This window comes from Erpetoichthys calabaricus, chromosome 9 (assembly GCF_900747795.2).
Source record: "Erpetoichthys calabaricus chromosome 9, fErpCal1.3, whole genome shotgun sequence".
NCBI lineage: Eukaryota > Metazoa > Chordata > Cladistia > Polypteriformes > Polypteridae > Erpetoichthys > Erpetoichthys calabaricus.
Window position 1 is genome coordinate 166,359,485 of NC_041402.2, and position 107,801 is coordinate 166,467,285.

General features: G+C 37.8%; 1 protein-coding gene across 1 annotated transcript; it reads left to right on the top strand.

Annotated features, from left to right (window-relative positions):
* Positions 1-23,275: 23,275 nt before the first annotated feature.
* LOC114658242 (zona pellucida-like domain-containing protein 1) lies at positions 23,276-66,137 on the top strand. Its single transcript, XM_028810386.2, has 11 exons — positions 23,276-23,334; positions 28,833-28,936; positions 29,120-29,340; positions 34,920-35,104; positions 40,747-40,819; positions 48,203-48,300; positions 54,621-54,701; positions 55,370-55,541; positions 57,727-57,835; positions 63,353-63,379; positions 65,542-66,137. The coding sequence occupies exons 2-11, from the start codon at positions 28,840-28,842 to the stop codon at positions 65,676-65,678; spliced, it is 1,200 nt and encodes a 399-aa protein (XP_028666219.1). The 5' UTR covers positions 23,276-23,334; positions 28,833-28,839; the 3' UTR covers positions 65,679-66,137.
* Positions 66,138-107,801: the final 41,664 nt, after the last annotated feature.

Consider the following 107,801-nt stretch of genomic DNA (forward strand, 5'->3'; position numbering starts at 1 on the left):
ATTTCGATGGTAACCTCATAAAGAGGAAATCTGCCATATGGGAATGAGTTGACATGGGATAATGGCAGCACTAATAAGCCAAAAAAATAAAATTAAAAGTTCCATTATTGGCAGGGGTTGGAATTGTAATTAAGCAATTGGATTGGGTCTGTTATATTAACATGTTTTTCATCTTTTTGTTTGCTGCTTGTGATTACTCCCTCTCTCGGTTTCTCTCGTTTGACACCTTCAGTCCAAATCTTATTGGTCAACATTCAGGTCTTCCTTTTAAATTCACTTTGATGTCATCCTGGACAGCTCATCTTCGGCCATTGTAATCCTTTACTTCTGTGGTGCCTGTGACATTCACTACATCTGCTGCATCACTGCTGTCAGTCTGCCTGCTGTTATACCAAAAGGATATCTATCTATCTATCTATCTATCTATCTATCTATCTATCTATCTATCTATCTATCTATCTATCTATCTATCTATCTATCTATCTATCTATCTATCTATCTATCTGTTATGCATCACAGCTGAAATCTGGGGCTTTGAAATGCAAATTCAGCAACAGTGTGTTAAAATGTAGTATTTGTTTACATATAAACCCTTTAGTAAAATAAAAGTGATAATTGTAACATGAAATTATGCCGAGTGAATGTTGACCAGAGGTGGTCCACTGTAGTTTTGAGGTAAGCAAATTCATCCTCAGTCTGAGACACAGTAAGTACCACTGATTTATGTAAAACCTGTTTCCTTTTGATTATATCATTCATAAAGTATACAGACCACTTCACATTTTTACACTTTGTTATGTTGTAGCCTTAAACTTAAATTGTGTGATATCATTTTATCCCTCATCAAGCAACACTCATTAACCCAGAATGACAAAGCGAAATTTGAAAAAAAAATCTAAAATCTTGTTTTTTAATTTGTCATTCTGGGGTATTGAGTATTGCTTGAAGAGGGAAGGAGGAATGTAAATGATTTTAAACACAAGGCAACAACTTAACAAATGAAAATATGGTTTTTTTCCAGTTTTTCTTTTTTCAAATCTACTCAGTTGAGATACAATGAATTACCTAAAATGGTGAAAAGGTAAAGAAGTATACAGACCCCTTTACTCTTTTCATGCTTTGTATGGTGCAGCCTGTTCGTAAAATGTGCCCTTTGAGAAGAGATGTGTGTATATATAAATATATATATATATATATATATATTTATAGAGAGAGAGAGAGAGAGAGCTCAGTGGTCTCTTCCAAAGGACACACAGTTCTAGGAAACTCCACCACTATTGACATACAGTGCCCTCTAGTGGTGACTGAAATGTTTGCAACTCTATGTTTAAACTGCTGGAGGATATCTAAAGAATCTTCCTCACTGCCTACCATCATTTGTTGTTAGCAACGTACTGTACAACAGCAATCCCCTGGAGGGCTTGTCTGAAGTTCACTAACTTCTAATAGGAGGGCTGCTGACTAACGCCCAGCTTGCCATACCTTTTCTCTTATACTAGTGTCAAAGATCATTTATTTTTGGGACAAGGTCTCTATGTACAGGACTTACTGTAATATACTCCAGTGGCCCCACTATATCCATACTGGTTTTCTTTTGCATTTTTACTATGTTTTCTTCTCTGCCATTTGTGTTCTTTATTTCCACCATATGTTGTTCCTAGCTGGGCAATCATATTTGTATGTATCACTGTTTATTCACAGTGCCTTCAGAAAGTCAGTCAGGCCAATTTACCTTTTGTACATATTTATTTTAGTCCTGGGTCAAAGTATGCTTGTAGTGATACCATATATGTGGTTTCAAGGCAACATTTTTATGCTCCTTTTCGGTGATTTATCCAAAAGGTCTGCTTTCGTTCGATTACAAGTGTTTCTTCTGGTGTGTGTTTGAATGTTTTCAAAGACAATTTCAAACTTGATTGTATTGCTTTGAATGTTGCTTAGTTTCCAACATGACTGTATTGTGTTCGCCGTTGCCCAATAGATTAATCACTGCCTTTTTTCTTATTGCTGTTGTTCTTGTCAGAAACCAGATGAGGAAACACAACATAAAAGGCTTTACAGTATTGGTCCTTTTATTGTAAGCAGTTTTGATTAGCTTTTCATGAAGCTTTGAGTGCCTTTCCAGCACTTTGTTAAACTGCTCTTAGACTTAACAGAAGAGTTGCAGTTCTTAAGATATCAATCCTTCCATTTTCCTAGCTCGCTTATACTGATCAGGGGTTGTGGGAAAGCTGGAGCCTATCCTAGCAAGCATAGGAAACAAGGCAGTCCAGTCTGTCAGAATTCGATATGTCTTTGTTTTTGATAGCCTTTGTCTGAAACGATAAAATGTCATTAAATCCGTAGGATGACCTGCTGGAATGGAATGTTCTTGTCCTGCATTACGTGAGTATGTGAGCATGTCAGCCAATAGGTAATAAAGTGCAGAAGAGGCTTTGTTCTTTAGACTTTCTATTTCATTTGTGCAGATATTGTTTATGATGGCACTCCTATGCCCCTACAAGAGAGAAGTAAAGGGATAATGGGATAAGTAAGAAATGTGTTATGGTGTATTGTTACCCTTGTTATAAGTGAATCCAGCAATTGTACAGTCGCCCCTTGTCTTTCACTGCTAGAACAACAGAACAGCTAGAGCACTTTTGGACAGTGCTTCTCATCAAACTGTTGAAAAGTGTAACAGTGAGCCATCAAAAACAATTAAAAGAGAGAGTATATTGTTAGATCACATAAAAGTGGACACAATGGCATATTTTCATCATGATAATATTTATACAAGTTAAAACTTTACCCACTGAATGTTGTCTCGCTGTTCTTCACCACATTGGATTGAGTGTGGCAGATCATATTGCAGAGCACCCAGAATGAAACAGGCAGGCAACAAAAAGGTGGACACATACTAAAACACCAAAGACTAAAAAGCCAACTTCTCTAAGCTTAAAGAAAAAAAAAAACAAAAACACATTCAGACAGCCGAAAGCAAAATAATTTCTTAACACGATTGCCACACCCTGACATATAATTATCATTTCAAACATTTTGTACTTTAGTTGTACCCATAACAAATTAATATCACTATGTAATTATCTATATATGTAAAAAAATACATAATAGATACATCCCAGGGGGAAATCCAGCTTTTTACAGTAGCTGCTTAAATACAATATATATATATATATATATATATATATATATATATATATATATATATATACTCACAATATGGTCTAAACACACACCAGAATGATTAAAAAGGAAGGAAATTTAAAAAGAAAGAAAACCTTCAGACTCTTCAGTCACAGTCCCAGTGAAATATCATGTAGATGTTTTGCCATTTGTATTAAAGGACCCCCTGTAGCATTTGTGCTGAATAATTTGTTGGCTGAAAGCCCTCCATGTTAGTGTGTCAGATGTGCAGCATTGCTCATAATGGCACTCAGATTTGTTTTAATTCTCTACTTTGTTACTTCCTTCCATGGGGTGCAGAGATTGTCCAATAACTGGGCTTGCCCTTTTAATTAGCTTGTTAACTTGGTGGGCCTCTCCTGAAGTGATGTTACCAGCCCAGCAGACCACAGCGTAGAACATCGCTGTGGCCATCACAGAGTTATAGAAGAAGTGAAGGATGTCAATTCCCACATTAAAGGAATGTAGCCTCCTAAGGAAAAAGAGCCTGCTCTGCCCTTTCTTATATTTGTATTCCTCTGTGATGGTTGAAACAGGTTTTAAGTCTTAAACATCAGCTGGCAAACTATTCCACAGCCCTGAGGCCACAACAGAAAATACCGGGTCACCTTTTTAGATAGATAGATAGATAGATAGATAGATACTTTATTAATCCCAATGGGAAATTCACATTCTTCAGCAGTAGCATACTGATACAATAAATAATATTAAATTAAAGAATGATAATAATGCAGGTGAAAAACAGACAATAACTATGTATAATGTTAAATGTTAACGTTTACCCCCCCGGGTGGAATTAAAGAGTCGCATAGTTTGGGGGATGAACGATCTCCTCAATCTGTCAGTGGAGCAGGACAGTGACAGCAGTCTGTCGCTGAAGCTGCTCTTCTGTCTGGAGATGATACTATTTAGTGGATGCAGTGGATTCTCCATAATTGATAGGAGCCTGCTGAGCGCCCTTCGCTCTGCCACAGATGTTAAACTGTCCAGCTCCATGCCAACAATAGAGCTTGCCTTCCTCACCAGTTTGTCCAGACGTGAGGCGTCTTTCCTCTTAATGCTGCCTCCCCAGCACACCACTACGTAGAAGAGGGCGCTCGCCACACCTGTCTGATAGAACATCTGCAGCATCTTATTGCAGATGTTGAAGGACGCCAGCCTTCTAAGGTAGTATAACTGGCTCTGTCCTTTCTTGCACAGCGCATCAGTATCGGCAGTATTTGTTTTAAATGTATCTGTGCCACATGCAGGGTTTGTTTGGTTCAGGATCTAAGAGACCTGGAAGCTAAATAAGAGCAGAGAAGACTTCAAATATAGGATGGGGCCATTCCATGTAAACCTTTAAAAAAGGGTAATACTTTATATTGAATTCCATACTGAACAGGAAATATTTCAGAACTGCAGTTTGCATCGCTTCCCTGCACTGCAAGCTTCCAAGCATCAAAATGGCACATATGCATTTCAAAGGTACATGTCAGTAACTGATAGTGGCGTTCACTTCACTTATTTTTACAGATTGTATTGTCAGGGGCGGATCAACCATCAGGGTATTCTGGGTGCATGCCCAGGCGCCTGTGATGGCAACGTGCCTTTTTACCAGTCCCCTCACTCAATGAAGTGATCGATTTTCCACGCACCAAAATCAAGAGTGGGAAATACTGCGCTGCATTAAACCACCAGGCGTCCATGCACTAATTATGATCAACTCTCTGTTAAGGAGCTACAGTAAGTCACCCAGGGGACTGTGGGTGGCTTAATCCAGGCTTGTTTATTGTGTATATATTAATTGTCATTTTGTAAGATTTTGTTAATTTTTGGAGTGTTACTAAGGTGTCAGTCTCAGGTACAATGTCTGTTAAATGTGTCTTATGTTTTCACCAGAAACGTTTAATTAACAAGGGCAGACACCTTCTAACTTGTAGGACACTTTTGAAACTGCCAAGAGGCCTGTGGAATGTGCAAAGAAGCCAAGTTTCATTTCACATTCAATTTTGTAATTACACAATTCAATAAAAATGTGTATTTGGGCCAAACCATGGTGGGATGAATGTAAATATGCATATTCCATTTCCATATATGTGCCAGCCCTGCCCCACAGGCCTTGAGTTTGACACTTGACAAGTTTAACCTGAATTAATCTTCTGTGAGTGTCCTATTTAAATTCCTTTCCAGTATGGTTAGATCAAATCTTTTAGGTGGTGCTCTTAGTTGCAGTTGCATTTACCAAAGCTAGTTCTTCAACATCCATCTGGCAGGCAAAGCAAAGTTATTCTGGCTGTCTGCAAGGAATCTATGAAATTCTGTATGTTAGATGTCATTTTGTGCATTCTCAAGTGACCCAATTTACAGGCAGTCAAGCCACTGTCAATGTTTTCTATTTACTGCAAAGGCACTGCATTTGCACACAAGACATCAGCGTGAGTTTTGAGAACAAATGTGGTATCCATTATAACAATACAGATCAAAGAAAACCAACAAAAAAGTTACAAACACTGCAAAAAAGGGTACATTTGAGAATAAAAGATCCAACGCAAAAGGAAAGGCATTGATTTATCAATCCCCCATGACATATTCTATAGTTAAAATTCAGAATTCCATAAAAGCTTTTTATAACATACACTGTGTGGCCACCAGGGGGCTCTCCAGCTCCCCAAACACCCGACACACAGGCTCAGACACAAGTGCTTCAGTACCAAGGCTTTTACTGTGGAAAACTTCTACAGCAAGTGTTTCCCACGCCACAAGCACAAGTACAAATACAATTAAAGCACAAAACAATATTTCCTCTGCATTCTCTCTGTGTTCTCTCCTCCGCTCCTCCAGCAAGCTTTGTCCACCTTCTCCAACCTCTGGCTCCCAGAGCAGAGGCAGCCGGCTTCTTTAATGTGAAACCCAGGAGTACTTCCAGTGTCCCATAATCGTGGTCTAGAAGCAGTTCTGGATTAGGCTGGAGCCCAACAAAGTAGGGCTTGCTATTCTCCCTACTCCCTCTCCACAGAAGCTCTACAGGACTGAGCAAAAGAACTCCAGTTCTCATGATGCCCTATGGGAATCTGGGACACTGACATCTAGCAATCTGGGGGAGGCAATGCCCTGCACATGCTATCTCCCCTGGTTCTTCCAAAGTGTGGGCGTCCCTTCTGGGTAAGGCTCCCGGACAGCTTCCTTCACACCTGTTATTCTCAAACCAACTGAGTTCAATTATGGGTTGTGGCAGTCAGAGTTTATAGTGGCAGAACAGGATAGGTTGCCAGCTTATTTAAATTTATACAGTTTGACACACACATTCACAGTTACACTAGAATGGGCATGTAATCTGTCCAAGCATACAGTGGGTTCTGAAAGTATTCTGGCTTCTTCACATTATGGGCACTTTATTGTGTCATAGATTTAATTTTAAATGGATAAGATTGATATTTTTGTAAACCATTATACACTCAAAAACTAATAATGCCAAAGTGAAAACATGTTTTCAGTCTTAGCTTTTAAATCCAAGCTGAAGATTTACCACTGTAGACTAGCATACCTTGACTAGAGCTGCTGATGAGCTGTGCATACTGCATCTCTGTGTGTTATTGTATTACTTATATTTTAGTACAAATGACTATTTATAAATCACTACTAACCTCATCTGTTCTGTATCTCTTCTTGATATCTTCTTGTGGCACGTAGCCATCCTTGTGAAGGGCTAAACTAAGGGAAATGCTGATAAATGAGCCTATGGGGACCTGAATAACAGACTATCTGTTGGGCAGACATGAGTCTGTGTGACTCAAGGATTATTTCTGATATGGATTTAAGCACCACATGGAGTAGTCCTGTCTTCTTTTATCTTAACTTCGTACACCTCATAATATAATTGCAACACCAAGTCATGTCATTTGCAGAAATTCTCAGATGATTTTGCACTAATGGGAGTGTATTGATAGGGGGGATGAGGCTGAGTATAGGAGTCAGGGGGAGAGCTTTGTTTCTTGGTTCAGAAAAAATTGTCTGCAACTTAACAACATCAAAACCAAAGAAATTGTTATGGACTTTTGCCACACCAAAGAGCTCTATGTCTGGTCACTGTTCAAGGAGTGTATGTAGAGGTGGTGCACTCCTACAAGTACTTGGTAGTCCACATCAAAGACAGGTTGAACTGGTCTTAGAATACAGAAGAACTATATAAGAAAAGGCAAAGCAGGCACTTCTTCCTTAGGAGACTGTGTTTCTTTAATTTGGGTAGTGACATCTTCTACAACTCTGTGATTACGGATGTGTTTTTCTACGCTGTGGTATAGTGGGCTGGTAACATCACATCAAGTGAGGCCCACTGAATCAACAAGCTAGTTTAAAGGGTAGGCTCAATTATGGGACACACTGTGGACCCTATGGAGGTATAAAAGGAGAGGATTAAAACAAAGCTGAGTGCCATTATGAAGAATTATGCACATCCTCTCTCCGACACACTAACACTGAGGACTTCTGTGTCAAGAAACACTATGGGGGCTCCTTTATACCAACAGGAATAAGCCTGTATAATGCCTCTCTATGACCGTGAAAGTCAAGTCAGAAGTTTTTTTTATCTTTCTGGTTTTCTTCCTTTTAAATAATTCTGGTGTGCATTCAGACTGTAACACTGGAAATTAAATAGACCTTCTTGAATTCCATACTGTACAACAACAATAATAATAATAATAATAGGCATAAGGGTCAAATTATGGAAATTTGAGTTTTCATGCAATTAAATCCTGCAAGTAGTTTATGTTTGGAATAAAATGAACTCAACAAAATGATTTCTGAAATATATAATATCTATTCACATTGTGGTAACTGATATTGTTTTTCCTTGTATAAATAACAGTTACAATATCAAAATAACTTGAGAAATTGTGTTTGCCAAGGCTGTAAGGTCTTTTGGCAAGAGAGCTGGCCTAGAAATCATAGGAGAACAGGCTTCATTTCCATAGCTGGATCTTGTGTGGCCCTGGACAAGCTGCTCATGCCTTAAAAGCTGCACCATGGTATTCACATAAAGTGTTTTTTAATGGCCCTTTAGATAAAATATATAGCATAATAGAAACAGTTAGAGACTGATCAGTCTCATGCTGTCAATGTATGCATTGTGCTAAAATTTCGAGGAAAGAAGCAAAGATAAAGTTCTGTTCAATAAGCCCCTAAGCCATAAAATTCATTCAATTCAACAGCCAGCTACTTGAGTGAACAATCTAATTCATTACATATCCTCTTACACAACGAAGAAAGTAACATTACATACAATCAAGTCCAACTTATAAAAGTCAATTCTTGTAGTAAACTCCTTGCCATATTTTCTTTACTAAACATATTGTAGTGATGGGCCACGTGCCAGTGGGCTCTTGCTCTTTACATCATTCTTTTTGGTAGCTGACTGTCCTTAGAAGGAAGGCTCAATGTTGCCACACTGGTTAGAATTTATATATGCCTTTGGCCGGCTTGCTGTTTTTATAGAATACCCTGCAGCTGATTCTGAAGCTGCTCATTTAAATGATAGAATATCAGACTCATCCCCAGGCTTATGTACCTTGTCAGTGACCCCTTTTAAATCCTTGCAATGGCACACTAACTCTTCAAAACACTGGGGTGATTTTTGTTTCCACTGTGTTGGTGTGGCCGGTGGCAAAGACACATCAGCTGGTGTCTTCAGTGCTTCATTGTCCAGTGGCACAGCAGGGATGTTGAGTGCTGTACTGTCATGTGGTACAGAAGGGGTGTTTGACACAGCACTTCTGTGTAGTGATCTGTCCATAAGATCGTTCCTCCCCCAAACTATGCGACTCTTCAATTCCACCTGGGGGGGGGGGGTAAACGTTAACATTATATAAAGTTATTGTCTGTTTTTACCTGCATTATTATCAATCTTTAATTTAATATTGTTTTTTGTATCAGTAAGGTGCTGCTGGAGTATGTGAATTTCCCCTTGGGATTAATAAAGTATCTATCTTGCTGGTGACCACATACCCAGACAGATGGACTCTGGCAGCCAGGAGACGTGTCCAATGTGCTCTAACATACTAGTCATGGAGCTGCTTTTTTGCCAGCTTCACCAGATAGTCCTGTTCTCCTCAGACAAGTCTTGACCACCTGCAGAGCTTGTCCCACTCAGGTCAGGTTGAAACCCAGGTGCACTACATTGTTATTTCAATGGCACACCTGGGTAGCCCTCATGGCGCACTATGGTGCTGCAGTACACTGGCTGAAAAACAAATGGGCTATTGGACTGGTGTGGTGCTCTGTCCGAGGTTGTTTCTGGCGCTGAAGTGAATTTTGTCTATCTATCTATCTATCTATCTATCTATCTATCTATCTATCTATCTATCTATCTATCTATCTATCTATCTATCTATCTATCTATCTATCTATCTATCTATCTATCTATCTATCTATCTATCTATCTATCTATCTATCTATCTATTACATGTGCAGGCGAAACTCATTGTGTGTAAGTTTAAGATGTACCGGTCTGTTTGCTGTGTTCCCTCACTGACCTGACACTGCAACCGGCGTTCCAGATCTCAGCTCTGAGACTCTCCCCCCATGACTGCTCTGTAACACCTCTATGATCTGCCTTGCAGTCTTAACACTAGCCCTGCCACAAATTGCTCACCTGAGGTTCAGTGGCAACTCAATCTGCCACACCTTTCCCCAGCTCCATGATCCTGAAGCTCCACCAGTGACTATGCAAATAGTCCAATGGACCATGGTAGATGGAGAAGTTAGTACTGAAGCTGCAAAGTCAGCAGTATCTCATCTGACTTCCGATGCCACAACCAGCATTCCTGATTCCAGCTGTCAGCATTGAGATTCTCCAGCAGCTCCTCAAAAGAGCTAAGCAAGACTATTTTGGGTCACCACAGCACCTGGCACTATGCTCATTTAAACTGTAGGTCTTATCCTTGCCCTGCTTCTGACACCAGTGTTGTGCTGGCCCCAAGTGCCAGTGGATTGTCTCACTTAACATCACTCTTTACTTACCTGACTGTCCTTAGAAGTTTGACTTGCTGTTGCTGCACTTGCTGGAATTTTAGTGTGATTATGGGAGACTTGCCGTTTTTATAGGCGTCCCTACAGCTGGCTTTGAAGCAGCTGATTTGTATGATGGAAAGCCAGCTCATTCTGTGGGCGACTGATCTCCAGGCTGAAACAATTTGTCAGCACTGCTGCAGTATTTATGTGACATAAAATACATGACAGGCAAGTCCAGTGTTTTAGATTTGCATTTCAAAGTCCCACATTTCAGACAATGATCCAATAACCTCTCTACTATTAAAGAATGTGTAAGAATGGCAGACAGATTGAGAGCAGATCAAATGGAATTAAGAGATTGACTTTACTAGGTGTGATCTCAATGCTGACATCAAGGTGGATTTAAAAAAAGAGTCATGTGCAGTGTAGGACACTTGTCAGATGGTAGCGAGATTAGAAGTCTGAATAAGTGTTGAGAGACAGAGAGAGCAAACACTACAAGAGATTAATAGGACAGGAATAGTAAGAAGAACAGAAGTAAAAGTTGTCAGAGTCAGACAGAGAATCCTCTGGTGGATTCTTTGGAAATGTTCCCTGTGGTCCTAAGAGCAGCGCAGTACATTTAGGAGCACAGAGGTTGCATAGCAGCCTGAACATAATAAATAAACACATCCATAAATAAATGTGTCCGAGCATCATTTGTTTAATTGGCACTTGTTATAATATTGTTATTTGATATGATCTTGTAAAAGTGAGTTTCATAACAGCAGTCAAGTCGGCTGTTTTGCCACCAGGACAGCCTAAATTATGTAGCATGGATTTAATAAGATACTGGAAACTTTAACAACCAAATCATTTAACTTCTTATGCATTTTGGGATACCTCAAATGCATTTCGAAATATTTTCAAATAACAGGAAGTCTTGTTTGAAACAAGAACATTTTGAAATTCATGACAGGAATCCCTATTTGAAATTTGGGACATCATATATTTAAAATAAATCAAAATGCACAGACTATTTCAAGACAACTTCACTGCAAAAAATACATATACAAAAACTAGACAGAAAAAAATTTAAATGGGAGTTGTTTTGCTTTTATTTAGCAAAAATATCTGCCAATGGAGTAAGCAAAATTTACTTGACAAGATTTCTTAAAGTAAGCTAAAATTTATATTACAAAGTCAATAATTCTTATAATAAGGAAAACAAGATTTAGTGTCCTGATATAAATACTTTTCACTTACTTTTATTTCAACACTGCAAAAATGAAATCTTTGCATTTGAGAAACCTTTTGCATTTGTGATGCCTTAAAGTGATGTCATTTTAAGATCTCTATAAATGCCTTTCAGGTATCTAAAAATGCATTTAATGTATCTTGAAATAAACATTCCATTAGATATGTGATTTATTTCAAGATATCTAAAAATGCAGCTAAATGTTATTTTAGATTACCATAACCATCTGCAGATCTCAATAGAAATCAATATTCATTTGACCAGGCAACATTTTTTTTAAATTTAGTTGTCCATTTCTGATGATCACATGCTCACTGTAGACTCATCTTCAAGCTGTGGCATACATTCTTCAACATCCGACTTGTTACATGTTCAGAAATTGTTATAAAGAGTTGTTATTTGAGTGTCTCTTGCATTTTTTCTGCCTTTAGAACTTTGGAAAAATCAGGACAAGAACAGGCCATTCAGACCAACAAAGCTTGCCAGTCCTATCTACTAAATTCCTCCAAAATAACATCAAGTGGAGTTTTGAAAGCCCCAAAATTCCTACTGTCTACCACACTACTGTACTTGGTAACTTATTCCATGTGTCTATGTTTCTCTGTATGAAGAAAAACTTCTTACTGTTTGTGCGAAATTTACCTTAACAAGTTTTTTCTCTTTTCAGATGTCACTAGGTTTTGACTTGTATTTAAAGAAGTCAACTGAGGACCAGTAAGGTGTATGTTTCTCAAACTAAAGACCCTGATGTCCTTGTCTTCATATGCAGTTGCCCATCTAGGCCTTCCCCTTCTTTTTCTGTCCTGGTCAGACAGAAGAAAAATTAAAAAACAAATAGAATGACATGCTTCTTGAGACTACTGTTTCATTTTGGCCATATTTGAAACCAGAACTGAACTTTAATAATGCCAGTACCTTGCAACCCAAATGAACAGAATAACATATTTTAGCCATGCTAATGTAATTACAAAGGTTTCTGTAATAATCAATTAGCATTAACAAATGACTAATTAAGGATAAGCTAAAGGAGTTTATCATTAGGGCACTGAAGTAATTACTGCTGCAAGTTGGGCTTTGCAGCCATATCTTCTACTTCTTCTTCTGGCTGCTAGGGGTTGCCACAGCAGATCATCTTCTTCCATATCTTTCTGTCCTCGTCATCTTGTTCTGTTACACCCATTACCTGCATATCCTCTTTCACCACGTCCATAAACCTTCTCTTAGGTCTTCCTCTTTTCCTCTTCCCTGGCAGCTCTATCCTTAGCATCTTTCTCCCAATATACTCAGCATGTCTCCTCGGCACATGTCCAAACCAAAGCAATCTTGCCTCTCTGACTTTGTCTCCCAACCGTCCAACCTGAGCTGACCCTCTAATGTACTCATGTCTAATCCTGTCCGTCCTCGTCACACCCAATGCAAATCTTAGTATCTTTAACTCTGCTACCTCCAGCTCTGTCTCTTGCTTTCTGGTCAGTGCCACTGTTTCCTACCCATATAACATAGCTGGTCTCACTACCGTCCTGTAAACCTTCCCTTTCACTCTTGCAGATACCCGTCTGTCACAAATTACTCCTGTCACTCTTCTCCACCCGTTCCACCCTGCCTACACTCTCTTTTTCACCTCTCTTCCACAATCCACATTACTCGGTACTGTTGATCCCAAGTATTTAAACTCATCCACCTTCGCCAACTCTACACCTTGCATCTTCACCATTTCACTGACCTCCCTCTCATTTACATACATGTATTCTGTCTTGTTCCTACTGACCTTCATTCCTCTCCTCTCTGCAGCATATCTCCACCTCTCCAGGGTCTCCTCAACCAGCTCCCTACAACAACAACAACATTTATTTATATAGCACATTTTCATACAAAAAGTAGCTCAAAGTGCTTTACATAATTAAGAAAAGAAAAATAAAAGACAAAATTAAAATAAGACAACATTAGTTAACATAGAAAGGAGTAAGGTCCGATGGCCAGGGTGGACAGAAAAAACAAAAAAAAACTCCAGACGGCTGGAGAAAAAAATAAAATCTGTAGGGGTTTCAGGCCACGAGACCGCCCAGTCCCCCCTGGGCATTCGACCTAACATAAATGAAATAGTCCTCTTTGTAGTTAGGGTTCTCACGGAGTCACTTGATGGTGATGGTCATACAGACTTCTGGCTTTTAATCCATCCATCATTGTTGGAACATCACGGTGCTTTGGGTAGATGGTGGTGGCAAGGACACCGGAAAAAGGAAAAAAAAGAGAGAGTAGGGGTTAGTACAGATTTTGAATGAATAGTTATTATAATGAATTGGATATACAGAGTATCAGGATTAAATTACAGTGAAGTTATGAGAAGGCCATGTTAAAATAATGTGTTTTCAGCAGTTTTTTAAAGTGCTCCACTGTATTAGCCTGGCGAATTCCTACTGGCAGGCTATTCCAGATTTTAGATGCATAACAGCAGAAGGCCGCCTCACCACTTCTTTTAAGTTTTGTTCTTGGAATTCTAAGGAGACACTCAGTTGAGGATCTGAGGTTGCGATTTGGAATATAAGATGTTAGACATTCCGATATATAAGGTGGAGCGAGATTATTTAAGGCTTTATAAACCATGAGCAGAATTTTAAAGTCAATTCTGAAAGACACAGGTAACCAGTGTAGTGACATCAAAACTGGAGAAATGTGTTCGGATTTTCTTTTCCTGGTAAGGATTCTAGCAGCTGCATTCTGCACTAATTGCAAAAGATTTATTTCTTTTTTGGGTAGTCCTGAGAAGAGTGCGTTACAGTAATCTAGCTGACTGAAAACAAACGCGTGAACTAATTTCTCGGCATCTTTCGATGATATAAGAGGTCTAACTTTTGCTATGTTTCTTAAGTGAAAAAATGCTGTCCTAGTGATCTGATTAATATGCGATTTAAAACTCAGATTACAGTCAACGGTTACCCCTAAGCTTTTTACCTCCGTTTTGACTTTTAATCCTAATGCATCAAGTTTATTTCTAATAGCCTCATTGTATCCATTATTGCCAATCACTAAGATTTCGGTTTTCTCTTTATTTAATTTGAGAAAGTTACTATTCATCCATTCTGAGATACAGGTTAGACATTTTAGTGAATCAACAGAATGGGGGTTATCAGGTGCTATTGATAAATACAGCTGTGTGTCATCAGCATAGCTGTGGTAGCTCACGTTATGTCCCGAGATAATCTGACCTAATGGAAGCATGTAGATTGAGAAGAGCAGCGGACCCAGGATAGAGCCTTGTGGAACACCATATAGGATATCATGTGTCTTTGAGTTATAATTACCACAACTAACAAGGCATCTATCGCTACAGATCACAATGTCATCAGCAAACTTCACAGTCTATGGGGACTCCTGTCTAATCTCGTCTGTCAACCTGTCCATCACCATTGCAAATAGGAAAGGGTTCAGAGCCGATCCCTGATGTAATCCCACCTCCACCTTGAATGCATCCGTCACTCCTACCGCAGACCTCACCATTGTCACACTTCCCTCGTACATATCCTGTACAACTCTTATGTACTTCTCTGCCACTCCCAACTTCCTCATACAATACCACAGCTCCTCTCGAGGCACCCTGTCATATGCTTTCTCCAGGTCCACAAAGACACAATGCAACTCCTTCTGGCCTTCTCTAAACTTCTCCATCAACATCCTCAGAGCAAACAATGCATCTGTGGTGATCTTTCTTGGAATGAAACCATACTGCTGCTCACTAATCATCACCTCACTTCTTAACCTACCTTCCACTACTCTTTCCCATAACTTCATGCTGTGGCTCATCAATTTTATCCCCCTGTAGTTATTACAGTCCTGCACATCCTGCTTATTCTTAAATATCGGCACCAGTACACTTCTTCTCCACTCCTCAGGCATCCTCTCACTTTCCAAGATTCCATTAAACAATCTGGTTAAAAACTCCACTGCCATCTCTCCTAAACACCTCCATGTTTCCACAGGTATGTCATCTGGACCAACGGCCCTTCCATTTTTCATCCTCTTCATAGCTGTCCTTACTTCCTCCTTGCTAATCCGTTGCATCCGGTGTAAAACTTTTCCAAATCAATATGCGGACAACAATACAAATTTCCATCGGTCGAGCCCTGGGTTAATGACCGCCATATATGAAAAATAAATTAAAATCAGTTAATATAAGCAGTAATAGCCATTATAAACACTAGTGATGCCTTGGTTATATTTTAAAATCAATTTAATGGTGTCTTAATAATTAAAAGGCTATCATGTCCATCAAAAGCATGTACATTTCTGGGTGATGCCCAAACTTTTAAATGTTGTGTATTTCCACTAACTTAACAGATAATTAGTATTAAATTTTAAAGCCAAAAGCATAACAATCTGCAAAGTAGCTCACATTGTATCTTTTCACAGCTTCAGTAACAGACCAAGATAATAATACAGTTTATTTTATTTAAAAACATTGGTTTACACCAGAAACCAAAAGGGAGGGATGACTGATACAGTGCTCTTGTATATTATTTAGGTACTTTGTATTTCTGTCTCCTGTGGCACACATTCTTTGGAACTCACACAGCAGATTTCAAAATGATGAGGTATGAACAAATGATAGAAAAACAGGAAAAGGGCTGGGGCCTCCAATGGACACTCCATTTAAGAGAAAATTAAGAAAAAAAAAATATATACAGTTAGGTCCATAAATATTTGGACAGACAACTTTTTTCTAATTTTGGTTCTGTACATTACCACAATGAATTTTAAATGAAACAACTCAGATGCAGTTGAAGTGCAGACTTTTAGCTTTAATTCAGTGGGGTGAACAAAAAATGTGAGGCAACTAAAGCATTTTTTAATACAATCCCTTCATTTCAGGGGCTCAAAAGTAATTGGACAAATTAAATAACTGGAAATAAAATGTACATTTCTAATACTTGGTTGAAACCCCTTTGCTGGCAATGACAGCCTGAAGTCTTCAACTCATGGACATCACCAGATGCTGGGTTTCCTCCTTTTTATTGCTCTGCCAGGCTTTTACTGCAGCGGCTTTCAGTTGCTGTTTGTTTGTGAGCCTTTCTGTCTGAAGTTTAGTCTTCAACAAGTGATATGCATGCTCAATTGGGTTAAGATCAGGTGACTGACTTGGTCATTCAAGAATTTTCCACTTCTTTGCTATAATAAACTCCTGGGTTGATTTGGCTGTATGTTTTGGGTCAATGTCCATCTGTACCATGAAACGCCGCCCAATCAATTTGACTGTATTTAGCTGGATTTGAGCAGACAGTATGTCTCTGAACACCTCAGAATTCATTTGGCTGCTTCTGTCCTGTGTCACATCATCAATAAACACTAGTGTCCCAGTGCCACTGGCAGCCATGCACGCCCAAACCATCACACTGCCTGCACCGTGTTTTACAGATGATGTGGTATGCTTTAGATAATGAGCTGTTCCACGCCTTCTCCATACTCTTTTCTTGCCATCATTCTGGTAGAGGTTGATCTTGGTTTCATCTGTCCAAAGAATGTTTTTCCAGAACTGTGCTGGCTTTTTTAGATGTTCTTTAGCAAAGTCCAATCTAGCCTTTCTATTCTTGAGGCTAATGAGTGGCTTGCACCTTGCAGTGCACCCTCTGTATTTACTGTACATTCATGCAGTCTTCTCTTTGTGGTAGACTTGGATATCGATACGCCTACCCCCTGGAGAGTGTTGTTCACTTGGTTGGATGTTGTGAAGGGGTTTCTCTTCACCATGGAAATGATTCTGCGATCATCCACCACTGTTGTCTTCCATGGACGTCCAGGTCTTTTTGCGTTGCTGAGTTCACCAGTGCTTGCTTTCTTTCTCAGGATGTACCAAACTGTAGATTTTGCCACTCGTAATATTGTAGCAATTTCTCAGATGGGTTTTTTCTGTTTTCGCAGCTTAAGGATGGCTTCTTTCACCTTTATGGAGAGCTCCTTTGACCGCATGTTGTCTGTTCACAGCAAAATCTTCCACATGCAAGCACCACACCTCAAATCAACTCCAGGCCTTTTATCTGATTAATTGATAATGACATAACGACGGACTTGCCCACACCTGCCCATGAAATAGCCTTTGAGTCAATTGTCCAATTACTTTTGAGCCCCTGAAATGAAGGGATTGTGCTTTAGTTGCCTCACATTTTTATGCAATCGTTTTGTTCACAACACTGAATTAAAGCTGAAAGTCTGCACTTCAACTGCATCTGAGTTGTTTCATTTAAAATTAATTGTGGTAATGTACAGAACCAAAATTAGAAAAAAGTTGTCTCTGTCCAAATATTTATGGACCTAACTGTATATGTATATGCGTGTGTTCATGTCTCTGCCACTCGCATCTGTGAATTTCACTTTCACCAAACAATGGGATGAAACACTACTTTTCCCTGATGGCAACACAAATTAGACGATCTACAAGTCTCCGACTTGTTTAAATCTAAACAATATATTCAATCTCTTTTCGCTGTTCTGTTATTTCACTGAGTAATAATTTCCGTTTGTTTGATTTTTTTATTTAATTTTTTTTATTATAATAGAGATATATATGACTAAAATGAGCAATGTTACCTCTACAATCTGAACTAGTGAAAGGATTTCTAACATCGGTATCCTGTATGTTAACCACATAGCCTAAGGGGCAGCTGAACATCATTACTTCTACTGGTAAATGATAAAAGTGATTTGATTTTTGCCAATTGAAAAAAAAAAACATACCCAGTGATGAAAACATGAAATGAAAATACCTTATGTACAAAAAGGGTGGATTTGAGACCTAGTTTTGAACAAAGAGAAATGAAGCCTGATTTGGAGAAGGAGAAAGTACTAACAAAGGCATAACTGTTTGTTTTTTTATTTGATTGATTGAAGGTAACAAAATCCTTTCCTATTATCATTCCCGGTATTCTTTCTCTGCTTGGCTGATTTTCCTATTTTTACTAAAGGATAAAAAAGGTGGGTATTGCTGTGAAAACACACCTCTGTATTTGCTTAGTGAATATGTGGAAAACCTGCTAATTTCTAGGGAAAGACTTTGCGCATCTAGTCCATAGAAAGACCACTCGTAAGGCCTGGGTAGTACACATTTTTTGTATGCCATACGTATCTTACATTGCACCTTTAATACCTTACAAATTCCTTTTGTTTCTCTCCTAGTCAGAAACATTCAACAGGACTGTTTTCTAATATCTTGAGAATGATTGGAAATTCTATATTATGTAACCAAGAAATGTCAGGGAAATCCTATTGGAACATATAATTCCGATTAGGGTCAATCATACACACTTCAATGTAGACAAAAGGCAAGATATCTTTAGATATGTTCAGCTCCTTGTGTACCTTGGACATCTGAGCAAACTGATTACTCTGCACTTTATTCTAAACACATTGAAAGACAAAAACAATACACGCCAAACAGCTACCACTAACGAGTAGCCAATATCAGAATGATATGAAATGCTTTTACAGCCATCAACTGTACTTTCATAGTTTTGTCAGATCTGTAGAACAACACAAGCCCAGTATTGCTAATTAATAATTAATTGTTAATTAATTACCATATTATATTGTTTAAGTCTACAGACCCCGAATTACATTTACATTTATTCGCTTAGCAGACACTTTTATCCAAAGTGACTTACAAAAAAAGGTCAACATAATTGAATGACATCAGTCTGGAGCACTTTGGAGCAGTCATTATAGGAATAGGTTATTAAACTGATTACCACAAGTGAACAGTTTAAAACAAAAATTTAATCATTCTTAGTTACATGAGCCTATCAAAGCTATTATTAAGTTGACAGATAGCTACAGAACAAGAGTCTTCAATTGCTTCTTAAACACGCTGCTCAGTATCCATCCTCACACCCAAAAATGACCAGAGAACCCAAAGTAATATCAGAAAAAAATAATTTATTAACAAACAAATGTAATAGTTACAGGCAGGAAGAAAGATGCACAAAGAAGGGGACAAACAACAAAGACTAAACCTTATGGGGGTAACTAAATAAGGAGGTCCATGTCTGCCCCATGGTGTGGCTGTTCCACTTACCCACTACCATATATTTTCTCCTTCTCACCTCTGGGCTTGCTTCCTTTGTTTGCGCCTTGTTCCTAAACCAATCCCTCATCCAACTGTCACCTACCAAAACCAAGGCCACTGGAGTAAGGGGACAAAGAACTTTAACTTTGTGTCACAATCATATTTCTGGGTATCCCACATTTAGGCACTTTTGGGATCCTGGGTGACATTATCAATTCCTGATGTAATATGGACAGGTGGCACCTGGTGCTCAGGTTCTTCTTACTAGATTAATGTACTGGAATGGTCCAGATTGGCTCTCCTCCCCAATACCCATTTGGGTCTACAACAGATTATCATCTAGCAGCCTAGTGACACATCCAACACATAAATAAAATTTATTTTTTGAACATAGGGTCCTAAAATCTCTTCTGCTGTAATGGTAATGTCCTTTTTGATAAATAAGGGTATTAATATATAGTTTAGCTTTATAATATGTATAACTTACAACACTCCAACACTTCCTTGGAAATCTATAGAATCACAATGAGCAAATATCTGAATTCTGGAAAGCCGGATTCTGCATGTAGCCGCCATTTCTCATTTGTCGTATTGTTTTAATACTGTATGGTATACTATATTTCAAACTTAGCTAGGAAGAGGTGTTACATATTCCCCATACCAAAATCAAACTCCAAACTAAATGACATGTTATAGATGGACTAAAAAGAAAAACAATTCACCGAATTAACTATGTTCATTTTTAGAATAAAGAAGAAGACATTTTTATCCATCATCAGGATCTTCTCACTTCACACATTGTACCAGGAGTGATCTTCCTTTTTAATTCATGGCTTTTAATGAAAATGTAATACAAAAAAGAAGAAATACAATCTAAGAACCCAGTCAAATACCCCAATAAAATGGGAAGAGGTACTCCCATACAAAGCATTTGTCCCTTGGCAAATAGGAATGTTAAATATTAAATATTAGTAAGATATAAGCCCAGGCCCAAACAGCTGATGTTAATAGAGTCTTACGGCAAGGCATAGTAATACAAATTAAAATGTATAACCTGTGAGCAGGTAGGCTATGCAGAATGATGATTCTGCAACCTTATCTTATTAATACTGAAAAAGGGCTGCTATGAAAAATCCTCATTTTATCTATCTATCTATCTATCTATCTATCTATCTATCTATCTATCTATCTATCTATCTATCTATCTATCTATCTATCTATCTATCTATCTATCTATCTATCTATCTATCTATCTATCTATCTATCTATCTAGTACACCCACCCCGTATACAATGCATTCAGAAAGTATAAAGACCCATTCACAGTTTTCACATTTTCTTATTTTGCAGAACTGTGCTAAAACCTCATAAATTAATTTTTCCCTCATCAAGAATAACTCAATACTTAAACGTTTTAACTCAATTTTTATTACACTTGAATTGTCACATTGATATAAGTATTCAAACCCTTTACTCAATTCTTAGTGGAAGCACCTCTGGCAGTGATTATGGTTTGGTGTTTACTTGGAAATGATGTGACAAGCTTTGTATACCTAGATTTGGGGATTTCCTGGCATTCTACTCTGCACTTCCTTTCATTCTACATTAGGTTGGATGGAGACCATTGGAGGACAGCTACAGTATAAAACTACTCCAGAGGTTTTCAACTGGATTCAAGTGTGGACACTGGCTGGACCACTCAAGAATGTTCACAGAATTGACCTTAATCTGCTACTTTGTTTTCTTTGCTCTTTGCTTAGGGTTGTTGTCCTCTTAAAACTGAACCTCCAGTCCAGGGTGAGGTTTACAACACTCTGGAGAAGGTTTTCACTAAGGATATCTCTGTTCTTTGCTCCACTCAGCTTTCTCTCAGCCTTGACAAGTCTCCCAGTACCTGCCGCTGAAAAGCTTCACTGTTGGAACGTTATTGAACACGTGATAAGCAATGCCTCATTTCTTCCGGACATGTTTTTCACAGGCTTGAGAGTCCATTTGGTGCCTTTTTGCAGACTCCAACTGGTGTTTCCATATGTCTTTTCATAAGGAAAGGCTACTGTCTGGCCACTCTGTCATAAAGCCCAGATTGGTGGAGTGTTACAGTGATAGTTGCCCTTATGGAAGTTTCTCATCTCCACACAAGCTTCCTGGAGCTCAGTCAGAGTGACCTTTGGGATCATGGTGTTCTCTCTTATCAAGGCTCTTCTTCCCCAATGCTCAATTTGGTTGGATGTCCAGCTGTAGGAAGAGCTGCTCCCAGCAACCTTTAATGCTGCAGAATATTTTATTGTTCCCCAAATCTATGCCTCAGATCCTGTCTCAAAACTCTACAGGCAATACCATTAAATTCATGGCTTAATAGACGGGTGTGTGATTTTCTTAATCAGATCCAATTAATTTTATTTTACACAAGTGGACTCCAAACAAGGTGTAGAAACATCTTAACAATGATCAATAGAATTGGATGCACCTGAACCAAATTTCAAGTATTGCAGCAAAGGGTCTAAATAATTGTGTCAATGTGATTTTTCAGTTTGTTATTTTTTAATAAATTTGTCAGACTCTGAAATCCTGTTTTTCTAGCAGTGGACATTTGATGGCTAAAAATGATGATGATACAGTATATGAACTTGTACAATAGATAGATAGATAGATAGATATGTAAGCGGTATAAAGAGGTAATGTATATTTACAAATGCAAATACCAACATAAATCTATTTTTGTACAGAGATTTCAGGGACTTGCTGCCTATCCTGGTAGCCCAGTGTAGGTCATCTTTTCTTACCTTGGCCCTATTCTTGATGCCTAATGGACATTTGTTCCAATTTTATTATTAAGTAATATCTAAAGACACATGCTCTCTGTAGTATAATTGGGCCTGGTGGCTAGGGCAATGAACTGTAAAGTTCACGATTACCAGCTCAGTCCTCATTACTGACTCGTCATGTGACTGGTGAAAGATCAAATTGTCCAAATGTGGATTTAACTGTAGGCTACTCTGTCTGTAAATCAACTTGAAATGTTATTCAATAGAAATAGGCACTGTCTAAAAGAAAGATTATTTGTTTTTAACAATTGACATTATACCAAAAACTTCTTATTATGATCATATCATCTTGTTATAAAGCTCCCTTAATCAAATTCATGATCTTGGATGCCAAGGCTTATCCCAGCACCACAGTGTGCAATGTAGGAAGCAGCCCTGAACAAGGCTCCAGTTCAATGCAGGATCCAATTATGCACACCCACTCTCACACTAAGACCAGTTTGGATTTGTTAATTAACCTGCACATAATGATAAGGGAGAAAAAACAGAAAACTTTGAGGAATGCCCACACAGACACAGGGAAAATGAGCAGTCTGTACATGGAGAGTGTCCAGGTGTGACAGTCTGTCCCAGTAAGGGAGCAGCAGCACCCTTTGTGCCACCAAGCTTTTATTTTGACCAGTTCTGTATGATCCAATAAATCTAGCCACCTGGGGGGTAAACCTGCCCAAAGAAGTTAGTCCAGAAGTAGCAGAAGAAGATGGCAGTGAAAAGAAAAGAAAAGAAAGTGTAAATTTAAGGTAGGAGTGGGGACACTGAATGTTCAGATGCAAGTCACACTTATTCTGATGCTTTTAATATAGATAACTCACTAATTAAAGTGCAATGTTAAAGAGGATACTTTTACAATCCCTCCTACCTTATCATATCTTCTTCCTACATTACTTGTATTTCTTCCCATCCCCTTTTCTCCTCCTCGTGTCCTGCTTATCAGCCAACCAGAAAAAAGGAGGACACTTTATAAAGAATTATGGAAGAGTTTAAAAGTAAAACAAAAAAACTCACCATTCAATATGTGTCTTTGTAATAATCCACAGTGAAGAGCCAAACATTGTGAGTAATTGGGAGCAGACTTTTTTCTTGTTGGTTTTCAATGTGTTAGCAAAACTTTATGCTGTTGGGTTAGCACTCATTGACAATATAGTGGTAAATCCTTTAGTCTTTGCATTACCGAAATGGTACAGTCTTATAAAGTTACTTGTTGTTACAGCAATGTTTTAAATAACAGTAAAGCACCGTCTATTCCTCTAGTGTTATGTTGGTCATAAAGCTGACATGTTTCCTTTAGAATAAAACACTATTTGATTTACTGTGAATATATAATGCATAATCAATAAATCTTCATTTTATGTTGCACATTTATAGTGATCACGAATTAAGTACTTTCAAAAGTAAGTTGTATTGCAGCACATTGTACATTTTGTCATACTATGGTTAATTTTTAATTAAACATTTTATTTATTTATCGGCTTATTCATTTTATATTTACCTATGTTTGTTTATTTGTATTACTTAACTGCTTTCAGCAAAATTCATTTCTGCAGCTGTCAAAGCTACATTATAGCTGACATATTACAATCTGCCTTTATCAGAAATCATTCCATTTTTCTCTTCCTTTGCTTATCCTATGATTTTTAGCTCATGCAATCATAAAACATTTTAAAATTGTTTATAAATAGTCAATACTGCCTGGGCTTGGAGCATTTGGAAATTTCCCAGGAGGAGCTGGAAAAGTTGCTGAGGATGAGTCTGTTCAGTTGAGTATGGTGTCAGAATGACCCTCATCAGAAAATGCAGACAGTGATAACAAGTGATAATGATGAGAGTTATAAATAGAGTGAAGATAATATACACACACACAAATATATATATATATATAATATACAGTATATATATATGTATGCATGCATGTATGTATGAATGCATGTGTGTGTGTGTGTATGTATATATATATATATATATATATGTATATATGTATATGTATATATATGTATGTAAGTATATATGTATATGTATATGTATCTATAGATAGATAGATAGATAGATAGATAGATACTTTATTAATCCCAATAGGAAATTCACATGTATATATATATATGTATATATGTTTATGTATATATATATATATATATACATATACATATATGTGTGTATATATATATATATATATATATATATATATATATATATATATATATATATATATATATATGGTTGAAATAGTTTACTGTCAAATAAATGCGAAGAGTACGCGACACGTGTGAGGGCACCGTGGCGGATGTTAGCAGATTGCTGGCCAACCACAAGCGTTACCTGGTAGGTAACCACCCATACAATCAGATTGTGACACAGACTTTGAATGCCGTGAATATATATATATATATATATATATATATATATATATATATATATATATATATATATATATATATAAAGCTTTGCTATAACATATATACAAAAAGAGTTGACCTTCTCAATGGCATTGTGTAGTGTCCTCTGTTATCACAACCATTTTTTATTTCTTCCAATCAGTTCCTGTTTCACAAGGTGAAGAAATCCATCAGTTTTCTCAGGCTTAATTCAGTTCAGCGTCACAAGGGGCTAGTGTCTATTCTGTCATCACCAGCCACAAGGCAGAAACCATTATTGGTGGAGTGTTGGTTCATTGTTAGACACACTCAAAAACTGACACTCATACATGGTTAATCAATCTAATATGAGCATTTTTGGGACTTAACAGGACAAAGAGGTATCACGTAGACAGTGACCAGTTTGGAGTTTAAATTCAGAAGCCATGCAGCAGTATGCTTAAATGATCCATTTTTAGACTAATTTAAAAACTGTAAAAACAACAATTTATAGCACATGTTGCATTAAGTTTAGGAGATCCAGCAGAAAGCGTTGCTGCTTGATAGCACTTGGACCCTGGATTAACTCCCATTTGAGTTGCCTTTAGTGTATAGTTTGTATGCCCTCCAAGGGATGTCAGAGGGTTCCTCCATCAGTCTAAGATTACTATTTGGTCAAGTCATTTCTGCATCATTTTAATTCTATTCCAGAATTTTGCTTCAGGCAGTAGTTTGATGCCTTTTAAGCTCTAAACGGTTTTACTTCTGAACATTAGCTGTACAATACCATATCTATTTGTTGTTTAATACAGAATGTAAATGTGTGTGTTTATAATTTTCTACTACTGTTTTCTATTTGTAAATCTGTAAAAGGACTCTAGAAGGAATTAACTTGAATTGAATTGGATTGACAGACCCTGTCTGCGCAGAGTTCACCCATTCATTACAAACTGATGTGGGTTTCCCATGGGAACTTTTCTTTTCTCTGTGTTCTAAAGACGTCCATATCCAGTTCAATGGCATCTCTGAATTGTCTCAGTGTTAGAAGGTGTGCCATAAGATGGATAGGCTGACCATCCACGTTCTGTTAATAATTTGCACCCAATGTATTTAGGATAAGTTCCATCTTCCTGCGATGACAACTTGTTAAAGCAAGTTTAAAAAACAAATGAATGGGTGGATGTAGTGAATTAAACATGGAGCAGCACTAATGACACAATCATTAGTGGCACTTGGTGCCACTGCCCTACTGCCCTATCAATATCCTTCATACTGTTAGGCTTCCTGTTTTTCTAATTTTCTAATTCCAAAATAAAGAATGTGGAAGGACTATTTAAAATAACATCAGCATTTCATTTTATATTTGTCCTTTTGATGACTACAGTCTTTACAGTTTTAATGGTATTGGGAGATTAACAGAAACTGGCAACATCGTGCAAAAAGCAAGGCTGATTCCCAGATAGGAGGACATAGTGTTAAGCTGCTGCTGCTGCTGTGGCACATTTAAAAACTGGAAGATGCAAATTAGAAGTCTGACCAGCAGGGAGCACTGCTTTCCAACAGCAGATTTTCAGACAATTTAGATAACATAATTTTGATGCGTTTGATCAATTATCTTTCCATTTATGTTACAGAAAACTTACAAAGAAATGGAAAATATCTATATGGAGACAAACCTTGGCCTTTGAAGACTATACAATGCAAGTTAACAGAAAAAAATCAACTACACACTAAAGCTGATAAATGTGAATTTCATTTGTTATTAATTTCACATACTGTTTCTTTGTTACCAAATGTCTGCAAAAGGTCCAGTCATGAACCAGCTTGTGATAAGCAGGCACAGAGATTGGTGAAAAAATCCAATCACTTTAAAAATTCAATAATCACTTTGTGTCTACAATTTGTTTTTGGCAGTCTCAATACCTACAAATGAATCCCTGCTTGTTTCTTTAAGACTTTGCCTTACCAAGATTATTTTTATTATGCATACTGTACAATACAATATGTGCATGAATATATAAATATATACCATTCAGAACTCTTGAAACACCCAGAAGAGGCAGAGTTTCCAAGAAATAGCCATATCTTAAACTGGCAAATATAATGAAAAGATTAAAATCGGTAAAAGAACAAAGACATCGGGCAGAAGATGACTGCAAAAGAATATTGTGACTGGAATCCTGGTGTCGTTTTTCCACTGTTGCAGATGACATTGGTATTTAGTGTGTATTTAAGGAAGAAGCCAACTGAGGTGCTGTGAGGTGTTTGTTTCTCAAACTACACAATCTGTTAACTCAGGCCAATTCAAGTCAAGTAGCTTTATTCAGTGGCACGAAATAATGTTCTCCAGGACCGTGGTGCAATATATACATAAACATAAGACAAGTGCAAGACAAGTAATTAACTATTTTATACTATACTATTCATATAAATAAGCTACTAGAAGCAGGATTGAGAGCAGAGGGGCAGCACAGAGTTCAGAGTCCAATGTCTGATGTCCTTCTCCTTTTATGTGGTTGTGTATCTGAGAAATTCCTCTCGATTTTTCTGTTCTGAGTAGATCCAGTTTGCTGTCTTCCCTCAAGATAGCTATAGACACCTTTGTATGAAATCTTCAATCTTCTTCTTGAAAGGCTATCATATGGAATAACCTTCATAAAATATAGACAAGACATGTTTCTTGAGAAAGCTGCTTCATTCTGGCTGTTTTTGAACTCAAAACTGAACTGCCAGTATCTTACTACCAAATAAATAGAATGCCATGTTTCAGCAGTGCTTAATGTCATTACAAAAGTTTCTCCAATAACCAATTAGCATTAAAAATGACTAATTATATATAAGCTAAGGAAGCTGACCATTAGGACACTGAAGGAATGGCTACTGAAATAAGGTCTGAACAGTCATATGTGAATACTAAATTAAAAATGAGTCGTTCCAAGAAGTAATAACCACTAGCAACACTAGTAATGTCTTTGCTGTATTTTTAAATTAATCTAGTGGTATTTTGATAAAAAAAGTATGAATTTCTATCTTAAACATGACAATTTATGGGTTTGTCCAGATTTTTGACTGGTATGGTGCGTGTGTTTGTATTTATAGCATATAAGCATATTTATGTATGCATATTTATATATGCTTACTACTAAACTTTATTATATTAAGCCCCTGTTGAACAATTTGTACAGCAGCTTAGGCCATGTCTCCTTGCCATAGATGCACCGATGAAGGACAGACATTTCAAATTAATAGTCTAGACAACCCATATCATTAATGTTCAGAAGAGGCAAGTCTGAATTGTTAACATGAGAGACCATGAAAATTGCAATGCAGTTGGCCCGGTGCATGAAATGCAATACTGAATCAGCTTTCTGTTATGTTTTATTCAATTCATGGTTTATTTGTTCTTTATGGCTTTCCTCCAACTAAATACCAGATTAAATGAGACAATTTTTATTTAAAAGTTCAGATCTAAACCCAAAACAAATCTAAGATCATTTCATACTGGTGTTTTATTATCTATCTATCTATCTATCTATCTATCTATCTATCTATCTATCTATCTATCTATCTATCTATCTATCTATCTATCTATCAAAATAACATAAATGTTCCTTATCACATTTTAAAAGAAAGATTTTTGATTTTGTGGTGGAATGGTTTCGCAGTGGTAGCAGCACTGCCTTACAGATCCATTTTCCTGGATATGAATCCTCATTCTGGTCTTTATCTGTTTGGACTTTGCATTTTCTTTCCTTGCCTCTATAGATTTTCCTCTAGGTAGTTTGGTTTTTCTTCTATTCCCCAAAAACATGCAGGTTAATTTCCTCAAACCTCAAAATTGGCAAAGTTGGGTCTTTAAAAGAATGGTCACTTGTCCACAATTGGCTTCTGCCATGCACTGGTTCTATACACCACACATAGACATCCCTCCAGACCAGCAGTCAATATCTCCTGCACATCTTTTGTCATATGGTAAGAAGCTGGTGTATCTGGAGAAAGACTCTGATAGCTACAAGAAAAATGTGTAAACTTCTACCATATAGTGGTTGGTTCCGAATTTCAACCCAGGATTCTGGAATTGTTGGGTAGCAATGGTGAGTCACTGCTAGCCATTTCGATTCTTTTAAATTTTTAAATTCTGGGAAGCAATCTACTGTTACTTACTGCATCTTTATTTATTTGTTTTTTATTTATTTATTACAGGTTGAAAATGATCAGTCTCTCACTGTTACTGTGCTGCCTCTTTTGTTTGCCATTCAGTTGCTCTGCTCAGGACTGTTTGAACCACTCAACTTTCAGAGCTCCCTGTGAGTCCTTGTTTTAATTTTTTCATTTTTGTATATATGAGGATAAGTGTTTGAATATGTTATTGAGTAAGTTAAATAAGTAAATGTAAGAAAAAATTATGTGGATGGCATGAATGACTGAATCTTAAATCTTTAGTTATCCATTGCTAAACTCACCCCTTTTCATGTTTCTTCTGTTTCTAGCAAACTCGGACATCAATGTGAAATGTGGCTCTCAAATGGTGGAGTTGACTATTTTACTTTGCCCTGTCTACTTTTCTGGGTATAATGAGTCTACAATGGTACTCAATGGTCAACAACGCAGTTTGTTATGCCCATGGTTTGCGGATTGGTCCATGGATCCACCTGTTCTAAAGTACAACTTGTCCATAGCTGACATCACAAGCTGTGGTGGCACCTCAGTGGTAAAAGATGTTTTATGTTTATTTTTTGAGTTTTTATTAATATAGTAAATGGTGATAATCTTGTAAGGTCAAATGCATCCTTGTTCCATAATGTCATAATGGAAAGCCTACAGGATGTGTCTGAAACGCATCAGATCACAAAATTGCTGCAGAAAGGTTCTGGTCATGACGTAAATGAATAGTAATGTTTCTCATTTTGGTCTGCTTGCATTACAGATTTTTATACAGGACAATCCATCCTTCAATAACACACATTATATCTGCACTGAAGGAGTTTTAAGCTTATCCCATTGCGGTACACAGTCATGCACACACCCACAGTTACTCATGGAATGTAGGAGATGATATACAGTATCAAAAGTAGTGAATACACGCAAATGTGCATAGCAAAGAAAAGAGCCTAGGGTATGTTGTTATTGAGAGATGTAAATTGAAATTTACAGTACAAGCCATAGTTACAAAAATGAGTTCAAACTAAAAGATGGTGCTATTTTGGGGACAAAAGAGTGCTCATTTAAGAATGATAATTTGCAATAATACATTTTATATAGTAATTGACCATAGTGCACCATTTCTGTTTCCTAAATCCCTATGTTTAGCTAAAAGAATGTGATGTACAACAGACTATTAGAACAATGTCAGGCACAAAATTGGAAATGATCTGTCTATCACTAGTCCATTGCAAAGCAAATACAATAAGTCATGTTGGGCCAGTTTTGCAGCTCCAGTTGATCTAACACATGTTTGAAAGATGAGAACAAAGGGAAACCTGAAGTGGACACATCCATGCTCCTCACAGCCTGTTTTTTAACACAGTTTACTTGAATTTAGGATCAATAAACAGTGAAAGATCAATGCATCCTCAGTAGTGTCCCATACCTAGTGCGGAGCAAAACTAACTTATATTCATGCAAAATTGAATTTTCAGCAAAACCATTTGCAAAATAAATTGTATTTCGCAATGTGTCTGCCTCTCATTTGCAATCTAAATAAAGTGGGGGGAAAAAAATCACCAGAAGTATGTGTATCCTTAACTAGAACTATAATTTAGTATACATTTACTTGTGAGCAGGTCAATCACAACACTTACAGAGGTGACCTAGACATGAACAGCAGTGCTCTGGGAGATCACCCATCATACATCCTTATCTTAGACCATGAATTTCCCATGTGTGCAGGTGGGGCATCTTCTCAGTGCACACACTGGTATGTTAGTCAATGTTAATCAAGCATTCCAAAATAAATATTAATAAACATTAGTAATAAATATCTACAAGAGTTAAGGCAGTAGACATTTCACTTGAGATAAACTAAATTGAGGTTATGTTCATATTGTGGCTGTAGAGAGTAAATGTGCATCATACAGATAAATGAAAATTACGTTGTATTCCTACTGTCATAAAACTGCAGCACATTAATATATGTCATTAGCAGAACACATCTTTTCTTGCACCCTCGGGTACTTGAAACGTGTCCTGCAGCACATTAACTCAGTAGTGCATACTTTTCAAGTTGTGTTCTACTTCATAATTACAGAAAAGGTAGCAATGCAAAAATACCCACCAAGATATTTTTTCCTTGGGAAATAATGTTTCTGTCCATTAAAATAAGTCCATGACACACCCACAGGATGTTTCTTGATATGTTTAGTTCGCTTGAAGGTTTACAGTGTGAAATGCAATCAAACTACCTTGGAAATTGAAACAAAGGAACGAAACATCCCCTGATTCGGAACAAAGCAAACAGACTAGGAGTGTGAAAACACCATTAGTGTCGGGAAACTGTGTACAAATCAAAACTTGCTTCCTTCGTTCATCACTACTTACAACTTAAAATTTTATTCTAATTGTGTCTCTAAATTGAAAGTAAGGTTTATACATAGATTATAAGGTTTAATAATAATATCTTCCTGAAATGTCGATGTAGAAGGTGATTGACTGATTTCAAAAAAGTTCAGTTCAAAATAAACAAATTCAAACATAAATTCTGCTGCTAAATATAATAAATAAATAAATTCATTCATTCATTCAGTCCTGCGGTGGGTTGGCACCCTGCCCAGGATTGGTTCCTGCCTTGTGCCCTGTGTTGGCTGGGATTGGCTCCAGCAGACCCCCGTGACCCTGTGTTCGGATTCAGCGGGTTGGAAAATGGATTGATGGATGGATGGATGGATGGATGGATTCATTCATTCATTCATTCATTCATTCATTCATTCATTTATTCATTCATTAACCCATAGATATAGAAAAGCACCAAGGAGACAATATGGCATAAGGAAACTGGAGCTCTAGAAGCAAACAGGCTAACATGGTTCTGTTTTATGAGCTTGAAGCAATTTGATTGTGATCTTCTAATTATTCAATTGGAAGATTATTCCAATTATACATACAGTGTGCTAAACTCATTTCAATTATTTTTTCCTTACATCAAGCATCACACAATACCCCAGAATAAAAAAGCAAAATCAAGATTTTAGATTTTGTATTTGAGAATTTTCTGTCCTTTTTCTCTGCAGATCCTCTCATGTTTTGTCATATTAAATAGAGACAGTCAGTGCTATTTTCAGGTCTCTACAGAAATGTTCGATTAGGTTTGATTAAGTTCGAACTCTGGTTGTGCCACCCAAGGGCATTTACAGAGTTGTCCTTATGTTAGCCTTAGTATAATCTTAGGGTCATTGTCCTGCTGGCAGATGAACCTTCTCCAAAGTCTGAGGTCCAGAGTGCTCTGGAGCAGGTTTTCATTAAAAGTTTGCACCTCTTAGCTTTTCCTGAACCCTGTTGAGTCTTCTAGTCGATGCTGATGAAAAATAACCCACAGCATGATGCTGCCACCCTCATTTTTCACCGTTGGAATGGTATTGCACAGACGATAAGAAGTGCTTGGTTTCCTTTAGACTTGAAGCTAATCTTGGTTTTAAAATTTTTGCAAACTCCAATAGGGCTTCTATTTTTATTTTACTGAAGAAAGGTGTCCATCTAACTACTTTCTCATAACACCCAGATCATTTAAGTGTTGCCTTTTTTATGATGATACAGGGTACTAGCACCTCAGGCACACCAACTGGTCATGGCATTGACTACATATTAAATGATTCTATAATCAATGATGTACTGTACAGATTTGTATATTTTTAACCGTCACTGTGCGTTCTACATTAACTGGTTCTGGTATGTACTACATTTGACCTATGGTGAAAAAGATATTAGGGACATTTGCAGAAATCTACACTTATCCTAATGAGACACAATTCATGGATTATGTCAGTACCTCGTTGAAAACCTGCATGCTCTTAGTTGTATTCCAATTTCATCAAGTGGGTGCAAACATGGGTTTTCGCAAATTAATCTAGTTGTTACTCCAATGAGAGCCTCGTTACTGACAGGCACTGTCTCTGTACTTCTCTTCATATGATTGTTTGGCCCTCCACTTACACTCTTGAATCTTGCAAGATATGTTAATTCGATCAGCCATTGACACTCAAAGCAAAGAACAAATTAGGAAGACTACATTTGATGAAAACATCCAATAACTTTGGAATTTTCTTTAAAACTCAGTCAAATTAAGCATTTGTTGCTTTGCAGGACTACATAACAACTTTATTTGTAGGTTGTAGAGCACATTATTAATTTGTGGTTGATATTGTTCAATTTCAGAAACTCTGTGTTTGTAAATTTAAACTGTCAAGCACAATATTGTGCAGTATGGTACGCTTGACGATTTGTCAATTTCAAATTTAAAATGTTACATTTCACCAAATAAACAAAACATGTAGTGTTAGGACTCTCTGCCTCCATATATCTTCACAGTACCTCAGATTTGATCCAAACACAACATACATGTACCACCACCTTTATGTTTACATAAAAAGCACTGGTTGCAATGATGGTTGTCTTTCTCAAAGTTTCTCCCACACATGTTCTCTGGAGCTCAACTTGAATGATCGTCAGGCTCTTGTTCTTGCCATGGCCCTTCTCCTTCAATGGCTATGTTTACTTGGTGGCCAGCTCTAGGAACACTCATGGTTGTTCCAAAGGTCTTCCATATAAGAATTATCAAGGCCACTATAGTTCTGAGAATCTTCAATACTGTAGGAATTTTTGTAGCCTTCACCAGATTTGTGCATCAACACACTCCTGTCTCTAAACTCTGCAGGCAATTCCTTCAAACTCATTGCTTGGTTTTAGCTCCAATGCACATCTCCAACTCTGAGACCTCATATAGACTGGTGTGGGCCTTTCTAAATCATACACAATCAGTTGAAATGACCACAGGTGTAATCCAAACACGGTATAGAAACATCTCAGTGATGATCAATGGAATGGGATGCACCCCACTCAGGTTTCAAGTGTCAAAGCAAAGGCTCTGAACACTGGGATATGTTCATTTCTTATTTTTAATACTTTTTCAAAAATTTCTAAAATCTTATGTTTACTTTAATTAGAGTCAGTGCTGCTTGAGCTTGTGAAAATGAGTTTAACTGATGTTAGCACAAGGCTGCAACATATCAAAAAGTGCAAAAACACTGAAGCAGTCTGGATACTTTCTGAATCTACTGTACACCTGTGGTCAGCACTGAATCCTCCTGGCTCCACGAAACATGTTCTATATCCTGTCCTGATTGCTGTCTCTGTGGTAAAAGTGGTAAAAGTGACAATGACAATAAAGATCTATCTATCTATCTATCTATCTATCTATCTATCTATCTATCTATCTATCTATCTATCTATCTATCTATCTATCTATCTATCTATCTATCTATCTATCTATCTATCTATCTATCTATCTATCTATCTACTGTATCTGTTCAAAATATCATTCCACATTGCAAAGACAAAAGTCTTGGATTCATTGATGGTTGTATGGCAGTAGGTGTTTGACTATTTTCCAAGCAGTGCCTTTTTTCACAAAATAGTTTCTTCTAAATTATTTCCAACTATGCACACCTAGGATCAAATATTTTTGTCTTTAACCAGTGTGTGTTAGTCAGACTCGAAACTTCAATTTCTCAGAGTTTCCCTCTTTTGAAGACTGACCATAAAAACATTTTGCTTGTCTCTGTCATGAATTTGGTATACTTTATTAATCCCCAAGGGGAAAATTGTGTTTTTGCAGCAGTTCTTCCTGTTAAAAGCTCATCTCATTATCTTCCTGTCAGCTAAGTTATAATGTCACTCTTTGACTTTTTTGTTGACTTTGTTAAGTGAATTTTTTGTTAAGACATGCAGGTTAGGTGGACTGGCATCACTAAAATTGGTCCTATTGTGTGTGGTGTGTGTGTGTGTATGTGTGTGTGCGTGTCCACCCTGTGATTGTATTGGCGCCTTGTCCAAGGAATGATCCTGACTTGTGCTTGATGCTTGCTGAGATAGACTCCAGCCCCCCCCCCCCCCCCCCCCCAAAAACCCTACTTAGAGTATGGTATTGTATTTTATGGTATGGTATGATCACTTGTTCCTTATTACCACCCACCTAGAGATGACTTTGCCCAGTACCATTATTCCAGATTATACTGTTGTCAATTTCTATTATGCTAATGTACTTATTAACAGTTCAAATGAATGTTGTGTGTTCTTCAGATAAAAGAAGAGGTGGGTTCCGGGATTTTTTCTGAATACTCCAAAGTGGAATACATATATCTGACTGGAATCATCACCTCAATGGACATCTTTGACGGAACCATAACCTACAAACAGGAACTGAAGTACATCTATTCCTGCCAATACCCCTTACAGTACATGATCAACAACACTCAAATGAACGTGTGAGTGGAGCTTTTTTTCATCATATCTTTCTTTCATTTCACTGACCTTTGAATTGTCTTTTAAGTAATCAGAAAACTGAGTGTAACACTTCATACTGGCAGGATTGCTACCTTCAAAAATCTACAATAATGTTTAGTGTGTTATGTAACATTAACATTCAAGTCCTTTCCAAATATAGTCAGAGTATACAACCTACATATCTCTTTAAAATATGATCTTATTCTGTCACTTGGCCTCAGTTTAGGTTTCTTCCTATGATCTCTTTTAATCAGTTAACTTTGGTCTAATTGAACACTGTAAGGTGCAGTTACTCTCAGCATTCAGAGGAGAGTTTTAGACACATTTGTATCAGTGTTTTAGTTTTATGAGTGATTCCTCCTTAGAGGACTTATGTTTAGAACCACTTACATGTTTCTTTGTTAGTGTGACAAACAGTGTTGTATGGTACCATACTCTATGTGACAAGATGTGTTACATTTTAACCTCAGACACTAATTACTGCCTTCTTTCATCTTTGTGTTTTTTGTCACACTGAAAATTAGGATGTTACAACTGGGCCTTATAATATTTACAACTTTGGCAAAAATATTTGTCCTTGTTTGCTGATTATGATCAATTATTAGAAAAAAATACTACACTTCCCCTACTGTGGACATACTTTATTTTCCTAATATAATACATTTTAACATGCAGAAAGAGCAAAGGAACTACCATCTAATTATGTCAAAGTATCTGTGCTACCATCTAAGATGGGTTGAAATCTAAATAAATCATGTAGACCTCAGCATTAATTAACCATACAATGCCTATGTCTCTCTTATATGCCATTATATGTCATTGACTCATAAAAGCAGTGGTAATGCTTGTGATGCGCCATTTTCTGGAATGACAAAGACATAGCAACCGGATGGACACACAGACGGACACGCTGACACTTCTCCTTTAATTAGGTGGATACCAAATGTACCTTAACTGTAAGCATTACCATCATAGTTCAGAATTATTTTTATATTTAGAAAGAACATGCTGAACACCATCATTGTATGATTCTACAGAATGAAAACATTTTCTGTTGAAATACTTGGTCTGTACTTCATAGGTTTTCAGAAGTGCGTTACTTCAGAATGTTATACAATTAATGCAAAGATGATTCTTCTGTTACTATGAACTTGTACTGAACTGTATGTACCTTTATTAGCAACAATAAAGTAATTCTGAGTGGACTGCGACATATCAGAATTATTGAAAACACAGATAAAGACAAAGTGAGTTGTCAAAATATAAGAATACTTTGCAAACAGTACATGCTCTGAATTTGCCCTCATTGGCAGAATCTCCACTCTCATCATGTCTACTGGTTGCTTACTCCTGGCATCACTTTCTGCACAATTTATTGTGTGGTAGATTGAATTTTAAATGGATTCATTTGCCATTTTTGTCCATCAATCTACACTCCGTAACCCATAAGGACAAAGTTAAATTGTGTTTTCAGGAAGGTTTGCAAATGTATTAAAAATCGAAAACAGAAATCCTCATTCTTTTGGACCCTTAATTCAGTGCTTTGGAGAATCCCCTTTGGCAGCAATCACGGCTTTGAGTCTTCTTGGGTAAGTCTCTTCAGACCAGAGAATCTGTCTCTAATGCTCTCAGAGTCATTAGGTGGAGTGGTGGCTCTGAGGCTAGGGATCTGCACTGGCAATCGGTTCAAATCCCGTAAATGCCAAAAAGAGTCTCTACTCTGTTGGGCCCTTGAGCAAGGCCCTTAACCTGCAATTGCTGAGCACTTTGAGTAGTGAGAAAATCGCTATATAAATGCAAAAGAATTATAAATTATTATTTAAACTGTCACATGCTTTTTACTCAAAAGTGGCTTCTGTATATCAACACTCCCATAAATTCTCAGCAGAAGATGTCTGAAGCTTTGATACAGTGACCATCTTGGTAATTCACTGACAAAGGCCCTTTTTTCCTGTTTGCTCAATTTGAGGAGACAGGCATCTCTAGAAACAGTCCTGATGGTTTCAACCTACTTCACTTATTGAGACCACCGTCCTCCTGGGAAGTCCTAAAGTTTTAGGATGTCCCTCATCTTTGCCTTACCACAGTATGATTACGGGCAACTACAGAGTTCCTTGGACTTCATTCCTTGGATTTTTTCTTGACAATCAGTGTGATTTGTGGACCTTACATGCACAGGTTTGTGCCTTGCTTAACAATGTCCAAGCCATTCAATTTGCAACAGGTCGACTCCAATCAAGTTCTAGACACATCACAAGGGGATTTCAAGGAAACCGGATGCACCAGACCACAATTTGGAGTGCCACCACAAAGGGTCTGCATAATTCTATGAATTACAGATTTCAGCTTTTGATTTTTAATAAGTTTACAAACCTTTTCACATTAGTTTCCCAGTCTGTTTTGACAATGCTTTAGGTTTTTGTTTCATTTCAACAAAAGATTGACTTGACTTCCTATTTTAAGAACTAAGCAAGTTTCTAGACTTAGTTTTCATATTCCAGCCCTGGATTCAAACTATTTCTAATAATTTTAGTAGAAGAACTGCTAAATTCAGGAAGACATTTAATCTAGGGGAGGAGTGGTGGCTCTGAGGCTAAGGATCTGCGCTGGTATCCCAAAGGTTGCCGGTTCGAATCCCCGTCACTGCCAAAAAGGCCACTGCTCTGCTGGGCCCTTGAGCAAGGCCCTTAACCTGTAATTGCTCCAGGGGCGCTGTACAATGGTTGACCCTGCGCTCTGACCCCAAGGGGTATGCGAAAACTACAAGATTCCTAATACAAGAAATTGTATAAGGCGAAATAAAGAAATAAAGAACAAAAAAGAACATAAATCTGCTAGACTTGCATGATTTCTCATTGCATTCTGCTAGATACAAAGGCTATTTAATAGTCACTTATTTTGAGATCAGTGTGTTTGTTATTTTAATCCTTTGTTTCATTTAATGTATAATGTTATATTTAGTGCTGTTTTTATGCCACTGGAAGAGGCACACCATGAATCCATAAAACAACATGGAAAGAAAGATTAGATTTGAGCAAAAGAAAGCAAGAGGACATTAACCAGGAAGACAGAAAACCTAGCACCAACACCAAAACGTAATCTAAACTTGAAGTTGAAGATCAGCAACTCGTCTTTAGCCAAATGAAACTTTTCATAAGTATGTGATTTAGATTCTTAGTACTATCCACAGACTCAAATAATTCTGAAGCCCCAGAAGTCAAACTTTACTGTATATCCTGTGACCTGGATATTAAGCAAAGAGTTACCGTGGACACATCCTCATGCAACCACCATAGCAAGCGTTATGCTAACTCTGTAAACCACAGAGACAGACACAATAATACAAAATAGAGTCGAGAGAAAAAAATAATTACTCACTTAAATCTTTATTTGGAAAAAGTAACAATCAAAATGCCTACTGCAGCCCAAAAATATACAAAGGAATGTATAACATGCTGGTGAATAGAATTTTAGCTATAACAGTTGTTATTATTGTTCTGTCAATGATCTGTGAGAAACATGTAACTGTGCTGTAATTGTTTCATTGTATTGTGCATATGTGACAATAAATATGACCTTCAAATTCCTTCAAATTTCTAGTTAGCCAATAAAAGGTGTCATTTTGCTTGGCTTTTCTCTACCTTCAAATTGAAATAAATGGGGACATTAAACTTACTTTCATTGCTTTTGCCGTTCAGTTGACAGCCTTTAATATATTTCAAAATGCACAGCAATTTAGTTTTTTTTTAACCTTTGTGTCTGTGTGTGTTTTTTGAATTTGGCATTTTTCTGTATATTTTTAATCTACTATCTTATTGTTTTTTTTATTTCCCTAAATACACAGTAAATTATATATGTGTGTTTATATTAGAACAATTTATTTGAGAACAGGCCAAACAAAGCCTACCAGTCCTATCCACTTATTTCTTCCAAAATGACATCAAGTCGAGTTTTGAAGGTCCCTAAATTCCTACTGTCTACCACAGTACTTGGTCACTTATTCCATTTGTCCGTCGTTCTCTGTGTAAAGAAAAAGTTCTTAATATTTGTGTGAAATTTACCCTTAACAAGTTTCCAACTGTGTCCCTGTGTTGTTGATGAACTCATTTTAAAGTGCCAATCTCAATCCACTGCACTAATTCACTTCATATTTTTAAACACTTCAGTCATGTCTCCTTTCTTTTGCTTAAATTAAAAAAGTTCAGCTCTTTTAATCTTCTTTCACAGTTCATCCCCTATAACCCTGGAATCAACCTAGCAGTTCTCCTCTGGAGTTTTTCTAGTGCTGTTATGTCATTTTTATAACCTGGAGACCAAAACTGCACCCAGTACTCCAGATGAGGCCTCACCAGTGTGTTATGAAGCTTGAGCAGAACCTCCTGCGACTTATACTCCACACATCAAGGCGCTATATAACCTGACATTCTGTTAGCCTTCTTAATGGCTTCTGACCACTGTCTGGCAGGTGATGTTGCCAGGTCCATCATGACTTCTAAATCCTTTCTATGAGGCGTACCTTCAGTTTTCAGAGCTTACATTATGTATTCAAAGCTAACATTTTTATCATATCAATCTAGATGTATGCACAGTATATTTTAATATAAATAATGGGAAAGTGTAGTGACACACTCACATTTTTAATGTGTTTTCAACAGATTTGCAAGATTTTTTGCATTGTTAAATATGATTTTGTCAGCTTTCTCTGTGAGTGTGCCTATGTGTCAGATATGAGCCTGTGGAAACAATAATCCAAAAGCTGATCTCTCAAGCTGAGGACACTTGTTAAACATTTTACAATCATAGTAACTGTGACATCTTTTGATTTTAAGCAAAATTGCTAATGTAGGTTTCGTTCTACAGAGATCTCAGCTTTATGCTTGGAGAGTTGCATGTTGGATACATCGCATATTTTTTTAAACCTACTTATCAATTGCCTTCTATTCATCTAGATCTTTTTACTCTTGAAACATTATGATTCTGCTTCCTCACATTGTTTGGTAGATTATATCAAGCAGATATACTCTGTGTACCGCATATCTTATGGACAACTCCATCCTTAACATCACAAACTGAAACAGGGCTAAAAGTGAATGAAAAGTATCATTTTGTTTACAGTTGGGTCATGGAGAGCCCTCTCTTCCAATAAATGATAGCTATTAACACTCCTTCTATTCAACTTCTCAGAAGGTTCCCTTAACATATTTTGGGAGGCACCATTCAGCTCAGAAACGCAAGCTTAGCTCTAAAAAAAATGGACTACCCTGGCAGTGAATGTTTAATGTGTAATGATTTTCCAAAGGGATGCATGATGGCACAGTGGTAGTACTGCTTCCTTGCAATAAAGAGGCTCGACTTCACATCCCCTTTGCTTCCAGCATGGAGTTTGCAAGTTCTCCCTGTGTCCACCTGAAGGTGCTCCAGTTCTTCCCATGGTCTGAAGACTTGCAGGTTAGGTGGATTGGTGTTGCTGAATTGGCCTATGTGTGTTTTTGTGTGTGTTCACTCTGTGATGGACTGCCAGCCTGTCCAGGTGCTGTTCCAGTCTTGTGCCTGATGATTGCCTGGATAGGCTCCTGGATGGATGGATAGATGGATTTTGCAAAATTCCTCTTTTCTCTTACAGGACAGGAATAAGTATTGCAGTAAAGGACAACAATGGATCCTTCATCAGCACTCTGAGCATTCAACTTTATGAGGTGAGACAGATTACTGATTCATCATCGTTTCATACCTGCAAACATGCATCAGACCAAGAATTCTCAGTCCTCTCAGGTTGGTTAAACACTAACTACAATGAGGGATAAAAGAAATGAGAATAGAAATTTCATACAGAATAAATGACAAAACAAATACTGTTGCTCCACTAGGCATGACTATTACATACTGTATTTTCTCCTTATTTATAGGGTGGCATGTATAGCTACCCCACTTTCTCACTGTCTTTCTCTATGCATTTCTGTTTTGTTTTCCTGTGTTTTCTTCCTCTCTTCCAATATTAACACCAGCTCTGCTCGTGACTCTTGGACTTTTGGAATGAGTGCAACCTTTAAAACATGCAAGTTAGATGAACTGATGTTATGAAATCGGCCCTAGTCTGCATTTTCTTGTATGTGTGCTTCTGTTCACCGGTAAAGGACTGGTGTCTTGTCCAGGTGTATATTTATAAGATTTTTGTCAACTTTCTGTGTGTGTGTGTGCGTGTGAGCATGTGAGTCATTATGCCTCTTTTACACCCTAAGCTTGCTGGGATGCCCTCCAGCTTCCCCACAACACTTCTCAGAGTAAAGTGAGTTTATAAAATGGATGGATGGATATTGCCAATCCAGAGGCACTGTCCCTGATGTCCATGCGATGTTGCAGAGGCGTGTCAGCCAAGACAGTCCTACAACATCCAGAGCCTTGAGGAACTCCGGGCGTATCTCATCCACCCCCGGGGCCCTGCCACCAAGGAGTTTTTTGACCACCTCGGTGACCTCAGTCCCAGAGATGGGGGAGCCCACCTCTGAGTCCCCAGGCTCTGCTTCCTCATTGGAAGGCACGTTAATGGGATTGAGGAGGTCTTCGAAGTATTCCCCCCACCGACCCACAACGTCCCGAGTCGAGGTCAGCAGCGCACCATCCCCACCATATACAGTGTTGACACTGAACTGCTTCCCCTTCCTGAGACGCCGGATGGTGGACCAGAATCTCCTCGAAGCCGTCCGAAAGTCATTCTCCATGGCCTCCCCAAACTCCTCCCACGCCCGAGTTTTTGCCTCAGCAACCACCAAAGCCGCATTCCGCTTGGCCTGCCGGTACCTATCAGCTGCCTCCGGGGTCCCACAGGACAAAAGGGTCCTGTAGGACTCCTTCTTCAGCTTGACGGCATCCTTCACTGCCGGTGTCCACCAACGGGTTCGGGGATTGCCGCCACGACAGGCACCGACCACCTTACGGCCACAGCTCCGGTCAGCTGCCTCAACAATAGAGGCACGGAACATGGCCCATTCGGACTCAATGTCCCCCACCTCCCTCGGGATGTGGTCGAAGTTCTGCCGGAGGTGGGAGTTGAAGCTACTTCTGACAGGGGGCTCTGCCAGACGTTCCCAGCAGACCCTCACAACACGTTTGGGCCTACCACGCCTGACCGGCATCCTCCCCCACCATCGAAGCCAACTCACCACCAGGTGGTGATCAGTTGACAGCTCCGCCCCTCTCTTCACCCGAGTGTCCAAGACATGTGGCTGCAAGTCCGACGACACGACCACAAAGTCGATCATCGAACTGAGGCCTAGGGTGTCCTGGTGCCAAGTGCACATATGAACACCCCTATGCTTGAACATGGTGTTCGTTATGGACAATCCGTGACGAGCACAGAAGTCCAATAACAAAACACCGCTCGGGTTCAGATCAGGGGGGCCATTCCTCCCAATCACGCCCTTCCAGGTCTCACTGTCATTGCCCACGTGAGCATTGAAGTCTCCCAGCAGAACGAGGGAGTCCCCAGAAGGTATGCCCTCTAGCACCCCCTCCAGGGACTCCAAAAAGGGTGGGTACTCCGAACTGCTGTTCAGTGCATACGCACAAACAACAGTTAGGACCCGTCCCCCCACCCGAAGGCGAAGGGAGGCTACCCTCTCGTCCACCGGGGTAAACCCCAATGTACAGGCTCCAAGTTGGGGGGCAATAAGTATACCCACACCTGCTCGGCGCCTCTCACCGGGGGCAACTCCAGAGTGGTAGAGAGTCCAGCCCCTCTCAAGGAGATTGGTTCCAGAGTCCAAGCTGTGCGTCGAGGTGAGTCCGACTATATCTAGCCAGAACCTCTCAACTTCGCGCACTAGCTCAGGCTCCTTCCCTTCAGAGAGGTGACATTCCACGTCCCAAGAGCCAGTTTCTGTAGCCGAGGATCGGACCGCCAAGGTCCCCGCCTTCGGCCACCACCCAACTCACACTGCACCCGACCTCCTTGGCCCCTCCCATAGGTGGTGAGCCCATGGGAAGGGGGACCCACGTTGCCTCTTCGGGCTGTGCCCGGCCGAGCCCCATGGGTGCAGGCCCGGCCACCAGGCGCTCGCCATCGAGCCCCACCTCCAGGCCTGGCTCCAGAGTGGGGCCCCGGTGACCCGCGTCCGGGCAAGGGAAAACGCCGTCCAAAATTGTTTTTCGTCATAGGAGGTTTGTTTAACCGCTCTTTGGTCTCATCCCTCACCTAGGATCAGTTTGCCTTGGGTGGCCCTACCAGGGGCATAAAGCCCCGGACAACAGAGCTCCTAGGATCATTGGGACACGCAAACCCCTCCACCACGATAAGGTGACGGTTAAAGGAGGGTGGTGGTCCCCCTCTTTAAGAAGGGGGATCGGAGGGTGTGTTCCAACTACAGAGGGATCACACTCCTCAGCCTCCCTGGAAAAGTCTATTCAGGGGTCCTGGAGAGGAGGGTCCGTCGGATAGTCGAGCCTCGGATTCAGGAGGAACAGTGTGGTTTTCGTCCTGGTCGCGGAACAGTGGACCAGCTCTATACCCTTAGCAGGGTCCTGGAGGGTGCATGGGAGTTTGCCCAACCAGTCTACATGTGTTTTGTGGACTTAGAAAAGGCATTCGACCGTGTCCCTCGGGGAATCCTGTGGGGGGTACTCCGAGAGTATGGGGTACCGGCCCCCCTGATAAGGGCTGTTCAGTCCCTGTACGATCGGTGCCAGAGCTTGGTCCGCATTGCCGGCAGTAAGTCGAACCCGTTTCCAGTGAGAGTTGGACTCCGCCAGGGCTGCCCTTTGTCACCGATTCTGTTCATAACTTTTATGGACAGAATTTCTAGGCGCAGCCAGGGTGTTGAGGGGGTCCGGTTTGGTGGGCTCAGGATTGGGTCACTGCTTTTTGCAGATGATGTTGTCCTGTTTGCTTCATCAGGCCGTGATCTTCAGCTCTCTCTGGATCGGTTCGCAGCCGAGTGTGAAGCGGCTGGGATGAGAATCAGCACCTCCAAATCCGAGACCATGGTCCTCAGCCGGAAAAGGGTGGAGTGCCCTCTCAGGGTTGGTAGCGAGATCCTGCCCCAAGTGGAGGAGTTCAAGTATCTCGGGGTCTTGTTCACAGAGTGAGGGAAGAATGGAGCGTGAGATCGACAGGCGGATCGGTGCGGCATCCGCAGTAATGCGGGCATTGCATCGGTCTGTCGTGGTGAAAAAGGAGCTGAGCCGCAAGGCGAAGCTCTCAATTTACCAGTCGATCTATGTTCCTACCCTCACCTATGGTCATGAGCTATGGGTAGTGACCGAAAGAACGAGATCGCGAATACAAGCGGCTGAAATGAGTTTCCTCCGCAGGGTGTCTGGGCTTTCCCTTAAAGATAGGGTGAGAAGCTCAGTCATCCGGGAGGGGCTCAGAGTAGAGCCGCTGCTCCTCCGCATCGAGAGGAGTCAGATGAGGTGGCTCGGGCATCTGATCAGGATGCCTCCTGGACTCCTCCCTGGTGAGGTGTTCCGGGCACGTCTAACCGGGAGGAGGTCCCGGGGAAGACCCAGGACACGCTGGAGGGACTATGTCTCTCGACTGGCCTGGGAACGCCTTGGGATTCTCCCGGAAGAGCTAGAAAAAGTGGCCGGGGAGAGGGAAGTCTGGGCATCTCTGCTCAAGCTGCTGCCCCCGCGACCCGACCTCGGATAAGCGGGAGACAATGGATGGATGGATGGATGGATATTGCAAACAACAAAATTCCAAATACATTGCGTATATAAGACATCAAATATATTTTGAGCACAGCTCCCTACTTATGACAGGCCATGTTGATCTAACCTTTTAACCTGGAAAAAGTTCACTACAAGCTTCCCAATGAATCCAAAGATATTATGATCTCCCTGCAGCCCACTATGAATGGTTCAAGTAGAGAGACGTTTCAGTAAATATAGGCTGCAATGTACGAAACGTGTACTGTAAATTGTTGTTTTTTGACATTTCATGAAAAACAGTAAAAAATGTTTTAAGTGCTAACAATTTGTTACACATTTGTCTTCAAAATAGTTTCTGGAGATAATAATAAACTGATTGTCAGGCTAACAATTTTAACTATAAATGGGCCCAGAATATTAAAGCACCAAATTTTCTACTTGTGGAAAGTTGTAGATTCTCCTGTAGCACATCTAAATGCAAAGCAACAATCCAAAATCATAATGAAAAGCAAGAGTGTTAGAGAAGTAAAAAGTGCTTTACATACAATTTATTTGAAATCAGCTACTTTTAATTACCATTTACAAACAAAGGACTGTACTGAGGACAGAACGTTGGAGGTTACAGCCTTATTACTTACCTGTGCTCGGTTAATAATGGGTTTTTAATTTGTGCCACATCACAGTGCAATTTGATCTAGAATAAATGTTAATACAGGAAATATCTTTTAGATCTATTGGAGGGTATTTTCAATGACAAGTTGACATATTTTTAAAATATACTTTAATATACTGTGCAAAAATGATGAACATGAAATTTATATCAAAATATCTATATACTGTACTGTAAAATAGATTGTACAGTACTATATAACTAGAACTTAGAGTATATTTAAAAGTATATTGAAATATATTTTGTAAAATGTGTTTTATAGAATATTAGTATTTTAAAATACAGTATGTTGAGAAATATGTTTTTATATTTTTGAAAAATATTTTGCAATATACAAAAATGGCAATAATTTATATATTTTGCGATATATTTCAGTTACCGGGTCCTCCCTGTGTGGAGTTTGCATGTTCACCCCGTGTCTGCGTGGGTTTCCTCCGGGCGCTCCGGTTTCCTCCCACACTCCAAAGACATGCAGGTTAGGTGCATTGGTGATTCTAAATTGTCCCTAGTGTGGGCTTGGTGTGCGTGTGTGTGTGCGCCCTGTGGTGGGCTGGCGCCCTGCCTAGGGTTTGTTCCCTTCCTTGTGCCCACTGCTGGCTGACCCTGTAGTTAGGAGATAGCGGGTTGGATAATGACTGACTGACTGACTGTATTTCATGTTTATTTGATGATGTTGTAATATAGATAGATAGATAGATAGATAGATAGATAGATAGATAGATAGATAGATAGATAGATAGATAGATAGATAGATAGATAGATAGATAGATACTTTATTAATCCCAATGGGAAATTCACATACTCCAGCAGCAGCATACTGATAAAAAACATTATTAAATTAAAAAGTGATAAAAATGCAGGTAAAACAGACAATAACTTTGTATAATGTTAACATTTACCCCCCCCCCCCCGGTGGAATTAAATATATGTATTTTTGAACTATAATGTAACATATTTAAAAATTATTCATATTTATACCAATGTAATTTTTCTAAATATATTTTGAATGTATTTTATTTTTGTATAATCCAGGCTGTGTTAGGATGTACACCCAGTTAGAAGTGAAGGTTGAGAAGCATTGACATACAGTGAATGCAGGGTTGCCAGGTTCATAAAAAAAATTATGGGTCAAAGACAGCTCAAAAATCATGTAGTGGTGCAAGAACTCAGTCCAATACTTGACTTTGACAAAGCAGCATCCCAAAAACTATGTTGCATTGTCAAGCGGTGGATTAGGTGCGAAAATCAGGGGAAGGGGTACCCAAAAGATGAAAAAAAAATGCTTATAAGTCAGATAGAGGGGGTTTGAAAAATATCCAAAAAATACAGTGTTAAATAAATGCAGCCCAAAAAACACAACCTGTGGTAGCCCTTTTATTAATGTGGATGTCAATGTAAAATAGCCCACTTGTCCTAAAAACTGTGGACCTGGCAAAACTGGGTTATTGATAATACCATATCAATCAAAATAATGTGTTTATCAGCTTTTTTATTATTTTGCATGGAATCAGTTAATTGATCATCATTTTATATGAATACAGACTCTTAAATTATATCCAAAGACAAATGAGGTAGGTTTCTTTTTAGATGCTGCCCAAGATTCCTGTCAATACAACAACTTAAAATAAAATAAAAAAAAAATATTGAAATTTATAGATGAACTATGATCAATGATTCATCTATGACTGAATAATAAATTTGTCATGCAATCAATTAATCAATAACTATTTTATACAAACTTTTCATTATGTATTTTACATAAACATAAAATGGGTTGGCACCCTGCCCAGGATTGGTTCCTGACTTGTGCCCTGTGTTGGCTGGGATTGGCTCCAGCAGACCCCCGTGACCCTGTGTTCGGATTCAGCGGGTTGGAAAATGGATGGATATAAACATAATATTTTCCAACATCCTTAATCCAGTTCAGGATCATAGTAGGCTGGAGCCTATTTTTGTAGCACTGAGTAGAAAGCAACAGTGCCCTAAATGGGCACAATTCCATTGCAGCACTCCATACTGTATATACCTACACACACACTCACATATTTGTACCCAAATAGGTAGCTTAGAATCAATCGATTTCATGTAATTCTATTCAGTTTACCTTATCTTGTATATGTTCTTCATGAAGATGGACAATAAGTGAAAATTACATACAAATATAAGCACACATACAGTATGTTTTAATGAACAGTACCATAAAAATCTTAACCTGGCACCATTTGTCCAAGATTAAGATAGAGAAACACCTGAATATTTGACCCTGACGATCTATTTTTTTTTTTTTTTTGTAAACCCAAAGTAATAATAAACAGCTGATCTGATTGTGCCTTTTATGACTGTTGCTTTTAGCTTTGGTCATCTGCAAGTCTGAACAAGCTTTCTTTTGAAAAGTATGTTTCAGCCGGTTAACTGGTACCTATAATATCACTAACTGTTCTACCAGGTTTCAATCAGAAGAATAATAAAATGAATTTACATAAAATACATAAAAAGCAAACCTGACACTTATGACCTCTTCATCACAGCAGACAGACATGGATTTTTTAGTCTTATCTAGCATCTTGTCTTCAACAAGTTAACTTACTGTTATCATGTCATTCAATAGTCGCATTTCTTCTCCATCTACAAGAATTTAGAGATAATTTCATTGAAATTATTCTCCTAAAAGACACCAAAACAATGGTTTAGCCAAATGATAATATACAGTTCTGCAAAGATTTTAATCTATCTGCTTTCTTTGTTTTCTACATTTTTACAGAGCCGAAACTATGTGAGTAAGCTGATTATTCCAACAAGTGGCTTACAGCTGAAAAAAAGAATTTTTGTTGAAGTAAAAGCAACAAATCTGACTGACAGGTAAAACCCCAAAGATAAGATTTTAGTCAAACAGAGAACAAAATAAAAATTCAGGAACTTGGGTAACCAAAACTGAAGCCCATTGACCAGAGACAAAATGTTTATTACCAAGGATTACAGAAACAAAGAAAAAAGCATAAAGTCTTAAAGAGTTATCCATAATCTCGGATGGTTACATTTATCTCTACTCCTCAATTAACAGAGTGTGGTTCTTCTTCTCCATTAAGTGCCACAAAGTTATTATCTCGCAGCAGTGCAACCCTAACCCCATGCTTTTTTTCTAAGATTGGTAAAGTGATATTCCACCTTTTGAGACTCAGCTGTGTCTTATCCCCAACTTACATGTGTTTGACTGCTAAATGTGCACATCTATGCTCCTTTCTGGGGTGCATTCCCTCATAAATTCCCAAAAAGACACCAGAACACGCTTTGAGGACTTTCAAGTTCTCCATTTTGTTTCCTAAACTCTTTCTCTGTGTCAACAGTTTATATCTCTCAAAGAGCGTGGAGATAACTGTTATTTCACTCACATAGGTGAGTGGAATACAAAAATGTCTGAAATTCTTAAAAAAAAACTTTTCTACAAAACTTGTAGCAAATCCCTGACCTTCAAAATACTTTTGTCCCTGCCCTTCCTGGAAACATTTCCTGCATTTCTTCCTTGGTAGTAAATCTTCTTTCCTTCAGTCTCAATTTTAATTTTAAGAACAAAATGAAGACCCATGGGAGCAAGATCTTGTGAATACATAAATTGTGAAGCAACAACCACATTGCTTTTGGTCAAAAACTCTTTGCCCCACAGCGTGATGTGTGTAGGTGCATTGTCATTGTTCAAAATCCAGTTTTTGGTGCCTCAGTTCTCCGGACATTTTTTTCCTAACGCTTTTCAGTAGAAGCCTCAGTGGTTCAATATAATGTCGCTGAATAATGGTCTGTCTATGGGGAACAAAATTTTTAGGAGCAAGTCTGTCAACATCGAAAAACATAATCATGTTTGACTCTTGAAAATCTGCAATGGTGGCTTAAAGAAAAAATATCGCCCAAATAACAAGAACGACTGTAGAATAAATGCTAGAAATACATAATAAATCGATTCAGCATGATACCACTCAGCAGACTGATTAACCAGAAACTCAGCATAAGATACCTAGTGGCGTATTTACATTCTATTCCCGTGTTATTGACTGATACTGGGGATTTTTGGGTACCCCCACATACATTGGTCAATCTGGGCCAATGTAGCCTTCAACTTAACTCACATATTTTTGGGATGTGGGTACATGTAGAAAAAAAAAACATGCATACATGAGGATATCCTGAAAAGTCCAGATGGAAAATGGCTGGACAGCAAATCTAACTGTTGTTTGTGCATCATCTCTTTTGTCGATAACTTGACATCTCTGTCATAAGAACATAAGAAGTTTTACAAAGGAGACATGGACATTTACTCCATCAATCATGTCACTAGTATTTTGCATTCCAAGGAGGTAGACCTTCAGATTGGGAAACAGGTTGTAATCTCACAAAGCAAGGATTGGACAGCAGAATTAACAGTTTTGCAGAAAATCCTGTGTCATTGTTCTGGCAAGAGGAGAAGGCTGAAAAACTTTCTTAAGATGCAAGTGAAAACCCTAGAAGTTCAGCTGGGTCACACCATAGGCAAGCCCACCTGATTTTTAAATCCCAAACTTCCTTGCTATAAGCAGATATTGCAAAAAAAATTATTGGGAGATGGAATATAGTCAAGAAAGAAAAACACGGGTTTCAATACCAGAAACTAAACCCTAAATTGAAGTTAAAGGCCAGATCAAAGAAGTCGACTACCAAGAATTATACAAACAAAGAAAATAACACAAAGTCTTATCCTCAGTCTCAGATGACTAGGAAATGCCCACTGTTGACCTTTTATCCTTGTATTTAATCGGATATATCACATGAAGTGGTCCAAGGGCAGTTTAGGGTTGATATCCAATTCGTAATCAAATACTTCACCTGAACAGTGATGAATTATAGCAGCATCATCCAAGATAGGACAATGCATATCCTTAGCGATGTTCTGGCAATCATAAACAATGTGAAAAACAGACTAGGGCCAAAACAAGACATGAACGTGCACAAACTAATTTAAATAAATTATAGATCAAAAAAACCTTGTCACCATTGGTTGCAGGATGCTTCAAAACCCATGATTAGAAAAACAAATGCCCAAAAAACACAAATTCATTAGAAAGGGTCACAACTCTCATTCATAACAGCAATGTGACTAGAAGTATTGTAAAACAGAAATAGCATGGTTCACAGTTTCACTTGCTGCGTCTCACTGACTGACTGCTGTAAACAGTTACAGTGTCTTCAGAAAGTATTCCGAACCCTTCACTTTCTGCCCACTTTGTTGTGTTGTAGATTTAATTTTAAACTTATAAATTTGCCACATTTGCCCATCAACCTATACTCAATATCGCAAAATGAGAAAATTAAGATTTTCAGAAAAGTCTACAAATTTTTAAAAATCAAAAACTTGACTCTAAGTAGCATTCAGTGCACCATTTGTATCTAACATGTTTTTTTACTGTGTTATCCCTCATAATACTAGAAATGTTCAGCCTCCTAAGTTATCAATGTCACCTCGCTCTTAGACAGTGTTGGTGTTTTTAATACCTACAATACTGAGACAGCTTATCTGAGAATCAGAACTTTAATCATAGTTTAAAAAGAATCTCACTTGTTCTTAACTATCTGTCAATAAAAGTGGGGTTGTGCAGTACAATCAAGGGAGTGTAAACCTAAAAAGTACCACAAATATATCATGATGAAGAGAAAAGTTGTAAGCTTGGAGACATAATTTTAAAAAGATGCTAGAAAATGTCAAACAGAGCTAGATGTGTCTCCCTGACAGCTTTAAAGGACTGGGATCAAAGTCAGGCTTGCTGCCCCAAGTCTTTGCACTTTTTTCTAGGTATTCTAGTCGCTCTCTGACATTTTAGTAATGTGCATGATAGACTACTTGGTGACTATAAACAGGCTCAGTGTGAGAGATTGTGCCGTCAAATGGACTGGAACCTTACCTAAGAATACTTCCTATCTTGTATTTTTAATGTTGCCAGGATGAACTCCATTTTCATGTGAGTCTGTGGGTTCCACAGAAAGATGTTTTCTTCGTGAGAAGCTCTGAGTGTGTTATGCATTTTCTTATCACACTTGTACTTAGGAAAACAAATAACAGCAATCTGATCAGTTTACAAGTGGGTAAAGAAAACACATTTGTTCATGCTCTATTTAACAAAGGCATTTTGAAAATAATTCAGACAAAAAAAAAATAAACAATAAAATTGGATACAACAAGCTTCACAAGTATGTTTCCGGGAATCTATTCTATATATCTAAAATCCTAAGCCTAAAAGTGCAACTATTTTGGGCAATGATTTTATGTGACATTTTTTGTCACGCTTTAAATCGGGCTTATTTTAAAACCTACATACAGTCATAGCCAAAATTATCGGCACCCCTGGAATTTTCCCAGAAAATGCACCATTTCTCACAGAAAATTGTTGTAATTACAAATGTTTTGGTATACACGTTTATTTCCTTTATGTGCATTGGAACAACACAAAAAAATAGAGAAAAAAAGCCAAATCTGACATCATGTCACACAGAACTCCAAAAATGGGCCGGACAATATTATTGGCACCTTTTCAAAATTGTGGGTAAATCCATCCATCCATCCATTTTCTAACCCACTGAATCTGAACACAGGGTCACGGGGGTCTGCTGGAGCCAATCCCAGCCAACACAGGGCACAAGGCAGGAAACAATCCTGGGCAGGGTGCCAACCCACCGCAGGGTAAATCATTTTATTTCAAGCATATGGTGCTCGTTTGAACTCACCTGTGGCAAGAAACAGGTGCTGGCAATATAGCAATCACACCTGAAGCCAGTTAAAATGGAGAAAAGTTGACTCAACCTTTCTGTTGTGTGTCTGAGTGTGCCACACTTAGCATGGAGAACAGAAAGAAGAGCAGAGAATTGTCTGAGGACTTGAGAACAAAAATTGTGGAAAAATATCAACGATCTCAAGGCTACAAGTCCATCTCCAGAGATCTTCGTGTTCCTTTGTCCACTGTGCGCAACATAATCAAGAAGTTCACAACACATGGCACTGTAGCTAATCTGCCTGGACGTGGATGGAAGAGAAAAATTGATAAAAAAACTGCAACGAAGGATAGTCCAAATGGTGGATAAACAGCCCCAAACAACTTCAGAACATATTCAAGCTGTTTTGCAGACTCAGGGTGCAACAGTGTCAGCTCGAACTATCCATCGACATCTGAACGAAATGAAACACTATGGCAGGAGAGCCAGGAGGACCCCACTGCTGACACAGAAACATAAAAAAGCCACACTGGAGTTTGCCAAAATGTACTTGAGGAAGTCAAAATCCTTCTGGACGAACGTCTTGTGGACAGATGAGACCAAGGTAGAGCTTTTTGGTAAAGCTTATCATTCTACTGTTTACAGAAAACGGAATGAGGCCTACGAAGAAAACAACACAGTACCTACAGTCAAACATGATGGAGGTTCTAAGATGTTTTGGGGATGTTTTGCTGCCTCTGGCACTGGATGCCTTGACTGTGTGCAAGGCATCATGAAATCTGAAGACTACCAAAAGATATTGGGGCGCAATGTAGGGCCCAGTGTCAGAAAGCTGGGTCTGCGTCAGAGGTCATGGGTGTTCCAGCAGGACAATGACCCCAAACATACCTCTAAAAGCACCCAGAAATGGTTGAAGACAAATGGCTGGAGAGTTCTGAAGTGGCCAGCAATGAGTCCGGATCTAAATCCGATTGAACACTTATGGAGAGATCTCAAAATTGCTGTTGGGAGAAGGCGCCCTTCAAATCTGAGAAACCTTGAGCAGTTTGCAAAAGAAGAGTGGTCGGAAACTCCAATTGAGAGGTGTAACAAGCTTGTTGATGGTTATAGGAAGCGCTTGATTTCAGTTATTTTTTCCAAAGGGCGTGCAACCAAATATTAAGTTGAGGGTGCCAATAATTTTGTCCAGCCCGGTTTTTGAGTTTTGTGTGAAATTATGTCAGATTTGGCTTTTTTTCTCCATTTTTTTGTGTTGTTCCAATGCACATAAAGGAAATAAATGTGTATACCAAAACATTTGTAATTGCAACAATTTTCTGGGAGAAATGGTGCATTTTCTGGGAAAATTCCAGGGGTGCCGATAATTTCGGCCATGACTGTATATATGTTTGGTATCATTCTTTTCAGAATTTAACAAACTTTAATGTGATGTTGTTAGATTTTCAGATTCTTATTCCATTTTTAAATTATAAACTAAAAAATATCAAGAAGTCATGTCCTGCGAGACAAGAATTAGAGATTTAACCACGCCCGGGGCCAGAAATAAAAGACAAAGAGTAACACAGCTGCTGTCCAGCCTTTTAAATGTTCGAAGCACTGCGCGAGATGCAGATCAGTAAGCATGGCAGCAGCAGCAAGCCAGCAGCTGATCGAGCAAAGAGGATTTGTTTCCCATTGTATCACTGTTTAAGAGGGGGTTTCAGAGGAGCGGCTGCGTCTCCTTGGGGTGCGTTCAGTCCCCCTCTTCAAAAAATGAGCGGCAGACTGGCCACAAATGGGGGTTGGGCACCGAAGGCGCCAGGGGGGCTTGCCCCCCCTACTAGGACACGAAATCAACCATGCAGCCCTAAGAAGAAAACATTAGAAAAATCTAGATAAAAACTGGCCATGCAGCCCAACAAAGCTCAGTGGTCCTATCCACTTAATTCTTCCAAAATAACATCAAGTCTAGCTTTGAAGGTCCCTAAAGTCCTACGGCCTACCACACTACTCAGAAACTTGGCACATATTCCATGTGTCTGTGGTTCTCCGTGTGAACAAAAACTTTCTAACGTTTGTGTGAAATTTACCCTTAACAAGTTTCCGAATGTATCCCCATGTTCTTGTTGAACTCATTTTAAAGTAACAGTCCTGATCCCCTGTAATAATTCCTTTCATAATTTTTAAAACTTCAGTCATATTGCCTCTTAATCTCCTTTTGCTTAAATTGAAAAGACTTAGCTCTTTTGATCTTTCATTATAAATCAAATATTATGACTGTAAAAGAAAAATGTAGTTGAAGATGAATGAATAAATTAGAAGAAATTTAATACAACTTACATTGCCATTGCATACAGAAAACATTCAGTTTAGTACTTGTGCCAAAAGCAGTTCTTTCAAATTCGCATTCTTTTTACTTGTGATTTAGCGACTACTGTTCCACTCTCTCTCTTTTTTCCTCTAACCAATAGGTTTAATGTTTTGCTGGATCGCTGCTTTGCCTCTACCCAGTCCTTTCCTCGTAACAGTTCCTATTATGATCTCTTTGTTGGGTGAGTACTTTTCTTAATTGGTATTATTTAACACTTTTCTTTATAGACATCATGATTTAATGCTCCATCGTATGCACCAAATAAATGAAGATGGTGGCATAGTGCCTTTGTACATGAGACAGTGGCCCATTTTCCTGTAGGGTCCAGCATGAGGGCTTTTTACAGAGTATTTAGATTTATAAAGTATCCTACTTGGTTTGCTTCCCGGGTCCTCCCTACGTGGAGTTTGCATGTTCTCCCCGTGTCTGCGTGGGTTTCCTCCGGGCGCTCCGGTTTCCTCCCACAGTCTAAAGACATGCAAGTTAGGTGGCTTGGCGATTCTAAATTGGCCCTAGTGTGTGCTTGGTGTGTGGGTGTGTTTGTGTGTGTCCTGCGGTGGTTGGCACCCTGCCCGGGATTGGTTCCTGCCTTGTGCCCAGTGTTGGCTGGGATTGGCTCCAGCAGACCCCCGTGACCCTGTGTTCGGATTCAGAGGGTTGGATAATGGATGGATGGAAGTATCCTACTTTCTTACTTTTTTCCTATTTATATCCTACTTTCAATAGGATATAAATAGCTCTCTTTAATTGATTTAAATAGCAAGCAAAGAATAGAAAAAAGATGCGTATGTTTCACTTGCACTAACACACTTGAAGCTCAGTAGATCTTGTTTCCTTTCTTCCCTGCAGCTGCAGCAAGGATGGACAGACAGTGATAGAAATCAATGGTCAACAACAGGTGGCCCGCTTTTCATTTGAGGCCTTCCGATTCATGGAGCACAAAAACCTCACTGTTTCCACCTTCTACCTGCACTGCATCACCAGACTTTGCGAAAAGTCAGCTTGCAGTTTATTCCGACAGGTAGTCTATGTCTATGCAGTTTTAAAGTGACTTACCATTGTCTTTTAGCCATTTTTTATTGTCCCATAGGTTGAAACTCCATGGTGTTTTAATAATCACACTTTATTGTATATACAATGCCTATAAAAAGCATTCATCCTCTTAGAGAAAAGCCAAGCAAAATGACACCTTTTATTGGCTAACTAAAAAGATTACAATATGCAAGCTTTCGAGGCAACTCAGGCCCCTTCTTCAGGTAAGATGTAATCTTGGAATTTTTACATTTTATTGCTGTAAAACATTGAAATGCAGTTAATTTCATTTTGATTTTTTCACAGTGATTAACAGAAAAAAAATCTCTTTAACCCTTTAAACTCAGCCTCCATTGTTTTGGACCTGCCAGCAGGTCCCATGTCAGTCAGTGTGCCCTGTGATGGACTGCTGTTCCATGTGCAGCTGGTTTCTTCCTTGTGGTTAATCCTGCTGACATAGGTCCTGGTTCCCAATTACCGTGGATTTGAATAACTGGATTCAGAACATTGATGAGCAAATAGTGTATCTATTGCTAGAAATTATATAGAAAGAATACAATAAACAAAAAACAGAATAATTAATATACCAGTCTTTATTTTATTTTATCTTATATCCGTCATCATTAAAAAAACTAAAACATTAATAATTTCGTTTAATAAAATTACAAGTACCTTTTGTATTTTAAATACTAATGTACCCTTTTGGCCTAGCAGTAGACACATAACAACACTCATGAGATTCAAAATTGTCTAGTTATTTAAAACATAATCCATCAATTTTCAGTATCCCATGTGCTCAGTGCAGAAAGCCAAATAGGTGATGCCTATCCTGACAAAATCAGTTACCAAGCTTTGATGGGCTACCAATTTAATATCCCCTATCATATTTCTTTGTCGTGGTAGGGTCCTATGGTGGCTCTATTCCTCTTTTACCCTATTTATTATGTAATCCATAAATGTCTCAAATCCCATACTCTTTCACATTGCCAGGTACTTGTAGTTCAGCACTTCTCCTTTCCTTTTACAGCTGTAGCTCCTGACAATGACATAGCATACCAGAAGACACAGAAGAGAAAATGTTACACATTTATTTATGTATTATAAATAGTATGCCCAAAATATAAGTAGAGTTCAAATGTGAGTGTTGGGAAAATAATATTAATACAACCTGGGTAATAATCAGTTCATCTTGTTCAGATGACCAGGTGGCTCAGTCTTGGTCTTTTCTCCTGCATGGTCTGTGAATGGATGAGAATGATGACATGGCTTCTTCTTGGAATGGAATATTGCATCCAATTGTGTCTCTGTAGTTTCTGATGAACCTCCTGGACTATTCCCCAATTAAACAGTTTCAGGTTCTTTCCCACCATAGGAACTTTTTTCAGGAACCAGGACATTTTCAGAAACTCAGCAACTTTTGTAGAATTCCCACCACAGGAATTTAGCATTGTGTACTTTTTAACTCCTACTCCAGGGCATGTACTTCTCATTCAAGTTTGGACTTTGAAGAGTTATGGTTGAAGACAAGACACCTAACTTTGTACTGCATCACTCTTCATAGTCGCCTCATTGGTACTGTAGACCACGCACCTCACTGATATAATAGTCTCCCCCGTGAAGTTACGATAGCTTCAAAACAACAAAATGGGTTTCCTCATGAACTCCTACATGAAAATATGAAAATGTAATATTATTATACCATCTCATGACACAAGTCCTCTCATGTCTAATTAGTTTTGAACTATTAGTCAGCAGAATCTGTAAATCTTTGGGATGAAGGAGAGATACAGAACACCCAGAGGAAAGTTTACATAGACATATGGAGAAATGCAAACACTCTTATAGGCAGCGCTCTAACCAGGATTTGAACTGAAGTCTTAGGAAGCTGTGAATCAGAAAGACTAAACATTACATCAGCATTCTTTAAACAGTATTTTTTTTTAATTTAGTGCAAAGACTTACCAGAGTGGAAAAATTCAGGAATACTTTCTAATAGATGGCACATTCTTTTGAATGGTAGGCCATTATGACCCCACACAAGTTAGTGCTGGTGATCAGTTTGTTTATTTATTCACTAAATGATTGATTGACTTTTTTTAGTTTTTTAGGTCACTAAGTGGCATACTGGCCTCATTATCCTCATTAAATTTACCCTCTTTTTAAAATCCTTACAGAACTGCACAGCAAAGCGCCGGAGGAGAGAAGTAGATCCAGCTCAGACAGGAACTCTCACTGATACTGCAACCGTGAGCTCAGGTCCAATCTACACCATGGTGGAAAGCGGTAAAAATATAATTATAGATATACTTGATAAAAATATTTTTCTTAGTGTGTCTCAACATTTCTGTGGAAACATAGATACAGTGTTTTAGACTGAGAACATCTTCTGACTTTGAAAGTCTTGGTCAGATAATAAATGACCAGCTATGAATCTGACTGACATTCTATGAAAGCCAGAGTTTCAATTTTTTGTTCAGTCGAGTCTGACACTGTGTGACCTAACTGACTTCAGCACACCCGGCCTTTCCATCCAAAACTGTTTCTCTGAGTTCCTTTAACGTCATATGTATAGTCTCATTAATGCTATCCATCCATCCTAGTCTCTGTGTTCCTCTTCTCTTTTTTGTCTTCGGTTTTTCCCAACATGAGATTCTTCTCAAAGGAATCCTGTCTTCTCGTTATGTAACCAAAGTATTTGAGCTTTTCTTTGACAATCCAGTCTTTCAATGAGCACTCTGGTTGTATTTCTTCAGGTATTGATTGTATCTTCTTGCTGTCACAAGGAATTCTCAGCAGCCTTCTCCAGCACCAAAGATCAAAAGCCTCAATTATTTTATGTTCATCTTTAATGATAGTCCAACTTTAAAAGCCAATAGAACAATACAACAATGTAGACAAGAATAGGCCATTCATCCAAGCAAAGCTTGCAAGTTCTATCCATTTAATTCCTCTAAAATAGCATCAAGTCCAGATTTGAGGGTCCCCAATGTCCTATTGTCTAACACGCTACTTGGCAGCCTATTCCATGTTTCTGTGGTTCTCTGTGTAAAGAAAAACTTTCTAATGTTTTTGTGAAATTTAACCTTGACGACTTTCCAACTGTGTCCTCCTATATCACTGCTGGAAACACCATAGCTTTAACAATACAGACCTTTGTTGACAATGTGATATCTCTGCTCTTGAGTGTCTTGTCTAAATTTGCAATAGCTGTCCTTCCCAGAAGCAAGTGTCGCTTAATTTCATGGCTGCAGTCTCCTCCCTCAGAACTCTTGAAACCAAGAAAAAACAAGTTTATTACTGCTTCTACATCCTCTTCATTTATTAGCATTATTATTATCTAATGTTTCTTCATGGACAACATGATAACACTGATCCGAATTGTTTAATCTCACAATATATTGATTTTTATGGCTCACTGATCTTCTGTGGTAAAAGGCATAAGATGGCCGTTACTAGGTTCATCACTAATTCTCTTCTGATGGTATTAAATTGAGCTCTAAGGATCAATCTGTGTTGTGCACTTCACAATTTGGATTTGTGCAGATTGCCCAGATAACTCCAACATGGGAGACAATCAGTGTTTGATGATGATGATGATAATAATAATAATAATAATAATAATAATTTATATAGTGCCTTTCCCTTGAAGGCATGATTCTTCTACATAAGCTGTTCTTTTAATATCACCATGGAATGAAAATATTGTAATTGAAATCTGTGTTAAAGCAAGCAAAAAGGGATTAAATAGTCATGGATCAGTTTTGTTTATGGGTGTATTTTGTACTGAATCCAGATGAATAATATATTTTTAAAAATTGGCCCACACAAAAGCACAAGCAAAATTGAATAAAGCCCCACCTGAACCTATTACAATAATTTATATCTATTTTCTTAATTTGTTTATATCATTAGAATGTGGCCAGTGCCTTGTGCTAGCAGTAATGTGCACAAGGGAAGTGTTGTGCATTGTAGCACACAAAATGGCCAAAGTGGTGCGAGGCCAACACAAATAAATTAAAAAGCAGGCCAGAGTCCTCACAGCCCACCCAGAAAAGATTCACACCTAGGCAGCCCAAGTTCCTATCCCCAGGCCAAATGGGGCTTTGGCTTTAAAAGTTTAAAAAATATATACAATGATCCAAAATATTAAAAATGACCCATAAGGAAAGGATTAACATCAGCCCATGGCTTGTGAATAAAAGGGCAAACAAAGGAATTAAAAAAAAAAGAAAAGAAAAAAATAGCAAAATGTTCAAAAGAGCAAAAAAAAAGAAGAAGCAAAAGGTATGCATGTTTATTCATTCCAAAATTAATTGCAATCCAATATGTTAACTACATTGAAATGCAATACATATTCAAGTGGGCTATTTAATTTTGGCACAGTTTTATTGTGAAGTGGCACAGTAGTAACACTGCTGCTTCACAGTACAGAGACCAGGGTTTCTGTCCTGGGTCTCCCCTGTAAGGAGTTTACATGTTCTTCCCGTGTCTGTGTGGATTTCCTCCGGGTGCTCCGGCTTCCTCACACAGTCCAAAGACATGCAGGTTAAGTGAACTGAGGACACTAAATTGGCCCTAGTGTGTGATTGTGTATGTTTGCCCTGTGATGAACAGGCACCCTGTCCAGGGTTTGTTCCTGCCTTGTGCCCTGTACTCTTTGGGATAAACTCCAGCACCCCCGTGACCCTGTTCAGGACTAAGCGGGCTAAAAAAATTACAATTTTTTTGTGTCATAAAAAAACATATCGATCAAATGATTGATTCCTTTTCAGTATGGCATGCAATTTTCATGTCAGTTTAAAATGCAATACAAAAGCCCATTGAATTTTCACTCATGTTCACAGATCACATGTCATAACTAAAAGTAACACAGATATATTTCATTTTTCTTAGCAATTGCTCTGTGTGTATTGCATTTCGATTTGAGACAACCCCTTGCATTTTAAACTGATGTGAAAATTGCATGCCATAGTGAAAAGCAATCGATTGTTTGATTGATATGTTTTTAATTATGACTTGATAAAACTGTGCTAAAATGAAATATCCCACTAGCATATGTATCGCTTTTCAACATAGTTATCATGTTGTATTGAATTTAATTTTGGCACAAATTATTTTCCATACAAGACAATCCAAAATCAAACAAGTCCCAAACCAAAAGCCTTAATTGATATCTTTAAAAAGAGGCAAAAAGAGTCAGTGAAACAGTAAAACAAAAGACACAAAGCAAGGCTCACTGAGAAGTTCCAACACCCTACCAAAGTGCATTTCAATGAACCGCAATGGACTCGCTTTCCCAGATTGTTTATAAAGGCTGGAGGCAGTTCATTGAAGCGAGGTATTGGTGGCATCTCCTCTTGTGGAGGTTCACCCACAAAATACAAGGAACACAGGAGAACAAAATTTTGTACACAGAAACTAAATAATAAATAAATAAAATAAAATAAAATTCACTTACAATACATAATTAGATAAATATAAATAGCAATATCAACATAAATGATAGTGATGACAAAGTGAAAAATGAACAAAAAAGACATTCTATGTCCTGGTGTGCTTCTTTTCACCAGCCTCACTATCTCTTGGCAGAAGGGTATATTTTCACTATACTGATGGATTCTTACAATGATCTTCAATATATTAAATGCTTTACCCAGACCAACTGGACAGACCAGAGTTCAAAGTCTGGCATGCAGCACCATATTTTTTAAACTTAATTTAAATATAAGTGAAGGGAGGAACCCTGGCCTAAACGTAACACTCTGCATGGATTGCAAAGCCATCATAAGACGTACTAGCAAATACAACCACACTAGGCCGATTAATGCATGCCAATGGGTGGAGACCACACAAACATCTCAAAGACAATGAGCTGCTGGTGAACTGAACTCTGATGTCAGGAGATGTGAAACAGCAATACTAACCACTGCACCACTGTGCCAGTCACCCAAATAATTATGCGTAACGGGTAGTACTGTGACCTACTACACATAATAATGGGGGTTAGTGCTAGTGCCTCGCAGATTATGTGCCCTGAGTTTGATTGATGCATCCAGTCATCCCTCTGCATGAGTTTTCTTTTCTCTGTGGTACTTTAATTTTCTTCCTATATTTCCAGTTATGTTTACTTACTGTGTGAATTTCAGTTATGTGTTTGAGTGTCTCCTGCAGTGTACTGGTGCCTGTTCAGAACTGAATCAAGACTGTGACTGCTGTGATATGGTACTTCTTACCCTGAATTGGACTAAACAGTTTTGAGAATAAATGTTATTATCAGAAGCATATTAGTTAGTTGTGTTTTCCAGCTCCAGAGACCTAAATTTAAGTCATAGCTTGATTAATGTTTCATTTATCATGCAACTTATTTGACTAAATCTCCCTTATCAAATCCCATTATAAGCATGGCCATGGCCCAAGCTCTCAACCAATCAATTTTAAAAGTTAGCTTCTGATCTCATAAAGAGGGGACTTAATAGTGAACAACAGAACTTTGGCGATATCAGATTCACTTAACCTTTTCCCCACTGCATCAGGGTGGTATATAGCCTATATTTTTAGTTGAACTATCCATCCATCCATTATCCAACCCGCTATATCCTAACTACAGGGTCACAGGAGTCTGCTGGAGCCAATCCCAGCCAACACAAAGTGCCAGGCAGGAAACAAACCCTGAGCAGGGCACCAGCCCACTGCAGGGCGTGCACACGCACACACACCAAGGACAATTTAGGATCGCCACTGCACCTAACCTGCATGTCTTTGGACTGTGGGAGGAAACTGAAGCACCCGGAGGAAACCTACGCAGACATGGGGAGAACATGCAAACTCCACGCAGGGAAGACAGAAGCAAACCCAGGTCTCCTAAATGTGAAGGCAGCAGCGCTACCCACTGCGCCACCCTAATTGAACTATCCCTTTGCTATTCTTCAGTTTTCACAAAAATATTCATGAGCCCTTGCATGAACACTTACAGTGACGACTACCCCAAAGAAGACACCATCACAAGCAGCATTAACAATACAATTTTCTGTAGCCAATGTCATTGGGACACATGTGTAATGTAGCCCCTTCTATGTGACAGTGGGCAACACAAACTTTATTTAACATTGCATAAGAAAGAAAATGGGAAAACAAATACCAAAAACAACAGAAAGAACTGATCTCTAGCTATAACTTGTATTCAGAAGACAATGCCATTAAATTGTGCTTGAGAGGTAAGTGTGCTAACCACAGCCCATGAAGCCCTGCCTCTCTGTTGATTGATCATACTGTATCATTTATTGCCACTCATTCTGACTCCAAGCCTTCCTTATTGTAAAGGTAAAATTATATGTCAAAAACCTGAGTTTTCAGCACAAGTAGAAGTACCTGTGTATGAAATTTCAAATCTGAAAAACCAAAGAAGAAAAAAAAAAGCAGCACACACAATTTGCACTTTAATGAAACAATACAGAGATACAATGGGTTATAAATAGGTTACTGCATATGACGGCTACAATTAAAGAGATTTCCACCTAAGCATCTTTTGTATTGCTGCACCCAGATGTAGAATGAGATCCAGCTGTTCCACTAATGCATTAGGGTCTTGTTTAGGAAATCTTTCATACAACAACTGCTGGACAGAATGTCAACCTGTACATTTTTTAAGAGAGTTATTTTTTGCTTTTTAAAATGCTTCTAACCTTTCTAAGAAGTGTGCCAAATTCCTTAAATAGTTAAAGCATTTCACAAGATGACAGTGCTGTTTGTAATCCTTTCGTTTTTACATTTGTTTTATTTTTCTTATTTCCTCTTTGCCAGTTATTCCCGCAAGTGTCTCTTCAAAAGGTAAGTTCTTACTTACTCTATAAGACATTGCATAATCTTACATTATCACAGAAGTGTCCAAATAGTACTACCATGTAGTTGCATATTTATGTAGCTGTTGTCTTTCACAAATTTTGAGAAGAATTGTAACCCCCTTTGTACCCTTTCTTTCTTTCTTTCTTTCATTGATATATTTTTTGTTTTTGTTAAATCATACAATGTATATAAAATATTATTATTATAGGGGCAGTTCCTGCCATAGACCTGGTTCTGCTGGGTTAGATTCTGGATCCACACTCCCCCCAGCTTAAATGCAGTCAGTACAGTGTATGTTTGAATAAGAGGGCTGGTTAGTTTGACCCTTTATATATGTGAAGAACCAACAAAGATGACAGTGCATAGGACAGGGCTGGGAAATCCTGCTACTGGAGGGGCACAATGACTGAAGGTATTCTTTCAAACAAATTGTTAATTTAACTTCAATTTTGCTAATCATATTCTTTGTTTAAACAGTGTTTAAACACTTTGTGCAACATATATAAACAAAACTGAGGTCTGTTGTAAAATTGTTGCTTAAGAAATCTACATAAGATTTTTTTTATCAGGAGGGATAAAGCAATTTTCAGGAGCAGTTGGTAAGCCTGTCTGAAAGAATCTAGCCCCAGATCCTTTGCTCTCTGTAACAACAACAACAACAACAATAATAATAATATATTTTACTTATATATTGCATGTTTAAAGCACTTTATCAAAAAGGGTATAGTACAAAAAGAATCACGGAAAAAGCACAGTAAGTACCACTGAATATAAGATAAATATATGAAACACAAAGTGAGTTAGAACAGGAAACAATAAAATGGAATAAAATACAAAATTCTAGGAGAAAATAAAAAATAACACCATTTGTGATTCTGCACTTGGACAGAGAAGGCAAACAGAGAAAAAGGGTAAGAATGTCAGGTTATGTTACACGTCTTCCTGAACGGATGTGTTTTATATTGTTGTTCAAATGAACTGAGTCAGCAGGTCTCACTACATTTGGGTGCAAAACAGACCTAAAGACAGAAAGGCCTTTATATTTTGGAAAATAATGAAGAATGATGAGCAGGATAGGCCCGGAATTCTTTATCAGTTTTAGAGCCATAAAGTCCAAGGACAATGAACATTCAGTGAGTGCTCTTTCGATTTTCTGAGTTCCGAAGTAATAAATACACATGCTGCACGGACTTTGGCTACAAGGAGCTACAAAATCTCCCACATATCCCCAGTTTTGGCAAAACAGCAACCACTGCACTTCCACAGCACATGGGCAATGCTCCTTTGTTCAAGGTCTCCTTCATACAAGCCACTATGTACAGTTCTAGAATATCGTAGGTGACAAAATTCAACTAGAATGCCATTAGTTCTAGGAGAATTCCTTTGATGTATTGTTAGGCAGAAATGACCAATCTTTAGGAAATGTTAAGAATGAAAATCTATGGCTCTCAAGCAAATGTAATCCATCTCGCTCAGTTCTTTGCCCCAAAATGATCTTAAACCATGATTTATTAAGCTCTGATTCTGTTTCAGCTCTAGTCTGTAGTAATACCCTTTTGATGCACCTAATGAGCCTAAATACTGTACCTCACCTTGAAACTTGATTTGTCATTTCTTGAAACAGACTCAGTACTCAGTACAATAGATTGCTGTTCCAATTATCTTAAAATTGCATTTACAGTATGATTAGCAAATGGGTTGGAACAAAAGCCTGTAGCCACTGTGGCCCTCCAAGATGAGTACTGCCAATTCATGATTCATGGTTTATGGTATAGGCAGCAGGCTAGAGATGATGTAAGGGAATGTGCTTTATTATAGTAGGCATGACTCTTGCTCATTTTAATATTTGTTCATCACACTGCTTCTTTGAAACACATATTAAGCAATGCAATGGTTAGGGCTGAGGACAGACAGTATGACACCTAAGCTCATTTCTCCTAACATTTTTAATGGTGTTGACATATGCATGCAGCAAAAAGTGAGAAAAGACAAAAAAGGAAGTCTTTGGTTATATCATTCCAGAAAGCTATAATGGTGATAATTAATGGAAACTGATTAACAAAAAATGAACTAGATTGACTTCTTGTTAAATCCTCACATTAAGTTATCTGACTGAGATCCATTTCATTTTTATTCTTTGACTTTAGCTGCACCAGAAGTGGAGCTGAACAGCATTGCCGCTGGATTGGGCACTGTGGTCTTAATTCTGACAGCAATCTGCATTGGACTAATTGTCTTCATGTTCCTCTATAATCGTCGATCAGGAAAGAAAGCGTTGCCATGATACAGAGGGCCTCGTTCATGAAACGTTCATAGATGAGAGTGAAAATATGAGTGTAAGAATGATTTCATTCCAGGGTTATCAGACACACATTGATTATTGAAACTCATTATATCATGTACCTGATATAATAAACCTCACTGAATTATAGGCTAGGTTTGTAGGCAGATCTCTAGAGCAATTAATATACAATTACTGTACATCTGAAAGCCAATTTATACATTGAGGATGCTCCTTTAAAGCTGAATTTACCATGAAAGACAATGGAAGGCATGGAAATTTCACACAGTTTGATTTGTAGGTTTGTATTAAAAAGATGAAGTTTTGGAAAATGATTTTTTTAGCAGTGCCATGTTATGTGGAAGTAAATAGTGGAATAAGTACGTCTTTCCCAAATGTCTGTTTAATATTTTGGCCGAGAAGCTACACCGTTTGGGTTATAAACTGCAAGGTTACAAGTTCATTCCCCTCCATTAACTTCCTGTTTGAGACTCAAAGAAAGCCTGCATGTGATATAACAGTGAAAAGGTGATTTGTAAGTCACTTTTGAAGAAAAGGTGAATTTACTTGTAATAACTTTTAGTCTATGTATTATCATAGGATGAGTGAGACTCACCATGTTCATTACTGGATTGGTCTACTCTGGGATTTTTGTGCTTTACACACACATACAGACACACACAGATTCTCTTCACAAAACTATATAATAGCGTCATGGTTTTCAATGATATCCTGGTTATAGGCCACTTAATAACCAGTGATGTCTTACTTCAACTTCACTGTTCGATTATTGGTTTGCCCCTTTCAGCCTCATAACCCTGCAGCTTGGAGTAAACGACAGTCTCCATTACACCAGGTGCCCTAATATTTACTTTATTATGTCAATCACTCTAGCTATAAAGACATGTACAGAAATTTAAAATAGAAATTTTAAAACAACATGATATTTATCAAAGTATAATAATAATAATACCAGTAGAAGCAAGTATATTGAAAAGTCTGGACGTATATAGTATTAGAAAGCTTACTGAAAATCAGCAATGTCAAAGGTGGATATCATTCTGGACAGCTTTTGCATTTAGCAATCATGAGTATGAGTTACATTTTCTGACCTCCAGATGTAATGGTCTCTCTGATGTGTCTCAGTCTCTGATGTTGCTTCCCCTGTCATCGCCCACCAGTTTCTTGGAGAGGCTATTACTTATGTGAACAATATACATGGGATTCCGGACCATGTGATATTGCACACATACAATATGATTGGCTAGCTATCTTTGTGATGGGTGGCTCTGCCCATACGTTTTGATCCTTGTATGTACTGTATCTGCAATTTCTGTTTGTCTCCAGTTATGTTACCATTAAGTTGTAATCTGCCTGACCATTTTAAACTAAAAGCACCATAAATTACTTAGAAAACAAGACACATGAACTAAAGTTATAACCTGTTGTTAAATTATTGGTCAGAAAAATAACAGAATGTTCGATGATTGATCAAAACGAAGAAAGAATGCAGATATTGTAAAATTAGATGCTTTCAAGGCTCCTGTAAATTGCTTTGTAAATTGGTTAGGTCCTTTATAGTTCATCATAGTTTGTCTGAGCCAAATTAAAAAATAAATAAAAACTTTAAATAGAGGCAGTGTGCAGTTTTAAAAAATAATTATGATTGTATCCTCCAAGACAGACTTCTGCATGCTTATGAGGTAGCACTCATTCAAGTAAAACAATCAAAGTAACAGCACTTGAATTCTAACATTGTCACTGTGCAAGGTACTTTTCATAGGGAGTAGCTATGAAGTTTGTTCCTCCAATTCACCTACACAAAAATTTGCCCAAGAAATGTACCCACAAAGAAAAAGAAAATATGAACAAACTCTACACAGTGACTAGGCCATTTAGATTCTGCTCACACACGTATTTGTTTCAAGGAAACTGACAGCTACATCTGGTCAAAGCTGCAATGACAAAGAAAAGCAAGATGGAGAGAGAGACGGATCAACAGCTGAAGAAAGTAATGGCACAAATAACACAGAAAACATTGCAATGGATGCAGATGGAAACCAAAATAATGAACGAGACATGGACATTTGACGAAAACTCCAGTGTCAGTGGCCCATCATACTTTGCCAATGCCAGCTATGATAACTTAGCACTCTCATTTAGGGTTAATACTCAAGAAAGCTGACCCAATGCTACACACTGATTTTAAAATCAGATGCTCACATGTAATGTCATAAGAGCTCTTATCGATAACATGCTTAATCCATGGAAGTTGTGGCCATTGTATGCAGAATGTACATTAAGATGGTCAGGAGATTGCTGGAGTTGGGCTAAGAAACAAGCTTATCCCCCGACTTGCCTTACTTGATTACTATACCTCACGCAATTATCAACAAATGTCAAAGCTAAGACACTCTTTAACTAATCAGTAAAATAAATTTTACTGGCTCAAGTTGCATTTCAGTCCAGAATAAATACAGTATGTAAAAAATATGAAAACGATTGCACTGTGCAATTAAAACCCCTTGGTATTGTGTTCAGTATGTAAATGGTGATAGAGAAGATAAAACACAAGGACTTGTCCACTGACTCATGTTATGTTCAACAAGTCATTTAATCAACCAGTGGTTGAACTGTAAAAAATATGGAAACAATTACTTTTACACTATGTCTAATATGGAAAACATAACAAAATATCCACACTATTGCTGGAAAATTCTGAAATCAAGGGTCAACCATAAGCATTGTTCACACTTGGCAAGGGCTGGGCAGTGAAAATTACATCAGTATCCAAAATGGTGAATTTCAGGGAGAGACTGGTTAACTGGGTGCCAGAATGATGAAGGAAGGGCTGAATATGTTGCAGTATGTCATCAAAATGCAAGGAAAACATTTGAAATGCATCAGCTCATCATGTAGGTCCCTCAATCATGAGAATATTACACTTACCCTTACATCACCACTTTAGGCCGATGGGTCTGACACCCCACCTCCACCTTTTCTTCCTCTTAAAATCAGCAATAGCAGACACAACTCTTCTTCTATCAGCCGTCTCCGATATGCTGCTGTGACATTGTTAGCTTTGTGACACTGACCGAATACTACCACTGTTTGACTACGAAAATATCAACACAGCAATTGAACAGGCCGCAAAAATTTGAAATGTGTTATGGTTATTCACTGCAAGCTTTGCAATGCAGTCTGCATGCTGGGTTCACACGATAAGTATAAGTCAGGAATAACATGCTCATCTTTGAGATATATTTAATAATTTCTATTAAAAATCACACATAGACACAGTGGTGAAAAATAAACACAAACAAAATCTATGAATTCATAATGAAGCAGCATGAACTACTATACTGTCATGCAGCATTATTGCCATGTTGGCCAAACTGGACATTATCAATAAAAACAATTTTCTATTTCAACCCAGGTTCCTCAATTATTATTATAGAATGAATGAAACATTACAGCAGTCCATTTCATAAAGAGATATGAGAAATAGAAGGCTATCCAGGAAACACTGGGCAAAGGATAGTAGCCATTAGTGGATGGGCCACTAGTCCATCATAGCACACTTTCATATTCACTCACCCTGGGCTAATTTAGATTTTCCCAGTATTCTAACCTGCATGTTTTGAAGATACACAAGGAAAGCTGGAATACCCACAGAAAACCAAAGTGGTGGTGGTGGTTCAGATTCATCAGGCTTGACCAGGCTGTTAATTTGAACTCAGTACTATGGAGGTCTGAGACAGCAGAGACAACCACTATGCCATATGAACACAAGATGAATATTTGAAGGTGAAACTCAGCTTAGTTTGTGCCGTAAGGCTGGAGGTTCTGGTTTGATGAATCATTTAAGTTACTGAATATTTATTTTGTATCCAATTAGAAAGTATTTTGGAGCTGTTGAGAGGAAATAGCACAGATGCCTTACCATTGTCTTTCCACCACTAAGAGATTTTCATATCCCTGCACCTATTATGTGTTATCATATTAATACTAATGAACATCACATAATGCATCACAATAAGTGCACAATTTACACTCAAATTTGGATGAGTGATCGTTTCTGAATGAGTGTCCTTCCATATATATGTATTAGATTGTGTGTGTGCTCAAGCCACTAGGAAAATGTTGACATGATGAGGGAAGAAGAGAGGAAGGAAGAACACTGGAATGAATTTGTGGAAATGCATGAGATGAGAATCAGGAAGATACATTCTCAAAAATCTTTTTAGAGTGGGTTTATTATTGTTATTTTGGAATTTTATTCAAAACCATGTTGAAGAAGACTGTGATGGTCACCAAAGGCACTGAATTGTGAGTAAGCATGAATGAACTGCACTGCTGAATAGTTGAACCTTTGAATCTGGAGAGAAATAAGTGCCCTGTGTGACCTATAAAATTCCTTCCACACATTCCAAGAGTAATACTTTACTTTTTCAATAGTTCCAAGTCAAAGAGGCTTCTTTGGTGGCCCAACAGAGCAACGTGTATGTAAGTTCATGCAGTTCAGGTGTTTCCATGCCATTCCTGAGCCACATTCGCTACTCTGTTAAAGATGAACAAAAGCATGACAAGGACGGTCTTTACTCAGACTATCAGATTTATTTTCAAAAAATGAAGACGACTTTTTGGCAGGAAACCTGGATTAGCAGCAAATCTTTGTAAATGTTATATCTCATCATTTTTGCATCTTCTCTGTAACTACTTGTACAGTAAAGGCAGGACTGTCAAACTCTGCTCTCATGGGCTGCAGTGGCGGCAGATTGTTGTTTCAGCTATTTACTTAATTAGGAATCAGTTACTGTTGCTGATTTAATTTAGTTCTTTTGACTTAATTTTAACGACAAAATGGTCCAACAGGTAAGCAGCTAACTCAGAGGTCTCAAACATTCCCAAAGGGCTACCTTTTTTGCTCCAGTCAGTCTCTTCTTTAGCTGTTAATGGAACCCATTGTTTAATTCTATAGATTTGTTAGTGTTCCCATTTTGCCATGCCAGTCGTTTTCTAAAAACGATTTTCTTTCTTTCGAGATCATTATCTGTGGGCCAGAGCAGATTAAAAGACAAATATTTCTTAGACCTTCAATTTTTATCTCTTTAAATATTTTATTGAGACAGACACTGTATAAAAGACACAGGTGCAAATGAGATCTATATTAGCCTGGACATCTTGTTGGCTCACTTTGAATTTCATTACCATTTGGCTGATGGTGAAAGAGAGAATGAAACAATTAAGTGAAGTGCAAGACAATTAAAATCAAGGTAATATGATATTTTCTTTTAGCATTACTAATGGAATGCTAACGTAGAAAGCAGTTGAAGACAAATAACCCACAGCAACTGTGACCCTCCAGGAACTGAGTTCGACACTCCTGCTATAAGGTTTTGTGTTCTCCTTTCGCTGTTTGACTGCACTAATAACCAAGTATATCTTCTTTGAATTTTTAGGTTCTGTTAGTAATAAAAATATATTTTCAATCAGATCATTGTTCGGCTTGCTTTGATAGTTCGTTTTCATTTTTGAGGCACTGATTTCTTCATAGTGTCTTTCAGGGTATAATTAACACTTTCAAGTAGGATGAATTCATGAAGTAAATTGCCTGTGCATAGGAGTGTATGTATTTTTGTTAGAAAAATGTTTTTAAAGTTCTTACTTATTACTAGTGTATAACACTGTAATAGAAATAAGCTTTACTGCATAAAATAAATTTGACAACGCAATGTATCTGCAAAAACTAAATGTATTAATTGTTTGTGTGTACAGAGCAACAGAAACTGAAGTTCATCGCACCAAAACAGGATGTCAGGCGAGTATTAACTCTGTGCAGGTTTCCAGTCCATTGCAGGGTGCATTCACAGGACCCCTACAACTTAATCTTCCCAATCAATCCAACTGCATCTCTATGAGAAAATGGAAATAAATGGAAGGAACCCACAAATACAAAAATAGAGCACATAGAGAGCAACTCATCTATGAAATAAAGCAGGTTCTGTTGCTCTATGCTACAGTCAATATATATTAATCAACTGATGTGTTCCTTTAATGGCCTTTGTTTCATAACAGCTTACAGCACAATTACAATCACCGGACAAAGACAATTCGAACAATGCATTACGTAAATTACAAAGTAGAATTTTGAGATTCTGTTTCAAGCAAATAAGTTCTTTAAAAAGTCACTGTCAATATTATAATGTCAATTATGCAATCAGTCATTTCTAGCACAACAACCTGATATGTAACCCTTGATCTATTGTCTATAATCATTGAAAACAATATAGTCAGAATGTTAGTGGAACTGCCATCATAAGATCAATTACTGGACAAAATCTCTAGTGTTTATGCCCAAAACTGCACACTGCATATTTCAAAGTTTGTCATGGAAACATCTAAATTATATTGTGCATCACGTAGAGGTGACTTTGGCATGTAGAGAAAAGAAAAAGCTAATGGCTCAGTTTACCATATCAAATTTTATCATTGTGTTCTTTTCTTACGTGTACTTTTGGCTTTGACTCTTTTGTTCTCCCAACCATGATTATTGTCTTTCATATTAGGCTTCAGTTTTGTTTCACTTTCTATCTTTTTTATTTTGTTTTGTTTTTAGATGCATCTCCCGGTTTTGGTAAAAAAGTTTATCTGCCAGTTCACTGACTGAACATCAACACTGGCCACTGCGCTACAAATTCAGTTAATTTCTTTCCATTTATTTCATTTAATTTTTAGAACCCACTAGTCAAAATGAAACTGGCACTGAGCTGATACCTGTCCAAACAGCATTAGGAATAAACCAGGAACTACATTGAGCTCCTTTGGAATTAGTAAGCAAAAAACAAAACAAGCAAACAAGAAAACGTTTCTTCTAGGCAAAGAGCAAATACAATGCTATGAAATCAAAGAATTAAACTCCACTCGTTTTCTTTTAATGCTCAATCACTTACACTCTCCAATTAAAACAACCTAATGATGATAAGTGGAATCAAATCTTTATAGCAAACAAGAAAACCTTTCCTTTAGGCAAACAGCAAATACAACTTTATAAAAGGAAAGGATTGCACTTAACTTGCTTTCTTTTAATGCTGATCACTTACACATTCCAGTAATTATAACATAAAGAAGTCCACTGGAAAAAATATTTATAGCATTATTGTTTTAATTTCTGTTTTTCTTTAGATGACTGACCAAGGAGCAGGTGCTGTAGTCAAAAAGTAGAGCAAAGCCGAGGTCTTCTTAAAGTTGTCGTCTTCTATTCTTGCCCATTGGCAGACGTCCATCTTTATTGAAAATACAGTACCTACTGTTTTATGATTTTTTTTTTTCCTCAAATCAACCGATCAAGCCAGTGCACATGCTCAAAAATATCTGGACTAACATTCTTTCAATGAGTAAAAGTGCCAAGTTTCTTTTCCCATATGATTTAAATGCCTCTCCACCTTAGACTTACTTTACTTATTACTATTTTGGCACTTTTTCTGCAATCTTCCATCATATGTTAATCAACCAATGTTCATTTTGTGTGTTCCTTTAGTGGTCATTATTACAATTAATATCACAGGACACACATAGCTTGAACAATGCTTTGCATAAATACCAGAGTAGAATTTTGAGATGTATGTAATGCTGTTTAAAGTAAGGATTGAAAGGAAGTGCTTTAAAAAGACAGTATCAATGTTCAAATATAAAGTCTGCAATTCTTTAGTCACATTAAACTGACACTGAGCTAAGACCTCCTACCCAAACAGCAATAGGAATAAGGCAGAAACTATACTGAGCTTCCATGGAATTGGATTATTTTACGCATAGTAAACAAAAAAAAGAAAAATAGCAAATGAGAAAACATTTCCCTTTGACAAACACCAAATACAACCCTATAACATGAAAGATTTGCATTTAACTTGTTTTATTTTAATGTTGCTTACTTACACTCTGCAGAACAAAGCAACCTAAAGATGTCCATTGGAAATAAATCTTTAGACAAGAAAATCTTTCCCTTAAACAAACCTAAAACACCAACTATTTTATGATTTTTTTTACAGTTCTTTGTCCCCAAATCAACCAATCAGTTATGGACATATGCTCAAAAGAATCTGGACTAACATGCACACATTCTTTCAATGGGTAAAAGTACCTAATTTCTTTTCCCATACGATTTAAATGCCTCTCCACTTCATTTTTACTTTACTCATTGCAACCTTAGCACTTTTTCATCCCTCAATCAAATCTGGCTTCCCAAACACATTTTTGTCTGGAAGTTTTCACCGTACCTTCCCAAAAGCTGTGCATGTCTGAATCTTGGAGATTCATGATTCATCCCGTAAACCAGCAAAGTATATAAATCAACTAGTTATAGCTTAGCTAAACTGCAACAAAAAGCACCTCTGAATCCTAAAATACACTTAAAAATAAATAAATGCCTACTCTTGCTCATACAGTTTAGATAAGAGAATCAACCAAACCTATTCTGGGTGTGATAGACAAATACTAAGTGAATTATTTCACATTTGTAAGTATGCATCCAGTGGCGGCTTATAGCTAAAATTAGTGGGGGTGCTGCTCCAGAAAATTTTTAGCCTTTGTTTTAAAATTGTGTAAAAGGAAACAAACATGTATAAAAAGAAAAATTATTCAGAAACCGAAAAAAAAAAGAATCAAATAGAATAGCTGGAAGCAGGATAATAACCTAATTCTACACTTTATCACATTCAAGAATATGGTACACGGTTTTAAAGCACAACACACGCGGAGTAAAAAAAAAAAAACACTACCTTCCACCAGCACGCCAGGGTCGGCACTGCGGAAGCAGCAGTGCTCTCTCTCCCTCGCAGCCTCGTGTGCAGCTTCCAATGTGCGCGTGCGCACAACAGCCAAACACCACGCCGCTGGAACTGTGAAGCGCACAGTTCCATACAAAGATTTATGTATCATTTTCATAAACTGGGGGATGGCTACTGACATTAAGCTTAAGGATTATATATTGTACAAGTATAAAGAAAGAATTAAAGAAAAAAGGACTCATTATATTAAATGTTATCGATAATATCAAGTGGAAATAGGGGGTGCTGAGAGTTCCACAGTGCCTATACACGAGCCGCCACTGTATGCATCCATTTTCAAAGCCCTCTTTTTTATTATAACATTGCAGGAAGGCAAAATGTATTTGAACAATGTCCTGGATGAGACATTAGTCTGCGACAGGGCAACTATACATTTTCACTCATACAGTGACAATTTAGAACCACCAGTCAAGCAAATCTGTAGATACAGTGTGTGTGATGAAGTATACCAGGGTACACAGAGAAACATGAAAACAGACAACAACCATCTCTTGACTCAGACCACCAGTATGTCCTGATAGTTGTGAGACATTGACAACAACCACTCTGCTAACCTTTCTTTAAATTTGTTCATATAATAAAATACATGAGGTAAGAGTATTGGGAGTTTTTCAATAGCAAAGCAAATGCCATTTCAGACCCACACAAACAAAAACACCGTTTGAACCCTCTTCTGCACATTGTACCAGCATCCTCTATGTTCCAGTCAAGTCCACTAACTCATTCCCCCTGAACAATCCCTGAAATTCTACTCTGGGGCAATGAACAGCTACTTGTTATAAAAGAACTTTTGGAATTTTTTTGACAGGATACATTTAGTGCAGTTTGTCAGTTCTTTCTAAGGTATCAGATTGTTTCAGCCAGATGGTCTCTTAAGGGACATCTAATTCAACTCCATGCTTTCTGCAAACAAAACACATCACCATCAGTCATTTGTGAAAAAACACATTTACAAATGTCTTCCAACACATTTAGACCCTCACCTTCCGAGGACAGGCTGCCAAGGGGTTCACAGGGGCAACTCTGATAGCCAGCTGTGCAGAAAGAAGCAGACAAAGATAAATGAGTCAGCAGGCGAAGTGTGAATGACCACGTTTCCGCTTAGTTGTGTTCATCAAGACAAAGCTCCCACATCATTTCTAGCCTCTTACACTTGGTGGCTGCCTCTCAAAGCTTTTCATTTTTGCAAATGACAAATTGTGTAGCTGTAATCTCAACAGCTGTAGTTACTAAAAATCACAGATTTGTCCCTATCAAGTTTTTTTAGATCAAGGTCCACTAAAAGTACAGACTGCTGACTGTAATAATTATTTCCAATGATTTGCACAATTGTACTATTTAATGTTGTGTTCCATTTACCTTGGAAGTTGGACGTCAGAGCTGAGTATGACGTGACACCTGAGTTGATCGTGTTCTAGTAAAACAACGGAAAAACGATAGGAACGTCTCCAGGTAAACTTTTATTGTGCTTGCTCTTTCGGAATACAAACAACTACTGAACAACACATTTTGTGATATTTTGTGCATCCAAACACTGTAGCAACATGTCTACAGATAGACGTTGGACAGTACTGTGTGTACAATTGATGTTATGAAACACAAAAAGACGGAAGTGCTAGCAAACAGTATAATACAAGAGCTTTCACTAAAGTTTATGGTGTATGTTGGCATTTTAGATTGATGTCATAATCTGAAGTTGGACAAACCTGGACTTGACAGACCAGTCCTTAGTTTTCTAGTAAGAAATTTGACTTATGGGGGCGTTCCAGTTGAAAATTCTGAATAGGACCTTGGAAATTTCAACTTCCCTGGTCAAATGGATCACAGGATAAAACTATTCAATGATAAAAACCTAACAGAGTCACCAGTTATTTCTTTACATAGCAAATCGACCATTCTGATTGAATATCAGGCTCCTAAAATGCCAGGCACCTGCTTTACAATATGAAAAGTAAACAGACTTCTCTTATAGCTTCACTGGGTGCCTTTCGTCCACCCTTCCTGAAATTTCTGAAATCGTCCATGTCAGCATGCCTCTCTGTTATGCATTGCAGAAATAAAGGCTTTGAACCTGCAAGAAAAAAAATAGAATTATGGTATGTCTGGAACTGTCTTAACATTGAGAAAGCTGTGTAAAGAAGAAGCTAACTTTGGACTGGATAGCTGTCCATCACTGGGGTCACTCATCCACTTGCCCACTTCCTCAGGGCCAAGTCAGGGATGCTAAATAGCTGCACATAAATGTTTTTGGAATGGTGAGAAAACCAGAGCGGCCATACCACTACCCACTCGGACACAGCATGAATCTTCACACAGAGTCAAACTGGCTAGGATTTATTTGAAAACAGGCATCTGAGGCTTTGGGGCAGCAGCACAGCACTAACCACTGTGCCACTTTGTGTTGCACAAATGCCATTTATTAACTAATAATTTACTCAGCTTGATTTCTGTGGTTAAATGTTATGTAAACATAAATACAGTATATAAATAAAAGTATCAATTAAGGAGATCATTTCAGACATTTTCTATTACACTTTATGTCCTGTAGCTTTGAACTGGATGATGTACTGTATAAGAAGTGCACCTTTTAAGCATTTAGCACTGCAAATGTTCAGAAATTATACAGCCAGTGAGAACGGAATTCTTGGGCAGTTCACTAAATTAAATAATTCTACATTTTTTAAATAAACATATATATTAACTTAATGTGGTAATGTACCAGTTCAGATTTTTAAAATAAATTATTTTTTAATTCTGGGCCCCACAGTAGTGCAGTAGTTCTTCTCACAACTACAGTCTCTTTAAATGGATAGATAGATAGATAGATAGATAGATAGATAGATAGATAGATAGATAGATAGATAGATAGATAGATAGATAGATGATAGATAGATAGATAGATAGATAGATAGATAGATAGATAGATAGATAGATAGATAGATAGATAGATAGATAGATAGATAGATAGATAGATAGATGCGTATAGTATACTGTATACACACACTATGCCCTCAACACACACCAAATCAATAAACAGAAATCAAAAAATATGCATTATCCATGTGAATTGCTCTTGGCATATAGGACCCCCAGTAGTGTTTCCTGACACACTTCTTCTGAATGAATCGATGACTGAAAGTCCTTGGTGTTAGTGTGTCAGAGAGAGGATGTGCAGCATCTATTTATATAATTCACTAAGTCCACGGCAAGCAAGACGCACGCAAGACAGCCACGCCCGCCAACTCACAGAGCCCCGCCCACTAACAATTCACTAAACAGCCGAACATGGCGTGAGAGCGAAAGCGTTTGCCAAGAATGTGTTCATTAATCAAGAACGAAAGAAGAAGATCACATACCATCGTAGTTCCGACCATACACGATGCTGACTGGCGATCCGGCGGCGTTATTCCCATGACCTGCCGGGCAGCCAACCGGGTAACCAAAGTCTTTGGGTTCTGAGGGGAGTATGGTTGCAAAGCTGAAACTTAAAGGAATTGATGGAAGGGCACCACCAGGTGTGGAGCCTTTAGCTTAATTGGACTCAACACGGGAAACCTCACCCAGCCCGAACGTGGCTCACAGGTGCATGCGATTGAGACGGTGTGTGGAAAATTAACAGCCAGCGTGACTCACAAGTGCATGTGGACTGTACACAGATGAAAGCAATTCAGGTGAGGAGTTGGGGGCAGACACATGATCAGGCAGTGCGTACTGAACGATGACTAAGAGATGACTTAAGAAATCGGCAGACTAAAATGGCGGGGGCGGAATGGGCGTCAGATGATCAAACTTGCCTATCTAGAGGATGTAAATGTCCTAACACGGGTTCCATAGGTGAACCTGTGGAAGGATCGTTACCGGTTGTGCCGACCCGTCGTTGGACGGTTAGGACCCGAAACCTCTCGGGCCCGCTTCCCCGCCCTCTCTCCAGAGTTCCATCTTTGCATTCACTTACAGTTGTATCCTCAAACCCACCTCATTTGGACAACTGTGTCTTTCAGGAAGTGTTCACCCATCAATACATAATTATGTGGCGTATGCTACGCCGCGGGTTGGCTAGTTGTTCATAATGGCATAATTTTCATTCTTTCTTTTGTTACCATTTCCATCGGGTCCAGAGTGTGCCCCATAACTGAATCTGCCCCTTTAATTTCTTTGTTGACTCAGTGGGCCTCTTTTGAAGTGATGTTGCCAGCCCATCACTCTACAGTATAAAAATTGCACTAGCTATCACAGAGTTGTAGTGTCTCTACCCACATTATAGGAATGCAGTCTCCTAGGAAAAAATGGCCTGCTCTGCCCTTTCTTATATAATTCTTCAGTGTTATGAGACCAGTCCAACCTGTCATGGATGTGGACCCCCAAGAACTTATAAGAGTGCACCATCTCTATATCCACTCCCCCAGTAGTGGCCAAACATAGAGGCTCTTTGGCATATTGAAATTCAACAACCATTTCCTTGGTTCTGATGAAGTTGCAGACAATTCTCTTTGTACCAAGAAACAAAGTTCCCCACCTGAGTCATATTCTCTCTCCAACACCCCTTATCAATACACCCACAAGTGTAGAATCATCTCTGAATGTATGCAGGTGACATGATCTGGTGTTATATTTATAGTGCGAGGTATATTGAGTGAAGAAAAAAGGAGACAGAATTGTTCCTTGTGGTGCTCCAGTTTCCAGAAAATAATACCATTAGTAATATTATTATACTAAAAATACTATTAAAGACCAGTGGAATGAGGACTACAGTTCTGGAAGAAGTCCATTCAGGAAAAAAGCTGAAGACATTATGAAGCTCTGATGGACAGATGGACAATCATCACCACTGGATTGCCACACTTGCCATTCAAACAGTGAGAGGCTCAGGTAAGGCAATGAAGACACCTCATTAGTCATCCATTACTTTAGTCACAGACTCACCATTGAGCAACCAGGCACTGAATGACCACATCTAGATTACATATGTGTACTGCTGTGGAAATTGACAATTTGTAAACCCTCAGGGAAATAGCCCAAAATGGAGATATCATTTCTGCACTTTAACAACTGTGTGTTCTGACACCATATAAGAATCTCTTTTCATAACAGAGATGAACTCAGCGACTCAACTTTGCATTGACGTACAGTACCTGACTTTGTGCTTGACATATTCAGAGCAGGAAACCGTATTCCTTCCTTGAAACCCGCAAATTCATTATTGTGTTCCTGAGAAGAGGATGTATTAATTAATTGAACAAACATATAATAAACTACATTTTTACATGTAAAAAACTGTTCCTTGAAGTTTTAAGGAAAGTTTTACATTTTACAATGTTACGTTTTTTAGCATAGAATTCTGTGAGCATTAAGGTAGTGCAATCATCACGGCTGGTCATAGACTATTTAGAACTTGTTATTGCTGTTTCTTTGTATGCTTATTTCCACATAGTCGTGTATTTTTCCCACATCCCAAAGGTATGTGTGTTAGATTAACTGGTAGCACTGAACTGGTACTGTTTTGTGTGTGTGCTTGTGTGTGCGCCCTGTGATAAATTGGCACAATGTCCGGGAATGGTACCTTCTTACATTTAATACTGCTAGCAGGATCTCAGGCCTCTCATGTCTTTAAAATTAGGTTACGGTCATTTATAAATAAAAGAATGGATGGACGGATTTTGACGTTCTCTAATGGAATTAATATATAACATACAGTAGGTACTACATATTTTTGTATTTAATAAAAATAAAAAAGCAATTTTTAAATTCGCCTTTTGTCATTGGGGACAAACAGTTGATTGAAGGGTTAATGAATTATGGGATGGCAATCAAATATGTTTGAAGTTAGTGCTTATATTCTTAGCCACTGCATAAAATGCTTAGATACATAGTCTTCACATAAATTAAAGAATTAATTTATAATTTGTATTCTGATAAGTATAAGTTTTAATTATTGAAAACAGACTATAATTGATTAAAAAGAACTAAGTGGCTTGGGATTACACAGTGTGTCAGAAGAGTGATAGAAACCTTTATTTCCAGCACAACCCCTACACCTCTAGCTCTCCCTTCTTTTGAACCAAACCTACCCTTATATAAACCTTTTAATTTTCTGTGCTGTCTGTTTTTAACTGAGCCATTGTAAGTAACACCCTTGGACACTTGCAATATTAATAGAATTTAAATTATATACATGATACACAATAGCAGGTTACTGTGACGGAGACATTTTACATCCTTTTTTTTTTGTTTCGTTTATTCTAGTTTTTCCTGCCAATTCAAGTTAGGTTGACAGCACTAAATTGGACCTATGTGGGTGAGTGTGCCCTGTGCAGAACTGACACTTTCTTCAGGATTTATCAATGCTTTGTACCCATGAAGGTGAGATAGATTCTGAGTAACTACTCTGAATTTAATTAGATGGCTTCAGAAATTAATGGGTAAAGCCTATATATATGGACAGTTGTATGCCATATCTATGCCACTGCTGACCAAAAAAAACCAATAACAACAACACACAGTATGCCATTATTGTAACAAAATCCACTTACAGAATTCCATTCAGCCTTTCTGGCTTTTGGACTGGCTTCCACACAAAATGCCCTGTTTATAAAATCTTGTAGAGCAATGGGATGAAATTCTAAAAAGGGAAAAAAAATGTCACCCAGATAATTAGAAGGGAAAGTTGAGAATATTTGCTTTTTCATTTAGATTAATAGATAAGGAGAGTGTACCTGAATATTCAATCCCTGTGTGAAGAACTGGAAATGTCATTTCTTTTTTTTCTTCAAATTCCTCATAATCTTTCTATTTTGGAAACATTGAAACAGAAAACATGACACACATATCTAAATTGAATAAAATACATGTAATGATGATTAAAAGGTGGGGCAGGGAAAGGTTTAGGACATTAGGTGCACATCTCATCTAATGTGTCATTTGTACGGGTGAAGTTAAGAGAATGAAACAACAAAGCCTTACTGAAGTTCACGATCAATTAAATTAGCGATAATCATGTTTACAGGAGTTGTTCAGATGATTTCACTTAGAATGATTTTTAAATCTCTGCATGGGTTTTCCTTTGGGTACCCTGCATTCCCTCCTACTTCCTCTGTGTTTAAGGTAAATTAGAAGCTTGCCCATTGAGATTGTCTGGCTGCAATACACTAATGTCCCATGCAGAATCAGTTTTTATTTTGTGTCTTGTGCTACAAGAATAGGCTTGGGTACTCTTAATCGCAACTACATAATGCAAATTCAGAAAATTGATCAGTAATTAATGAATCAACAAGGCAGTGACCTTATTAAACCAATCCTTCACAATGGCAAATATTTTGTACTACTTCACTACAGCCATGGTTACTTGCATGACAACAATTTTAATTTAATTTCAATTCATAATCTTCGTTAAAAAATGTTCCCAAAGCACATATGCATTACTGAATATAACAAGTATCTAAAACATTTTATGCAAGGTATGCTATGCTTGGGTTGGCACATCAAGGCTGATGTTAATGCTGATACCTCATAAATGAAAAGTTCTGGGTTCTAATCATGTACCTGGTCATTATCTGTGTGGACTTTGCATGTTCTTTTCAGGTCTGTGTGTGGTTACCTCCTGGTTCTTTTGTTGAAGTGCAGGTTAGATGAACTGAAGGCTCTAAATGGCTTTTTGTGTGTATGTGTGTGTGTGCGTGTGTGTGTGTGTGTGTGTGTGTGTGTGTGTGTGTGTGTGTGTGTGTGTGTGTGTGTGAGAGAGAGAGAGAGAGTTCCTGTGAAGGACTGCTGTGCTGTCCAAGGATGATTGCTGCCTTAGACCTAACCCTGCCTGGATTGGTTGCAGCCCTAGTGTCCCTGAATTCAATTACTTAAGAATGTTATGTTAATGATGCACATTAACAGAGAAAAATCATACAAAGAGATTGTAAAACAAAAAAATGGTAAAAAGCCAACAGTAAAAGTGAAACTACTGTAAATCTATCTATCTATCTATCTATCTATCTATCTATCTATCTATCTATCTATCTATCTATCTATCTATCTATCTATCTATCTATCTATCTATCTATCTATCTGATGCATGAGAAATGAGAGCAATTACAAGGATTGTTGAAAAACTGCAGATATATGTTTGTGTCTCTCAAGAAACTCAGTTCAAGTTCATTGGTCTAGTACAGAATATATTTTCCATATACATCAGTTTTGAGCTGGCGTCACACCTTATGTTCACAAGTTTAATTGTTCCTTATAGCTTCTTCATGATTAGCCTGACTCATTTTTGTAGATTATTCCATCACCGATCATTCAGTGGCAAATCTGTTGTGACAGGATGTTGTCTGAAGATGAACAAAAATCTGACTGACTTCATCATCAACAACACCATTTGGTGAATTTTAATAAAGAACAGAAGAGTGATGAAGTATGAGTATGAGACAGTAGACACTATAGGGATCATTATGCATTTGAAATGATAATTTAAACACAAAAACAAAATCTACATATGATCAAAATTGATTTCTGAAATAAAGCATCATTGCAGCCAGTGGTTCATTTGGACTGAGGAATTAAGGAAACATTTCACAACTGGGAACTGACACAGAATCCAAACAACAGTCAAAACAATACAAGCATGGTGATTCTCCAACAACAAAAAAATTCAAGATCCAAACTATTGCTGGGAAGATCACATGAAAAATGTTTCTGATGTTGAGATTGTAGAGCTTATTGATTTTCCATCCATCCATCCATTTTCCAACCCGCTGAATCCGAACACAGGGTCACGGGGGTCTGCTGGAGCCAATCCCAGTCAACACAGGGCACAAGGCAGGAACCAATCCCTGGCAGGGTGCCAACCCACCGCAGGACACACACAAACACACCCACACACCAAGCACACACTAGGGCCAATTTTGAATCGCCAATCCACCTAACCTGCATGTCTTTGGACTGTGGGAGGAAACCGGAGCACCCGGAGGAAACCCACGCAGACACGGGGAGAACATGCAAACTCCACGCAGGGAGGACCCGGGAAGCGAACCCAGGTCCCCAGATCTCCCAACTGCGAGGCAGCAGCGCTACCCACTGCGCCACCGTGCTGCCCGCATATTGATTTTCCTGCTGTAAAATTGTGAATTTCCCATTGGGATTAATAAAGTATCTATCTATCTATCTATCTATCTATCTATCTATCTATCTATCTATCTATCTATCTATCTATCTATCTATCTAAAGACCCAAGTAAATGATCAATATTTGTCATCTATATATATATATATATATATATATATATATATATATATATATATATATATATAAAATCCAATGTCTGTCTGTCTGTCTGCTTTTCACAAAAGAACTACTTAATGAATTTAGATCATGTTTTTTTCTATAATTTGCTTGAACATTCTGGTTGATTTTGTGACTTCTCTCATTGTGCTAAGTATTACAGTTCAGTTGTGGCACCGATTTATTCACGTGAATCTGAGAGACAGGCTGCGGGCAGAAGGGATGGTGAGGCAGGACCTCCGGTAGTAGGGAGCCAGGCGGAGCCCTCCTCACTCACACGCCAGCCTCCGTTTGAGTCACTATACCTCTCGCCACATGTTGGAACATGCTTTGCCTCCACTTAACTAGTGATACCTGTTTGTTCAGTAGACATTATCATCAAGAGATTGTTAAAGAGTAACCTTTGATGTTTTTTAGAGAGAGATCACAGCTACGAGTCTTTTAGATGGTACCTGCTCATTGGCAGAGATATCACGGCCACGTGCTCCCATCAGAGCTGAACACGATCCGATACAGTGGCAATGTTTGATGTTGGAGAGTACCTACCTTCCGCTTGACCAGAGATACCTTGCCAACTTTTTATATTTTTGGTAAAGAGTTCACAGCTACATTCTCGACCTTGATAGCAAAACCAAAAATATTGTATATCAAGAGGCCCTTGGATATGAAAGCTATCAATATAAATTCTTCTCAATACAAATTATTACATTTGTTAAATTTTATTATTGATTTTTAAAGTTGGCCTGTTTCACTACTACGCTGGTGGAGCCGTGGGGGACAGCTACTTTATGATAATTGGGAAAATCCAGAAAGGAAAGCTGTTGGTCATCCTCTTTGAGCAAAGGGTGCACTGTTGATTCAAAGAAGAGGCACACATATCCTACTCTCCAGACCTCACCCTGCCTGACAATCAACTTATTTTCAATTTGAGCAGCTACCATATGAGATTGAAGAAGGCATCAAGTCTTCTACAGGCAAAAGGTTACTTAAGTAATAGTGCCGTAGAAATGTCTAGGGAATGTTAAAATAAATGTGAAATTCTTTATAGAGATTATGTTGAAAATTAAATCTTGGCCTTACTTGTTACTGCCTCTTAATATCAAACTCTTTGATTACTGTAGTGGAACTGGTGCAAGACCTCAAATGTCAGAAGTTTGGCCAGAAAAGATTCAATGTCTCTCACTGTGGAAAACTTAGAACAACTCAATGGTGTAGAATAATATACAACAATTAAAGAACAATATATCATGTGAGACAATCAAAAGTTTCAAGCATTATGCCTGGATACATTTTGTAACTACGAATAACAACACATATACACATGTACATATAAACAATAATATGTACCTAGACCAGAATGAATATATAGCTTTAAAAGTCACTTTAGCTCAATAAGTTGTAAAATACCTCTCATAGATTGACTTACAGATGTTGTGTCTGTGGTTCCTTCTGGCCTTCTAGATTTCATATTGGATCCTCCAACAAGAATCCTATCAATCTCACTTTGTACAGCAGAAACATCAAATTCTGTTGTAAAAGAAAAAATGAAGAAAAGACTATAATAAAGAACCTAAAACTAAAAGCAAACTTTTTTTTTGTTTATGATTTATCAAGCCTTGGAAAGGATAGCAGGGGAGAAAAGATAAAGGTGGAAGTTATGTATCTTCTTCACAGGAAGATAGTATCACACTGACTGAAGGTCCAAGTGCAAATCATATGTCCCAGATATCAAGTCATTTGCATTGTCAGATACAATAAGAGATCCAATCATGTATATGCTACCACTGTACAAAATCTGAGTCATGTGTACAAGTGACCCAATATGTTATATCAGGAAAATGGAGGATAACACTGGTCAACAAGCATTTTACTGCTGGGATTCTTTTACCTGTACTTTAACAAATTTCACTTGCTGACTCCAAATCTGAAGACCATTTTCGTCCAGCACGTCCCGTTTTTTAGTTATGATGTTCCAGATCTTGGACAATTAGGTTGACTGGACAGTAAAAGTGATGCGTTTCAGCATTTAAGAAATAAGTTTGGTCTCCAGAAAAGTGAAGCCAAAATTAAGGAAGGTGTTTTTGTTGGACCTGAAGTCCGTGAACTGATGCTTGACAATCAGTTCAAAAGGAAACTGAAGCCAACTGAATAAGCAACCTCATTCGTGCAGGTTGTCCAGAATTTTCTTGACAGTCACAGTGTAGAGAAGTATGCTGAGCTTGAGGAGATCTCAGCTCTGAGATCTGAGCTGAAAGTATATTAGCTTACTGGAGCCAGAATTTTTACATTCTCATCTCGACTTTTTTCCATCAAATCTAAGCAATGACAGCAATGAGCATGGGAAAATATTTCATCAAGATATAAAGTGATGGAATACCGATATCAGGGAAAAGTTACTCCGAGCATGATGGGTGACTGCTGTTGGATCTTGCAAGGAGACAGTGCAGTACAGATGCAAAAGCAATTGCATCAAAAATTTTTGAGTATGCTGACATCACTTTTATATTGAGGTAAATTGACATAAACTTGTTTTAAAGTATCACTGGTATCGTCTTTGTTTTCAGAATAAACACATCAAAACAATTGTGTTGGGACATAGTTTAAACTCTAGATAATGTGTTGAAATATTATATTGATATTCAAAAGTGTCAAAACAGCAATGATGTGTATCTCAAAAATCTGACGTGGTAGCTTAATTCTGATTTCATATATGAAATAAATGTAAAAAACTTAAGAAAAAGCTAGTCTGAAGTTCCCAGTAGCAAACAAAAAATATTTTTTGTAGACCAGTGAATAGCTCATCTATTATTTTTTTTAACATTTTTTTGAATTTAGTAAAATCAAACAACATTCCATACAAGCAAGTCAAATTTTACAAAACTAGGTTCAAATCAAGTCAACCTCCACACATAAGAAAGAGAGCTAGGCCAACATAATGAAACTTTAATAGTAGAAAAGGTAAGTAAATAAATAAATAGAATAAAAAGGGGAAGAGAATCCGCTTCCTCAATTTAAATGCGTATTGTAAAATATTTTTAATTAAGGTTTTAAAAACGTTTTGCACAGATCCTCTAAGTGAGTATGTGAGTATTTCATTTTGTCCAATTTCAAATAGTATATAACATTGGTTACACAATGACTGAAAAGAGGTGAGTTAGGATTCTTCCAGTTGAGCAAGATAAGTCTACGTGCCAATAGTGTAGTAAAGGCAATTACAGTTTGTTTGTCCTTCTCCACTTTAAGCCCATCTGGAGGTACACCAAACACAGCTGTCAGTGGATTAGGAGGGATTGTGATGCCAAGGCTGTCTGATAGGCATTTAAAGATTTTGGTCCAAAATCATGTCAGTTTGGTGCAGGCCCAAAACATGTGGCCCAGTGAGAGTGGAACTTGATTGCATCATTTGCAGGTTGGATCTTACCCTGGAAACATTTTGGACAATTTTAAACAAGACAGATGTGCTTGGTAGATGATTTTAAGTTGAATAATTGTATGCTTTGCACATATGGAGCTCGAGTGAATTCTGTGCATTGCTGCCTTTCATTCCTTTTCCAAAATGTTGAGTGAGAGACCACAGTGCTGCCTTGAATACTAATGCATTCAGCAAAAAATGCAAATTTAATCTATTGCAATTCAATATTGAACACCAATAATATATGTGAAGAGGTTAGGCACAGTATCTGTAAGATGTAGGATAAAAAAACACACCAGAACTTGGATGACATGTACATGCTTCATGATGCCAGGATCTGAGTTCTGTCTCCTGGAGCTGCAAGGCTACAGTACTGACCAAAGTGCCATACAACTAAAAAGTCATCCAAAAAAGTACCTGAGTGTGCTCTTTCTGAAGGCAAAAAGGGGAACATCATTTGTTCTTTTGCCCCCTGTCCTTGATACATTTCCTTCTGCAAGAAAGAACAACATTCATGTTAAGACATTTTAAAAATGCACTTTTTACTGCAGGACTACATATAATTAAGCAGAAAATGTTTTTAGAAGATCCACTGGCAAATAGTACAAATTATTTCAGTATTGAGGCTTGTTTCAAGATGTCAGGGTGGTGCACAGAGGTGTGCTCAGTTATTGTATTTGCCCCCTGTGATTATACATGTCAAACACTATTTCTCTCAATTAATAGTAAAATACTGAAAGAATACACACTTTATGAAACTTGTCAGTTTTATAGTACTGCACACGCAGACACATGAACAGCTTATTTCAAAAGGAATTCACTACTGTGGTGTTGTTATGGTGTGATTTATTGAATATTGTTTGGTTTTATTGTTTTTACCTAGTTATGTGTACGGATGTCACACCAAGAGATATTTCTAGCAATTATGTTGACTGGCAATAAAGTTCAATTTCTTTTATTATGTCTCTCTTTTCACAAGTGCTTGATTACGAGAATTCTGCTCTTTCTTGAGTAGCCTCAAAAGGAGGTATAAATCGTTTTAACTATAATTTCCATCCATCCATTTTCCAACCCGCTGAATCCGAACACAGGGTCACGGGGGTCTGCTGGAGCCAATCCCAGCCAACACAGGGCACAAGGCAGGGACCAATCCCGGGCAGGGTGCCAACCCACCGCAGGACACACACAAACACACCCACACACCAAGCACACACTAGGGCCAATTTAGAATCGCCAATCCACCTAACCTGCATGTCTTTGGACTGTGGGAGGAAACCGGAGCGCCCGGAGGAAACCCACGCAGACACGGGGAGAACATGCAAACTCCACGCAGGGAGGACCCGGGAATCGAACCCAGGTCCCCAGGTCTCCCAACTGCGAGGCAGCAGCGCTACCCACTGCGCCACCGTGCCGCCCTAACTATAATTTGTTTAGAGTTAATACCTACAAAATTACCTACCTATAAATGCATTCAAGGAGGTCCTGTGTGAGCAACAATGACTATTCTACTATTAAAATAAATAATATCTTTTGAACATTGCATAATATTCTCAGGCCCTCATAATCCAGTTCAGGAATAGAGAACCAACACCATTTCTTTCAGCTTGATGACAAGACAGGCGTCAATCCTGAACAGAGTGTCTGCTAGTCCTTCACAGGACCCACTCAACTGACAATGGGCCAATTTGGAATCACCAGTCAATCTGACCTGCAAAGCTTTAAAATATGGGAAGAAACCCAATGCAGAAACATGGATAACACACAGAAACAACACCAGATGTGGGCTTTGAAATCTTGAACCATGGGGGAATAGCATAAACCACTGGGCCACTATATCATATATGTGTCTTTGTTTTCTTAAATGCACTAATTATCAATTCTCATCTTTTTAAATCAATCCATTTTTGACCAGTTTACCTGGTTCACAGACACAGAAAGTCAGGGCCACCATGACAGCAACACCTGGAAGGCAGAAATCCATTGCAAATGGGACACCAGTCCAGGGCACACACCTTCCCATACTAAGTGATATTGGCTACGTTTGGAGTCTTTAATCGGTTTACTATATACTGTGGAGTGTACCAAGAATACCTGGAGGAAATGCAGTTTGGACACAGAGCAAACATGCCAACTAAACACAAATAACCAACTATCCTGGAGCTTTGGTATTAGGCAACTGTGGAAGAACTATGTGACTGGGTCCCTAAATTCAAGTGTTTTTGTTACATAGAAATTCAAAATTTGGATCACGCTTGGAAGTCAAAGGTTTAATCCAAATAGTAATAACCTAAAAGCACCAAAGCCAGACATTTACATATACTTTTCTAAATCTGATTATTGCATTATGGCATAATTGGGAGCCGGAACGTATTCCATCAGCCTCAGATACAAAACAAGAACCAAGCCTGGATAGGATGCCAGTTTATTGCAGGGCAATACACTCCATACACACATCCACACTCACAATTGACTTGTGTGCATTTTTTTGGATGCCTGAATCAAGTGGTAAAAGCACTAACCACCATGCTGCCCTCCATTTTAACTTTCAAATTTCAGTTCAGAGTTTGCAGTTCCATTACTAACCGATAATGTTCTATACATTATTAAGTAGTGTGGTGTAGTGGCCATTGCCTTGGATTTTAAATTCCAAGGTCTCTCATTTGCAGTCTGTGTCTCACTGTGTGACCCTGAATGAGTCACTGAACATGCTATTTGTTAGAAATGAAAATAAAAAATACAAGTGAAAAGTTTCAATGTTGCATGGCATTTATTGAACTAATTTTTTTATTACATACCTTCAAAGCGTAAGTTTTAAATACAATAGTTTTTTAGGGAACATAGCAATATAGCCATATTTAAACATTAGGTAACAAATTATTTGTGAAGACAATGAAGGAAAATTGCTGGGAATCAACTTACAATAACATTGTCTGCCTTTACTTGGCTTGAACAGCCTCCTCCACAGACAACTGTTTCAATATTGTCTTCTCTATCAGCCATTTGAGATCCTGAAACAAACCAAAGTTGTCAGTGAACTTTTTAAAACTAAGCTAAACAGATCTGAATTTGGTACTGCAAGAGAAGGTGTTTCTAAACCTAGCAACTGCCTAACAAATATCTTCTACTGACCCTTATCATCTTTCCCATACAATATGAGGAGGATCACCCACTCCACCCAACCATATCTTCAGCCTACCTCTTACTACAAATGATGTACATCACAACTGCACCATCATTGGAGTTTAAGATTGTGTAATCAGTCTACTGCAGCTCATTCAGAATGTCGTGGTTAATTCGTAATTCCAGCCACACCCGGTTTGAAACTCTGGGGCTGCTTAACATAGCTTTCAGAAGTATGGTCCAGCATAACTCTACACTATTCTGAAAACATTTCTTCCCATCAGGCTTTCATTATCTGCTTTTGCAGGGTGGCAAAGTTGTTTGCAGTTTCAAAGTCCTTTCTATACACTGCAGAACTGAAACCAGAGCCGGTCAATCCATTAGACGACATAGGCAGCCGACAAGGACGATGTCATCTGAGGGGCAGCATTTATAAAAGTTAATGGGTGCATGGACAACAAGGTGGAACGCCCCCGTGGTTGTTGAAGTTTATTAATACCAACTACCAACTATGGAGAATGAGAGGCGATGTCTGTCCACCCCACCCAGGACTCCAAATGATCATTGAGCAGCACTGGCAGCAACATTATAATTTTTTTATTACTCCCCAGCCTCATGGAAAACTTGTTTTAAAATTTACATAATTTATGAAGACTAGGCCATCGATTGTTACCTTATATCTCATGTTCTGAACTTATTTGACTACACTTGTAAAGGTATTGACTTTTTAGAATCACAAAAACGTGACTGTTGTCTATTGTATTTAACTTCCTATTTACAAAGTTCTTTACTTAAAATAGGTATGTCTGACAAATGAAGTGTAAATTCAGATGTACCTGGGCTAACCCTCTCCACCGACAAAAGGGGAAATGTCCTTCCCAACTGATCAGACATCTGGATCTGTAAAAGAGATTTGATATCTAAATGAATAAAATGTATAAAAATAGCCATGAATTGTTGTGTATAACAGCTTATAAGACTGCAGCCATGGGCTCATTCTGTGCTCAACTTAAATGCATTGCACTAAGAAACAGAAGTATGCTGTGGACTTACCCTGACTGGTGACATCATGTTACCAGAGGATATGCAACTGCACTCTCCTGGAAATTAGCGTACATTTTACTACTAGCTAGCAACAATGTATTGCCCTGAAACTCATGCAACCTGCTATTAGTAACAAACAGTTGGCAAAACAGATGTTCAAATTCAGACTTACGTACTCATACATAATGTGAGACACTTAAGATACCAAAATCAGTCATATGACTGTCGAATTCATAGAGTACACTTACAGCTGGCCTGTCCATCTTTATTTCTGTCTTTCTGAGTTTCTTATAGGCTCCACCACCAAGGACCTTGTTGAGATCATTTTGAACAGCAGTGAGTTCAAATTCTAAACAAAATGAAATGTCTGTAATTAAGACACTGGGATGAGGAGGCAGGGTGTTGGATGGATAATTTGTGTTAAAGGTATGAAATGAGCTACCTGAATAGGCTTTCTCAGTGGGAAGAGTAGGGAACTTAACTTGTTCTTTCTGTTCCAACCCTTGAAAGATTTGTTCCTGAAAAAATAATGAATATACTAATGACATAGTTGGGTTTTTTTTTATTAGAAAGAATAATATGGAAAACATTTGTAACTAGGGATACAAAGGATGTAGGAGCTCTTTTATCTTTAGGAAATTCACTTCTTGGTAATTTTACAAATTTAGTAATATCTGTTATTTTAGAAAATAGTACTTTGTTAACCAAAAAAAAAAAAACACTAAATGGTGCCTCTCCTTTTTTTAAAAATTATGTTTTATTTAAATATTCTTTGTTGGGTCTGCTAAGCTGTTTACTATAATAAACATATTAATTACTGTCTTACATATATCTTCTTAAATGAATATTGTACCAGAATCATCATTCTTAATGCAGTTATCTATAAAAATAAAATACTAAAGTCTTTGTGTCCAGTCCCTCAGAGCATTCTGATTGGTCAGTTTGACTTTGGTGATGCAATGAAAAAGGAAGCACAAGTGTGAGATGCATAATGAGAAGTAAGAGCACATACTGAGAGAGTCGCCTTCAAAGATGGAAAGTATAAAATCGGACAGGAGACGAGAAAAGTGCCAAGAAAATAATGACAGAGTCTGAGAAGCAGGCTATATGGGAACATGCTCAAGAAAGGGAATGCCAGTGAAGAGAGGTTCAGACACATGCAAATACAGAGGCTGAAGGTACACATAGGGCAAGAAATAACACATATTTTTATATTATTCTATTACCTGTCTTCAACAGGTACCATGGCTAATGAAATAATAAATGATGAAAATCTCTACTTGGAATGATATGTGATCAAAGCTCTGTATGAGCTTGCAAAGTTCAATAACAAAGAAAACAAAACAAAAAGGGCACATTTTCAACTTAAAATTTGAAGATAATTATTGATTTAACTAACAGAACAGCAGAAAAACTACAAAAACTCATCAATCATAATTAATGAAAAGCCAGGAAGAGCCCATGGTATTTTGAAAAAAAAAAGAAAGAAAAAAAAGGATAATAAGCTTGAGACAACCTTGAATGGAAGACAATAGAACAATGTGGACAGTTTTAAATACCTTCAATATAAATTTATTTCTGATAAGAGCTGTTCAACAGAAATAATGAATAGGACAGCTCTGGCAAAAGCCATCTATTAAAAATTTTAAAAAATGAAATGCAAGAATTTTAGCAGTGTGCATATTTTCTACTTTATTTGATAGCTCTGAGCTATGGACAATGAAGGTAGAAGCCAAGAACAAGACCAGGGACCCCATGTATAATGCCATGCGTAGAATTCACACTAAAACATGGCGTACAGACAAAACTGGAAATGTGCGTGCTCACAAAAAAAATCCAGATGCATAAAACTGTGCGTACACCAAGCTCCATGCACTTCTCCTTTGTAAATCTCAATGAACGTGAAATTTAACACACATGCAAGTGCCTACACCCCCATCTTGACTCCTCCCAGAATTTTGCATATTTGAATGTGCAAATCAATACAAATATCCTCCTCTATTCAGACAATGGCAAAAGCACAAGGAAAAAAGAATTGCAGCAAATGCAAAATGGAGGCAAAGAAAAGCGTACTATGCTTAAACAGTGGTATAAGAAACAAAAGAAAATTGATGGAGTAATACAGTGTGACAGATACACTCAAAGGTTCAAGAAAAAACAGAAGTGGTCAGATATCAAAGTAGATGTGAAAAGGTGAGTCACAGCCCACCATCCCTTTATTCTCTTTCAGACAATATTACAAAAGCTGACCCCCGTGTGGATGTCAGGCAGTGATAGGGATGCTGTGCATAGCACATTTTTGGGCGTAGGCTGCGCACGTACCTCTGCCTTGGAAACCATTGTGTGCTTATGTATGCTTATGGACGCTGTTCTGGAGTCACAAAATGCAATAGTGGGTGCTGTAAGGAGTATAAGGGCTGTACTATGAGATACCAACCACAAATTAAATGAAATGGTTAAAAAATAAATGTTGCATCTGATTATCTGTTTTTACATTCTGCTAATTACATTCAAACAATCTTCATTTGGTTGGTCAGGGTCAGGTTCATCATATCACATCTCCTCAGATACGGGCAAGCCACAATTGTGAGTCACATTATGCAGCACTACGTGCTTTCACAATGCAACACACTTTTTAGAGCAGCATATTAATAGAGAGAAAATCCTTTCTATTTACATAAGCAAATTCATTCTCTGAATGCACCTTTGTAGTGTAGCATTGGTGCCAAGTGCCACAACGGATAGATTCTCAGCTCTTTATATGGCTCTTTGAGGTGACTCACTATCCTTAAAAGTGACTGTTTGCCTTTTACCACACTAGTTGGAAAAAGCACCTGCAACTGTGCGGAGTTGGCATTTTTTATAGGCTCTCCTGCTATAGATGATGTAATGCTAGCTCATTCTTTTGGTGGTTCATCCCTGGCTGATATAACTTGTCCAGGTCCATTGCAATAGCAATGTGTGTGCAGTTCACCGATCCGATTACATTTCGAAAACCAGACGTTGCTGTGAATAGCACTTTAATGTTTCCCCCTGCAACCACAGCGTAAGGAAATCTTATATATCTGGATGACTAACAGATAATACCATCCTATATAGCTGGCAAGGCTTGACTCAGTGATGTTTGTGAAATACCCAATAGGTCAAAAAGTTCACGCTGAAAAGATCCTGTGGCTAAAAAACAGAGGGTGGACAGAACTTGCAAAGGAGCAGGTAGAACTCAATTCCTCAATGTCTGCTTTTGTAAAGCCAGTGCCAGTTCAGCACACAGCACCAAGAGGATAGCTCTTGGAAAATCGAAAATCAACTTAGCCAGTCTTCATCATCTATAAATACGTGTTCTCTTCTAATTCTTTCATTTGCAATGTCTTTTAACAACACTAAAGCAGCTATATTCTGTGCACCATTATGTTGTTACAGAATTATTACATCCATCCATCCATTTTCTAACCTGCTGAATCCGAACCAGAATTATTACAATAAAGTGAATTAAATTTGTAAACAATATGCAATTCATTTTGGTGTTTGATAAAGCCATTGTTATGGATGCAAATATGAATCAGAAAGAGTAACCACACAGAAACTATAGCTTTGAAGTTGGGTACTGCCCATTTGCAAAACTGAGCAGAAACTTGCATACACATGGTGTGAGACTATTGTGAAAATGTGTGTGGCTTTAAGCCAAGTTTGGTTTTATACATCTCAAAGTGTGCGTGGAAAAGGGCATACGCAACATTTTTGTGCATATGCGCTGTTGATACATGAGGCCCCAGGGCATTTGAGATGAAATGTTATAGATGGATGCTTGGAATCAAATAGCAGTATAGTGTTTGAAATAAAGAAATAACAGGAAAAATGGGTACAACAGTGGACATAGTTGATTTGATTAGATGCAGACAGATTAAATGGTTTGTTCCTATGAGCAGGATGAATGAGAACAAATGGGCCAAATGTTTAATGAACATTTATTTTGGGAAGAGGCCTGGAATACAGTACACTGAGATGTACTGATAACATTAAAAAAATTTTAGAGAATGGCACTTTTGTTTACAGAGAATTAGTATACAAAAAGCAATACAGAACACCTGAGAAAGTTGGAGAGGATTGTGCAACTCACTAGTGCCTCAATGGACTACACTAAGCTATATTTTAAAAGAGATCATGAGTTATGAATCAAATTTAATTAATGTTAAGAATACTGTTTAATTTTTTTCATTTTAACAGTATCTGCACATGTATACAGCATATATTATGCAGGGAAATTGCAATATATGATAAGGCAGACTTGACTACATTGAAATGAATATATTTATCCAATTTTCTTAATTTCAAAAAGTAGTAGACTTGATGAAGCACTTACAGCTGTGTTACCTGTCTTCATTTCTTTTGTCTTGGCTTTCTAATGAATACTTCCTCCAAGGACCCTCCCAATACCCCCTTATCAGTTTGATCCACTCCTGAAAGATAAATGGTGCTGATATGGATTTGACATTTCCTTAAGAAGTATGACTTTGACTATCCACCAAAACAATTAGGTCATTATATAGAGTTTCATCATTTTTTGCTACAGTACTTTTGCATAGTTTGTATAAATGTTAAATATAAAGCATCTAGATTAATGTTTACTTATATAAATATTTTTATGGATTATAAAAGCACAAAAAGCAACACTTTGTTTCAGTATTATGAACCTGCCGACCAAAGAAATCAGAGGAATATGAAGTAAGTATATATACAAGGGCATGATCGAAAGATTTTGAGCCCAATGCACATAGAAAATTACCGGTAAAGAAGTTATATATTTCAGTGAAATTCCAGTGAACATGAATATGCTTACTATAACATTTATAACTATATTCCATTCCAGTCAAATGGAACACTGCGAATCACTGTTCCCTTTATAATTTTAAATACTTCAGTCATGTCACCTTTTAATCTCCTTTTGTTTAAACTGAAAAGGCTCAGCTCTTTTAATCTTTCCTCATAATTCATCCCTTAGTCGCTCTTCTCTTGACTTTTTCTAACACTTCTGTGTCTTTATGTAGTCTGGAGACCAAAACTGCACACAGTACTCCAGTTGAGAGCCAGTGATATTTTCATAACAAAAACGAGAACTAGAACTAAAAATATAGTTTTTTGATTTACAAGAATGAGAATCGAATTTAAGGCAAACAGAGAAACAAAAACTAAATAAAAAAAAAAATTAGTGATATGTGCATGAACTAAAAAAACAGCAATAACATTTCCGTTCATTCCGGTTCAGCCGTGCAGAGGGGTTGTTTGTAGTTCGCCCTAAGTGTTCAGTTGTTTGCTTGTTGGTTGAGCACATTTGGCTCGTCGAGTTCAAGCAGTAAGCTCTTATGGTTGATGATGGCGAGTTGTGCACAGATGTTTGCGGGAAGAAAGCGAAAAAGTATGAGGGGCCAATCAGGCCATATATTTGTGTGCGTAATCTATTCCCTCATAATAAAGTAACATGTGGAAATACTTTAATTACAGAACAGATGATAATAAATGCAAATGTAGCATGCGGGAAGAAGAAAAGGGTCTCAGGAGTTTCAGTGCAGGGCCAACTGGATCAGTACTTAGTGGAAGTCCAGCACTTCTCTGGCACCATGACTGCACTACATACAGGGACATGCGGTCCCACCTGTCATCATGAAAAAAAACTAATAATGATAACATAAAATAAATTTATCCACTGGTCTGTGCTATAAATTTGTTTTCTGTATGATTTCAATAATTTTGATTAATTTTATAGTCAAAATCGCCAAATTTGCACATTTCCTTGATCAAATATAAGGGATAAACGCGAGGTGCAGCAGCTACGAGATGAGACAAGCCGAGTCTCGGACTACGCTCTCCCTCACACACTGGGTTGATACATGCAATTGGCACGTGCCTGTTGCTGTCTCTCTGTATGTCGCCAATATGATGTTTGTACACGCTTTTATTTTATACCCTGACTTTCCACAGTCTGGCTAATATCTTTAATGAATGTGTGTGACATATTTAGTCTGGCTGATCAGACATAAAACCACAGTGAAAAGGCACAAAGTGAGGCAGACAGTACCGTGCTGCACTGAAGGGGGTGGATGTGAGCACAGCAGGTGCTTGGTGTTGCTGTTCTTCTACACAGAGGCGCCAATAAATTAGCAATATCAGAAAGTGCACTACAGAGGTCCGTTTATTTTTATTTTTTGTTCTGACTGGCTGCCAAAAATGGAAGATTAAGAGTTTTAAAGCTAAAGGAAAATAAGGAGGACTTTTACAAGAAAGTGACAGAGATTTTCATGGAGAAGGATAGGCGCATGGACTTCATTTACAAATAAAGGTAAGACCATGAACGGTTTTTAATTTTATAAAAAATGGGATCATACTAAGAAACAAACAATCCAATATTTAAAAACTAAATTTTGACCTTAAATAAAATATTCTTTTCTTTTTCTTGTTATACTTTTGTTGAACAGTCTGTATTAAAATTGATTAAAGCATCAGAAGTAAAAGCCCTGCAGTGAGCTGGCGCCCTGCCTGGGGTTTGTTTCCTGCCTTGCGTCCTGTGTTGGCTGGGATTGGCTCCAGCAGACCCCCGTGACCCTGTAGTTAGGATATAGCGGGTTGGATAATGGATGGATGGATGGATAATGGATGGATGGATCAGAATTAAAAGCTTTTAAAAACAACTAAATATTTAAATTAAGGTCAAAATTGAAATCTGTTTTTTTTGTACACCACTCTATACTTTCATTTGTATTGAATGAGTTTGAATTCTGGAATTGCAACGGCAAATTTAGAACGCATGGAGGGTGCAGAGCAAATGCGCTCTCTCTGCTCTCTCTCACCGCTATAAATGTAACATTCTTTCTTAGCCAAATATGTTCTTAACCTATGTGTGTGTAAAGTATGCTGTTGAGATATGAATCATAACCAGTAGTCAATGTGCATGCTGGCTGCCAATTGAATAGTGAATAAACTACTCTTTTGGGTTCATATATTGGGTGGTCCAGATCTAATTATGCAAATTTTCATTATGCTATAACTTAATTTAAGTTTATTACATAGAGAACTCACATTACCTGCCCTGCACGTAGAGATTTCACTTAAAATTATTTTTGTTGCCGATAGATGGCAGCACCTGCCCTGCATTCCAAAATGGCGGGGAGACGGTTGTCAGTTGAACAGCTGCATAATTAAATCTGGACTACCCTGGTATTTGTAAATCTGACTCTGAAGGCGTCAGTGCCTCACCAGCCATGAACCTCACCACACGTCACTGTTTCAGTACTGGCAGCAGAAATCGTCAACATACAGTCTTCTGGCGCCGGTGGCTGAGGACCTCGTCTGTGCACCTGCATTCCAGGCACTCATCAAGCGAATATTTTCACTACATGGCTATCTGTGCAATGGACGTCATTGTAGCATGAACAAATCTCTTGAAATGCATGCTTGTTTAAAGTTCAACAGCAATGCGCTTGCACAGACTAGTTTCTTGGGTTAACACATTTGATCTTGCTGACTATGCTCATTAGGCCACATAATCTGTTTCATCATTGATAGTCAAGCTGTGTTTAACGGCATTATGAACTGTGAGTGTATTTTGTTGACTGAAACATAACTTGCATTGAAATATGTGTAGGCCAGCATTTGAAAAAAAAAAAAAAAAAACTAAAATTGTACTAATATTATGTAAAAAAGTCAGAACTAAATAAAATAAAAATTAAAATTTTAAACACAGAAATAAATAAAAATAAAAATGGTTGACTCCAATGAAAACTATAATTATATAAAAATAAAAATTAATTTTATAAAATTAAATAAAAACTAAAACTACAATTAATATCAGAACTGAAATATCACTGTGCCGCACCAGTGCATTATAAAGCTTGAGCATATCCTCTTTGAATTTGTACTCTAACAATGAATCTAAACTGTTAACACTGCATTACATTTTGTACAGTAGCCTTTTAACACACTGTGCTATACAACCTGACTTTCTGTTAGCCTTTCTAATGGCTTCTGAACATTGTCTAGCAGTTGAAAGTGTTGAGGCCACTATGACTCCCAAATCCTTCTCAGAAGGTGTACTTTCTATTTTGAGACTTGCCATTGTGTACTCAAATCTAACATTTGTACTTCTTACATGTAATACTTGGCATTTTACATTTATATTTACTTACACATTTACAATGTAATCTCACTATCCCATTATATCAACTGAGAATAACATCCCTTAAATTATATTCTGACACATGGGCTAGATGGTGAGAATGCTGTGTCCATGTAAATCTCTAAATCTTTTTCAGTTTGTTTCCGGTGGGTCAGCATCACCCGTTTTATTTAAAATTCCTTTTGCCTGTATGTAGTACTGAACTTTTATTTTTCAAAAGTATTTCATTTAAAATTTCCCAATATTGTTATTTGCTTTTAATTGTTTAAGAGTACTAATGGCCATATTTCAAAAAGCTCCCAGGTTTCTGATAGTAATAATACATATGTTAACTTGTTCCACAAAAGTTTAAAATGTCAAAATAGGAAATTTATAGGTTTTGTTGAGAATATTTCTAAAAGCTACCTTTATACCCAGCAGGCAGCAATGAAAGAAAAAGTAAAAACAGAAATAAGCTGTAATTAATCATTCATTTAAATCTCGTTTATCAGATCTGAGTATTTTACATTGTGAGTCATAAACATTCCTTCACTGGGCAAGTTTATTTATCTTTTGTGATTAAACTACAGTACTGACACATACATAACTTGCACAATATTCCCTGAGGAAGCTTTCTAGTGGATCTTTTTTTTTAGTGTTTTTGGCTGCAAAGTTGATCACATTTTTAACAATGGAATATACAGTATATGTGAATGGATTTCATCCATTGATTCATTTTCTCAGTTCTCCAAATTTCTGAATTTAAGGGCATATATGTCAAGACAACCCTAACCCTCTTAAAAAAAAACAAAAAACTACAAAGTGGCACGGCAATGTATATTTGTGTTACTCATATAGATTAAATTGTTAAAAAGAAGGCTACACTTGTACCATGTCAAACATTAAAACACAAATTTCCAGAGCTCAGTTTTAACATGGGAATGAAGTTCAGCCTTTTTCACAAATGGACTCCCTTAGTATGGCTTTTGATGACATCCAAACTGTTTTTACATCTTTTGCTTGAAAATATATTCATTTTTTTTTTTTGTTTCTTCAAAAAACTAGTTTTCAAAGTGGCCTTATAATGTATAAATCATGTAATTTATTTACAGTGCTATAAACAATTTATCAGTCATCATTACATCTCTGATATATTTTTAAAGCAGATGACACAACACAACACAACACAACAACTGCCACGCAGGGCGTATATATGATACATGTCTGCTTTCCTGTTCACTGAACATAGGATAAACAACAACAACATTTATTTATATAGCACATTTTCATACAAATAATGTAGCTCAAAGTGCTTTACATGATGAAGAAAAGAAAAATAAAAGACAAAAGAAAAATAAAAGACAAAGTAAGAATTAAAATAAAATAAAATAGGATAAAGCAACCTCTTCATTTATTGTTATTTGCACATAATCCTTGCACATTCAAAACTGATCATTGATTAATTGTTATTGTTCATCCATCCATTTTCTAATTTCCTTATCCATTTTAAGGTTGTGTCGAAGCAGCCAGCCCTACATTCATTGCAAGTTAGACACAGACAGTCATGCACACATATTCATACTAGGACAGTTTGTAGCTGATAATCAGCTTAATTCCCAGACATTCTAGAAATAGGAGGAAAACTGGAATACTTGCAGGGAAACCCAAGACTTGAACCCAGGAATCAAAAATCCTAGCACTCTGATTTTCCATCCATATTGAAAAGATATGCACAATATAGCAGAATTAATCTCTCTATATATATATAAAATCCAATGTCTTTCTGTCTGTCTGTCTGTCTGTCTGTCTGTATGCTTTTCACGAGAGTACTACTTATCAGATTTAGATTTGATTTCTTTCTATAATTTGCTTGAACATTCCAGTTGATTTTGCGACTTCTCTCATTGAGCTATATATCATAGTTCGCTTGTGGTACCGATTTATTTGTGAGAATCCGAGAGACACACAGCGGGCCGAGGGGGAGTAGGGAGGCTCCCTCTTCACTCACGTTCCAGCCTCGGGGCATGTTCCTTACGTATCGTAGTGAATGACAGAACTACTTAACGGATTTAGATCGTGTTTTTTTCTATAATTTGCTTGAACATTCCGGTTGATTTTGCGACATCTCTCATCACGCTAAGAATCATAGTTAGCTTGCAAGAGTGATATATTAGCGCTAATCCGAGGCATAGGCTGTGGGCCAAGAGGAGGAGGAAGCGTGACATCAGTAGTTGGGCTGGGCCCTCCTCATTGTCCTGTTTCACTACTATGTGGGCGGAGACACGGGGGACGGCTAGTATATTATATAGCAGACTCGATATAACATTACAGACTTGATATTATATCTCAGACTCAATAAATCTGATTTAGGGTCAACAGAGGGCAGAGTCAATAACAGCTTTACTGGTTCAAAGCAGGGAACGAGCCCTAGTTAGAGTGCCTGGCCATCTCAAGGTCCACTGACACACACACACACACGCGCACACACACACACACACACACACAGACCCCTCCACTCTCCCTCAGACCAATTTAGCATTCCCAACAAAGTTAACATGCATGAGTTTGGGCTTTCCTCCCACATCCCCAAACATGTGTATGATATGACTCAGAATTAGACCTGGTTTGATTGGGTGTGTGCATGTGTGTGTGTCCTGCACTGGACTGGCATGACACCCTGTGCTACTGAGGCAGGCTTCAGTCCCTGCAACCAAGAATTGCATTAAGGCAGTTTGAGGAATACATGTGTGCATTAAAGACACCGTGGCACCCTGACACAGCAACTAAAACAAGCTCTCTTTGGATTTACTTAATAAAAGTAGGATGCCTATTTCCATTTAATTGAAATAAGTAGTTCTAATATACAAGAGATGTGGAAATCAAACATTCCCATCTTGTGTTATTACAAGTGTTTATTGGAAAAAAACAAGTTGTTGGATCTGCTTAGCAAAATTAAGTTACCTATTTCTATTTAATTGAATTAAGTTGTCCTAATTTAAAACGAAATCCATACATCTAATGTTCAACATTCTTTGTGTATTAGCCACTCAAAAAAAAAAACTCCCAAATTATTCATTTTTTTTTCCTGTTTTGAACCAGACTCCATCCCTATAACATTATTTATCAATCCACACAAGCCAACCCAGAATAGGCATCCAAGATTATAATTAATAGATCACATACCTACCATCTTCACATGGACACCACACGCATTCTGACATGATGTACGGTGTGTAATGCCTTTGCCAGATTTTTTAAAATACACACACCTGAAGCTACTTTCATAACTGTACAAATATTTGGCAGTTAAGAAGATTTTTACTATTGGCACTGCACGCAGAAGTAGATATTTCCAAAACTCTTGGCAACATCTTTACAAAAAAGGTGGTCCCTTATGCAAATGAAGTACATTTATGCCAATTAGACACTTGTTTGCCAAGGAAAATAATTGAAAAATTGCACAAACAATCTGGAAAACATCCCCATAATCACACACTTTTCGATTTGGAAAATGTTAAAAAAACAAAATCACATAATTTGGGGAAATGTCCTCTTGACAACTTTACTACATGATGTTGTAATGCAAAGGATGATTATATGGCTATGAAATTATGCCATTTGTATTAGAATCATAGAGCTTACAAATTTGCTCATTTTGTTTTGAATCAACATCAAGTTGCTGTGCAATGGTAAAGTTTTCCAAAAATCAATATTTATAATTAAAAATATATTAATTTTAAGTAAAATAAACATAAGGTAATTGAGTAATGGCAATATACCTTTGAAAAGACTTGTGTGATTGGTGCTGGGGGTTTAAAGCAATGAAATCCATTCAAGTTGTTTACACACAAAATTATACTTGTAAATGTCACACCCATGAAATATAATTCAATTGTACTAGAAAAGGATATGCAAAACTTTAAAACATGCAAATTTTGAGCAAAGTCAAATTAAGTTAGCTGTGTAATAGCAACAATACCCAATTTTTTGAGTGAAAAAGACCAAAAATGAAAAAGACCAATTTAGTTTTTAAACTTGCAGATATCCTACTAATTAAAAGGATTGATTTAATAATGAAACAGGTATGTGGTTTTAATAATTTATATCTGATCATTCAGTTAGGCTCAGTGAACTAAGCTGCTCTTGGCTAGTAATATATTATTAGTTTTATAAACATCTATTTTTGATTCAAGTATATGTGAGGGATTGCACCCAACAATATGTTTTTGTTTCAGTTTACTGACCTAGTTAATTATAAGCTATAATTATAATTAAAAGCAATAATTAGAAATAACAATATTTCTTAATTTTTATAGTTGTCTTTTGGAAAAATAACTAGAGGATGGGAAATAACTTAAAACTAGATGAAGAATCAGTGCTCACAAACCAACAGTATGCAGGTGAAAATGAAATCATTTTCAATAGCTGGGACTTGAGGGTTTTTCTTTAGGTATGTCAAGTTGTATCATTTAGTTGTTGTAGATCCATCCATCCATCCATCCATTTTCCAACCCGCTGAATCCGAACACAGGGTCACGGGGGTCTGCTGGAGCCAATCCCAGCCAACACATTTGGATTTCTGCTAAATGCATAGATTTAAAATGACTAATTACTTTCATTAACAATAATCCTTTCTTCAGTATACTGTATATCTGTCTTTGTCGATTTTTGTTCTGCTGTATTTTATTATATAATAAATAGTAACTAAAAAGATTTTTATACTTTGTGATGGAAAGCTCACCAGTTGCAGTACCTAACAACTCTAAATCTTCATTGAAGGTGAAATGTGAACTAGTGAATCTCTGTGTGTAATACATACCAATGGGTATCTACCATTAGCAATTACGGGTAGGATTAGTGGTTGGGAGTTAGGACCCTCTTCAAAGACATGGCTCACCCTTGTGTACCAGTATATCAGAATTCTTCGTTTTAAATCAAACTGAGTTGTAATTCAGTTTATGAATACTCTTAGCTGAATGCTACAATGGTTACATCCTCAATATCAAGCAATAATTATACCTACTTCCTGTTTAGCATTCTCATGATCTCTCTAACATCCCAACATTTCAGTTCTATTGTTAACCCCATATTATCTCAATCTCTATTAAGGAAATACTCATCTTTCTACACTCGTCCAACCACATTAATCAAAAAGGTGTTGATTTTTGTGAATGTTCACTCCCTTGAATTCCAGCTTTTCCACTAAGGTTTTGCTCCTGCATGCCAGGAATGATTAACTGTATGGGTGGGAATACTATCTCCTGCAATCCACTCAGCAAGTAGGTGGCATGTAAAATAGCTTGAAATCAAATAACATTTCATTATGAATACAGTCCGAGGTTTGTTATCCCCCCCCCCCCAATCCTTTGTCATGATCACTGAGGGTCACATTTCTAAACCAATCCAATGTCTTATGAAGGAGGTGTTTCAAGTAAGGGTGGTGGTTTAGAACTGACAAGAGCAGAGATGCTCTTATTAACATGGACTGACAGAGAGGAAGCTTCTTTTTACGATGAACTGTCTATAGTCGAAAAGTCTCCTAAAAAAACATATTAGACATATAAATGTGTGTATGGAGTGTACAGAGAGCACATTGCATGTTCTAAAAATAAAATAATCTGATACATGGAAAAAAACTTGGTGTGGCATCAGATTATACATTGGCATTCAATGGCACCAACTGACAAACTGTAAATGTGAATGATACTGTATGTTGTCGCTTTCTGTAGTTCAACATTATACTGTACATGTCAATGCTTGAAAGAGGCTTGAAAAAACTGGCAGCTATATTCATGAAAATATGAACTGCAAAATTTGCCTTGGATTAAACATTGTGTCACACTCTTCTCAAAAGGACTGCTGTTAAAGAGACCTGATAACAAGAGCCACAGGACATGCAAATTTTCGTACTCAAAGCATTTGAATCAACAAATCTGCCTAACAACACCAGTAGATGCACAGATGAGACTGCACAACATCCACCTTCTGGCTGCACATTTAAACGAATAACTAATGAAATTTAACATTACTATCTAATTGGAAATGCAAGCATTCTATGCCAGAATAGCCTCAACATTTGAACGTGTTTTATAGCCATTGACCACAATGCTTATTTAAGCTCCATTTGCTGTTGTTATGTCATATAGTGATGCAACAGTTCAAATGGCAGAAAAATATCATAGCAGACCGAGGCACTCCTCAAACATGTGGAACTCAGTAGCTGCTGTCGTCTATGTCTTCGTGTGTATGTGTGTCAGCCTGTCTCTTTCCACTGTCGCAGAGCTCATTACAACATGCACCTTAATCATTAAGCTTCTGTTACCTTGGGCTACTGAGCTCCTGAATGAATAACAGTAATTTTAGCTTTTTAATTTCTCTTAGTATCAAGTTTTTTGTTCAGTATCTTTTGCTCTTTCACTGAAACCCCAGAGGCAGTTTAAAATGCACAGACTAGAGGATTTAGGGGCAGGTGTTTTTAGGAAGAACCCCTGTGGGTATAGCCTTTTTAGAGTAGCTAATCACTACACACTTCTTAACGGGTTGTCCCCAGATGTGTATTCTCATTTAAGAATCACATCTGATACCACAAGACCAGAAGATTGGAGTCTAATTTGCTAAACATTCAAACAATGGTCATTTTAATGGCCATCTCAGATTGATGTGGATGCTCAAGATGTAGCCTTGCTAAGAACAGAGTTACAATAAAAGTTTTGTTTGATCGTATATCATTTTTAACTAGGATATGCAAATATACTGGCATGTAGCATTCACAATTGTGGGTACATTTGCATTGTGATAGAGTTGGTTAGACAGGATTGGTCTCATCACTGCTGAAATGGGCTCTGGCAGTAGCATCCCACAACTCTGAAACCCTGGACATGTCATTTGGAAATGGATGTATTTATGTGGGTTTTGCTTCAGATAGTCCTGTTTTTTTTTTCTCAGAAGTGCATGTTGGATTATCTTATGACTCTAAGTTAGCTGTGTTTGAGGTGGTGTAGGTCTGTACTGTATATGAGCGTGCCCTGTGATGGACTTGTGCCCATTGTTGCATGAATTGGCTCTGCAGCATAAGTCAGAATTGGTATGTTTGGAATGTCCAAAGACATGCAGGTTAGGTGCATTGGCGATCCTAAATTGTCCCTAGTGTGTGCTTGGTGTGTGGGTGTGTGTGGCCTGCGGTGGGCTGGCGCCCTGCTCGGGGTTTGTTTCCTGCCTTGCGCCCTGTGTTCATGAAAATGCTGTTAACTGACGATCGGATGAAAACTGGTCATACGTGTCTTTGTTTTCTTTTCTGACATCACTCTTCCGTCGTTGCTATTTCTCTTCTGATATTGCTTTCAAATGAGGCATAGTTATTATAAAGTTTCATGCCGTGGTTTCACAACACATGATGGTTGCATGTGTCTGATTAGCTGGCTGTCAATATGATGGATGAATTTTGCTCAAACTCTTTAATCTATCTTTTCCCAGACTGTAAAGTTTTTTGATATTGCCTAAAACATCACCATGTACTCCTTTCCCAGGCTGTAAGCCAAATTGTTGTCCCAGATGTCCATCCATAAAGTAATCAATATCCTGAGGAATCGGCTCAGTTTTCCTTTCCCAGGCTGTAATACCAATTTAGCACTATGCTGTGAGCAACTGTTATAAAAGTGAGGTGTAAGGAAGAGGATATGCCTTTTTATTATAATGCCTATACAAGTGTCCTGCATCTGAATTCATCTTGTTGAGATTGAGCAAAATATAATAATAAAAATATGGAGAATAATTTGTAGATTTTATACACAATCTTATTTGTGTGAGCTAAAAAAAGTATGGTAAATTTTTCACGTTTTCACAAAACTCAAAAGTGGTCTGCTTTTTCTAGTTTTGTGTGATTATCTTTAGCCCTTTATAAAACAGTTTTTTGTATCTCATCTTCCTCTATGTGAATAAAATGATTTGTTACAAAGTTTCCATTAATGCAATAAATATATTTAAAAATATATATATGGATATAGGACATGGCATATTCTTTTCAGTAGGATAATTAACAAAATATAAGATTCAAAACCCACAAATTACTTTTAGAAGGAAATAATATAAAGTTCACAGAGTGTGTAACAATGTTCTAGGAAAGACCAAATCCACAAATATAGACATTAAAATAGTTACTATGAACTGATTTTTAAAATATGCGGTAGTTTTTTGTGTTAATTTTAAATTGGTAACATAATACATATTGTACATTAAGCAATTTTTACATAATGAAATATATGCCAAGATAAAACAACTTTCTGGATTTTTTTATG

Bases quoted from the DNA above. Each gene is read 5' to 3' on its own strand.
- LOC114658242 (XM_028810386.2), top strand. From the start codon at position 28,840: ATGATCAGTCTCTCACTGTTACTGTGCTGCCTCTTTTGTTTGCCATTC. The intron at 29,341-34,919 runs GTAAAAGATGTT...TGTGTTCTTCAG, and splicing joins GCTGTGGTGGCACCTCAGTG to ATAAAAGAAGAGGTGGGTTC. The intron at 63,380-65,541 runs GTAAGTTCTTAC...CTTTGACTTTAG, and splicing joins CGCAAGTGTCTCTTCAAAAG to CTGCACCAGAAGTGGAGCTG.